The 144,179-nt window shown below is 41.4% G+C and overlaps 2 protein-coding genes and 2 long non-coding RNA genes across 6 annotated transcripts; all 4 read left to right on the top strand.

Annotated features, from left to right (window-relative positions):
• Window positions 1-11,072: 11,072 nt before the first annotated feature.
• On the top strand, window positions 11,073-16,279 carry LOC136700454 (uncharacterized). Its single transcript, XR_010803752.1, has 8 exons — window positions 11,073-11,210; window positions 11,585-11,721; window positions 12,095-12,213; window positions 12,720-12,927; window positions 13,085-13,198; window positions 13,916-14,519; window positions 14,605-14,747; window positions 15,362-16,279. It is a non-coding gene; the product is annotated as an uncharacterized lncRNA (long non-coding RNA).
• Window positions 16,280-18,389: 2,110 nt separating this feature from the next.
• On the top strand, window positions 18,390-23,058 carry LOC136699079 (cystatin-A-like). The gene is made up of 3 exons (XM_066673520.1): window positions 18,390-18,592; window positions 21,895-21,996; window positions 22,736-23,058. The coding sequence occupies exons 1-3, from the start codon at window positions 18,458-18,460 to the stop codon at window positions 22,844-22,846; spliced, it is 348 nt and encodes a 115-aa protein (XP_066529617.1). The 5' UTR covers window positions 18,390-18,457; the 3' UTR covers window positions 22,847-23,058.
• A 35,458-nt stretch (window positions 23,059-58,516) lies between these two features.
• Window positions 58,517-99,500, top strand: LOC136700149 (stonustoxin subunit beta-like). 3 transcript variants are annotated; one of them, XR_010803708.1, is made up of 9 exons: window positions 58,517-58,570; window positions 64,961-65,110; window positions 70,706-70,765; window positions 70,911-70,970; window positions 72,624-72,677; window positions 73,476-73,568; window positions 88,057-89,490; window positions 93,494-93,684; window positions 98,731-98,867. XR_010803708.1 is itself a non-coding variant. In XM_066675407.1 (8 exons), the coding sequence occupies exons 3-8, from the start codon at window positions 70,708-70,710 to the stop codon at window positions 99,261-99,263; spliced, it is 2,232 nt and encodes a 743-aa protein (XP_066531504.1). In that variant the 5' UTR covers window positions 58,517-58,570; window positions 64,961-65,077; window positions 70,706-70,707; the 3' UTR covers window positions 99,264-99,500. The 3 variants fall into 3 exon arrangements, 2 of the variants coding, with proteins under 2 accessions (XP_066531504.1, XP_066531503.1); XM_066675407.1 differs by lacking the exon at window positions 93,494-93,684 and having other exon boundaries at window positions 64,961-65,077; window positions 98,731-99,500; XM_066675406.1 differs by lacking the exon at window positions 93,494-93,684 and having other exon boundaries at window positions 98,731-99,500.
• Window positions 99,501-131,471: 31,971 nt separating this feature from the next.
• Window positions 131,472-139,873, top strand: LOC136699175 (uncharacterized). The gene is made up of 4 exons (XR_010803624.1): window positions 131,472-131,556; window positions 131,635-131,710; window positions 133,756-133,815; window positions 139,686-139,873. It is a non-coding gene; the product is annotated as an uncharacterized lncRNA (long non-coding RNA).
• The last annotated feature ends 4,306 nt before the right edge of the window (window positions 139,874-144,179 follow it).

The following is a 144,179-nucleotide window of genomic DNA, read 5'->3' as shown; positions in this document are numbered from 1 at the left end:
TTTCGAATGGTCTGAAACGCAATTTAGAGGCAAAAAAATGAAAAGGAAAATTGGGCTTAAAGTCATGTAGGGTAACCCCAGCTTAAGACATGCCAAAGAACACTGACTTCAATCAAGCAACCACAAAGAAGCACGCTAACACAGGTCAGCAGCAGCCCTTAGAAAGTGCATTTCATAGTTGTGACAAATATCCCAATAACAGTGTAAAAAGCTGTTCAGTCAGACTAGACTATGTCTTCCTATTTGTACTTGGTACTGCATTGTGGTAATAAATATTTTTTCATGGTTTTGGAACTTAATGTAATAAAAAAGCAAATGTTGATCGTTGAAGTTTATTATATCATATTAGTGATACCGAACACTGCTTTAACAAAATAGAATCTGTAAGTATAGTATTAAAACCATCTTGATTTATAGGAACCTATCTAGTAGTTAAGATAGATGGAGTTGGTATCAGCAGATACTTTAACATGAAATATCGTATCGGTATCTGAAGAGAAAAAGTGGTATCAGTGCATCCCTTGTTGGCACCTCTGAAATTTGTCTCCCAGAAAATTATTCCAGTTACACACGTTTATTTCCTTTGTATGTATTTGAACCACACACACACACACACACACACACACACACACAAACAATTTATATATGGGCAGTGCAATCACAGCTTATGGGTTTTTTTCTGTTATTGTATTAAAAATCTATATATATTTTATATGTACACTCCTTGATAATAACCACAGCCTATGGCTTATTAAATGTTGTATTAAAAGAAGCCTCTTGGCACTGATTCAATGTTCATTAAACCAAAAAAAACATAAATCACTCATAAGCAATGGTTGATTTTATGTTGGTGTTGTGTTGTGGATGCATCAAAACATAACGTTGAACCAATATTAAATCAACATTAAATTAATGTGTACAAATAAATCAATTGTGACGTCGGAGATCAACGCTGACTCAACCAATGAACATCGACTCAACATACTTCTGCTATCTGCGATCATAACAGTTACAACAAAACCACACCTTCTGTTAGAACCATACAGCTTTATACTGAGAGGATAATCCTAAAAAACATCACCTGAAACACCCGTGAGGTACAGTGGAGTCTGTGGGAGTTAGTCTACAGATCGGTCTGGATGACTCTAGACCACATGGGGAGAAGGACATTAGCATGCTAGTCAACCCAGTAAATAAACCTCAAACTACTGATACACACATGGACCCACCTCAGAAGAGTAAGACTACATCATTAAACACACTGCAGATAAATCATGACTTCTGTGTCCTTCTCTTGTAGAACATTAGTCCAGACCTCTCTAAACTGTGACCTACCTGTTGTTCAGTGTCCTGAACCGCTTTGAGTAACTTCATGTGATCTCCCACTACACCGTACCAGGCGACCGCTAGAGGGCGCCATTACACCATTCAACATCATTTAATGAAGTACTCTTTCTACTCTGTTCCACACGTGCCGCGGGGTCTACATTAGCGCTGTGGACACAGCCGGCTGCGGCTCCGAAACCAGCAAAAAAGGGGTTCAGCTCGTTCACCACTGACAGGTCCGCGGTGTTAATCCGGAGGGTGTGTTTTTGTAATCCGTCATCGTTTACAGCCCGTGCCACAATGCCCTAAGTGCTCTGCAGGAGCTGTGATTGTAGTTTAGTTCCGTAGCGCAGTGTTACTTCCCTCACTGCCCTGTGTACTCCATATGAAGCTTCACTGTAGTCCTCCATCTCCACCTCCACTGGCCCTCTACGAGTTATCAGCAACAGTTCACAGCGTCGCAGAGGGTTTTATCCACCCGCAGCTGCTGGTTTGGAAACTTCCTGACTGTGATCTTGGGGATAATATATAATGAAACTTACGACCACTTCCGTAAACACATTGATGTCTGTGGATGTATGGTGGAACATGTAAAGTCAGAGACAGTCCCTGCTGAAAAAAATAAGCATAGACCAGCGTCAGGTCCATGCTGGTCCAAGCTGGTTTATGTTGGTTTGGTGCTGGTTGACCAGCAAACCTTGATGGCAAAGCTGGTTGTCCTGTGTGATCTAGCTAGTTTTATTGGTCAACCAGCATGGGCAGTCATAAAACCTTGCCGATGAAGCTGGTCAACCAGCATATTTATTTACAAAATCTTGCTGGTTAAACTGATTGCCCAGTATGGTCTTGCTGGTTTTGTTGGTCAGCCAGCATGATCATGCACACAACCTTGCTGGTAAAGCTAGTTGACCAGAATGATCTTGCTGAATTTGTTGGTCAACTAACATATTCATGGACAAAACCTTAAATGTTAATTGTAATTGTATTGTAAACCTTACTAATTGTAATAAACATTTCTAGGAGGGGGGCGGCACGGTGGTGCAGCAGGTAGGTGTCGCAGTCACACAGCTCCAGTGGCCTGGAGGTTGTGGGTTCGATTCCCGCTCCGGGCGACTGTCTGTGAGCAGTTGGTGTGTTCTCCCCGTGTCCGCGTGGGTTTCCTCCGGGTGCTCCGGTTTCCTCCCACAGTCCAAAAACACACGTTGCAGGTGGATTGGCGACTCGAAAGTGTCCATAGGTGTGAGTGAGTGTGTGTGTCTGTGTTGCCCTGTGAAGGACTGGCGTCCCCTCCAGGGTGTATTCCCGCCTTGCGCCCGATGATTCCAGGTAGGCTCTGGACCCCCCGCAACCCTAAATTGGATAAGTGGTTACAGATAATGGATGGATGGATTTCTAGGAGGGAGAATAAAACAACTGAATAGAGTTTTTTTTTATAGATGAAGTGAACAAAAATCAATGCAATCCTATTTGTGACCCATTCATCTCTGAACACGATTGTGTAAATCAGATTCAAGCTGGGATGAGTTATGAATTTACCAGAGCCTACCCGGAATCATTGGGCGCAAGGCAGGGATACACCCTGGAGGGGGCGCCAGTCCTTCACAGGCCAACATACACAATCACATTCACTCACACACATACACACACACACACACACACATTCACTCCTATGGACACTTTTGAGTCACCAATCCACCTACCAGCATGTGATTTTGGACCGTGGGAGGAAACCGGAGCACCCGGAGGAAACCCACGCAGACACAGAGAGAACACACCACACTCCTCACAGACAGTCACCCGGAGGAAACCCACGCAGACACAGAGAGAACACACCACACTCCTCACAGACAGTCACCCGGAGGAAACCCACGCAGACACAGGGAGAACACACCACACTCCTCACAGACAGTCACCCGGAGGAAACCAACGCAGACACAGAGAGAACACACCACACTCCTCACAGACAGTCACCCGGAGGAAACCCACGCAGACACAGGGAGAACACACCACACTCCTCACAGACAGTCACCCGGAGGAAACCCACGCAGACACAGGGAGAACACACCACACTCCTCACAGACAGTCACCCGGAATGGGACTTGAACCCACAACCTCCAGGTCTCTGGAGCTGTGTAACTGCGACACGACCTGCTGTCCACCGTGCCAGCCCCAAAAGACATATTTGAACTAATTATTTAAGTTCACAAAATGATTTTGGTTAATATATCACCTTTATTGATTTATGAGATGCAGCTATCCATACCAATGTAATGGACGGAGATTTCAGCACATCATACAGTCATTCAATTGCTCACACAGGAAACATTTACAACAACAACAATAATGGCAGTGTTATACTGCCATTTGTGCAGATTAACAAAAGAGCAAAACTCTAAGAATATAATGTTAAATCAAAAGGTATGGACAAATCAATCACTGCATGTGAGGAAAATATAAAAATTAAGTGTGTGTGTTTGACCGCGACCCTGAACTGGATAAGTGGTTAGAGATAATGAATGAATGTGTGTGTTTGTGCTTTATGTCACTTGTTTTTTATGTGCATATAGCCAGTTATTTTTTCTCATTTGGTAAGTAGACAAATAATGGAATTTGTTTTAAAATTCAAAGTTCATATAATTTAATCATTACATTGAGACAGTGAATTATTTCCATCTTAAGAAAAAAATATGATTCCTTTGATCCTAATGTTTTTTGGACATTTTAGACAAAATTGTTTGCCATGTTGACAAATCTGAAACTGAAATCTTTGCAGTACAGACCAGAGGGAGAGTTAGACACACCTTTTGAGACTGTTGCCTGATAATACAATTTTTCCATTAGTATATTCTACCATGGATAACAATTAATACACTATATTGTCAAAAGTATGCACTCGCTTAATGATGTAAATCTTGGATGCATCTGCTCAGCCATGGAAAGTTCTTTACATTAGATTTTTTGTCATAAACTTTCACAGAGTTTCTCAGACATTAGGCAGTGTATTCATAACTATTTAATTTCAAATTCAGAGGTTGATGTCTCTTTACATTTATCACCACTGTGAACATTTCTGACTAAAACTATTTCACAACAAATTACTTTCAATGTTTACATCTTAACCATTTATTATGCAGAAATTCTCTTTAATTTTACTCAAGAAATTACAAAAATAAAGTATAATTTAGTCCCTTTCATATGAATTTGGAAAGTCACACAAAAACATTTTGCCAGCAGATACCACAGTGATACACTTCTGTTGTATCTGATCTAAAGTAACCACATGCATTTGAGCTTCACCACATTGTCTAACACAAGCTATGTGTGTAGGCTATGTGTCAGGATACAAGCTATTGTCTAACACAACCTCTGACATTCTGGCAGGGGAAAGGCCTCTGAATCTATCTGAAAAGGAATGAAAAGCATGGCAATTTCAGTTCCACCTTCTGAACAATATGAAATGATCTGATGAATCTCCCCTCCACACCCATCTGTCAGCCTTATACACCAATCATTGCGCCTCTGGGTTCGACTGTATTCATGACTGGTGAAAACAAGACCATTGTAGATCATTCGTTTGTGTACTAGGACTTCATTTGGTGGCACTTTCCCCATTGTAACAAAGATTGATTCATGCGTCTGAGGGACTTGTTGAACCCTTGCATTATCTAGTACCACTGCATTTTGATGCACTGCATTATACCGCCCTGATCCGGACCCAGCTCCGATGGCAGTGGTATGCCAGCCACCCCTTACTGACTCGGACACTGCTCTTGTGTGCTTGCCCGACGAACCAACACCTCCATCACACTCTAGGCGACCCCCATCACAGGCTATCACACCCCTCCCTCACACGGTGTCAACGGCTGCAGTCAACAGCCATCAGTCTCCAGCCATCCAACTACCCCCCGAGACAATCACTTCCCCTGCCCCTATCCCCCTTCCCCCCATCGTCACGGCTGATCAGGTCAGAGGACAGCTGAGGAGACTACAACCTGGTAAGGCTGCCGGGCCGGACAGACTGTGTACAAGGCTGCTCAAGGCCTGTGCTGCTGAACTGGGTGAGCCACTGAAGCACATCTTCAACCTGAGTCTCCGTCTCGGACGAGTTCCAACACTGTGGAAGACATCATGTCTCACCCCTGTCCCTAAGAAGCCACACCCGAGTGAATTTAACGACTACAGGCCTGTGGCTCTAACATCACATGTGATGAAGACAATGGAGAGACTGGTCTTATGCATACTGAGACCCCAGGTACGCCTTGCACTGGACCCACTACAGTTTGCATACCAGGAGAAAGTGGGCGTGGAGGATGCCATCACTTATCTCCTACACAGGACACATTCACACCTGGACAAGGGGAACAGTGCTGTGAGAATCATGTTCTTTGACTTCTCAAGCGCTTTCAACACCATCCAACCTCTCAGACTGGGAGACAAGCTCCAACAGATGGGTGTGGACGCTCACCTGGTAACCTGGATTACAGATTATCTGTTAGAGCGGCCACAGTACGTGAGACTGAAGAACTGCCTCTCCGACACTGTGATCTGCAGCACAGGAGCTCCACAGGGAACTGTGCTCTCACCAGTCCTGTTCACCCTGTACACATCTGACTTCTGCTACAACACTGAGTCGTGCCACATGCAGAAGTTCTCTGATGATACTGCGATTGTGGGGTGTATCAGGAACGAGCAGGAGGAGGAGTACAGGAGCCTGGTGGAGGTCTTTGTGCAATGGTGCAAACTGAACCACCTCCAACTGAACACTTCAAAGACCAAGGAGATGGTGGTGGACTTCCGCAGGTCAAAGCCTGTCCTGCTACCAGTCACCATCGATGGGGTCGACGTGGAGGTGGTGGACACCTATAAGTATCTGGGCTTACACCTAGACAATAAACTGGACTGGTCAGCCAACACCGAAGCACTCTACAAGAAAGGGCAGAGCAGGCTGTACTTCCTGAGGAGGTTGGGGTCCTTCAATGTCTGCAGTAAGCTCCTCAGGATGTTTTACCAGACTGTTGTTGCCAGTGTCCTCTTTTATGCTGTGGTATGCTGGGGAGGAAGCATAAAGAAGAGGGATGCTGGGCGACTAGACAGGCTGGTTAAGAAAGCTGGCTCTGTGGTGGGGGCTGAACTGGAGTGCATCACTTCCATATCAAACAAGAGGACCCTGAACAAACTGATTAACATCTTGGACAATGAGTGCCATCCACTCCACAGTATCATAACCAAGCAGAAGAGCTTGATCAGCTGGAGACTTCGCTCACTGCCAGGCTCAACTGACAGACTGAGGAAGTCATTTGTCCCCAGGGCTATTGAGCTGTTCAATGCTTCACTAAAGGGGAGAGGAGAGTTGGACTTCTCTGCATAGTCTGTCTGCCCATCCACCACCACCACCACCTCCTCCATATTTGCACATGTGTACCTAACTGGGCAATAGACAGGTCAACCACTGGACAAGTCAACCAACTCATCTACCTCATGTGTACCTTAATCTGACAGCTACAATAGTAGGTGTATACTTAATACAGGTACATTGCACTGAATTGCCTTGCACTATTTTATTTAATATATTTATTTCTAATTCTGAAACTGCACTGTTATTGCACTGTACTTATATTGCACATTCCATACCCCTTGCACTATCCACACTTTTTCAACTTTTAAATCATATGCTGCACTCAAGAGATAATCCTCAGCTGCTCACAGTATCACAGACTCTTGCCAGGCTATGTTTGATTATTCTGATATTTGATTGATTATTCTTAAGCACACTGTCAACTTCTTGGGTTTTTGATTTTGATATTTTGAGGGTTTTTTTTTTTTTAAACTTTATTAGTCCATTGCTGTTTAGTGATTGTTGTATGTGATGTCTTTAAGCTACTGAGACCTTGAATTTCCCCTGGGGATCAATAAAGTATCTATCTATCTATCTATCTATTTTTTGACCCTACAGTATGTGTTCACTTCACTGCAGAACTGGAGCACGCAATCGCTGACACTTATATTTGATGTCAAGTAAGGAAGTGATGTGTAAAGCATGAATTTGACAACAATCTTTACAGGTACACCCTTTGTACCATGCACTAATTTCAGTAGGTTACCATTGGCATTTTCAAAAACAAAGGCAGAATGTGCCCACAAGGGGCCCCAATACTTCACAGCCTTCGCGAGATGAGTTAGAAGATGTACATTGAATGTGATGTGAGACTCCCCAAACAGTTTTTGAAATCTTATGACAAATTCTAACAGCATTTCATCAGCACGGTTGATCTCTTCAAAGGTTATTTCATCTTGTAAAAGCAGGTATAATGCTGAGCAAAGAAGGCCAAGATGCTTGGTGTACTGAGCATCTAAAAGTCCCTGTAAACATGGTAAACTGTAAAATAACAACCATGGCCTCCACTCAGAGGCCTTCCAATATTTGAACTCAGAGATAGGTCTAGATAGACGAGTGATAAGTGATGAGGGGGTTTGATGCTTTGGATTCTTTCATTCAAAAGTCTTAATGTAGTGGGACTTCCCATGTAGTATGTTTTATCACTACTCTCAAGCAAAAGAGCTGTATGTTGCCTTGCCACTCCCAAAAGGACGGCATGCATGTAATCAGGTGTGAAGCCCCAAACAATGTCAAAGTAATGCATATTAATCAAAGGAGATGGCCCTTTTACCCCCCTTACACTTTGTTGTTGAATTAAAGCTTGTTCCATATCACACACCATGCCTTCAGGATCCCTGTCAGGATATTCTTCATCATATTCTGAAGAACTGTCCTCTTCATATGATGAAGCTGAAGTCTAGGATGAAAAGATGTCATAAGTGTATTACAAATATTTTGGCATTTCACAATTAAGCACATTAAATTACATACACATTATAGCCACCTCAAAATCTGACGGTATTATATAGTTTAATTCTCAAAGATGGTGTGCCAGCACCCAATGATTCCAGGCAGGCTCTGGACCCACCGCAACCCTGAACTGGATAAGGGTTACAGATAATGAATGAATGGATGAAGATGGTGTGCCATAATTTGATTAAATAACAAATAATGCCAAGGCTGACAATCACATCATAAAATATAAAATATATATATTAGTGGTGTGATTAATCATGATTTATTGCATGTTAAAATGCTAGAAAATGCCTTGTAAATTTGAAGGTAGAAAAAGCAAATAAAGGACATCAATTTTTTTCTTATCTTATCAATCTTATTTGAATTAGAATATCTTCATCTACTCAAAAGTGTAAATAACACAGCTTTGGAATTGAACACAATGAAACATGATTTTTAAAGGAAAAGCATAATTCAGCTTGTGACTCAAATAAGTTTCAATAGCTGTTTGAAAGCTAAAGCCATAGGATATTAAAGCGAGTAGGTAACACAAAGGTACAGAATTCATGCTGGAAAGTGCTGTCAAGTGATTTAACATGAATTTCAGTATAAACGTAAAGCGAACTACCTGAAATCCAATGCTGTTATTTTGCTAAATAAAATCACTAATCTGTCATTAGACTCATTTGAGTGTTTTATGGGATGCAGGCTAGGACAAAATTTGGTCATATGATTAATGTGCATAAAAAAATACAGGCTTAAAGTTTAACAACAAGTAAGGTACATGTAAACCAGTGGCACTTCCTACATCTGAAGAGGCATCATCCTTGTTAAAAGCGAGAGACGACATTCTCAAAAAAAGAAATTAATCACATATGGTGCTTTTCCACTGCATGGCACATACACTACTCTGCTCCCCTTTTCTGCTTTTCCACTAGTGAAATATTGTACCTGGTACCTGCGAGTTTGGTTCCAATCGAGTCAATTAGGGACTAAAACGTGACTTGCAAATCACTCATTTGTCAGAGACACACATGACTCTGGAGCTTCAAAGCTAATAAAGCAGCTAACATTTACATGATGTAGCTTTGTTTAAACTTCACAGTAACAACTACCAAAACCCTTATTTCCATTCATTCATTCATTCATTCATTATCTGTAAACGCTTATCCAATTCAGGGTCGCGGTGGGTCCAGAGCCTACCTGGAATCATTGGGCGCAAGGCGGGAATACACCCTGGAGGGGGCGCCAGTCCTTCACAGGGCCCCTTATTTCCAACCGTTTTAAATTATTATAATTACTTTACTTTATTTATATGCTTCTGACTTATAAGTCAGAAGTACAAGTGTATAACTGGACTACAAAATACCAAAAACTTTCCAGTTTCAGACACTGTGCGTGTGTGTGTGTGTGTGTGTGTGTCTGTGTGTGATATTTCCTTGCTACTAAATATTCCACAGTCAACTGTCAGTGGTATTATAACAAAATGTAAGCAATTGGGATCAACATCAACTCAGCCACAAGTGGTAGGCCACGTAAAATCTGCATCCAAGCCTTACATCACCAAGTGCAATGCAAAGCATTAAATGCATTGGTATGAAGTACCCCACCCCTGGAATCTAGAGCAGTAGAAACGTGCTCTCTAGAATGACAAATCAAGCTTTTTCGTCTGACAATCTGATGGACTAGTCTAGGTGTGGTGATTGCCAGGAGAACTGTACTTGTCTGACTGCATTGTGCCAAGTGTAAAGTTTGAACATAAACTAAAATGCAAAGTATCTACCTCAGTTGTAATGCTGTGCATCTCATGTCCAGTGCTATTTCTTGAACGTGATAATTCGTCCTCTGAGGGGGCCTCATCCTTTTAAAAAAATGATAAAATCCATCAGATGAGGCAAGGTGATCTATTACAGGTAATGTAACAATCACTGCAGAGTATTTACCTCAGTCATAATGTATGTTGTGTCAGTCATTACCTCAGTCATAATGCATACACATCACATATCCATCCCTCCTAATATCAAAATATGACTGCTGTGCGTACAAGAAGCTACAAAACACATACCACAATGGCAAACTCCTGCTGACAAATCCTTCTGAGTGTAGATCTTGGTATTTGCACGCTACTGCTGGGTTCCAGGTAATTCTTATACTTCCGTTTTGGCATCTATATACAAAAAAATAAAGTGTTGAAGATCTTGTTTTTACAATAATTAGGAAACCCGAAAATGAAAATATGTGGCTAATCAGTCTAAAACAGTAATTTAGATTAGCCTACTTCCTGCCATACCCTGGAAGGTGTGATTTAGAACAAAGCATAATGAAGTTTCTTAATTTTTTTCTGGTTATTAAGATGGTTTATAAAATCATCAGAATAATTGTTAAAACATTGTGTTGTACGGTTTTGATAGAAACAGGGACTGTGTATTTTTTTTGTCAAGGTCAGACAAATATTAATGTTTTGTTTTCGCTATAAATCACAGTGCAATATAACCAAACAACTTGGACTTTTATATTGACTCTATTTTGAATTTTGAATTCTACCAAAAGAAAAAATACCTTATTATTACATTTTTTATATACTTTTTCATTTTCATATCCAATTGTGCCCTTTTTTTTTTCCATTTGAAACAGGCCTTTAGCTTCATCTCAATCCCAACAAATGTGCAGGACAGAGGAAGCTTTAATGTGTAGAGTAGAACATTTTACTAAAATATTGCGTTAAATATTTGTTTATGTTAAGCGTCAATACTCAATGTCTACTGTCCTTGACTGTTTTCCCCTCAATGTTCAGAGCAGAATGTCGCGAGAGACGCTCCATGATTGGCTAGAGGGGTTCTGCGGACCGTTGAAACCAAACCGGCCTTTCATCGGTCTGACAGACTTTTTCCACTCAGGATGTTGGCTTATGTCAAGTACACCGACGGCTATAAGTGTATTGTTTCAGTATCTGATATTAAAGGTTTCGAACCAGAAACATTCAAGACAAACCCTCTGTATTCCATTCTTGGGGAAGGAACTTATTTTAAAGGTCAAGTGTTAATATTGAAAGGTAAGTTGTAACCTTTATGTGAAAAGTTTCCTAACTTAGATAGTGCTAGCTAAGTTACCTCAGTAAATTTTTCACTATAGGAATTTACATCACGACAAAACCATTAAAACTTAAACTTAATTAGTCCCAAATAAATATAACATTAAATAATTGTTATCTTGTTATTTAATGATTTTCGACCAAACACCCCCCCCCCCTTACGTGTAAATCACAGTCACATTAATTAATAATAAGTAGCTTAACAATTCAGTTTGGTTAAGCCATTTTTTCAGTAAAGCTATAGCTATTGCTAGCTAAGTTGTGTAGGTTCCATGTAGCTAAATCTGCTAACACGTTAGTGATAAATAAGTTAACTCGCCTTCTGTACCTTTTAGAAATCCGTGAAGAGATTGAAAAGGCAGTCGATAACCCGTTCAGAAGGGTCAGAATACCAAAAGTTCGTATGGAGGTTGATACCAAAACAAACGAGGAGCAGTCTGCTAAAGAAAAGGATGCTTCAAAAAAGAAGGCAGTAGGTTGTTATCAGACTGGATACATGAGTGAACAGTGTTACGTGCTTTATGTTGCAGTGAACTTAAACACATGCTTAGTTTAGTAATGTATTTTTGTTATACTTTACAAAGTACAGTACCAAATTACCACATCAGCACAAACTATTCCTTTTAAATGTCCAGAAATAAATGTAGAAACATAATATAAAAATGTTAATTGAATTGCCTTTGTGTATGTGTATAGTAGTAGTATTGTTACTGTTGGTATTATTGTTATTATTATTATTATTACTACTACTTCTTTATATCTTTAGTTACTTATCAGTGACAAATTGCTAAAAGTGGAATACTGCAATACTACATTTTTCTATATTTTTGGCTTATACGTTATAGAAAGCCCAGAAAACAACAGTGGATAAGGAGAAAAGAAAAAGGCTCATGAAAATCTTGGCAGAAAAAAAGGCAACAAAATCCCTGTCCCCACTCTGCACCTTTGAAAAAAAGAGGAAGAGGTAGGCAACACTAACAGACCGCTTTTCGGAGAGTGATGATGATAATAATATGAGAGTTGTTCCAGAAAAGATTCACAGTGAACTAAGGACAATCTACCACCAACTAAAAAGAAAAAAGCAGGATCTACAGCGAGACCTAGACAAGCACAAACAAAAGTAAGAGCAAAGGTGGTGGGTGGTGCTATGACATGATAAAGGTTTTGACAAGCATAACCAAAAAACATTACTTACACAAAATAAACAAACATGCTTTTATAATTACAGTACATTATTATTTACAGTTATGTTTTCAAATAAAAATTTCTACCAAACTTGAAATAATATGTAAAATGATGTAATCACTTTATAATGTGCTGAAAACTTATAATTTAATGTGAGGTGCGTCAGTTTTGCATAAAGAGTATTCACATTTTATCATAAATGTATCCCTTAGAATGCTGATATGGTGAACATAAAACGGCACTAGACAACAAAAATATGATTAGATTTTTTCACTTTGTCTTCAGATCAATATAGGTCACGATGTCTGGGTGAGGAGAGAGGCCTGGGACAAAATTGAGAGAGCCTCCAAGGATTCTCTGTTTGAGAAAGAGTTGGCAGTGGCAATATGGAGTACAGATACCCTGAAAGATAGAAGCCTGACAGGAAACATGTGCCCCAGCACAAAAACTACTAGACAGCTATTGACTCCTGTGAAGTTGGCAGCACTGAAGGGTATTTTGTTTCAAATAATTTGCTCTGCAAAATTTTAAAGCACCCTGCTTATTTTGTTTTTGGTGTTTGCACAGATGGATTTATATAAGTTAAACCCATTACAGCAAGAATTTATTCCACTAAACCTTACTTTCTATTTTCTGTTTTTTTCTTGAAGGATGCTTCCAGAATTGGCTTATTAAAAAAACACAGCGAAGTGGGATCTGGACATGAGAATGGCAAAATCAGGAAGCTATATAACTGAAAAAATTATGGACATCAACAAAACATGGTGTGTGTGTGTTTTCCTGCAGAGAACATACTATTTAAAAAATTGTTTGGTTTTGGTTACTTCTGTTAAGGATAAATTTTGTTATTGAGGTTAAAGTATTGGGTTAGTGTTTGGCTGCCCAGAGCAAGGCTAATGTTAAGCTGAGTTATGTTACTCAGAATAAGGTTACTGAGTCAAATTTGTACCATTAAATCTAGGTGTAGCATTGCTCAGTTACACCAGTTAATGGAAATCAGAAAATAGTAATACTGAACATTGGTGTTTGTGTGTGTGTGTGTGTGTGTGTGTGTGTGTAAAGCAATGATGACATTTGGTAGGTTTATACCAGTTTTTCATTTTTAATCTGTAACTATTTCGATTAAAATAAAATGCATTTATTTACTCACATTCTGTGCTTTCATTGTCAGAAGACAATCACATGTCTAAAAATAGTAAAATAATAGAAAAAATGCAAATTGATTAATGTAAAAAATGTTTTATTGTAGTCAGTTGTTTTATAATCTTGGCCATTTCCATGGGTCAGCTAACAGTTTCAAATGGCATAAAACTACAAGTAGATTTTTGTTCTGATTTGCTCATCACTAGTATCACCAGCAAAGGTCAGCATGTGCTGGTCACCAGCATTTCCAACAAAAACATGTTCAAAACACAACAAACGCAGGTCACAACCAAGTCCAGCATCATGCTGATCTGTGATTTTTTTTTTTTTTTTTTCAGCAGGGGTAGCTCATCTGTCGCTGCACAGCGTGTGTCGCTCGTCCTCTAGTCCTTCATCAGTGACACAGGACGCTGTCGGCTGGATGTTTTTGGTTGGTGGACTGTTCTCATTCCAGACACTGAGGGGTTTAAAAACTCCAGCAGCACTGCTGTGTCCAGTGACGATTGCTCTAAGACTGCAAGGGAAGCTCAGCTTCCCTTAAAATGTCAAAATATAAGTGATCAAATATATTCTGTTGTGTGTAAATGTCATTGAATAAATATGCACTACAACGCGCTCAACTTTTGTTCAGAATCAGCTTCTTATCACTGGTAAAGACACGACTTTCCTCTCAATCATTCCCGCAGCTTCACAGTGATTTAAACAGTGACGAACTGGCCTCGGCTGGCCCGGACGGTCAGCTTCTGCATGATGATTGGATGATCTGTCTGAGGCTGAATCGCTTTTTGATTGACAGCGAAGTGAGCGAATCAGCGATCCTTTGGTGTAAAGATCCGTGGGAGCACAGGCGGACACACTTCACATGGGCCAAGGCCGTTTAAGCCTAGCTCTGCTGGCCATTGAGAGGACACTAGTCAAGTCCCTGGAGAAGACGCCTTGTTGGTACGACAGGGTACAGATCATTTTCTTAAAAAGGAACGAAGGGGAGAATTTACGTATAAATAAACTGACACATTTTATGATGTAGGCCGAAACTGAGCTTCCCCTCCTTGAAAGACCAGCATCCGCCACTGGCTGTGTGTGATCCACTCTACACCAGAACACACCACCACCACGTCAGTGTCACTGCAGCGCTGAGAATGATCCACCACCACATCAGTGTTTAAGAAGGTAAAGTATGCAGAGAAACAGATGAACTACAGTGTAGAACTACAAAGTGCTCCTATGGGGAAAGTGGAGCTGATGAAATACACAGTGAGTGTAGACACAGGGAAGGTGTATTTAATTAAGTGGCTGGTTGCTGTATGTTGATTACACTAAAACACACTGGTCTTTCTGAGCTTCTAAAGGACGTCAGTGAAGATCTTAGGCAAGAGTTAAAGCAGACATGTGTTTTTAATGATTAATGGTTAGATAACTGTAATATTGATTTTGTGGCTCATTGATCAATAAGATGATCCATTTAGTTGTATGTGTGCACTTCACAAGCGCAGAGGGAAGAGCTGCAGCACTTTGACAGTTTCACAGGGAGCTTCCCGTCTCTAACCACATCATCAGCAGCATTCAGTGAAACACAGCGCTCTGTGATCAGAGGTGGGAGGTACTTCACTGTACAGAAGGTGTAGAGTTCAGGGGGAGGGGTGGAACGTGGTCTGGAACAATGATGAAAAGCCTCTGAACGGCTGAATGACCTCTTTGCTGTTTCATTTCTGTCTGATTCACACTCCACTAGTGATGTTAATAAAAGAGCAGCACTCAGTTCTTCCTCTCTGTCTTTCCCTCAGATCTGGACCCAAACCCAGTCAATCAGCTGCTTCATTTCAGATGCTTTAGTAACAGGACGAGTCTGGGTTAAACTTCCTAAAGAGCAGCAGATCACGGTGAGATACGGACTGCAGTAAACCTTTCCAAACATGTCCCTCACTCTCTGTCTTTACTGACTCTAACTTTGAGAACATGCTTTCACTAAGGAGTCGGAGAGTGATTTATCTTTGACTGTTTCTTTAATCTATGAGAGAAGGTGGTGGCGTTTCTGGATGCTGTTTATTTCTGGGTTCTTCTCTGCGTCTGTGAGGTTTAGCTTGTGTTTGTGGAGGTGGTGATGGACTGTGTTCACAGACAGTGGGTTTGGGGAATGTTTCTGACCCATGCAGTGATTTCCTACAGAAACCTGTCTGTGTTTAATTCAGTGCGGTCTGAGGGCTAGAAGACCCCAGCCAAACACTGGTTTTGGGTCTTGTCTCTTTCATAAAGAGATGTATCTGGATTCTCTGAATCTATTTATTTACATTTAGCACAGAACTCACTACAGAGTGTTATCACTGGTCTCAACATCAGTGAAAGGTTTCAGAACGTCTTATTTCTCTCAGCAGCTCATTCATCCTCCCACTGGGCTCTGATCTTATTTAAATCTTAGACTCTTAAAGACATGAGCTGGGACTACAATGACAAAATCAGCCCTTGAACAACAGCAGAAAGCGTACTGCACACAGTCATGGGTAGAGCAGGAAGCGTTTTTTTAAATGGTGAACTTGAAAGTATTTAAAAAATGGCTATAACGAAGAAACTGTCAAATTTGTGATTAGTATAAACATTAAATATGTTGCACAACTAGACTGAATGTGTGATGAGTGACAAGACTGCACTCTGAATAACCAGCTTTGTGTGTGTCAGGCTGGAGAGAAAAGAAGAAGCATATTGTGAATATTAACTGTTCAATAAAAATGAAAATAACTGCACTACTGAATTCTGCATTTTGTTTTTCATGATGTTGTGGGATTTGCATGTTTTCTCATAATGTTAGGACTGGGAGATTTTGTGTTTTTTTCCCAGCATTTTCCCTCATACTTTCATGCAATTAGCAGGAAATTTAGAATCAATTCCATCTACAGCAAAAATAAGTCAGTGTTACCCCCCTATGGAGCAGGAATAGAGCAACATCCTCATCTCGGTTGGTACTTTTCAGCGTTTGGAGTCTCTCCGTTGTGTAAAAACCTCCAGATGGCATTTTTTGTTTTTTTTCATAAACATCGACTTTGAGTTTTGCCTGTTTGCTCTAAAGCCACACTCCTTGGTCAGTCTGTCAAACACCACACACAGACATTACACACACCACACACAGAGACACTACACACACCACACACAGACATTACACACACCACACACAGAGGCACTACACACACCACACACAGAGCCTTAGAGACACTACACAAACCACACACAGAGACACTACACACACCACACACAGACATTACACACACCACACACAGAGCCTCAGAGGCACTACACACACCACACACAGAGCCTTAGAGACACTACACACACCACACACAGACATTACACACACCACACACAGAGCCTCAGAGACACTGCACACACCACACTCAGAGCCTCAGAGACACTACACACACCACACACAGAGCCTCAGAGGCACTACACACACCACACACAGAGCCTTAGAGACACTACACACACCACACTTAGAGCCTCAGAGAAACTACACACACAGAGCCTCAGAGGCACTACACACACCACACACAGAGACACTACAAACACCACACACAGAGACACTACACACACCACACACAGAGACACTACACACACCACACTCAGAGCCTCAGAGACACTACACACACCACACACAGAGACATTACACATACCACACTCAGAGCCTCAGAGACACTACACACAGAGAAACTACACACACCACACTCAGAGCCTCAGAGACACTACACACACCACACACAGAGACACTACACACACAATACACAGAGACACTACACACACCACACTCAGAGCCTCAGAGACAGTACACACACCACACAGAGACACTACACACACCATACACAGAGACACTACACACACCATACACAGAGCCTCTACACACAGAGCCTCAGAGACACTACACACAGAGCCTCAGAGACACTACACACACCACACACAGAGACATTATACACACCACACACAGAGCCTCAGATACACGACACACACCACACACAGAGACACTATACACACCACACAAAGAGCCTCTGAGACACTACACACACCACACACAGAGACATTACACACACCACACACAGAGACACTACACACACCACACACAGAGACACTACACATACCACACAAAGAGCCTCAGATACGCTACACACACCACACACAGAGACATTACACACACCACACACAGAGCCTCAGAGACACGACACACACCACACACAGAGACACTACACACACCACACACAGAGCCTCTGAGACACTACACACACCACACACAGAGCCTCTACACACACCACACACGGAGACACTACACATACCATACACAGAGCCTCAGAGACGCTACACACACCACACACAGAGACACTACACACATCACACACAGAGACACTACAAACACCACACAAGGAGACACTACACACATCACACACAGAGACACTACACACACCACACACAGAGACACTACACACAGAGCCTCAGAGACACTACACACACAGAGACATTACACACACCACAAAAGGAGACACTACACACACCACACACAGAGCCTCTGAGACAACATACAGTCACACGACAAGGATTTCAGAGATGTTTTTACTCAGTAAATCTTAAAGAAACATTCTCTGGAGAGAAATATTTTAATAAGAAAAAGACAGATTTTTTCCAAACATCTGGAGGAACAGGTTTCACAGGAAAATGAGGCAAGGCTCTTATTATTGCCTCAGGGAGTGGTTTAATTTCTGATTGGTTCCTGTGCTGAGAGATGAGGGTGATAGTGATGAAGATGCAGGTAGAAATACAGCCGCTTTACAGCAGTTTGAACTCACTCTCAGAACTCCACTCCACTCACTCAGAGGTGTCACTTCTCCTGAAAGACTCTCCTCAGCACCATGGCGTCTCGCTTCTGTCTCCTGCTCGTTGTTGTCTTGTTCGCGGTTGCAGAGTCTGCTCCAAAAATTCCAAAACTTGGAGGATGGTCAGAGTGGAAGAACGCTGACATAAATGTGAATGCAATCTGCAAGAAGGTGAATATATTTACTTTCTTTTATTTATTGAACTGTCTTCTATAAGTGCTCCATCCTGCTCAGTGTTGATTCTAGCAGGAATTAAACCCATTGCTGTGTCATAGTGTATTATAGATTTCACTGACTGAAAACACTTAGTGCCTTGTGTCCGATTTGAATCTAAAGGTACCACGTCGTCTAAAAGTCATGAGAGTTTATAAACACAGTATACCACACTTTATAAACTCTTCTGTTTATAAATTGTTATAATTGTATACAAATCGGTTTATTAAAACAGTGTATATAACTATATAAAGATCTATATAGTATATAACTATAGAACAGTTCCAGACTTTAAAGAGACGAGCTGGGTGTGTGAACTGAAACATTTGTAACATTGTCCCAGACATTCCCCAGACTTTATCCTGTCCCCAGGCCACACTCTGGTTAATGTTCCAGTGACCAGCTCCGGATCGCGCAGTATCTCTGTACACTGCTCTGTACACTGAACCCTTGCTCAATCCTGGGGGGCTTTAGACCCTTCCAGCCCACACTTGGCATTAAGTTCCAGAGTGCCCCGGTTCATGTTTAATACAGAGTTCATTCACTGGGTCCAGGCCGGGTGCAACTTAGACTGAACTCTCTCAGAGTAAAGGGTGCATCTCGATACTTTAGACACATAGTAGGTGTAGCCCTTGGGAGAAATAAAAGAGAAAGGTTATGTTTTACAGTTTAAGTCTTTAGTTGTAAATGTAAATATAAAGTAACATAGGTGTTTTCTACGACGGAGTTTTAGAGCCACAGCGGTAAAAAAAAACAAAAAAAAAAAAAACAAGATTCTGAGATTAAAGTCAGAATTCTGAGAAAAAAAGTCGGAATAATTCTGAGAAAAAAGTCGGAATAATTCTGAGAAGAAAATTCGGAATAATTCGGAGAAAAAATCTCGGAATAATTCTGAGAAAAAAAGTCAGTATAATTCTGAGAAAATAGAAGAATAAGTTAAATTAACTCAGAATAATTCGCTGTGTGTAATGGAGCAGACACAGTGTAACAGAGTAGAACTCCGGCGCCCACGAGGCTCCATCGTGTTACGACTCGGACTCGTACAAAAAACTAAAGCCTTTATGCTTTTCTCAGTCAGGGGCTGCGTCATGTCGTGTGAATGCGTTTAATAAATAATTCATGCATAAGGCTTTAGTTTTTCCATCATTTTCGTGATCATTAATTGTATCGTGAAACTACATGCCCTGGGTTCGTGCACCAATTCAGGGTTTAAACACTAATCACACTGTGGCCCTGATGTGAAAGAGAAGAGTGTTTATTCCTGAAATCTATACCATAGCATGACTTAAGCAACACATTGCGTTCCACAGTTACACTGTGTCTGCTCCATTACACGCAGCGAATTATTCTGACTTTTTTTCTCAGAGTTATTCCGAGATTTTTTCTCAGAATTATTCCGACTTTTTTTCTCAGAATTATTCCGAGTTTTTTTCTCGGAATTCTGACTTTAATCTCGGATTTTTTTTTTTTTTTTTTTTTTTTTATCGTTGTGGCCCTAAAACTCCGTCGTAGTTTTCAGAAAGGAAGCAAACAAAGGGTTAATTGAAATGAATATATAGTTCTGAAAAAAATGAGTCTGAAGTTTGTTTGGGATGTACAGAACCAACATATGCTTGGTGCAATCTAAGAGAAATAACGCGGGAGACGCGAGGAAAGGACAGACGACAGAAGCACGGGTGGAGTTCAGTGGTTTTATTTCAAGGTTATTGGTCTTAATATTTGCAGAAAGTGTCTGTTGAACAACTTGTAGGTCTCGTAGTAACAGCATTGCAGTGTACTTTTGAGTAAATACCCTAGCTTTCAGTTCGAGAGTTAGTGAGTTCGGAGTGAATGGTGAACTGAGTTTGTCGCCTGAGAGACTGTTTGGCTGTAGAAGTCAGACGAGTTAAAGCACTTTTATATTTAGAGAGACCGCTGCGTGGCGACGGAGAACGTTTGCTAACGACAGAGACTACTACCGTGCCGAAAGCGGACTGGTTTAGTCGGCGTGACTGTACCTGAGAGTTTGACTGTTTGGCGAAAGAGAACGCAACGCCATCCGTGCGTGTTCCACTGAGTGTCGGAGAGCGAGCTTGAGGGCAAGAAGGACCAAAAATCGAACTAGATCCCCTGTGGATTTGGGGGACCGTAGCGCTACTCTTTTTGTTTCTTTTCTTTTGCTCTACAGCAGGGGTGTCAAACCAGATCCACGGAGGGCCGTGCGGGTGCAGGTTTTCTTTCCAACCACGCAGAAGCCACACCTCATTCCACCTGTTTTTAATCATTGGATCTAATCAGTAGATCTTGACTTTCAGTAGTGTGGGGCTTCTGCGTGGTTGGAAAGAACACCTGCACCCACACGGCCCTCCGTGGATCTGGTTTGACGCCCCTGCTCTACGGAGTGAGGCGGTCTGTGTTGTTGTTGTTTTCTGGCCACACCGTTCTCAAGCATTGAAACAGACCTGCAACGAGGGTAAAGATTAAGAATATTGGGTTTATTGTCGGCATAGATTGGGTTCTTTTATTATCATTGATTGCGTTAATGATGCTTAATTCGCATCTGTAATTCCCCAAACCAGATTGACTTTTTTGTTTTGAGAGAGAAAGTTGTTTGATGATAATATCTCTGCTTGCTTCAAGTGTATTTGTCGGGCATGTTCAGGAGGTACCTAGAGTTACTTTAATGTATGAGGGTAGGTTTCGGCTGTATCATTAGCTGGTGATCACATGAAACTTGGTGTATTGAAAACTTCTTGGAGGTATACAGATAACTTGAAATTAACCCTTTTAGAAAATTGAATAGTGGAGTTTTCAAGTAAACCTCAAAATTATTACATCAATAAATATTTGTTTTATTAAATAGAAGTACTTTTAAGTTTGATAATTTAAAAGTGTTATTGTTGATATTGACTTGTTGTGTTGGAGACACCATACTGATTATAGGGCAAAACCCTTGAACCCCGCCACCAGGTACATCCTAGTGACGGCAGAATATATTTGTAGAACCCAGGGCCCAAACCACATTATTTGCAATAACTTTAAATAATAAATTTAAAGGGATAGGGGCGTTACATAGGAGGTAAAGATTTAATGTGTTTAAATAAAAACAGTACAAACTTCATTGAAACAACAGTGAAGAACGTCTGTGTATTATTGTTATTATTATTATTAAAAGTGGAGAAGGACTGTGGATATTTTTAAACTCAAATCTGTGTATAAAGAGATATTATTCGGATTTACTGTTGTTTGTGTTATATTTTTCCTTATTTTTTTTTTTTCAGCTACAGCCTGAAGTCCAAAAGAAGCTTGGAGAGAATTTCTCTCGTTTCGAGGCTCTGACGTACCAAACCCAAGTTGTTGCAGGACTTAACTACAAAATCAAGGTATATGCTATATTTATACGTGATTATGGTTTGTCTGTTGGTAATAAGTGTGTAATCTCATGAAAAAACATTAAGAAGCTGAAAGGAGGTTCTAGATAAAGGTTCTGGCTAAGACTGTGCTGTTTTAGAGGAATAGTAAATACATTATTTATAAGAGACTCAAACCCATATTGAACATGTACGAACGCCCCCTTGTGGAAGTTGTACGTTATGCTGCAACCCAGATAGAGATTATGTATATGTTCTGTTCTCTTCAATATATTTTCTTTAAAAATATTTAATGAAAAACTGTAAAATGCTTATTCATGCAGATTCATTAACTACAGAACTTCAAATGTAAAAGATGATCAGGTTATAGTACAAACGGTTATACAAATGATTATGCTACAACTGATGATAAATATCTCATCTAAATAACTTAAATTAACCTAACTAAATTTAACTAACTTCACAGCTCCAAAAATAAACTATTTCACATGCTTATGTTTATTTTTTTATTTTTCTCTCAGTGAATAGGCTTCTATCTTTTTCAATATAACCTCCTTCAACCCATTAATTTATAGTAATATTTTTTCCTCCACAGTAGACAGATACAGAGTAAAACATTTCTCTAGGGACTCTTGTTGTGAACAGTGGTGATCCTGCCTGAGCTGGGAACTGAACTTCACTGTTATCAACTACAGTTACAATCCTCATCTCTCTCTCTCTCTCTCTCTCTCTCTCTCTCTCTCTCTCTCAGGTGTATGCAGGAGTGAATCAGCTTGTCATCATGCAGGTGTATAAGAATCTTAAGCAGGTCTACTCTCTGACGTATGTTAAAGTGGTTCCATTGCCCAATGCAAACTTCTGAAGTTAACCTTCTGTGTGTGAGCCCCTGATCAGATGAAGGTTGATTTGATGTTGTAGAGATAGTGAACTCTACAGAGAGTGTGTATTAAACCGTGTAGGAGTGTGTTCTCTGATGAGGAGCTCTCTCTCACTGTCGCTCAATAAATCAGCACCAGCATTTGACCAGAGGGGGGTCCACACACACAGAGCGTGACCTGCAGGTCTTTACTGGGGGCTCCTTTAATCCAGAGGGTGGGGGGAGGCTCTGAGTGGGTTTTCATGGCTTTCCTTGTGTTTTATAGCTCTTCTTTTAGTTTAGTTTCCTGATCTGTTTCTTTCTGATCTTTATCTTTGTGTTTACTCTGATGTTGTTGATTCTGATCTGAGCCCCAACAATAAACTCCCAGAATTCAACCTGCCTCCAGTTCCTCCATCAACCTCCAGCAGATCTCAGCAGAAAGACGTTTTCTGAAAAAAGTTTTCTGTTCTGAATCAGGGTGGTGTTCACCACTGTGTTCTTCAGCTGTTCTTTAACCTCTCTGTAGGACTTTGGGTCTGGAGCTACATCACTGACATAAGTGACTCCATCTGAAAAATTTAGATCTGAGTTATATTTATCTGAGTATTTTGTTTTTAATTATATTTTCATGGCAATTGATTGTGAGGTGGTGAAATATACACATTTGTAAATATATCATGTAAAAAATCTGATTTTAAAATTCTGACTTATAATATCAGAGCCATAAAATCAAACCTAAAATTCAGAAATAAAAATCTAGGCCAGAGGTCAGTGATCCAGGTTTCTCAGGAGAAGTGAACTTCTGACCACTTTTTTCTACATCACCTTTTTAATCATTTGAGAGTCATCTCAGTGGTGTTTTTGTTTTTAAATCGTGCTGTAGTTAAAATCCTTGTGTGAGAAATGGTCAGATCCCCAGCTCACAGCCAGTATATCTCCCTCTGCTGTGTCTCTGTGCACATTACAGTTTCCATAGCAAATACAACACAGTAGAGCCAGTAATCACTGTGTAACTACATTTCCTCATCGATCTCCACTGTAACAATAATGAGTAAGAAATACATAGTTTATATGAACTCTACTGCCACATCATCCATTTATATTTTTAATATTAAAGAAAATTAAGTGATAAAAATATCACCATGGTGACAGAGCATGACCAAGCCAATCACACCTCACCAGGCTCTGACCTACAGACCCCACCCACACAAAGTTCAATTAACTGTGCACAAGCTCAATTCAGTATCCACACACCTGCTTTAATTAGCTTTGATTAAAAGAGTGTAAAGCTCATATTCCCAAAGCCCAGACACATACGTTCAACTACATGCATTTATCTTTGTGTACAAGTGAGGTTTGATAGAACTGAGTAGATTTACTTACTTATAAAAGTATTTTCTTATGAGAGATGAACTTACCCACAGCACTCTGCCGTGTGTCCCCTCCCAGTAGTGATAGCATAATGAAGATTCATGAACCAACGGGTCTTTCCAGCCCAAGGTCAACAGGTTCATTACCCAAAGCCTCATTGAATCGTTCTCACCAGTGACACCTACTGTGCAACTAACTTAATCCTGAGCCAGAGTATCCTGGAATGTCTATGTTTAAAATAAACAATGTTTGCCACTCTGTCTCAATGAATGTAAAAGTGTGTGTGTGCATGAAAGTATTAGTTGAGTGTTGGGATGGTGAACACTCAAAATAAATACATTTTGCTGTTCCTGCCATATCTGTCAACTGGTGGCAAAGCCTAACCAGTGTATTCCACCTGCTCCACTTCATCCAATATCTGTAATAAGTGAACCATTTCAGCATATAATTTTAGATTGTTTAGTGTCACTTCCTAAAACAAAATCTGGAAATCAGTATTTATTGACGTTGATGTGCACTGCTATGCATTATCCGTAAGCTTTTCCGTTGTGCTCATTACATTCAAAGGGTGTCATCAAAGCTTTAGTAAGGTTTTGCTCTACTTTTGGTTTACCAAACTTTATTAACAGATCAAGGTTCTAATTTTATGTCACATGTATTTTGTCAAGTTTGGGAACGGTTGTCTATTAAACATAAAGTATCAGCTGCTTAACATCCAGAGTCCCAGGGAGTTTTTCCATCAAACTTTGAAACCAGTGCTCGGAAAATATTGTCTGGAATCAGGTTGTGATTGGGATGAGGGCATTCCATGGTTGCTTTTTGCAGTGCGAGAAAGTGTTTGGGAGTCTTTAGGTTTTAGTCCTTCTGACCTTGTTTTTGTGCATCTGTTATGTGGCAATTTCTCACTGATCAGTCAGACCAGGCATGTCCTAAAAACATGCTAGATTATGTTAGTGATATTTGAGAATGCTTGCATCAAGCTTGTTCCATGGCTAAGAACACATTATTGCTCTCTACAAAAAAATGAAAAATGGTTCCAGGTTCTGCACTACAAGGTAAGTTTATGGGTACTTATGAAATAAATAAAAAAATTGAGTGAGACAGATAATGTACACACACCAGAACGAAGACGTGAATTCCGTTTTTGTCATGTTAACATGCTGAAACTTTACATCCCTCGGGAAGAGAACAAATGTATTGCTATGTCCCCTGTTGCATTTTTAACCCCTACTGCCTATAGTACTGAAACTGATGAAATCCTCCTTCGGCGTGTCTTTGACTACACAACTCAGAAATTGTGGCAAATTTGGAAGAGTATTTAAAGCATTTGTCTAGTGAAGCCCAACAGGATATTGTTCAACTGATTCGTGATCATGTGGCTCTATTCTCTGATATTCCGACACAAACCACTGTGCTGCAGCATAATATAGATGTGAATAACCATCCTCCAATCACACAAAATGTATATCGTGTTAATTAGTTGAAATGTGCTATAATGCAGGAGGAGACGGAGTATTTATTGAAAAACTGTTTTGCGGTCCCGAGTTTAAGTGCTTGGAGTTCACCCTGTATTTTAGTGCCGAAGCCAGATGGTACATTTAGATTTTATACTGATTTTAGGAAATTAAATGTTACTGTTTCAGATTCATTTCCACTTCCACAAATTGATGATTGTGTTGATAATGTAGGTTCAGTGCAATTTGTAACAAAACTAAACCTTCTTAAAGGTTATTGGCAAGTTCCTCTCACTCCTCATGCATCTCAGCTTTCTGTGTTTGTTACTCCGGATGATGTTTTACAGTATAAAATTATGGCTTTTGGATTAAAGAATGCCCCAGCCTCTTTTCAGAGTACAGCTAGAGACGGGCAATGGATGCAGATTGAAGTTAGACCCAAGCACCATGCTTTGTATAGCTCTGTAGTCTTGTCTTCTACTCCTGGTACCACAGCTGGTCCAGGAAATTCAGCTGCTAAACTTAACACTGCTGCTGAGAGAGCACAGCCCAGAACCAGACCAGAATATCAGTCTTACTCACTTCAGCTGAAAAACAGATTTGAATCACTTCATGGCCTTCGTGAGAATCACAAACGCAGTGAACACAGCACAGAAAGTGGCAGAAGTGTCAGCCGATCACAACACCCTAACAAACCTACAGCAGACGCCCTGATCTTTGGAGATTACACTGTTAATGGGGAACAAACCCAAAACTCATAGTGAGATGTGAGCCAAGCATCACAGTCCCTGAACTTGCTGCAAAGCTTCCAGCTGAACTGGCTGAGTACACGAATGTGAAGAGGATTATTTACACGTTGGAAAGAATAACACTGTCACGCAGGAGTCTGAAGTTTTAAAAAGAGACTTTAATGACCTCCTTAACACACTCAGTAAGTTCAACATACAATTTTTCATCAGTGGACCTCTACCTGCAGGAGGCACCAATATGTTCTCAAGGTTACTGGGATTAAACACCTGGCTACAGAACAGCTGCAGCTCAAATGGACTGAACTTCATTGACAACTTTAACTTGTTTTTGGGAAGAGAGAACTTTTTAGGAGAGATGGACTGCACACGAACAAGAGGGGTGTTAAACTTCTGACAGACAATCTCATTTTCTCAGTGTGTAATCTATCTACTTCTCTTGGTGGTGGCGCATCAGCATCAATATCCAGGAACTCTCCTGTACAAGCTGATGACACCATGTCACAGCCAGAACATCCTCTCTCCACTGAGGACGACCTGAGGGAGCAGCAGACACTGGACATGAGTGGCAATGACCAATTCTATCAGCTGCCAGAGACAGTTTTCCTTTGACAATTGATATACTTCTAGACTTTCATTCATACATTCATTCATTATCTGTAACCCTTATCCAATTCAGGGTCGCAGGAGTACAGAGCCTCCCTGGAATCATTGGGCGCAAGGGGGGAATATACCCTGGAGGGGGCGCCAGTCCTTCACAGGGCAACTACAACCCACTTATTACTACCTCCACTGCCATTGTAAATGCTAATGGTGAAATTGTACATCCAGCCATTATACCTATTTCTAATCACTGCCATGATGTAACAAATTCCGCTGTACTAAAGCAAAACTGAATATCCTCAAAGTATGCTTTAACCAGCCTAGTAACCTTGTAATCTTGCACCTGGAAGAATTCAATAATATAAGTTTAGTAAAGTAACCCTTTAACACATTATTCACCAAAATGAATTCATTCATTGTCTGTAACCCTTATACAGTTCAGGGTGGCGGTGGGTCTGGAGTAAACCCCGGAATCATTGGGCACAAGGCAGGAACACACACACACACATAGGCAAGGCAAGGCAAGTTTATTTATAGAGCACCTTTCATACAGAAGCAATTCAAAGTGCTTTACAGAAAAAGAAATTAAATTAAAAGCCAGAGTAAGATCATAAATTTCCAATAAGACAATTACATAAAAAGAGTAAAATGATTAAAACAATTTAAAATGACAATAAATGAAAAGAAATAAAAGAGATAAAATGCCGTTACAGAAAGTGCAGAACATTTTAAACTGAGCTGTAGCTCCTCAAACAGGAGTGTTTTAAGCCTTGATTTAAATGTGTCTAACGTTGGGGCACTTCTAATATTCTCCGACAGCTGGTTCCATTTGAAAGTGGCATAGTAGCTAAATGCTGCCTCTCCATATTTAGTTTTGACCTGAGGCAGGACTAACTGACTAGTTCCTAAAGATCTGAGATCTCTGCTCGGCTCATATCTCTGTAGCAGATCTGATAAATACGCTGGTCCTACCCCATTTAGACATTTATAGACCAGTAATAACACCTTAAAGTCTATTCTGTTACAGACTGGTCTCCAGTGTAAGGATTCTTTTGCTCCGAGTGAGAACTCTGGCAGCTGCATTTTGAATCAGCTGCAGTTGTTTAATTGTCTTTTTTGGAAGTCCAGCTAAGAGACCATTACAATAATCAATGCTAGAAATAAAAGCATGGATAAGTTTCTCCAGGTCAGGTTTAGTCAGAAAATCTCTAATCTTACTGATGTTCTTAAGATGGTAAAAAGCTGATCTAGTAACCGCTTTAATATGAGACTAAAACTGAGATATGAGTCCATTAATACACCAAGGTCGCGAGCCAGTTCTTTAGATTTGAGGGCTCTCGAGTCCAGATACGTAGCCAATCTTTGTCTCTCAGTGCTATTCCCAAATAGTATAATCTCAGTTTTATCTTTATTCAGCTGCAGAAAATTGTGTCCCATCCAGTTTGTGATGTGCTCAAGGCACTTGCTTAATGAGTCAACTGGACCAGAGTCGTTTGGGGACAGGGCCATGTAAATCTGAGTATCATCTGCATAGCTGTGGTAGGAGCAGCCCATAGTCCTGTAGAATCTGGCCAAGAGGAAGCATATATAAATTAAATAAAAGTGGACCAAGAATAGAGCCCTGGGGGACACCACAGGTTACTGGCATGTTCTCTGAAATATTATTTTCTATTTCTACAAAGTAGTTCCTGCCTTCCAGGTAAGAAACGAACCACTTCAGGACTGTTCCTGAGAGTCCAATCCAGTTTGCGAGTCTATCTATAAGAATCTTATGGTCAATGGTATCAAAGGCAGCACTAAGGTCAAGAAGTAATAGAAGAGATACCTTTCCAGCCTCTGTATTTAAGCGTATGTCATTTATTACCTTGATTAGAACAGTCTCAGTGCTGTGATTAGACCGGAACCTGGACTGGATTTTGTCTAGGCTACTGTTAATGGACAAGAAACTAGTGATTTGCCTGAAAACTATTTTCTCAATGATTTTGCCAATGAACGGTAAATTAGAAATTGGCCTGTAGTTACTTATCAGAGAAGATTCTAAATTTTTCTTTTTTAGAAGAGGCTTTACAACTGCAGTTTTTAGTGAGGAGCTCGTAAAGACCCCCGACATGAGTGAGGTGTTTACAATGTGGAGTATGTCTGGTGCTATAGTGTGAAACACACTCTTTAAAAAATTGGTTGGTAGTGTGTGGAGTCTACAAGTGGATGGTTTGACATGATTAACTGTGTCAGTTAAAATATTATTATCAACAGTACTGAACTCTGACATTTTAACTAAGGAGTGTTTATGAGGTGATGGAGAGGGTACAGACTCATTGTTGGATGTAGATGTATTAATCGCTTGTCTGATATTCTGGATTTTAGTGTTAAAAAAGAATGCAAACTCATTACATCTCTCAGTTGATACTAATTCAGTGGTCATTGGTATGGGTGAGTTAATGAGTCTGTCGGCCACGGTGAAGAGGATTTTGCTGTTGTTAATGTTATTGTTGATGATGCTAGTGAAATAGGATTGTTGTGTTTTGCATATTGTCGCGTTGTATTGACGTAGCCTATCTTTGTAGATTGCTTTGTGAATATGAAGACTTGTTTTTTACGCCATCTGCGTTCTGCCTTGTGACACTCCCTCTTTTGGATTGAACAACAGAAGCATTTCTCCATGGTGCTTTCTGTTTGCAAGACATGGCCTTCACTTTAACTGGCGCAATCTCATCCATAACACTGACACTTTTTTAATTAAAACTATTCAGCAGATCATCAACAGAGTTGGATCGTTCACATGGTGTAGTGCACATTTTACTCATGAAAAGTGTAGCTGTGCAGTATTTTATAATCCTTTTCTTGACACAAACTCTTCTGTCTCTGATGACTGGTGAGGCCCACATATCAAAGAACACACAGTAGTGATCTGACAGTGCGACGTCCTTCACAGTCACTGATCTGTTGAGACTCTTTGAGATAACAATATCCAGCGTGTGACCATGACAATGTGTACTCCCTGTAACATGCTGTGAAAGGCCAAAAGAGTCCAATATGACGTGTAGTTCCTTGGCAAAACAGTCCTTGGGATTGTCGATATGTTAAAGTCACCAGCAATAACCAAATGGTCAAAGTCTGTAGAAATAAAGGACAGCATCTCTGTAAATTCATCAATAAAATTAGCGCTGTACTTCGGAGGCCTGTAGACAGTTACTAGTGATATCTGTGGTGTCCCTTTCAGAACTACACAGAGATTCTCAAGGAATCAAGGAATTAAGGAATGATTTATAGCTATAAATACATCAGTTTATTGTAATTTAAAAGCTTACAAATGGTTCATAAACTGTCACAGTTGAGGGAGGACGGAGGCGGACATACAAGAACAAAATCAAACACAACATAACATAACACAGACAGTACACTGGAAACTCACACTAGAATATACCAGAAACAACCAGGAACTGATGTGGACGTAAGCAAATATAAAGCATACATTTACACACATCTACACATAAGACCAGGCACAGGGAGCACTGAAACCAAAGGGGTATAAATACACAAGGACAGACTAGGAACACCTGGGGGAGATAATGAGAGGGCAGGGCAACAAAGGACTAAAGGTTGCGCCTTTAGCACAGGACAGACACAATGACAGAGCAGGAAAACAAGGCAAAAGTGTGACAGAAACCTTCATTATTATTCAGTTTTACCCATTATTATTATACTATTTACTATTTATTTATTTATTATTATTATTAAATATTACATTATTTATATATTATTTATTATTATATTATATATTATTTATATACTATTTATTTATTCCATCCATCCATTATCTGTAACCGCTTATCCAATTTAGGGTCGCGGGGGGTCCAGAGCCTACCTGGAATCATTGGGCGCAAGGCGGGAATACACCCTGGAGGGGACGCCAGTCCTTCACGGGGCAACACAGACACACACACATTCACTCACACACTCACACCTACGGACACTTTCCAGTCGCCAATCCACCTGCAATGTGTGTTTTTGGACTGTGGGAGGAAACCGGAGCACCCGGAGGAAACCCACGCGGACACGGGGAGAACACACCAACTCCTCACAGACAGTCACCCGGAGCGGGAATCGAACCCACAACCTCCAGGCCCCTGGAGCTGTGTGACTGCGACACTACCTGCTGCGCCACCGTGCCGCCCTCTATTTACTTCCCTCTATATACTTCAGTTTTAGCATGTAACTGTATTTAAATATTCATTTAACTGTATTTATATATGACTGTAACTTTATTTAAATATCAATTGAACTGTATTTGTACAGTGTGCAGTGTGTCCCCCAGGTCTCCACATTCTACTTCCTTTGGTGATTCCACAGTATTAGAGTGCTGTTAGCTAGTGGAGTGTCCCCCCTCCACCCTCACATCCCTGAGGATCCAGAGACACACACTCAGAGCTGGACTTAGTGGACACACAGGACACTCTCTGTATCTTCACTTCCCACCCAGGAGGATCATTTTAATGTGTCTCTCTATTTTTCCTAACCTTTTCAGCGTCTCCTCTAAAAGATTTTTGGGAATAAAGGGGACATTAGGACTACCTTCTGCCTCCTTCTGGGCAAAAACCAGCACAAACTCATCAGTCCATCACAGGACACGGATCTTTATTACTTTTGTATCATCACACTCTGTCCTCTGTGTGTGTGTGTGTGTCTGTTTCAGGAAGGAAAATTCAGGGCAGAAGTGGATTAAACCCAGTCTGAGAAAATGTAAGTCTCTCACATTCTCTCTGTCTCTCTTACTCCCTGTCCAACTCTCTCTCTCTCTCTCTCTCTCTCTCTCTCCTCCATCTGTCTCTGTGCCTCCTCTCTTTGCCTCATTCTCTCTGTCCAACTCTCTCTCATTCTCTCCCTCTCAGTCCAAATGGAGTTGCTAAATGGAGAAGTGTTCCCTCTGTCAGTATTATCAGTGTTAGCAGGCTGCTAATAGGAGACACTTTCCCTCTGTTGATATTATCATCTGCTAGTATCAGAGTTAGCATGCCACTAGCAGGAGATGGCTATCCTTGGTGGATATTTGGACATCACAGTTCCTTGGTGTTTAGATTGTTCTCCTCTCAGCCCTGGGGTCTTGGGTTCAAATTGAATCTTGAATGGAATGGAGTTCTGTGCAGCATTATTAGCATGCTGCTAGCTGAATACTAGTATCCTCAGTTGTTACACTGGGCCAATTTCCCAACAAGACCTTAACCTGAGATTCCAGTATTTTATTTAATTAACTTAAAAAGAAAAAAAAATAATATATATATATATATATATATATATATATATATACATTTAAATCAGAGGCCATTAATTAAATGTAAGGCTTATTCCACTACATGAACAAACAGAGCCAGAGATTTCCATTTGCAGTTCTTCTGTAAGCAGCCTAAAGAAAAAAGAACAGACATTTACCTGTGTGTGTGTGTGTGTGTCTGTGATGGTGTGTTCTCTAATGTGTGTTTATTGTGTGTGTAGATGTGTGTGATGTCACTCTGGATCCAAACACAGCACACACTCTTCTCTCTCTGTCGGAGGGAAACAAGAAGGTGGAGAAAGTAGAAGAAGATCAGTCATATCCAGATCATCCGGAGAGATTTGATCATAACGAGCAGGTTCTGAGTGTGGAGAGTTTGACTGGACGCTGTTACTGGGAGGTGGAGTGGAGTGGGGAGGAGGTTTCTATCTCGGTGTCATACGGAGATATCCAGAGGAAAGGACAAAATGATGAATGTGGATTTGGACGCAATAAAAACTCCTGGAGACTGGACTGTGATGGGAATATTTTCTCTCTCCTCCACAATAAACAGAAAATTGAGATCCCTGCCCCTCCCTCTCCCTCTAAGAGAGTGGGGGTGTATCTGGACTGGGAGGGGGGCACTCTGTCCTTCTACACCATCCCCCCCAACACACACACACTCACACACTTACACACACTCACCACCACATTCACTGAGCCGCTCTACGCTGGGTTTGGGTCTTATATTTGGGATTCTGAATCATCGGTGCAAGTGTGTGATGTAGAATAAACACGGTTTTACTCTCTTTCTCTTTATATCTATTCTCGCTTTTAACTCTGACCCTTTTCCTTCTCTCATTCCTTTCTCTGCCTTTATTCTCATGCTTTTTTTCCTCTATTTTTTCCTTCTATCTAGCCCTAATCTCCATTTACTCTTTTTTCTCTCTCCATCTCCATGTCTTTTAACTCTCACCTTTTCTCCCTCTATTTCTCTATGCATCTGTTCTCATTTATCTATTTTACTTTCTCACATTTTGCTCTCTTTCTCTCATTCATAGTCAAAGAATTAAAACATCACAAACCACGGCTGCCCAAATCACAGCAGTGCACCTCAAGTCTCCTGTTTCCACCAGAACTGTCCGTCGGGAGCTCCACAGGGTCAATACACACAGCCGGGCTGCTATAGCCAAACCTTTGGTCACTCATGCCAATGCCAAACGTTGGTTTCAATGGTGGAAGAAGCGCAAATCTTGAGCTGTGGACAATGTGAACCATGTATTGTTCTCTGATGAGTCCACCTTTACTGTTTTCCCCACATCGGGGAGAGTTACGGTGTGGAGAAGCCCCAAAGAAGCGTTGCATGCCCAGTATGAAGCATGGAGGTGGATCAGTGATGGTTTGGGCTGCCATATCATGACATTCCCTTGGCCCAATACTTGTGCTAGATGGGCGGCTCACTGCCAAGGACTACCGAAACATTCTGGAGGACCATGTGCATCCAATGGTTCAAACATTGTGTCCTGAAGGCGGTGCCGTGTATCAGGACGACAATGCACCAATACACACAGCAAGACTGGTGAAAGATTGGTTTGATGAACATGAAAGTGAAGTTGAACATCTCCCATGGCCTGCACAGTCACCAGATCTAAATATTATTGAGCCACTTTGGGGTGTTGTGGAGGAGCGAGTCAGGAAGCGTTTTCCTCCACCAGCATCACGTAGAGACCCGGCCACTATCCTGCAAGAAGAATGGCTTCAAATCCCTCTGACCACTGTGCAGGACTTGTGTATGTCATTCCCAAGACGAACTGACGCTGTATCGGCCGCAAAGGAGGCCCTACACCACACTAATAAATTATTGTGGTCTAAAACCAGGTGTTTCACTTTCATTGTCCAATCCCTGTATATGAGGCACCTTTAGTTAAATAATTTTGACAGGTCCAACGGACCAATCAGAAAGTGTCCATTTACCTGTAAGTCATGCCCCATAAGTGTGAATTTACCAGAAAATCGCAGTCATGTTGCCCCATTACCCTTTCCCTTATTTATGTATTTATATCTCCTCCCCTCCATCCCCACATACACTCATATACATACACACATACATAACCCCACACTCATGTTTCAATAGATTATAATCCCCCATGTAGCCAAATTTAATTCTGTTTTAAAAAACTTTTATTATTTATTTATTTATATATCCACCCCCACAAGCACGAACACTCACACACACACACACACACACACACACACACACACACACACACACACACACACACATACATACCCCACACCACATCTGTTTTGTGATAAATGAAACTATTTTTTCAACTTGTAAGATCAGACCTGCATATTTCTGTATTAAAACATTAAATTATAATATTACTATTTCATTATTATCAACCAATGAGGTTTTATTATTCATAGCAATTCCAAGAATATCACCACCCACCTCTAGGTCTTATCACAGTGAGCAAGAGTACAAGTGTTAGTGTTTACAAGACATTTATGTGAATCCATCAAATTACAAAAAGCAGGTAAGAGACCATTGCTAACATCTTGAAAATGCCATAAATGCCTACAGCTTTTTGATCAAATTAACTTTGTGACTCAGCGAGTCAGACAAGGTAATGTGTGATGACTAAGGAATGGGAGCTACATTAGGTTCAAACCGACAGCTTTACCCTCGTCAGCAGCCCAACAGAGAGCTGTAAGGATGTCACAGATAGATTCACCCTGCTTCGGAACCGGTCAAAAGTTTTGAATGAGTGTTTTCAAATCAAAAATCAAATTTATTTGTATAGCCCTTTTTACAACTGATGTTGTCACAAAGCAGCTTCACAGAATTCCGGTATGACAAAGATTTGACATGAAATGTAAAGAATGTGAAGCTGTAAAAATCCCCAGGTGAATAGGCCAGAGCCTAGGAAGAATTCTTGGGAGGAGCTAAGGCTCACAAGGGGTGACCTATCCTCCTCTGGTCAATCTACTGGTCCGTGAGAACTTCAGTGTAGGGGCAGCTCCAAGGCACATGGTGTAATTCCATTCAAAAAGTGAAACTTGTAATTTATACTCATTCATAACACACAGACTGATATATTTCAAGTGTTTATTTCTTTTAATTTGATGATTATAACTGATTATAACTAATGAAAACCCAAAATTAAATATTGAAGACACCTGGTGCCACACTCGAATCAGCTAATTAACTCAAAACACCTGCAAAGGCCTTTAAATCTCAGTCTAGTTCTGTAGGCTCCACAATCATGGAGAAAACTGCTGACTTGACAGTTGTCCAGAAGACAACCATTGACACCTTACACAAGCAGGGCAAGACACAAAATGTCATTGTAAAGAGGCTGGCTGTTCACAGAGCTCTGTGTCTAAGCTCATTAATAGAGAGGCAGAGGGAAGGAAAAGATGTGGTAGAAAAAGTGTACAAGCAATAGGGATAACCACACCCTGGAGAGGATTGTGAAACAAAACCCATTCAAAAATGTGGGGGAGATTCACAAAGACTGGACTGCAGCTGGAGTCAGTGCTTCAAGAACCATCACACACAGATGTATGCAAGACATCGGTTTCAGTATCACATTCCTTGTGTGAAGCCACTCTTGAACAAGAGACAGTGTCAGAAGTGTCTTGCTTCGAAAAGGGACTGGACTGCTGCTGAGTGGTCCAATGTTCTCTGGTGAAAATAAAATTTGCATTTCTTTTGGAAATCAAGGTCCCAGAGTCTGGAGGAAGAGAGGAGAGGAACCGAATCCACGTTGCTTGAGGTACAGTGTAAGGTTTCCACAGTCAGTGATGGTTTGAGGTGCTATGTCATCTGCTGGTGTTGGTCCACTGTGTTTTCTGAGGTCCAAGGTCAAAGCAGCCGTCTACCAGGAAGTTTAAGAGCACTTCATTCTTCCTGCTGCTGATCATCTTTATGGAGATTCAGATTTCATTTTCCAACAGGACTTGGCACCTGCACACAGTGCCAAAGCTACCAGTACCATGTTTAAGGACCATGGTCTCCCTGTTCTTAATTGACCAGAAAACTCATCTAACCTTAACCCTATTGAAAATCTATGGGGTTATTTTGAAGAGGAAGATGCAATACGCCAGACCCAACAATGCAGAAGAGCTGAAGACCACTATCAGAGCAACCTGGGCTCTCATATAACACCTGAGCAGTGCCACAGACTGATTGACTCCATGCCATGCCGCATTGCTGCAGTAATTCAGGCAAAAGGAGCCCCAGCTAAGTTCTGAGTGCTGTACAGGCTCATACTTTTCATGTTCATACTTTTCAGTCGGCCAGCATTTCTAAAAATCCTTTTTTTGTATTGGTCTTAAATAATATTCTTATTTTCTGAGATACTGAATTTGGGGTTTTCATTAGTTGTCTGTTATAATCATTCATTCATTCATTCATTATCTGTAACCCTTATCCAGTTCAGGGTCGCGGTGGGTCCAGAGCCTACCTGGAATCATTGGGCGCAAGGCGGGAATACACCCTGGAGGGGGCGCCAGTCCTTCACAGGGCAGTTATAATCATCAAATTAAAAGAAATAAACACTTGAAATATCAGTCTGTGTGTAATGAATGAGTATAATACACAAGTTTCACTTTTTGAATGGAATAACTGAAATCAAATTTTTCATGATATTCTAATTTTATGACCAGCACCTATATGCGATTATTTATTAAAACAGAAGCGGAAGGTGAAGTTTTATACAGCTGATAAAATATGGGCTGAATATCTGAGAGAGGCAAAGGGAAAGGATCACTCTACTCTGTTGAACTGGTAATGTATAATTAGGTTTGAAAGAGAGGGCTTTGAGAATTTCTACATAAGAGAATGGTCTGTCTATTGAGTCTGTTGCCATTGTGGATAGTTTGGGTCGGAAGACAATGCTCAGTAAAAAAGTTGGCATTTGATGGTCTGATCATCCTTCTTTTGCCTCTTTCCCTGTGGGTAGGGTAAGTTGCAGATTGAGATGAAGTATATCCATTGGTGGCTGACATCTTCATAAAACAAATTACTGAATAACCTGGACAAGTTTTGTGAATTTCAGGGGGGAGTATGTAGCTGAGATTAATTTTTTATTTTTTTTTTGTTTGTTGTTATAAATTAATCATGGCTATTGTGAACTTCACCAAAACTTTATTTATTTATTTTTTTTGTGTGTGTCACTATATGCTTGAAGTGTAATTAGTTAAATTTTCTTAATCATTTGGGGTTCCCCCTGAACCTGTTTTAGCTGGGGTCTTAATTAATGTGACACGTGCACATTAATTAAGTAAGTAAGTGCACATTAATTAAGTAAGCCCATGCATCCGTTTTTCCCCCGGGTTCATTAGAAGCATAGTGGATGCTATATGGTGTAGGGTGAGAGAGGGTGCTGATTTGCTGCATGAGCTTACTGTGCCCCATGCTGTTTTATTTAGAATAAATCTGTAGATCTCCACTCCCTGGTGTGTGTTTGCCTGCTTCTATGACCAGCGCAATTTCAAGTCTGCTACAGAAGGTTTATTATTTCATGAGTTATTTACAAGTTTATGACCACTTATAAAATGTGTTCAAAGTGCTGCCCATTGTGTTGGATTATCAATGCAACCCTCTTCTCCCACTCTTCACACACTGATAGCAACACAGCAGGAGAAATGCTAGCACAGGCTTCCAGTATCCCACCTCTCTGGTGGGAAAAAAAGCCTGAGCTTGTGCGCAAAGTTGAGATGTACCGGTTAGATATAGTTGGGCTCACCTCGGCATACAGTATGGGCTCTGGAACTAATCTCCTTGAGAGGGGCTGGATGCGCTTTCACACTGGAGTTGCCCAGGGTGAGAGGCGTAAGGCAGGATTGGGCTTACTCATAGCCCCCCGGCTTAACGCCTGTATGTTGGGGTTTACCCCAGTGGACGAGAGGGTAATTTACCTGCGCCTTCAGGTTGGGGAAAGGGCTCTGACGGTTGTTTGTGCTTTCGCATCAAACAGCAGTTCAGAGTACCATGCCTTCTTGGGGACCCTAGAGAGGTTGCTGGAGAACACTCATTCTGGGGACTCCATTGTTCTGCTGGGGGACTTCAACACTCACGTGGGTAATGACAGTGAGACCTGGAGGGGCGTGATTGGAAGGAATGGCCCTGCGGATCTGAACCCGTGTGGTGTTCAGTTATTGGATTTCTGTTCCCGTCAAAGTTTGTTCATTACAAACACCATGTTCGAGCATAAGGGTGTCCAAAAGTACAACTGGCATCAGGATACCCTACACCGCATTTCGATGATCAACTTTATAGTCATATTATCGGCCATATGTTCTGGACAATCGGGTGAAGAGAGGTGCTGAGCTGTCAACTGATCACCACCTGGTGGTGAGTTGGATTAGATGGTGGTGGAGGATGCTGGACAGACCTGGCAGGCCTAAACGTGTGCTGAGGGTTTGCTGGGAACGTTTGGCAGAGGAACCTGTCAGAAAGTTCTTCAACTCCCACATCCGGCAGAGCTTAGGCTGCATCCCGGGGGAGGCCGGTGACATTGACTCCGAATGGGCCATGTTCCGGACCTCTATTGTTGAGGTGGCTGAACGAAGTTGTGGCTGCAAGGTTGTCGGTGCCTGTCGGGGTGGCAATCCCCGCACTCGGTGGTGGACACCCTGGGTGAGGGGGGCTGTCAAGCTGAAGAAAGAGTCCTATCAAGCCTGGTTGGCTCAGGGGACCAAGCGGCTCGCGGCCTCGGCAGTCGCTGAGGCAAAAACTCGGGTGTTGGAGGAGTTCGGTGAGAACATGGAAAACGACTTTCGGTCTGCTCCGAGAAGTTTCTGGCAAACCGTCAGGCGACTCAGGAGGGGAAAGCGGTTTTCCACCAACACTGTATATGGTGGGGGTGGGGAATTGTTGACCTCAATATTGAGATTGATCAATATTAAAAACTTGTTGTGATAACACTTTTGCCATTTTGCCCAGCTTTAATTGTACACAATATTGGTACATTGGTAGGTAGATTGAAATATTGCACATTATACTGTATAAAAAAAATACAAGTTGGTAGCAGTGAAAACACTAAAATATGCAGGTCAGTGGTTGCCAGGACCAGACATCAGTACAGACAGAGAATAAATACAATAAATAAAACAATATGCCATGTAAAATATCTTATATATTTGTGTGTTGGGAGAATTGGATATTGTACTTGGCATGGGAGCCATAGACATTGTTTGAACTGCAGATTTGTATAGACTAAAGTGTTACTTCATAAATCCTTATTGTTGGTATATAGTAGTTCCACAAGCTAGACAGAGGTAATACTAACTCTTCCTTTTATTATTTGAAGCTCCTCGGCATTGTCAAACAGAAGACCTGTGTGTGAATCTCCAACATTTATAAAGGAACTGGTTCTGCTCCCTGGACCTAGTTTTAATTTGGTCCCTAGACGTGGAACAAAAGCAATCCTGTTTGACGAAGGCCATGTGATCTCAGCAGTTGAATTCGACATTACATGGGATGAAGACAAAGTACTGAGCACAATCAAGGAAAGTTTTTCACACAAATTGCATGGTTCTAGGTATGTAGCCCATTACATCTACTCGTGGGACCTGAATATGGCAGCTGTATTGGTTGCATGATATATTAAAAGTTTAGATGAGGTAACAGTTATGAAAGGCAGTAAACCACATGGAGCTTTTTGTGTTTGTCAGTAACATTGACATTTTAATGGGCTGTCACAACAAATTGGTGATCCCAAGACTGATACCTGGTCAGTCAGTCAGTGGGCGAATAATGAAAAGAATCTTCTCCCAAAAAACTACTTATATCCAGCCAGAGAGGCAGCTTCTTCACCTAAGTTCTGGAGTAAGTATTAAAACACTTTTTGAAAGAAATTGTCAATTTGTAAAATTAAATAATAAATGTATATGTGTACTGTATACTATCATAAGACTACTTAATAAGCTGTATTTAAAAATTACAAATGGTGTCAGTATGTAAGCTGTATAGTGATTGGAGAGTCGACAGAATGAATACATGTTATGTAATTGAGGTTGTCTTAGGTGCTTCTTGCTATCTTGATTGATTAATCAGATTAACATTAGCGGTTCTGTACAGGGCTCACATTAGCAAATTAAACAACTTGTAATAATAAATGCACAGAATATTCTTAGTATTAGTTCATTAAAGGTGACTAAATAATGTGAAGTAAAAAAATGCTGAGTTCTCCTCAGCATGCCTCATTGCTCCGACTACCTCCATGGGTTGGCTTTAGCGTTGGATCATCTGAGGTCGTAGGTTCCTTCACTGAGGCCTGCTCCTATTTAGATTTTGAATCATGTCACTTTTTACTGTGGTGTGATTAAATGTATCTAGTTTGATAAAGGTCTCAAACATTTATATCTCTATTGTTCAAATAGAATAGTTTAAAGACAGTTTCTTTTTTTATGGAAAAAAGTTTCAGATGGTCTCCAGTGTGCTCATAAATATTATTTTGTGCTGCAGATGATTTTTTTATTTTGGTACAAGTGTTATGGATTGAATTGAATTTTCTCAGCCTGTACTGAAAATTTGATAGAAATAGCAATTATAACTTGGGTGTGGTGGGATTTTCTTCCAGAAATTTGTGAAAGCTCAGACATCCATCTCAGCATAAACCATGAAATGAAAGAATGAATCAATGAATGACAATATTACATTTAATTTTACTGACTTATTTTATTAAGTCAGTATAACCGATTGCCTCTGTTAGGTATTGGTGTTGATACACAAATTATTATTTTTTTTATGTACATGGTCAATTTATTAACAAATTGTATATATAATTTTGCAAAAATGCATGTAGCACTTGTGCTAACAGACTGAATAATCAGTAGCACAAAGGACAAATTTACACTCAGAAAGAGGAGTTCTTTATATTTAAACACATATAATGTGAAATTCACCTAATATTTTATCCAAGGGGAAATGTTTGAGTATTATATTTAGTTATATTAACCATGGTAAATTTAAACGTTTTTCTAAAGATTTTCATTATTTCTATATACAGTGAAGACAAAAAGTCTAATACCACTAGCAGAATCTTGTATCTTTGCATTATTTTCAGTGTAACAAACAGGTGGGTAGAGTAGCCATAAATTTTACTCAAATAAGAGTATTTTTACTTTTGAATAATATGACTCAAGTAAAAGTAAAAAGTAGTCACCCAATTAATTACATGAGGAAGAGTAAAAAGTACTAAGTGAAAAAAGTACTCAAGTACTGAGTAATTTCTTAGTTTAATAATCAGGACGTCACCTAATGCTCCTGAGTGCACACAAATATAATCAGACATTTTATTTAGGCATCCACCTTAAGTAAATGAATGGATACCTTAAAAACCCTACCACCTTAAAAAGACTCCCATTACATTTAGACTACTCTGTTCAATATGCTGGAATTTTACATTCCACCTTAAGAATCCAGCCACATTTATGCATGGCTTCCTTAAGTCAGTGGGATATGCTGTTATTCCTATGAATTAGGCTCTATGTGTAGGAGTCTGTGTGTATTGTCTGAGTGTCTGTGTGAGAGTGGCAGTCAAATGTCAGTGTTCCTGAAAGTTTTGCCATAGATGTCCTATGAGAGGACAATGTCCTGTTTGAATGAGCGCTGTACAAAAACCGTACCCCACATTGAAAAACCAATCACATTGTACGAAAAAGAACCATGTAGCAACCGATTTGGTGCAGGGACTGTGCAGATTGAGCAAGAATTGTTTGTGTTATGGCAGGGTAAAAACACACAAACATTTTAAAGAAAGGTGTGCTGACCTGGTCAAAAATACATTGAAGCCTATGGGGCCTGGGGACCTTCCCTCGTGCCGAACAATCACTCATAAAACTCAAAAACTCTAACTTGAAATGATTTCATATTTATAGGTGTTGGATGTTGAAATTTAAAAAAAATTCCACCTTAAAAAATTCCACTTAAAAAATGCCTATTTAAATTGGACTTCCACCTTAAATAAATGACCTCTTCAAATAACCTTTAAAACCTTAAAACGACCACCAAAGCATTTTGATTGCCACCTTTACACAAAAATTTCACCTTAAGAAACCCAGTATTATTAAGAAGGCCACCTTAAAAACAACAAAATTATTTGGAGATCCACCTTAAAGATGACCTTTAAATCTTAGAGACTTGTCTGTATATTTCTGTGTCCCTCACACCCCTCCCCCTCTCTTTCTCTCACTCTCACGCACACACAACCGAAGTACTGAGAGAGATTCACAGTTCAATTAATTTCTACAGGGGGCACACCCTCTTTATTTAGTTTATTGAAAAACTTAAAAAATGAAAGACTGTAAGTTTATGTAAACCAAAAACTGTGTATGTGTTTGCATGTTCACTCTGTGAAGTGACTATATTCAGCTTTAACTGCAGCTGCCTCTGAAATTTTGCACTGTGAAACTCTTTTCCGCCAGTGTTTGCTAGGGAATTTTTTTATGTGGTTATGTGACAGCTTGTCTCTGTTTGATTGGTGAAACTGAGTCGTTAGTGACTTAATTTTATTGGTTAGTAATAGTCATGTGACAGAACCTCTGATAGAAGTCTCGACAAAACAAAACAAGGAGATCTATTAAAAGTAACAAATAGCTAGCAGAATGTAGCTCAATGTAACTGAGTGAAGCATCACTTCACAAATATACTGCAGTAAAAGTAAAACGTGTGCTGCATTAAAACTACTCTTAAAAGTACAGTTTAACCAAAAAGTTGCTCAAGTAAATGTAACAGAGTAAATGCAGTGTGTTACTACCCACCTGTGGTAACAAAGTCGTTTGAATTTTAGAATATAATAATAAAAATAAGTTGTGTTTGAAATGTGTAATTCTTTATACAAATCATTTATAATTACACTGGCACCCTTTTTATTGAATTTCATGATTTTTTTAACCATTTAGGCACTATGTGAATTTATTGGATGACACTGAATCACACGACTCTGGTTTAAATGAAGCCATAGCGAGATCCCTGGAAAACATGGAATCCCAGGGAATGCAGATCAATACTGAGTAAGTTTATGGGGTACTTGTAATGCAGACATGTAAACACATGTACATTTATTTCATTATTTTCCTTTGGTACAGATAAACAATATAGTGTAGTAGTTAAAACACACGTTTCAGCTTTTTGAAAAAACGAATATTCTTCATATGTTTTTATAACTAATAATTTCAAACATTTCAGAAATTAGACCTCCTTGAATTAAATTTTGAGCCCACTTGTAGCTGGCATCTCCACTGAATTTGTCTGATTCAACATTACAAGGAAGAGCGTGTGGGAGGGAACTGAAAGAGCAATGCGACGGCCAAACTTCAGTCCTTCCAAGACAATTGTTGTCAAGTTTTCTGACGATGTCACGCTTGCAGAAGGAGCTGTTGATCAGGGGGGACCCAAAAGAGAATTTTTTAGACTTGTTCTTGAACACATCAAGTTTAGTGGAATGTTTGAAGGAGAAAAGGATCAGTGTGTCCTGTCCTGTGATCTGACAGGTAATGAGTTAGTACTTGTGCATGCTTGTATACTAGTTATTTATTTCTTATGTTTTGCTGCCAAGCCACAGCCTTATACAAATAAGAAAGAGTAAAAAAAAATACAAGCCCCTTCATATGTGTCATTCAGTTTGTAGTGATTACATGTAGTTTTACTTTTTCTTTTTAAATGTGTAAATGTTTCAAAATGTATGCCATTTTCTTTAAATATATTATTTCTATTTATAGCTCTGAACAATGGTAGCTACTTTAGGGCTGGACAGTGCCCCCCCGCACTTCATTTCACCACTAACACTGGATGCAGAAAGTGAGTGTCTCTGTGGAGGATGTATCTGATGCTGATATTCGCAGGAAAATCAGTGAGGTATGACATCTGTGTTTTATGAGGACATTTCCAATATTGGTAAAGTCAATATAGATAATAGTGCTGGATGATAAGGTAAAAATACTACACTATTTGCACTAATACTATTTGCACCATTCATTATATTTTTCACAATATTTGGACATGCTAAATCTATCCAAATCTACTTGTACTGCTCAAATATGGATATAGGATGGCTTTTTGGGGTTTGAATCCTAGATCATGCTGCTCGCCATCAGCAGCGGGAGTCAGAGAGAGCACAGTTGGTTTTGCTTTCTCATAAGTCAGTTGATGGCGCTTCCTCCCCACATCAGTCTGTTAGCTGCCTTGGCTGAATCAGCAGCAGCTGAAAAACAGATGGGGTCTGAATATCCATGTATCGGAGGAGACGTGCTAGTCTTCACCCTCCTAGTGTTGGGGGCATTGTTGGTGATAGGGGAGCTCATACAAAAGAGAATTGGTTAATGGGTAAAATTTGAAATTAATTCTCCCCTGTACTGAGATACGCTGATTTTACGTTTCAAATCTGATGCGCTCCATGCAGTTAAGCAGGACTAAATACATTCTCTGTAATTAAATGTGAATTTGATCATTTTTTAAGAACTTATGTCTAAAATATGCTCAGAAAGGAATATTGTGGATCACAGTGACAAAATTTATTACAATATTATACATTGTCATTTTCCCCGCACCTAGTAGGTGATTTTTCCCATATTTATTAAAGTGTCTGTCAAACTAGTTTTCACGGACCCCTTAATATGGTCAACAATTCTGCTCTGTACAGTCATTTTTAAATTGGTCAAATTGTTTGTTTTGTACATTTTTTAAGAGAAAATGACTTATCACAGCATCAACAAAAACACTTACATAGCAATGTATATTAATTTAAGCCTGTTTATTTGCCCATGTTCAAATTGGATGATGTGTGAACTTGCTTACACATGAAATTTGACCAGGGTTACCCAAACTTCTGCATTTTTTGTACACAATGATTATACTTACAACACTGTGAAAACCAGTGGCGGATGATGGTCTTTCTCAGTTTCGACCTACATCATAAAATGTGTCAGTTTATTTATACGTAAATTCTACCCTCCGTTCCTTTTTAAGAAAATGATCTGTGACCCTGTCGTACCAACAAGGCGTCTTTTCCAGGGACTTGACTAGTGTCCTCTCAATGACCAGCAGAGCTAGGCTTAAACGGCCTTGGCCCATGTGAAGTGTGTCCGCCTGTGAGTGCTTTGTGACGGTGGAGGGGCTCAGCAGCACCCGCTGGACAGAAACTGAGATAGAAGTCAGAAAGAGTGATAGAAGTCAGTCTCCAAACACAAGCAGCTACAAAAAACCCCACCAGAAATAGAAGCTCGATTTGTCGCTAGTCGTTTTTAACAAAGAAAATGCCGCTAAGAGGATTAAGAAAGTCAACGGTTCAACTCAGAACAGAATGAAAATGTAACGCTCCCACTAGTGATGTGTCAGTCGCGAACGAACCGGTTCAAAGAGCCGGCTCTTGCAAGTGAACGATGAGAGCCGGTTCCCATCTAAGACCGAGCCATTTTTTTCAAATGCTTATCATTCAACCAATCAGAGAACAACAAGCAAAGGTACCAATCAGCGAAGGGTTCTACCACCAAGCAGGGAGGGGAGGGGTGGGTGGCATAACAGAGAGAAGAAACCGGATCAACCCCTCCGAGCTGAGACACCTGGTTTTCCTGAACGCCAATCTGCCTTCCAAAAACATAGTTGAAGAAAATGTTAAATCAGTTAAATGTTTGTTGAAAGTTGTGTTTGTTTTAATCACTACCGTTGAATGCTGCTGTTTTGCACTTTGCAGAGTATTTGTTTATTTTATTTCCCAGAAATGGATGATTATTTAATTTAATAAGCTATTTTGTAATACCTACTTTTTGGGTTTCATTGGCTGTATTTCAGAGTTTACAAGTGATTTTTTATTAAGGTGTTTACATAAAAATCCAGTTATTTATACAATTGAATGTGTGAGTGCAGTCAGTGAGTTATTACAAGACAGCCATAAAAACAATTGGCCATTGCAACACTATTTACTATTTTTAATATTGAACAATAATATTGTGTCCATATAGTCATGTAAAATGTAGGTAATATTGTTCTGTACCAGTGGAAATAAGTGGTAAAACAAAGAGCCATTTAGGAGCCGAAAGAGCTCTTTATGAACAGCAGAGCCAAAAGAGCCAGCTCCCCAAAAAGAGCCGAAATTCCCATCACTAGCTCCCACGGATCTTTACACCAAAGGATCGCTGATTCGCTCATTTCGCTGTCAATCAAAAAGGGATTCCGCCTCAGACAGATCATCCAATCATCATGCAGAAGCTGAGCGTCCGGGCCAGCCCACTGCCCCATAGACCCCCAGAGACGCTGAGCGTCCGATGGGCGGGACAAAGCCCAGCATTTATCCAATGACTCGTTTCGTTTCGCTGCTTCACTATTGAACTCTGTGGACGCTCAGTGTCCTCACTGTTTAAAGCACTGTGAAGCTGCGGGAATGATTGAGAGGAAAGCCGCATCTTTACCAGGGATACGAAGCTGATTCTGAACAAAAGTTGAGCGTGTTGTAGTGCATATTTATTCAATGACATGTACACAACAGTATATATTTGATCACTTATTTTTTGACGTTTTAGGGAAGCTGAGCTTCCCTTGCAGTCTTAGAGCAATTGCCTCTGGTGAACACAGTTTTCAAGTAGGGACACCCTGTATGTGAATGGACTGTGCAAACTCAGGGCCCTGAGGTTTGGTTTGATAACCACTGCAGTGAATGTACAATCTTGACATATTACTAACTTGTTTAATGCATGTTTGTACAACAGATCATGGATGCAGATAGTGAGGCACGTTTGCAGGACAGCATCAGCAAAGCTCTTGATGTTTTGTCTATAGCTGGATATTCCAGGGCCATAACCATGTTGAACTGTAAAGTTGCTGAGGACCTTGCTAAATGGTTTGTTTTGCAACGAACTAGGGCTGCATATGAAAGGTAAGAGTTGTAAGTATCTTTTACACCATAGCCACATTATTTTATTATTGTTTAATATATTGTTATCTGGGCACAAGCTTTACTCAAACATTCAAAGCCTGTATAAAGATTTGAAAGGATTAACTCTGAATATGATTTTCATTTATATAGTGAGCAATGAGGGCATTAGCAGAGAGTACTAAATTAATTTTAAAAATAACACTAATTAAACAATTTTAGTTGCCTTTTAGCGAAGGTTGAGGACTGCCACGTTGAATGTCTGTTCTGCATTGGTATGATCCACAGATTCTCTGACAGACTGTTGTGTACATTGTGCTGTCACAAGACCCTTAGACCCTCCGCCAACTATTGCTCACTGCTCCCCCTCTTCTGGAGCTCTGGCTTTGCACTCCATTCCAGCAGAAAAAAGCATGTACAATAAGAAATCTAAATGGAGATTGGAAAGTAGACAACCTTTCTAACTAACCCTGTTGATGCATCTCCAGCCACGACAGGTGCTGCTCCTGTTTAGAATTTCTCCCGCTGTAACCACTCAACCCGCATCAGATCTTTACCTCCGAAGGAGGACGTTTTGGATGATGTGGTTTCCACTGATGTTAATGACTTGTTTTGCTTTGAGTAGTGATGTAGGGACAGCCACTCCCTCATTTTCACCCTGTCATATGTGCTCCTCTGTTGGACACGCAGCCTGGTGCCAGCCCTAAGGAAATACATGAAATGTATTTGGCTCTCATTCATTCTTAAACACCATCCACTGTGTTTTTTTTTTCACAGGGATTGGAAAATTGCAACCAATTCCCAATTTCCAGACCTAAGTCTGATGAATTCCAATTGGCTGCAGTAGGTGGCACTCCAACTATAAAAGGGGGCAGAAGGAGGGGTTTGTTCCAGTAGTTGCGTTTGTGCCACCAGTTTTCCCACCGACCAGACCAATCCAACCTACCCATCCATGTAGAGTTTCTGTGTGTTAGATCTGTCTTGTGTATATGACCCTTAGACAACTGTTAATAAGTAGGGAACAACTTTTTTTTTTTTTTAACATACAAACCGGATTTCAAAAAAGTTGTGACACTAAACAAATTGTGAATAAAAAGTGAATGCAATGATGTGGAGGTGCCAACATCTAATATTTTATTCAGAATAGAAAACAAATCACAGATCAAACGTTTAAACTGAGAGAAAGTATCATTTTAAGGGAAAAATATGTTGTTTCAAAATTTCATGGCGTCAACAAATCCCAAAAAAGTTGGGACAAGTCCATTTTTTACTACTGTGTGGCATCCCTCCTTCTTCTTACAACACTCAACAGACGTCTGGGGACAGAGGAGACCAGTTTCTCAAGTTTAGAAATAGGAATGCTCTCCCATTCATGTCTAATACAGTCCTCTAACTGTTCAATCGTCTTGGGCCTTCTTTGTCGCACCTTCCTCTTTATGATGCGCCAAATGTTCTCTACAGGTGAAAGATCTGGACTGCAGGCTGCCATTTCAGTCCCCGGATCCTTTTGAGCTGTTCAAATTATGTGCAGGAACTCATGAGAAATGCGTAACCCTTTATGGCACATATCTCACAGGTGGATGGATGGTTGCCTAGATATAAGAAGAATCTAGCTCTGTATTCCCGGTATGGACATTATGTGAGAGTTATCTGTCGTAACAGCTAGAGTACCACCAAAGTTACATTTTATGGTTGTGATAACACGGTCCAGAGCAATATTTGGGTTTTATCATGCAGTCATTTTTCTATTACACACATTCCCCTGGCTCAACATCAGCTGAAGCCCACAAAGCCATTCGTGACTTGTGTAAACATCACTCAGTAAGCCAGCAAGAGAGAGGGAGAGACAGAGGTGTGTATGTGTTTGTCTGTGAGAGACAGAGAGAAAGGTGTGTGTTTTTCTTCAAACTACTACCTTGTATATTTTGTTCAGTCATAGTCCAAAAAGCATGAATTAATACAATTTTAAGAACAAAATACATTTGTATAACAAATGCATGGATGTGTCATGTTTTTTCCTGAAACAATGCTTATGTATTTTCAGCTTTACACAGAGCATAGCATCCCTTGGTGTACTAGACCAGCTGAAGAAACATCCCACACAAATGAGGCTGATATTCATCAAGAAAGAACAAAACCTCACTGCTGAAAGCCTGGAGGACATGTTCATTGTAAGGCTTTCAGAAAGTGGTAGCAACCACTACAATGCAGAGTGCAGAGTTGTTGGCTACTGGAGAGACTTCCTCCAGGATTGTGAGTGTAAGTATTTTTGTGTAAAGGCCTGTTCAGAGGGAATTAGTTTTCCTGGGGGAGGTGAAATAATATATTATTACTACAAGTTGTCAGTAAAACTAAGACCGATTTGCTTGGGATAAGAAATCTCTTTTAATTACTGAGATGGGAGTGGCTGCTTGATTTCTGCTCTGCCATCACCTCTAAAAAAAATCCCTAATGATTACCAACTCTAGAAACCACATTCGGTTTGGAATGTTGCAGCTACACTACTCACCAACAGTACTGAAACAGCAAGGCCTTCAGAGAGATTTTTTTTCTGTAATCTGAAAACAATTAGGTTTGACATTAGAAGATGAATATGAGACAAAAGATCAGCATTTCCATGCATTTACATCTGGATCTGATACACAGTTCAGAAGATGAACTTTTTTCTGAAGCCATCCATTTTTATTGTGAGCAAAAGTATTGGAATGTGACAGTCCCAAGGTTTTTCTTTTCTTCATATTCAGAAATTGTCTCAAATCAATCATCTTCCATACAGATATTCCCTATTATAATCTGGTGCACCAGATTCATTTATTTCTTCAGATTTTCTCATCATCCAACTTTTAATAATTTGTAGTAAGTGTCATACTGCAGTAATAGTCTTTCACAGTACAGTGAATATTGATTAAATTCATTTTCAGAACAGTAACTACTAAACTCTGCATTGGCAGAGAGGATTTGGCACATACTCAGATCTACTGCTCATCCCACAAATGCATGTTCCTTACAAATGTGGCACCATTTACAAGGGAAATTAACAGGCTTCAATAGTGTAAGATTTATTGCCAAGAAGCATTGTTACAACAAGAAAAAATCTACAAATACACATTTCCTTACTTTTTGTGCTATGTTTATTTGTATTTCCTCAGTGAACCTGTGTGTCTTTGGAGGACATTCTGGTTTTCACCACTGGAACAAACCATGTTCCTGCTCTTGGATTCAGTCCACAGCCATCAGTAGAATTTCTTGAGAATTGCCAAGAGTGCACTCTTCCAATGGCGAGTACCTGCAACAGTGTAATACGACTTACAACATACCCAGAGAATTATGATAGTTTTTGTCAGAAAATGTCTTTTGGGATTAAAACTTTGGCTTTGCCTGATCCATGTCCTCTAGTTCTTCTGATCACAGGACCTCTGTAGACTGAAGGCTTTTGTTTGGTGGACAGTCCCTTTTACACTTATGTTTAGCATAGACAGTGGCTGATCATTTTAGCAGCAAGATTTGAACTTCAGTCTGTACACCTACAAAGTGTACCAATAAACCAGGGCTGCTCATTCCTGGTCCTCGAGATCTGTTGGCATCATTATAAAAACATCCTAAAAAATGACAGGTTTACTACCCTTGCCCTGTACATTGTAAGTGCTCTTCCTGTTGTCACATTGATAGGTTCAATAACAAATCCTGGGTTGAAGTTGATGTGCTGGAGCAAGAAATGTGCAGAGCAGGGTCAAGTTTGGGAAAATGTCTTGTGCCATTTGATTTAAAGATTCTTTTAAAGTGTTCTGTGTTCTGCCAGAAATGTTCTGTTCTGTGATTGTGAAAAGTGAAGCGAATGTGCAGCGCGCATCTCACATACTCTTCTTTGTACCTTTAAGCCTTGGCTGCGTAAACTTAGGTTTCTCCAACGTTTGGAGTGGAAGTAAACACTTCTCTTATAATTGAGTCTAACTCTTCGTCCGTCAAAACAGTAAACTGCTGATAAAGCAGGAGGCCAAGTCTTAATCAATGATTATACAAGGTGCGTGTATTTATAAAGAGTAAAGACACAATCGATGTCCAACTAAATCCAAATTCTTTAAGTATTTCAATTTGACATCCTTGCACATCATACCTGAACACACAAAGATGAAAACTGTTAACTGAAGCTGAAATTGCATCAGTTGCATCACTAAAGTGCATCGCAATAAAAGAGCAATAAACCCTGTCAGATTGTGTAGACCCACAGCCACACTTTAGCTACCCAGCACTTTGCTGGCAATGGCGTCCACTCCAGGACAAAGCTGTCGGCACAGCAACAGAACCAGTTTAAATTAAAGCATGATTTAAGGTGGAACAGAACATCAGACTAAGAACCTGGAGAATAAGGAGCTTATTCAGATTCGTTACCAGCTCACTGCAGCTTTGTGGCTGTGGACCTACAGTCTGACAAAGTTTATAGCTCTTGTACTGCGATAGGTGCTGAATGTTGTCTAAAAATGTTGAAAACCTATTTATTTTCTCTGGCCTTTGGGTCCTTTTAAATTACTTTAGCCATTTGTTCTGCCTCGGTTTATGTTGTCTTGCCATCAGTATTTTTCTCCACAACGTTTTATTGTTAGATTCTTTTACTTGTTTTGTTTCTTTTACATGTATGTTTTATAATTTTATCTGGTTTGTTTTGTTAGTTGATTTTTAATGTGCAGCACTTTGGCTGACATTCACTGTCTTTTTAAATGTGCTATATAAATAAACTTGACTTGACTTGACTAAAAGAGCTCACTATAAAGGACTTTGTCACTAAAGTCAATGCTTTACACTGAATATTGCATATAACGTGAGCATTCAGTGGTAGTTCTCATAGTCAACAATGAGGAAGCTCCTCTGCCTTCATTGCTATGCTGTAAGTCATTAGACCACACCCCTCTCCGCTGATGTCCCGCCTCCCACGTGAAAAAAGGTTCAGAAGTCTGAAAAATTTTCAGTTTCAATTTTTTTTTTTCAAATTAACAAAACTTTTGACCTAAAATATTTCCATACAACCTTCACTGCTTATCTGTTATTCATCACCAGATTTAATTCATATTTAACATAAAACTCCCAAGCATATTCTCCAACCCTAAGTTTGAGATGTTACATGTGTGTATTTAGAGTTTAGGCTTAGGTCAGAGCAGCAGGTCTTACCCATACAACATCCACTATGCTTCTAATGATGCAGGGGAAAACCCACTGCTGGTGCTGACATTAGATGTAACACCCTGGCTACAAGCATCATTTTAGTAAAATAACAGGAATAAAGATGGTGATACTTAAACAACAGCTTGCTATTGCAACGTGCTACTCAGGCTAGCTTCTCAGAACTTGAAGAATTTGAGCATAATAATAATCACAACTGACTACAGGCTAAACATTCACTTATATATTTCTCTAATTAAGTCAAAGAGGAACACTCACTGTCATCATAAGCACACAAAAACAGGAATGGTTAAACTTGTCTCCTTACTGCTGAAACTGGACAAAGGACTCTCTGGAGCAAGAGGAAGGGGCACCGTCCTTTTATATGTAGCTCACACACAGTCCTGTAGAGGGGGCCAAAGCACCTTTACTACAGCTCTGTTATATGTATGTGATGTTTTTTATTATTGTGACAATATGAATGTAATTTTGTTTCAATAAAGCTTTTCATCTTTAAATCATTTCTGTTCAATTAAAAACATGCATCTGCGTGTGTGTGTTTAGTTTACTACATCATTTGAACACAGCAGCTGTGAATGTTTCATGATGAATAAACCAATAGAAAATTTTGCACTACGACAAGCTGTTGGTGCCAGCATACAGATAACATTTATCGTTCTACCTTAAATGTTACTGCAGCTGCTTTCTGTGTTTTAACACTGAAAAAATGGGGGATGTCAATAAAACACTGTATAAACGCATGGAATATAAGTGAAAACACACAGCATCAGAATTAGTTTAAATTAAAGCATGATTTAAGGTGGAACGGAACATCAGACTAATAACCTGGGGAATAAGGAGCTTATTCAGATTTGTTACCGGCTGCAGCTTTGTCCTGATGGAGCAGACGGCATTGCCAGCAAAATGCTGGGAAATTAAAGTGTGGCTGTGGAACTAAGTTTTGACAGATTTTATAGCTCTTTTACTATGATTGGTGCTGAATGTTGTCTAAAATCAAATTTATTTGTATAGCGCTTTTTACAACTGATGTCACAAAGCAGCTTCACAGAATTACAATAAAGACAAGGTTTTGATATAAAATGTAAAAATGTAAAAATCCCCCAGGAGAGTGAGGCCAAGGGCAACAGTGGCAAGGAAAAATGTGAGGTTATGAATATAACTACTGTTCCCTGAAGAAGAGGAACGAGGTACAACACAAGCTGTATGGGATATTATGCCTCTTCCATATCTGGACCTAGTGCATGTTAGACCCTATAGAAAGGACAGCATGAGCTACAGAAGGGACCAGCACATCCAGGTGATAAAAATGAACAAATGTATGAGGTGATGCCCAGCTAACGGTGGCACAGATGTCTCCAACTGGGACACCCTTAAAAAGAGCCCAGGATGTAGCTATTCCTCGTGTGGAATGAGCCCTCACCCCCTCTGGTAAATCCATACCTTTGCTGCTGTAAGCTATAGAAATAGCTTCTAAAACTCAGTGAGAGAGATGCTGTTTAGACAAGGCCCTGCCACGAACTGGGTTAGCAAAACAGAAAAAAAGCTGGTCACACCTACGGAAATCCTGAGTACGATTAATGTATGTGTGCAGTGCCCACACAGGGGAGAACATGTGTAGTCTTTGCTGCACCTCAGATGTAAATGGAGAAGGAGAGAAAGAATTTAACTCAAAAGCCAGTGAGCTGTAAGACAGAGGCAACACCTTTGGCACATAAGCTGCATTAGGACACAGAGTCACCTTAGTGTCCCCTGGTGCGAACTGGGTACAAGAAGGGTGCACTGACAGTGCGTGGAGGTCACCCACCCGTTTTGCAGATGCTAAAGCTAGGAGTAGAGCAGTCTTATATGAAACTAACTTGATGTCCACAGACTCCAGCGGCTCAAAGGGAGGTGCACATAGTGCACCAAGTACCATACACAGGTCCCAGGGAGGAACAGTAGGCCTAGATACAGGCTTTAGGCACCTCACCCTCTTCATGAAACTTATAGTTAGGGGTTGTGCTCCTTGCGACAACCCACCAAAGCCCTCATGACAGGCTGATATAGCTGCCAGATAGACTTTTATTGTTGAAAAAGGGCCCTCGTTCCAATAACTCCTGAAGGAGAGTTAAAATCTCAACAATGGAACATTAGAAAGGGACCAATTCCCTCTCCTGACACCAAAGCTCAAATGCGTGACATTTAAATGCATACAGACCTCTTGTAGAGGCTGCCCTTGCACTCTGAATAGTGGCAACTACATTGGGGGGTAAACCCCGAGCCATTAACATTGACCTTTCAGCGGGTAAGCGTGGAGACACCACAACTCCGGTTGAGGGTGAACTATTTCTCCACCTGCCTGAGACAGGAGGTTCTTGTGAAGAGGGAGAGGCCAAGGGTCTCCTGCAAGGAGACTGACTATCCCTTTGTACCATGGTTTCGATGGCCAACAGGGGGCTACCAGAATTAGGGACAGGTTCCCCTGGCACACCCTCTCCAGTGTTGGCAATATAAGAGCTACTGGAGGAAATGCATAAAGAAGAGTGTGTGCCAGCGCATCCACGCCCAGGGGCGTGCTGTGGTCCATTAAAGAGAAAAACAGAGGACAATGGACATTTTCTCTGGATGCGAAGAGATCTCGTATCTCATCTACATATCTGCGTTACCCCAGGTTCAGGTGACCTGGTATATACTTCACCCTGAGTGACAGAAGGTGGAGACTGCTCCACAACAGAAGGGTCTGGGACAGCTTCAACAGTGGAAGGGAATGTATCCCCTCTTGCCTGTTTATATAAGACACCACAGTGGTGTTGTCTGTCCTGACCAGGACATGCTGTCCACACAGAACCGGGAGAAAGTGCTTTAAGGCAAGATGAACCTCCAGTAGCTCCAAGCCATTGACCACGCCCCCTTCACCGCAACACCACTTTGCGAAACAGAACTCTTCCTATCGGCGAGCCTTGACACAACAGGTGGGACTCCATCCAAGGGGACAATGCTGTCATGCATGCCATTGTCACAACTATCCTTTTCCTTAATTGATGCAAGGCAATCAGGCGATGGAATAATAGCCAGCGCTGAAATGCCCGCATTAGAAGTAAACCTAGCGGAACTACTGCTATTGAAGAAGCCATCTGGCCCAATAGCTGGAGAAACTGGTGAACGCGCAGTTTGCGTCCCAGCTGAAACTGAGCAAGGCCGTCGCAAAGCTCACATATTCTGCGATCTGACAGACATGCTCGGCATATCTGTGAGTGAGCATATTTTTAATTTCTAATCCCAGAAAGGAAAGTTTCTGACTGGGAGTTAGAGAGCTCTTCTTTAAACTGACTGATAAGCCCAGCTGCTTAAAATGAGAAAGCACAGCTTTTGTATCTGCCCGAGCTTTCATTTTCGACCGTCCTATTATAGCGAGGTCGTCAAAATACGCGAGCATGCGCACTATATTGCTATATTAAAATATGCGTCTATGGGATCTATGGATGTGAACAAGTCCCCCAGGCCAATCGAGCGAAGGAACTGGTGCAGAGTTAGCATTTTGTAAGTGAAAACTCTCAAATGCTTGTTTAACACTCTCAGATCCAAAATTGGACGAGCTTTTTGGCACAACAACGTAACAGCTGTACCAGCCCTTTTGCGATTCAGTCTGAGGAACCACTCTTATCGCCTCTTTGCTAAGCAGATTTCTTATCTCCTCCTTGAGGACCACTGCAGCACTGCCCGATACTCGGGTGAACACCACGCTGGAAAACCTGAATGGCTTCGAGAGAGTGACGAAACAGACCTGGCGATGAGCCTGGTTCGTCCAAATAAGACACTCTGTCAGCCACACGTGGCGCTGAGCCACCACCGTCAATGCCATTCCTCTGCCCAGCGACAGTGCAGCACTGTCCCAAGGTTTCTCAGAAAGGCCCAATTTGCCATGGGAGACCCTTCCAGGGGCTACTGCTCCCAACAACATAGCTCCTAGGCTCACACAGGCCCCCTACAGTTGCTGAGTGTAATTCACTTTTACAGCCCTGTCCTAAAATCAAGGAGGGGGGGCGTGGTTTCCTACCGTCCTCCAAAAGTTAGTGCAGTTTCTGCAGTGCTGAGCCTTATTCTCCTTATTACATTTCAGACAAACATCACAATGATTTTGAAGCTGTAAGGTCTAGTGTTCCTTCAAGGTTTTTATTGCTGGACCTGAAAATGTGTCTTGTTGTATATTCATGTGTTTTGTAGGTATTCAGTTTGTAAATTTGAGATTTGGAATATATTTTTTCTCTTTTTTTGGAGACCCTAGAGTTAATTTTCTCTTGAATTAGACTACCTCCCCAGGGCTCTGCTTAACCAGTGCACACACCGTACCTTTTATGGCACATAGGGTTGCATTGACAAGCCAACACAATTGGCAGCACTTTGAACACATTTTACAAGTGGTCAGAAACTTGTTAATAACTCATGAAATAATTAAGTTAAATTCTTAGAACCAAGCACACCATTGTTTTTCCTGTGAAATTCCCAATAAGTTTGTGTCACATGACCCTCCTCCCATTGAAAAAACAAAAGGTGAATCCAAAATGGCTGACTTCAAAATGGCCTCCATGGTCACCACACATCTTGAAAAGTTTCCCCCCTCCCATATACTAATGTGCTACAAACAGGATGTTAATATCCCAACCATTCCCATTTTATTAAGGAGAATCTTTATAAATGGCCCACTGTGTGCATGTGTGTGTGTGTATATAAATAAATAAATTATATATATATATATATATATATATATATATATATATATATATATATATATATATATATATATGTATATGTAACTGAATCATATAAATACCACAGTGGAACTGTATTGAGCTCAGGATGAGATATTTGTGAGCTGTGAGTCTAGACTCTGTTAAAGTAAAAATAATGTTAAAAAAAATGACAAAGCTTAAGTAGAAAAGAAGCAGTATAAACTAGGACTGGGCGATATGACCAAAAAACTCATATCTCCATATTGCCCTAAAGAAATGGCGATGTACGATATGATATTACGAAAACCATTCATTCATTCATTCATTCATTCATTCATTATCTGTAACCCTTATCCAATTCAGGGTCGCGGTGGGTCCAGAGCCTACCTGGAATCATTGGGCGCAAGGCAGGAATACACCCTGAAGGGGGCGCCAGTCCTTCACAGGGCAACACAGACACACGTTCACCCACACCTACGGACACTTTTGAGTCGCCAATCCACCTACCAACGTGTGTTTTTGGACTGAGCGAGGAAACCAGAGCACCCGGAGGAAACCCACGCAGACACAGAGAGAACACACCACACTCCTCACAGACAGTCACCTGGAGGAAACCCACGCAGACACAGAGAGAACACACCACACTCCTCACAGACAGTCACCCGGAGCGGGAATCAACCTACCTGCTGCACCACCGTACCGCCCATTATGAAAACCATAAAAATATAATGTCAAAGTATTAGTGTTTATTTTTAACACCAAAATGGACATGCTGCGTTCTCTAACTTTCATTATCAACTGTGTCTAAGAAATAGTGATGTCCCGATCTGAGTCTAATATCGAGTATCTGCCGAGTCTCCATCTGATTCTTAGATTCTCCTAGATACTGTTACACAGTGCACACTTCTTAATGTGAATATCTCACATTAAGAAACAAACTGTCTGCATCCAAACTGCTGCTTCATTTTATTAATAAACAAATGAACAAATGGTGTCTTCACAAACAGTTCAGAGAAATACTTTATTATTATTATTAATCTTAAAGGAATTTTTAAGTTTGTATTACTTTGATACTAAAAGTCAGTCTGTTTTATTGTCATCAGAGGCGTGTTGAGGGAGAAATAAAATGTAGTTTCTTTGAGACACGGCACAAACATAAGATTTTTTTTAAGCACTGACCTGTTTCATCCTCACAACTGAGACACTTTTACAAAGTCTTTAAAGTGGAGTTCAACAATTTAAAAATATGTCTGCGGTGCTCAGACATTTGTTACTGCTGTGTGTTGAGGAAATGAATGCATTTCTTTTGTATAAAAATGATCAGAGTTTATAAACTATGGTTTTGTTTGAATTCTCTATAGAAACACATTCATGTTTAGAGCGCCCTCTAGTGTCTGACAAACCCGGAAGACAATCGAAAGTGATACTTCTCTTTGCCGCAGCCCTTCCTGCGTGTGTCTGATCCAGTCCAAACCGGATTTAAAAACGAAAGTAAAATCACTGCTGTTTGTGAAGATCAGGAGCAGAGCTGAAAAACTGGTAAGACTTAATTTACAGTTTACAGACCTGAAGATTATAGATAGTTCAGTGTGTGTGTGTGTGTGAGAGTGAGAGAGAGAGAGAGACTGTGTATGTGAGTGAGAGAAATTGTGTTGTGTGAGAGACTGTGAGACAGACTGTGTGTGTGAGAAAGATTGTGTGTGTGAGAGAGAGACTGTGTCAGTGTGTGTGTGTGTGTGTGTGTGTGTGTGTGTTTGTGAGTGAGCGAGATAGAGAGAGAGACTGTGTATGTGAGTGAGAGAGAGAGATTGTGTTGTGTGAGAGACTGTGAGACAGACTGTGTGTGTGAGAAAGATTGTGTGTGTGAGAGAGACTGTGTCAGTGTGTGTGTGTGTGTGTGTGTGTGTGTGAGAGAGAGAGAGAGAGATGGGGGACTGTGTGTGTGCGAGAGAGAGAGTGAGAATATGAGTGTGTGTGTGTGCGAGAGTGAGAGAATGCGAGAGTGTGTGTGTGTGTATGCAAGAGAGAGACAGAGAGAGGGGGACTGTGTGTGAGACAGTGAGAGAGAGATGGACTATGTGTGTGTGAGAGAGAGAGCGCGACTGTGTGAAAGAGAGAGAGGGAAAGTGTGTGTGTGTTGTCGAGTGTTAAGAGGATAAACATTAAATTTTTAGGATTAAATGTGTTTATCTTTCTTCTGTGAACAGAAAAACATGACGTACAAGAGGAACTTTTACATTTAATTTAATGATCACCTCTGTCTCTCTCTCTCTCTCTCTCTCTCTCTCTCTCTGTCTGTTCTCTCTCACACTTACTCTCTCTCACACACACAAACTCCTCTCTCTCTCTCTCTCTCTCTGTGAGTGAATCTTTTGGAACATTATTGTCTTTAGAGGGAGGTGTCAGAGAGTTTAAATGAGGCCTGGTCTCCGTTAAATAAATAGAATTTGTGAAGTTTTAACAGTTGAAACCGTTTATGTAAAAGAATAAACACTCTTTTAAACAATTAAAAACAAAAAAAGAGAAAGACACTTCTTAGAGATTCTACAGTTACACCAACTGTTAGCTTTAGTGCTAGTGAAACCAACTTTGTTTTTGCGCCAAGGAAGAAACAGCATGGTAAAGCATGTGGTAGCAGTCCTCGCAAGTATTTTAGGGATGTTAAAATTAATCTATTTGATTCTCTGGCTTATGACGTTTGAGGGTTGGTCAAAAGTGGATCACTTTTCGCACTGAAATCACACGAAGTCAAGACACGACCAACACAGAAGCCATCATGTTTGAGGACTTTCTTCCAGCAGACCATCCCGATACCCATGGACCTATGTGGTGTGGAAATTATCGAGTGCTGGACATTGAATAAACGCAGATCGACACGGGTCGCGGGTTTGTAAACTACAGCTATGGTGAATCGGCACTGGCTGCTGAAGCGGCATCAGACAACCGTTTGCTGGACCAATAGGGTGGTGATCTTGGATGTGTGGACATGACATACCCATATCTTTTTCGACAACACCCACTGGATGGTTTGGAAAGGTTGACAATGACTAAAGCTCCTGAGGACAATGCTGTATCTGCTCCGATTGATGAGGTGGACGGGCAAATAAGCACTACTGCGCTAAAACTGATAAACTGATTGTAATCCTACAACACATCATAAACAACAAACTGAAGGAGACGGGTTTTAATATAGCCAAACCACATCTAAAAACAGCTGCTAAAAACATTGTAAGCGATGTTGTCAGTCATGGTCTGACTCGTATGATGGCAGACAATCAAGACAGGTCGGGCATGTTGGTGATGGCTTGAAAATCTGTGAAACGACCCCCAGGGCAAAAGGCGTGGCCGTTCTGCTAAGAAAACCAAGCGTGAGATGAAAAAACACAGTGTCAAAAAGAAGGAGTAAGGGGGAGCAGATGACAAACCCATCCTGTAGAAAACCTGTTAATACCATATTCTCATCATGACCCTAATTCATCGCATGTCTGAGGAGTGTATTAAATCAGAACTGGACTTGTTTACAGTACCTTTATCACAAATCGCTATTGATAAAAACACTTATGTCGAAATTCCGCCGCTGTCAGCAATACATATTTTTTTCAGGAGAAATTGATGGTTAACGGCGTTGATATAAAAATTCACATGACACATAGTAAGGATGATTTCTGTCTAATGCCACATGACGTGTTAGCACACAGAGTAAATATTCTCTCAGCATCATTAGTCAAAAAAGTATCTGTGTCACCAGCTGTAAGGTTGGGTCATGCCCAGACATTGTTGTCAATAACTGCTAAATACCCCATTGACAGAGTGTGTCTAAAAAATTTTTCCATACCTGCTGGAACACGTGTTTCTAACCAAGAAAATTTGTTCTTCGGGAGTCTACCTAAGTCTATGATAATTGCCATGGTTGATAATGATGCTTTCACTGGTGCCTATAATAAAAACCCTTTTGTGTTTAAACATAACAACTTGGAGTTTCTTGCTGTCCTATTGATAGACAGGGTTTCCTACAGGGCTACACTCTGTATACGTTTAATCTCACACCTGATGAAGAATGTGTGTCTTTGGTCAAATCAGGTAATATTAGACTGGAGGGCCATTTTAGACAGCCGCTCATGCATACAGTAAAATTTGGTTGTGTACGCTGTTTTTGATAGCATTATTGAAATCTCCAACCGAATACAAGATTTAGTGGATTTTTACTGATGAATACTTTGGAGCTGTTTGCTGTAATGGACAAAGTGGCGGTTAACACACATTTTCTGTGTGTTAGCATGTGACCAATTACCAACATATGACATAAGAAAATTACCTGCAATGGCAATTATTAATACACACTCATCTGATCTTCCTGGTGAACACTGGCTCGCTATCTACAGAAGCGAAGACCATGTTGGTGTTTTTATGACAGTTTTGGAAATGCACCTATGACAAGTTCCCTAAAATGATTAGTGATTTTCTTAAAACAACATGCATGACGTTATGGTATTCTACCAGACAAGTTCAAGATTTTACATCAACCACATGCGGGCAACAATGTGTGTCTTTTCTACGCTACATGTTTAGACGGTATAGTTATGAAGATGTGATGTCAAAATATGGTTTTAATTTAGCAAAAAATGACATTATGGTTTCAGCCTTTGTGAAACATTTGTATCCATGTGTATTTGTAATAACAGGTTGTTTATTTGTGGACAACATGTTCAAAAAGGAGAGATGTTTATTGTATAGCCCCTGTGTAACTCTGGCTCATTTAATTACAGATATACATGTAACAATAATAAAACATCAATTGACAGTTTTCAAACAATCAAGTAAGCAACACAACCACACATCAGATAAAATAAAAGAAGGGATCAGCTCTCCGTCCATCACAAAATTTTTCTGAACAAGTTTTCCTTTAATTATTTATAAACCTCTAGACTTACTCAGTTTAAATTTCAGCCTAGCCCACCTAAGATTATCATTTAAGTTCCTCAGCAACCGCCGTGTGCAAGGCACAGTAGTCATCACGGTCTTCATGTTGTCCATGTATGCCCTAACTGGGGGGAGCCGAGAAGAGTCATGCAACCTTTCCCTGCCTACAAAACACTCAAAGCCACTAATCATTAACTCCATTGCCATGGTGAATGCTAGTGGTGAAATGGTGCATCCAGCCATTATACCCATTTCCAATCGCTGCCATGACGTAACAAATTCTCCTGTATTAACCCTAAGCCTTTCAGTCACGTCTGAGGTAATCTGACATGCCTTGATATTTTTACAAATTACACTTACAGGGGTTGGACAATGAAACTGAAACACCTGTAATTTTAGTGTGGGAGGTTTCATGGTTAAATTGGACCAGCCTGGTGTCCAATCTTCATTAATTGCACATTGCACCAGTAAGAGCAGAGTGTGAAGGTTCAATTAGCAGAGGGTAAGAGCACAGTTTTGCTTAAAATATTGCAATGCACGCAACATTATGGGTGACATACCAGAGTTCAAAAGAGGACAAATTGTTGGTGCATGTCTTGCTGGCACATTTGTGACCAAGACAGCAAGTCATTGTGATGTATCAAGAACCATGGTATCCAGTGTAATGTCAGCGTACCACCAAGAGGGACGAAACACATCCAACAGGATTAACTGTGGACGCAAAAGGCAGAATTAAATGTTCACCTCAGCTCTCCTGTTTCCACCAGAACTGTCCGTCAGGAGCTCCACAGGGTCAATATACACGGCCAGGCTGCTGTAGCCAAACCTTTGCTCACTCATGCCAATGTCAAACGTCGGTTTCAATGGTGCAAGGAGCACAAATCTTGGGCTGTGGGCAATGTGAAACCTGTATTGTTCTCTGATGAGTCCACCTTTACTGTTTTCCCCACATCCGAGAGATCTGCGGTGTGGAGAAGCCCCAAAGAAGCGTACCACTCAGACTGTTGCATGCCCAGAGTGAAGCATGGGGGTGGATGGGTGATGGTTTGGGCTGCCATATCATGACATTCCCTTGGCCCAATACTTGTGCTAGATGGATGCATCACTGCCAAGGACTACCGAACCATTCTGGAGGACCATGTGCATCCAATGGTTCAAACATTGAATCCTGAAGGCAGTGCTGTGTATCAGGGTGACAATGCACCAATACACACAGCAAGACTGGTGAAAGATTGGTTTGAGGAACATGAAAGTGAAGTTGAACATCTCCCATGGACACACTTTGGGGTGTTTTGGAGGAGCGAGTCAGGAAACGTTTTCCTCCACCAGCATCATGTGGTGACCTGGCCACTATCCTGCAAGAAGAATGGCTTAAAATCCCTCTGACTACTGTGCAGGACTTGTATATGTTATTCCCAAGACAAATTGATGCTGCATTGACCGCAAAAGGAGGCCTTACACCATACTAATAAATTATTGTGGTCTAAAACCAGGTGAAATCAGTTTCATTGTCCAACCCCATCACCTAAAAAAGTTTGTTCCCAAAAAAGCTACACATGCTAATATTCAGCACAAACCCAGCAACAATAATGAGGAAAATCTGTATGTAATTAATCTCTTTTTTGCCTAAATTAACTCTAAACATGGATTTCCAAAAAAAAAAACTATTTTCAAAGTTGCTGATATATAATGAATAAACATATTGTGAACATTTCTGAAGTTTTCTTTTGAGCTCTGAACTCTGTAGACATGAGTGTTGGTTACACACTGGTGTTTACAACTTTCTGACATTTTATGTAATTTTGCTTCTATGTTGCTAACAATTTGATGGAACATTGTTTTTCTCAATACCTGTGGCTCACACATTGACCATTCATGAGATAGGTGTGAAACATGGGTGAGAAATCCCCTCCTCACTGTCAAAGATAATGGCCCCCACACCATACATCAGTGAGACCAACAGCTGGGATTGAATCGTTTGGTTTGGTAATTGGTGGTATTTTAGTTATTTAGCAATGACACAGACTGCTTTGGAGCATCAAAGTCATAAATATAAGCTTCAGATCACTGTTTGAAAGCAGCAGAGAGAATCCAGACTTTACTACAAGCAGTTGTTTTCTCTATGAGCTGAGCTATGTGCCTCTACGCAATTACAAAACATTTACCATCAGCTTCACAAATTCCATCACTGGAAAATACTATTGAACTAGCATAGCATAGAAACTAATCAGCACCAGACATGCTGCAGAAAAGTGAGACAAACATATTTCACTTACTTATCACAAAATGAAGCTGTTCCTCCTTAGGCAGCTGAAAAGCATGACTGTACCATCTTGATATTAGCATGGGACAGAAGCACAGTTTATAGGACATTTGTCTATTATATATTCACAAACACAAACCAGACAATGAGATGCTACTCTGTCAGTAAAATTTCCCTCCTGATGTCTGTGATTTCTGAGCATTTGACGGTCTACAGGTTTGTGTTTGAAAATGTCCTGCAAAGAAACATATAAAACCCCAAATCCTGAAGATGTCCATCCTCCTGCCCCCAGTGATCTGAGCCCCTGCACTCGCTGTGTGGGGTGTGGGTCAGAGCTCTGGTCAGAGCACATTACTGAGGGGTTTGGCCCTGGAGCCTCACTGGGCACTGACCCGGACAGGCTCCTGAACATTTAGTCGACACAAAACAGTGGAAAAGCTGAAACTAAGCACAGTTTCCTAATCGGGAATCCTCTGTGTATCTGCCGCTCTGAAGTCCCTCCCCCGTCTGCTCTGGGCGACTGCTGTAAAGTTCACACTCACTGACTTCATCCTCACAACTGAGACACTTTTACAAAGTCTTTAACCTGGAGTTATGACACAGTTATGTGTTAAATTAACAGTTAAATATATCTGCGGTGGGGTCTCAGACATTTGTTACTGTTCTGTGTTGAGGAAATTAATGCATTTCTTTTGTATAAAAATGATCAGATTTTATAAACTATGTTTTGGTTGAATTCTCCATAGAAACCGATTCATATTTGGAGCGCCCTCTGGTGTCTGACAAACCCAGACGACAGTATAGAGTGGTCCTTCTCTCTGCACCAACCCTTCCTTCCTGTGTCTGAAAGTGAAGAGACTGAGGTTTGTGAAGATCAAGAGCAAAGAGGAAATCTGGTAACATTTAACCTACCTGAAGATTATAGATATTCCAGTGTGTGTGTGTGTGTGTGTGTGTGTGTGTGTGTGTGAGAGAGAGAGATAGAGAGAGAGAGAGAGAGAGAGAGAGAGAGAGAGAGAGAGAGAGAAAGAGAGAGAGAGAGATACTGTGTCTGTGAGTGAAGATGATAAACAGTAAAACAAAGAAAATGAGTAACTTTAACTTACAGGATTACATATGTTTATTTTTCTTCTGTGAACACAAAAACATGATGTACAAGCATATGGAAGATTTTTTGTGGCAATATTATATAATTAATAAAAAGGAGAATTAATTAATTGTTTTATTAAATAATTAAAATTTGAAATTAAAGCTTACGTTATGTAGTGATTTATTTATTTATTTAAAATCTTAAATATTTGACTAATTGTATTATTTAAATAATTTAATTCATTATTTAACTATTTAAATATTTGTTTCTTGCCTTGTACTATGAAATAATTAAATCATCATCCGTCAGTGGGCGGGGCTAACTCAGAACCAGTCAGACTGATTGGCTAGATGACAAAACTCAAGAGATCTGCCGCCTTGGTTTTAAATGAGACGTTTCAGAAGTTTTATATGAATGGTAACCAATGAATAAAATAGCGATAGGAAAGCCATGAAATGTTTAGGAATACGTTAATGGAAATACTGTAAATAAGATCTGGAGCCAAACGTTTAGCAAAATTTTAGTTTCAACTCCAACCGAAATTCAGCATACTGCTTAAAATGTCTACAAACTCAAGCCTCATTTCAACATTATGTCAGCATTCACATTCAAAAGCAACGTCCCTCAGTGTTTACTGCTGAACATTGGTTGTGGTTAAATGTGACGTCACGCTCAGAATCCAGAATCCCACCGGGCGCCACAGCTGCGGGGAAAATCAGTTGGAGCGGTTCAAATCAAAACACTGGAGAGTTCTAAACCGTTATTTGACTCCAGACGCTGTTTAAAGAGTAGCACTAGCGCTCAGACTCTCCGTTTACTCTCTTCTGGTACAAACTAAATGTATAATATATAATAAACTTACAATATTATATAACGCCTGGTGATTAAAAATACCGTTATGTTGTCAAGGAAACATGGTTTTTCCCTGAGAGACGTGGTGGAGGAGAAGGCACAGATGCTTAATATATTTTGTGTGTGTGTGTGTGTTGTTATGGCAAAAATTAAAATTAATCTCTAAGTATCACCAGGAAGGAAGATCGATGCTCAAATAATTCTTTGGGGAGAAGAGAGGAATAAGACTCGCAGTCAAAAATTCTCTCTTATCTCTCATTTATTGAACAAAAACATACAGTATATATATGACCCCAGTCACGTACACCATCATGTGTTATTACATCAACCCAAACATTCCCTTATTGGTGGATCCTACTTTATTACTGTCAGAAAGAAAAAAACTGCAGGTGAGGGGTGTCTTTCAGTTTGTTGACTCCCTTCTTCCACTCTGTTTAGTCTCCCCTACTCCCTCAGAATTGCTCTTTCAGCACTTTCCCACAGTCTCCGCTATCTACTGGGTCACAGTAGCACAACACAATGTTCCTTCAGGTCATACAAGCGTCACTAAGGCCTACATAATGCAATGAGAACAGAGTCAAGATGAATCATTCATTAATATAAATCATATATATATATAGTTATTATTAACCATTACTCATTAGTGTTAATCTGCATTTATCCATCACATGTGTGTGTACACTGCGGTCACACAATCCGACACTCAATTTTCTTGGTTTCGCTATCATATGCTAAAGAGTGCTCTCTGAGGCTAAAATAGTCATTTACACGTCTATAAATCGGTACAATATAATGCTGACAGACCATACATAGTTCATACTGTTCTACTGTGAAGCTAGAATGCTTATGTTGTCACTTTTACCGCAAACAGCACTACACTAAAGGAAGACGTTCTCTATTAGACGGCGACTGCCACAAACTGGAACTGCTTTGGAAGTCTGACGAGCTCAAAAGAGTAGATGAAAAAGGCGTTTGTTCTCCACTGCTTGTTCTCCACAAAAATGGCTGATTTAAATTTTTTCTACATAAAAAGAACATGTTTTTCAACTTGTAAATGTTTGTCATTTTCCATTTTTAATTCCACCTTCGATTTTGTCCCAAAACCCACATCACATACATCAATAACTATCATGAAATGGCTGTAGTAGTTTTAAAGACCCTCATTTTCTACCTACATTTAGCCATTAATTTCTATTCAGTTTCTTTTTTAATTTCACTTTGAACTTTGTCATTTTGTCAGTAGCATACATTACAGTAGCTACATTTAAATGGCTGTAATTTTTAAAAGATACATAATTCCTAAAAACAACCACTTCCTCATTCAGGAAGGTCAGCCAAGTCAACACACTTGGTATCAGAAATTCATGTGGTCAGGTGCTGATCCTGTGTTTGAGCAGATACTGTATCATCAGTAACACTTCTCTGAGAACTCAGCCTGGAGAAGACACGTTTATGTCACCTGCCTTTCTCTGTGCATTCTTTTCTTTGTTTACTGCTCAATCAGACTCTTAACACTGACATATAGGTTCACATTTCACAGCAAGAGCTCCTTCAAATGTGTTCATCAGAGTTATCAGAGGTGCACAACCATACACAGAGACCAGACACAGGAAATGCCCGAGAACCCAGAGACTCTACACAGTCACACAGAGAACCCAGAGACTCTACACAGTCACACAGAGAACCCAGAGACTCTACACGGGTCACACAGAGAACCTTGAGACTCTACACAGTCACACAGAGAACCCTGAGACTCTACACAGTCACACAGAGAGCCCAGAGGCTCTACACAGTCACACAGAGAACCCTGAGACTCTACACAGTCACACAGAGAACCCAGAGACTCTACACAGTCACACAGAGAACCCAGAGACTCTACACAGTCACACAGAGAGCCCAGAGGCTCTACACAGTCACACAGAGAACCCTGAGACTCTACACAGTCACACAGAGAACCCAGAGACTCTACACAGTCACACAGAGAACCCAGAGACTCTACACAGTCACACAGAGAACCCTGAGGCTCTACACGGGTCACACAGAGAACCCAGAGACTCTACACGGGTCACACAGAGAACCTTGAGACTCTACACAGTCACACAGAGAACCCTGAGACTCTACACAGTCACACAGAGAACCCTGAGACTCTACACAGTCACACAGAGAGCCCAGAGGCTCTACACAGTCACACAGAGAACCCTGAGACTCTACAGAGTCACACAGAGAACCCTGAGACTTTACACAGTCACACAGAGAACCCAGAGGCTCTACACAGTCACACAGAGAACCCTGAGACTCTACAGAGTCACACAGAGAACCCTGAGACTCTACACAGTCACACAGAGAACCTTGAGACTCTACACAGTCACACAGAGAGCCCAGAGGCTCTACACAGTCACACAGAGAACCCTGAGACTCTACAGAGTCACACAGAGAACCCTGAGACTTTACACAGTCACACAGAGAACCCAGAGGCTCTACACAGTCACACAGAGAACCCTGAGACTCTACAGAGTCACACAGAGAACCCTGAGACTCTACACAGTCACACAGAGAACCCTGAGACTCTACAGAGTCACACAGAGAACCCTGAGACTTTACACAGTCACACAAAGAACCCTGAGGCTCTACACACTCATACAGAGAACACAGAGTTCTGAGCTTGAAGCGACGGCTGCCTCATGCTCCCCTCACCCCCTTCACACTCCAGTTCTGAGCCTGACTTTGAGCTACGCCCCTGTCTAATGGACATGACTTATATTGTTCAGCAGGGCTTTTTTCTTTTGGTTTGTTTTTTGATCTAATAAGCACCAAGTGAAAATGTAAAAAATACTTCTCCAGTCGGCTGTGCTTTGCTGCAGACAACAAAGTAAAAAGTAAACAGCGTCTCTACACAGGCATCAGCAAATAAAATGATGGCTTTGATGCTGACCTTGACAATATAATCAGTCTAGCTTCACATCGTAGAACAATGTGAACTATTTATGGCCTGTCAGCATCATATTGTACCATTTATAGACGTGTACGTGACTATTTTAGCCTCAGAGAGCTGACTGCTCTTTAGTGTCTGATAGTGAAACCAAGAAAATAGAGTGTCAGATGGCGGGACTGTAGTGTGTGTAAGTGAGTGAGAAACAAAGAGAGGGTTAATTTATTTAGTATGTTACCACCATAACATTAAAACCACTCACAGGTGAGGTAGGAAAAGTCCACACATTCACCTTCTCTGCTGCTTATGTGAATCTCTTTTTGCAGCTGTGGATTTGTGACCCTGTTTTGATGGCCATATGATGGACCAATAGGAAAGCTTTAGCTGGACCAATCAGATTGCAAGGTTTGTTTAACCAGAACACTGATTTATTCCTGTCAACCACAGCGCTTTTCCACCAAAACAACTCTGGTTCTTGAACTGGTTCTGTTCCTGATTCTTGGAACCTTGGTTCTTTCCAGTAACCCCCACATTTCAACACGTTTAGAGGGGAAACAGGAATACATCATCAGCGGGGGGTGTCACTGTGGCTGAATACAGCATCAGAGCCACAGATAAACTGTTAGAGTCATGACAGGGTTATTGTTTATTCTGTGTTTACCGTGGAGTCAGATCAGAGTGAGATATAACACTGTGTAAATGTTGAGTTCAGAGGCATCCTGCTGAGTTTGTGAACAATGGAGAAATTTAACCAAGAGCTGCGGCTCTGACTATGACATGGCATCGCGCCAGAAACAAACGGGCCATGTTCCTGTTTTATTTCCTATTATGTATTTATATGAAACGTTGTAAATGACCCCATCCAGCTCCACTGGGGGATAACGCTGTGTGTGAGGCTCTGAGCTCTTTCTTGAATTACTGAACTTCACCACGCCCACGGTTCACGCTGAAAAAAACAACTCTTATTTTTGGTTCCAGCTGGGAATGTACTTTTCTGTTTAGAGCCAGTTTATGTCGGTGGAAAGGCGCCGAACAGTTCCAGATTAAGTTCACAAACTGGAACCGTTCTGGTTGTTGGTGGACAAGCTCGATCAGAGATACAGAGATACAATGGAGAGTCTAGCATTGTTACTTACCTCACTCTCCATTGTATCTCTGGCTGGTAGCACCATGACGGAGAATTGGAGTTTACCAACATTTGTGGATTTAAATTATTATCATTGTTGTTGATGTTGTTTTAATTTTGAGCATTGCAATACATTTGTGGATTTGAATGTAACGTGTTTGTAGTTGCTCAAACACAGTTAAAAACTGTCAAATCTGTGAGTATTGTTTTACAAGCTCAAAATCTTTTAGACCCACTTTTGACTCCATACCAGACCCACTGCAGTCCTGAACTGGAAAAAACAGGTTACAGAAATGAAGGAATAAATGAATCCAGACGGTCAGAGAAAACACTGGAGATCAGTTCTTTGTGCGTTTGTCTTTAAATTAAACTGGAAGAGAATGATCACCTCTCAGATTCACAGAAAACTTTGCTGTATTTTATAAAATCTCCTGTTCCTGGAGTTTAGTGTGTGTTCAGCTGATGTGAGCTTTGATGATTCATGTGTTTTTCAGGGATGAAGTTCCTCATTGTAACGGCTCTCATTCTCTCCAGCTTTATGGAGACTAGAGCAGGTATGTGTCCACACCCCTATATTATGTTCTCTCTCTCTCTCTCTCTCTCTCTCTCTCTCTCTCTCTCTCTCTCTCTCTCGCTAGTGTCTCTCTCTTTAGTGTGTGTTCTGATGATGTGAGCTTTGATGATTCATGTGTTTTTCAGGGATGAAGTTCCTCATTGTAACAACTCTTATTCTCTCCAGCTTTATGGAGACCAGAGCAGGTATGTGTCCAATTAACAGGCTCCAACTGTGTAAGATTTATTGCCAAGAAGCATTGTTACCACAAAGAAACAATCTACACACATTTCCTTACTTTTTGTGCTACGTTTGTTTACCAGGCGGAGTCTGTTTCAGAAACTCAAAGTCGGGCTCAGAACTGGAGTGTGAAGGGGGTGAGGGGAGCATGAGCAAGCCGTCGCTTCAAGCTCAGAACTCTCAGGGTTCTCTGTATGACTGTGTAGAGCCTCAGGGTTCTCTGTGTGACTGTGTAGAGCTTCAGGGTTCTCTGTGTGACTGTGTAGAGCTTCAGGGTTCTCTGTGTGACTGTGTAGAGTCTCAGGGTTCTCTGTGTGACTGTGTAGAGCTTCAGGGTCCTCTGTGTGACCCGTGTAGAGCCTCAGGGTTCTCTGTGTGAACTGTGTAGAGTCTCAGGGTTCTCTGTGTGAACTGTGTAGAGTCTCAGGGTTCTCTGTGTGACCTGTGTAGAGCCTCATGGTTCTCTGTGTGACCTGTGTAGAGTCTCAGGGTTCTCTGTGTGACTGTGTAGAGTCTCAGGTTTCTCTGTGTGACCTGTGTAGAGCCTCATGGTTCTCTGTGTGACCTGTGTAGAGCCTCATGGTTCTCTGTGTGACCTGCGTAGAGCCTCAGGGTTCTCTGTGTGACTGTGTAGAGTCTCAGGTTTCTCTGTGTGACCTGTGTAGAGCCTCATGGTTCTCTGTGTGACCTGTGTAGAGCCTCATGGTTCTCTGTGTGACCTGTGTAGAGCCTCATGGTTCTCTGTGTGACCTGTGTAGAGTCTCAGGGTTCTCTGTGTGACTGTGTAGAGTCTCAGGGTTCTCTGTGTGACCTGTGTAGAGCCTCATGGGTCTCTGTGTGACCTGTGTAGAGTCTCAGGGTTCTCTGTGTGACTGTGTAGAGCCTCAGGGTTCTCTGTGTGACTGTGTAGAGTCTCTGGGTTCTCTGTGTGACTGTGTAGAGTCTCAGGGTTCTCTGTGTGACTGTGTAGAGCCTCAGGGTTCTCTGTGTGACCTGTGTAGAGCCTCAGGGTTCTCTGTGTGACCATGTAGAGTCTCTGGGTTCTCTGTGTGACCGTGTAGAGCCTCAGGGTTCTCTGTGTGACTGTGTAGAGTCTCTTGGTTCTCTGTGTGACTGTGTAGAGTCTCAGGGTTCTTGGGCATTTCCTGTGTCTGGTCTCTGTGTGTGGTTGTGCACCTCTGATAACTCTGACGAACACATTTGAAGGAGCTCTTGCAAAGAAGAAGAAAAGAATCCACAGGCGTTTATCCCTCTGTGAGACACTATAGAGAGAGTCCAATGGTCCAGAGTCAACGTGCAGCACTGTGTAAATGCCTTAGACACTTAAATTATTTCAAATAATAATAATTTGATCTTCTAAATAAGCTTAGTGCTTGTATATATTTATATACATTTAGAAATACAAAAGAATAAATACAGTAAAATGATTTTCCTTTCCAAAAAGTAGTAGCTGTGTTGTGAGCGAGTGAAGAACAAAGTGTTTCCAGATGTTTCTCCTGATCGTATGGATTTGTTAAATCTACAGCACATTCTCACACACTGGAATAACGGGGTTGGGTTTATTTTAATATTAGGGTTTTCTGCCCAAATAAATAGCTTCTTAAATCTCATTTCCTCAGGTTCTGAAGACTTTTGCAGAGTTCTACAGCCACAGGACCGGAGTGATCGATGTGGTGAGACCATTTCTTACTCTGCAGAATGAGCTGTGTGTGGCTGGTGCTACTAGAATTCAAGCAGCATTACTGATCTCAGACAGACTTGCTGTGAAATGTGAACCAATATGTTAATGTTAAGAGTCTGACTGAGCAATAAACAAAGAAAAGAATGCACAGAGAAAGGCAGGTGACATAAACATGTCTTCTCCAGGCTGAGTTCTCAGAGAAGTGTTAGTGATTATACAGTATCTGCTCAAACACAGGATCAACACGTGATGACCACATGAATCGTGCAGTATGTTGAACTACCAAAATATAACATATGAGCAGAGAGTGAAGAGGGTGTAGGAACAGGAAGAACCACCAAATGTGTAAGACAGAAGAACCAGGCAGTCAGTTTGGGAGAGAGAAGAGCATGCTGGTCTAACAGATATATTCTAGCAGTTATCCCACTGTAAGTAGAGAAACTGTGCTCCTTTATTTAGACGTATCGTCACTGTCACTACATTAAACACATGTTAGAACAGTAAAGGGGACTATGACCTGATCAGTGGCTCTCTGCTATAAATTATAAACTAAAATATTACTTTTGTGAATTACCAAAGGCATGATACTGGATTATTTTATTTACTTTCTGTGTGTTGTACTGCATCCTCCCGACTACACACCGCCCACGCAGCCCTTCAGTTACACATTCTGTTGAGTTAAATGATGTGTAAATAGAGTGTTTTCAGTGTTGTGTTGTAAACTAACAGACTAACATCAGGTACATAACACTACTGCTCTGAAATGTTCTGTTTTCTCTTGCTGTTCCAGGTAAGGGAGACTCCAACCTAAAGGTCAGTGCCCTCAGCAGACCACTGCATCTGGGAATGCTCTACAACGCTCTGAACGACCAACTAATCCCAGGTACTCACCACACACCTCATGATCCTCTTCCCAAATCCACATTTCTTCTCCTTTGTTTCAGTAGGGAATGTAAAAGGGCAGTCTGTTGTTCTTCTGCATTTCTCTTGGTGCTGAGATAGATTAATGCACAAAAGTAACCTGTTGTTAAAGGTTGTTAAACTTTGGTGCCATACATAGTGTCCAAACATCAAGTTTAGTTTATTACAGAGGTAATTTGCCTGACTAAAGTTAGCTTGCCTCACTAGTAAAGGCTCTAAAGTAGCAGGAGATCAGTCACATACACAGACACCATATAGAAGAGGGTAGAGTGTGCTGGATGTAGAAATTCAGAGCATCTGTGGCAGACATTGGGTAAAAGAAAACAATACAAAAAACTTTTATAATATTTTATTACATATTATTATTTTATTTTAGATTGTTTTATTTTCATTGTATTAACTGACTACTAAATGTATACACAGTAACAAAATAAAGCCTTTAACAAAAGAATTTACTTATTTACCTTTGAGACCTGACCTGAGAAATGTGAAATGTGAACTGATGTGTTAGTGTTAGGAGCCTCTTAGCAACAAACACATTTAATGAACCAGGAAAATTAAAAAAATATTTTACAGCAATCATCCGATTGTAATTAGAGAAATTACAAGTGGTCATCAACATTTGTACACTCAAACAGTGGCAGTTCTATCTTGTGTGACACCCTGGGGGAACCCACCTTTTAGCGCAACAACGGGGAGGCTACATGACTCATGAGATCATCATAATGACAGGGTGCCCACTTCAAAAGGGGTAACTGAGCTATGTTCATTTAGTAGCATGAGGCGCAGCTCAAATATCACCTTTGTTTTTCACATCCCCTGCACGATGCTCCCCTTACCGGCTGCCCATGTGACCCATGATTGAATTCACATTCAAGTTCATCTAAATAAATTGCAATCAAGATCACCTTTAGAAATCTGAGTCTTAGGCTACTTAAAATAACAAAGCTGTGTATGTCACCATCGACTCCAGTAACATAAAACTTCTTCAATAATGAGTTGAGTGTGGACTGTGGTGGGACACGGTTCTGGTTCTGACGAGTTTTTACCTGTCAATACATATTCTATAGCAGCTCTGACCAGACTCAGACCCACAATTCTGAATGTTTTCGTGTGTTTTCATGGTAAATCTGTTTTCCACCAGTGCATTATACAATATTAACTTATTGTTATTTCCTTCAGTATTCGACAACTGTACACGATGAATCAAATATTTAAAGAAATTATCAGAGGTGGAAAGAGTACTAAAATACTCTACTCCAGTAAAAGTACTGTTACTCTGATGGAATTTTACATGTAAAATTACTGGTATAAACATGTACTCGAGTAAAAATAAAAGTAGTGCATTTGAAATATACTCAGAGTAAAGGTTACTTATTTACTTTTTTAACAGTGTGTGTTAACTGCATTTGATGCAGGCATATTGTTACAGGCAGTGTGTGTGTGTGTGTGTGTGTGTGTGTGTGTGGCACAAAAAGGACAAGGGAATATTCATTTCAAATCATTTAATTTTAATTAATGGAATTATTTTACAAATATAATAAACTGCTCATGGAGAGGCCTGAAGATATGAAGATGATTAAAATAGTTAAAGTTATGTCTGTGCTACAGTCAGGTGAATAAGTTAGGACACCCCATGAAAATCTTTGTCTGTTTGAACATATTTAAACATATGGACATTTGAGCTTCATTTGAACAGTAGATGGAGCTTATAACTAAACAAATAAAACTGAAGAAATTACCTATAAATAGAAGTTGTAAAATGTAATGAACAAAAATGTACATTCCTTGTGAGGAATAAGTTAGGACACCCTGTGCACAGAGTACACTAATCAAATGATATCAAATTTATTTATATAGCGTCTTTTACTCCCTCGAGGCTGGAGGAAGAAACCTTGGGAGGAACTAAAACTCACAAAGGGGACCCATCCTCCTCTGATCAAACTATATATTGAATTTTAAATGATCACCAATGAAGTATCATTATGCTACATTATAATAATAATAATAATAATAATAATAATCATAATAGTAATAGTGACATCAATCTTGGGGCATAATAATAGTGCATCAGATTGGAAGAATCAGTCAGTGTCAGTCTGGTGGTCTGGTGGGCTAATCTGGTGAGTGATCAGAGGCTGGGCACAGTAGATGGAGGTGAGCAGCTGGTCTGGTCTGGTCTGTGCCGCAGGAGAATCCAGCAAACAATCAGTGGGCCACCATTCTCTCAGAAAACAGTAAAACAGTAAAAGGGAAGCAGTTAGTTTAGTTGAGTGCAGCAGAGAAAAAGAGCATGTGAATATTTTCATTAGTGTAGTGACGGATCTGACTGTAACAGACTGGGAGGAGGGAAACCAGAAGGAGCTCAGGCAAAGACCTTCTGCTCCAAACAAGAGAAATTGTGAGCACATCATCCAGGTTTACCCAGATTCTCCATGTCCATGAGTTCCTGAAACGACAACCTTAAACTTGAAAAAGGTTAGTTGCCAAAGGCTGAACTGAACAAGTGTGTTTTGAGCCCAGACTTAAACATAGTGACTGTGTCTACGTCCCGAACACTAGCTGGAAGATTGTTCCAGAGCTGAGGGGCTTTGTAGGAGAAAGCTTTCCCCCCCGCTGAAGTCTTGTGAATTCTGGGTACTAGTAAGAGGCCGGCGCCCTGAGATCTGAGCAATCTTGGTGGTTCATAGTGCGTAATGTTACCTATATGCTAATCAAATGATAGATCTGAATCAATTATAACACCCAGATTTTTAGCTGATGAGCTCGGGAGAACAGGGAAGTCAAAATTATGTATTAAGTCTGATACCTTATTTATAGCAGGTTTTGGACCTAGAAGGAGAACCTTGGTTTTGTCGCTGTTTAGCAGAAGGAACTTATATGACATCCAATGCTTCACTTCTTTAACACAGTCCTCCATTTTCTTTAGTGTAGGTTTGTCATCTGGTTTGGCTGAAATGTATAACTGTGTTTCATCTGCATAACTGTGGAAGGTAATGCCATGCCTGCTAATAACTCTGCCCAGTGGCAGCATGTATAATATGAATAATAAAGGTCCTAAAATGGAGCCGTGGGGAATTCCAAATGTCATTTTTGTATGAATAGAAGAAACATTATTTACGTTTACAAACTGATAGCGATCTGTGAGGTAAGACTTAAACCATGATAGGGCTGTTCCTGTTATTCCAACCATGTTTTTTAGTCTTTCTAGCAGAATACTTTGATCAATTGTATCAAAAGCTGCACTGAGGTCGAGTAGAACTAGCATGGATACGCAGCCTCGATCAGAGGCGAGAAGAAGGTTGTTTGTTATCTTAACTAAAGCCGTTTCGGTGCTATGGTGTGGCCTAAAACCAGATTGAAATTTTTCATATATGTTATTCTTATGCAAGTATGACCTAAGTTGTTGGGCCACAACTTTTTCTAAGATCTTAGATATGAAGGGAAGGTTAAAGACAGGTCTGTAATTGGATAGTACACTAGGATCAAGATTCGGTTTCTTGATCAGGGGTTTAATAACTGCTAGTTTAAATGCTTCGGGTATGTGACCCAGTCTAAGGGATGAATTTATGATTGTTAAAATGGGATTGATTATGACTGGTAATACTTCTTTAAATAGTTTTGTTGGTGCTGCATCAAGTGTGTAGGTCATACAATTTGACGAGTAGATGATTTTCTCCAATTCTAGCTGTGGTGGTGGGTAAAAGTCCTCTAGTCTTTCTTCTATGTTTTGTTCATGTTTGTTTGTTCATGTTTGTTCTATATCATCCACACCAGATGAGAGACAGGCTGGATTTAGTAATTTGGCATTTATTGCTTGTCTAATATTTTCAATCTTGTTAAAAAAGTCCATAAAAGCATTGCTGGTGTTAACGGCTGGGATCTGTGGATCAGTAGCTGCCCGATTGTTTGTAAGTTTAGAGATTACATTAAAGAGTGCTCTAGGATTGTCTTTATTATTTTCAATCAGTGAGGACAGATGTGCATACACGTGCTTTGTGTTTTTGTTTGTCTTGTCCTCTTCTCTCAGGTCTCCCGCGTGTTCGTCCATGTGATGGGTGATTGGCTGATTTCTGCTTTGCACAGCAATGAATGGAGTTCTTTCTCCTACTAAACTGGCCTATTACAACCCTCCAATGAGCCCAGAAGGGGTGGGTTTTATCCCTTAAAGGAACTTGAGAGCGGAGCAGTACAAGAGGAGAGAGCGAGAGCTAGCAACTTTGTTGCTGTGTGTGAATGTGAGACGGAGCTTTTTTTTTGAGCGTTTGAATGAGCATTTCTTCCAGTGTGTGTGTGTGTGTGTGGTTTTGTTTGGTCTCAAGAAAGCCTGGTAATGAATGGGTGCAACCGTTCACTTGTGCAATTTTACACCTGATCTCTACTTTCTACAGCTCTATGGTGTAGACAGGGTAGTTGGGGCATCCTACATACACACTCGCGTTAGGAACCTCTTTGTATATACACACTAGGCTAGGGGCGGGTGCCACTACAGTATGTTGGGTGAGTTTCGCTTAGATTGGTCAAAGAGAGTGTAGTTTGTAGTACTTTTATTATTTACCTTTCTTTGGCACTATCCTCCGTCCAACCTTAGGCAGTTTGGGAGCAGCACACTGTTCTAGACGTCCTGGTCGAGGTCCATCCATCCATTTTCCACCGCTTATCTGGGTCCGGGTCGCGGGGGAAGCAGTCAGAATAAAGAAACCCAGAGCTCCCTCTCCCCAGCCACTGCTTCCAGCTCCTCCGGGGGTATACCGAGGCATTCCCCTGCATTCGAGACATGTAGTCTCTCCAGCGTGTTCTTGATCTGCCCCAGGGCCTCCTCCCCATTGGACATGTCCAAGCTCCAAACCCTGTCTCTAAGGGAGAGTCCAGACACCCTGCGGAGAAAACTCATTTTAGCCGCTTGTACCCGCGATCTCGTACTTTCGGTCACTACCCAAAGATCGTGACCATAGGTGAGGGTTGGGCTGTAGATTGAACAGTAAATCGAGAGCTTCGCTTTTTTGCTCAGCTCTCTCTTCACCACCAACGGACCGGTACAGACTGATTACTGCTGACACTGCACAGATATGCCTGTCAATCTCCCACTATATCATTCCCTCACTTGTGAACAAGACCCCGAGGTATTTAAACTCCTCCACTTGAGGCAGGATCTCACTTCCAACCTGGAGAGGGCACTCCACACTTTTCTGACTGAGTACCATGGACTCGGATTTGGAGATGCTGATCCTCATCCCTACCGCTTCACACTCGGCTGCAAACTGGTCCAGCAAGAGCTGGAGGTCCCAGGACCTCAATGAAGCCAACAAGACCGCATCATCCGCAAAAAGCAGACATGGAATCCTGAGACCACCAAAGCGGACACCTTCTGGCACTTGGCTACGCCGAGAAATTCTGTCCATAAAAATTATTAACAAAACCGGTGACAACGGGCAGCCCTGATGGAGTTCAACTTCGACTGGAAACCAGTCGGACTTACTGCCAGCCATACGAACTAGACTCCTGCTCTCTTTATACAGGGACTGGATGGCTTGTTGCAAAGAACCCAGTACCCCATACTCCCAGAGCACCCCCCACAGAATATCCAGAGGGACAAGGTCAAATGCCTTCTCCAGATCCACAAGACACATGTAGACTAGTTGAGCAAACTCCCACGCACCCTCCAGGATCCTAGCGAGGGTATAGAACTGGTCCTGTGTTCCACGACCAGAGCGGAATCCGCATTGTTCTTCCTGGATCTGAGGTTCAGCTATCAGTCTGACTCTCTTACCCAGTACCCCCGCATAGACCTTACCAGGGAGGCTGAGGAGTGTGAGCCCCCTATAGTTGGAACACACCCTCTTCTTAAAAAGGGGAACCACCACCCCAGCCTGCCAGTCCAGAGGCACTGCCCCCGATGTCCACGCGATGTTGACAAAAACGTGTCAGCCAGGACAGCCCCACAATACCCAGAGCTTTGAGGAACCCGGGGCAAACCTCATCCACCCCTGGCGCCCTACCGCCAAGGAGTTTTCCTACCACCTCAGCCCCAGTGATAGAAGAGCCCTCCCCGGGGTCCCCAAACTCTACTTCCTCTGTGGAAGACATGTTGGTGGGATTGAGAAGATCCTCAAAGTATTCCTTCCACCGCCTAATGACGTCCCCAGTCGAGGTCAACAACTCCCCACCCCCACCATATAGAGTGTTGGTGGAAAACCATTTTCCCCTCCTGAGTCGCCTGATGGTTCGCCAGAAACTTCTCGGGGCCGACCAAAAGTCATTATCCATGTCCTCACCGAACTCCTGTCCTCACCGAACTACACCCGAGTTTTTGCCTCAGCGACAGCTGAAGCCGTGAGCCGCTTGGCTCTTCGGTATCTCCGGAGTCCCCGGGCCAACCAGGCTCAATAGGACTCTTTCTTCAGCTTGACAGCCTCCCTCACCCGGTGTGTCCACCACTGAGTGCGGGGATTGCCACCCCAACAGGCACAGACAACCTTGCAGCCACAGCTCCGTTCAGCCGCCTCAATAATTGATGTCCGGAACAAGGCCCATTTGGACTCAATGTCTGAGTTGAAGATCTTTCTGACAGGTTCCTCTGCCAAATGTTCCCAGCAAACCCTCAGCACACGTTTAGGCTTGCCAGGTCTGTCCGGCATCCTCCTGCGCCATCTGATCCAACTCACCACCAGGTGGTGATCAGTTGACAGCTCAGCATCTCTCTTCACCCGAGTGTCCAGAACACATGGCCGCAGGTCCGATGATACGACTATAAAGTCGATCGTCGAAATGCATCGTAGAGTATCCTGATGCCAGGTGTACCTGTGGAAACCCTTATGCTCGAACATGGTGTTCGTAATGGGCACAGTGAGTTTTTTAAAAAAGAGCTGGGCACTTGAATGTATTGAAGCTGCCATACTCCTAAAATCGGATCATCAACGCGTTTCTGTCAAGCAAGAGTCATCCTCTATGCTCTCAGGTCAAAGTGGAGGCTGAGATTGATCGATTGTGTGAAGAGGGCATCATATCGCCTGTCATGTTTAGCAAATGGGCAACGCCCATTGTGCCCGTTCTTAAAAAGAATGGAGATGTTAGAATTTGTGGTGATTTTAAAGTTACAGTCAAGCCTGCTCTGTGTGTAGAGAAATACCCAATTCAGTGCATTGAGGATTTATTTGCATCTCTTTTAGGAGGACAACATTTCAGCGAGCTGGACTTATCTCATGCATATTTGCAAATGGCTGTTGAAGAAAAATTGAGAAAATACCTCACAATAACTACATCCAAGGGTCTGTTCTGTTATAAAAGGCTTGCATTTGGGATCACATCAGCACAAGCTATTTTCCAGTGAGCCATGGACCAGGTCCTGCAGGGACTCCTGAACATCCACTGCTACCTGGACGACATTCTAATTACTGGCCAGGATCGTGTCCAACACCTGAAGAACTTGGACAAATTTGGCTTGCGTTTAGAGAAAGAAAAATGAATTTTTCAAGGTTTCTTTGGAATACTTAGGCCACACCACTGATGCCCATGGCTTACACAAATATCCTGAGAAAGTCTGGGCAATTGTGGAAGCTCCTGCACTGACTGATGTGAGCCAGCTTCGATCATTTTTAGGGCTTATTAATTATTACAGTAGATTCATTCCAAATTTGTCATCTGTCCTTAATCTGCTGAATGCTCGTCTGTGTAAAAGAAAACAATGGCAATGGACACCAGAATGTGCAACAGCTTTTAAGGAGGCTAAGGGACAATTACTTTCTCAAAGTGTGTTGACTCATTATGATCCGCAGCTTCACATCCGACTGGCATGTGACGCGTCACCTTATGGAGTAGGTAATGTCATTTCACACATCCTTCCAAATGGACAAGAGAAGCCCATAGCCTTCGCATCAAGGACTCTGAATAAAGCAGAATGGAATTATGCTCAAATTGAATGTGAAGCTCTTGGCATCATCTTTGGAGTTCATAAATTCTACCACTAACTGTATGGCAGGAAGTTTACACTCCTTACAGACCATCGTCCACTGACCACAATGTAGTAAATACTACATATCGGAGTCAAATGTAATTCATTATTATTTGATTAATAATTATTTAATTTGTTAAGCTCATTCGTTACAGCGATACATGAGGAAACAGGGAGATTAATATATGGGGGAATTTCCTTATGATAATTACCCTAAATTCTAGAAAGGCTATTGTTTATCCCAGCAAAGCATTCAGCACCACTCCTGAGCTATGAAGAAATGAAACCATGTGACCTTACATATCAGCATGTCGCTGACGTGCAGTTCTTTCCAGTGCCAAGGCTAGGTCATTCCAGGTCAGTGACAAGGTGTTAGTTCGGGTTTATGGGAGAGGAGAGAAGTGGACACCTGGAGTAGTGTCAGCCGAGACCGGTCCTGTGTCGTACACAGTCAACACTGGATCATCAGAATACTGGAGACGCCACACTGACCAGATGTTGGCCAGACATGGGAGTTGAATGCTTCAACCGATGGAGAACCAGTATCTTCTCACACCCCAGCAGATGATTGTACCTCTCTCTCTCTCTCTCTCTCTCTCTTTCTATTCTGGTTTGTACCTCTCTCTATCTCTCTCTCTCTAGTCTGGTTTGTACCCCCCCCTCTCTCTCTAGTCTGGTTTGTAACCCTCTCTCTCGCTCTCTCTCTCATCTGGTTTGTACCTCTCTCTCTTTCTCACTCTCTAGTCTGGTTTGTTACCCCCCCCCCCCTCTCTCTCTAGTCTGGTTTCTACCCCTCTCTCTCTCTAGTCTGGTGTGTACCTCTCTCTCTTTCTCACTCTCTAGTCTGGTTTGTACGTCTCTCTCTCTCTCTCTCTCTCTCTCTCCCTCTCACTAGTCTGGTTTGTATCTCTCTCTCTCTCTAGTCTGGTTTGTACCTCTCTTTCACTAGTCTGGTTTGTACGTCTCTCTCTCTCTCTCTCTCTCTCCCTCTCACTAGTCTGGTTTGTATCTCTCTCTCTCTCTAGTCTGGTTTGTACCTCTCTTTCACTAGTCTGGTTTGTACCTCTCTCGCTCTCTCTCTAGTCTCTTTTGTACCTCTTGGTCTGTCTGTATCCTGGAAACCTTTGGCTTGACTGGTCTATTTGTTCATTGATTCTCTTTGTTTGTGTGTAGTCTGTAGTCCTGTGTCTATTTGGTTTGGTGTTCTTGTCTGTAATACATGTGTTATTACATGTTTTTCCACACAGTCGTAACATTCTGAACCTCTTTATTTGGACAGAACTACTGTTGTCTAAGAAACCATGTTATCTTGTCCCTAAAAGTGAGCACAGAGCCTGTTTTTACAGGGAGGTGCTGCACATCTCGTATCTTCACAGACATTTGCCTTCAGATGACCCCAAAAATAAAAGTCTAAGGGGGTCTGATCGGGAGACCTTGGGGGACATTCAACTGGCCCACGATGACCAATCCACTTTCCAGGAAACTGTTCATCTAGGAAAGCTCTGACCTGACACCCATAATGTGGTGGTTCACCATCTTGCTGGAAAAACTCAGGGAACGTGCCAGCTTCTTCATTGATGAAGAATGGCCCCACTATCTTTTGTACCTCATATACCACAACATACCATCAATTTTTTTTTGTTCCAACAGTCTTGGAGGGATCTATCCAATGGGGGTTAGTGTCAGATCAAAAGCCTTGGTTTTGTTTGTTAACTTCACCATTCACATAAAAGTTTGCCTCATCACTGAACAAAATCTTCTGTGTAAACTGAGGGTCCTGTTCCAAGTTTTGTTTTGCCCATTCTGCAAATACAGTGCGCCGATCTGGATCATCCCTGTTGAGATGCTGCAGCAGCTGGAGTTTGTAAGGTTGCCATTTGTGAGTAGCTAATATCCACCGAAGGGATGTTCGACTGATGCCACTCTAGGACAGCCACTGATGTTTCTTTATTAGTGACAGTTTTCATGCTTCCACACTTTGGCAAATCCAACACTGAACCAATTTCACGAAACAGAGCAAGCAGTTTGCTAACTGTAGCATGGGAGATGGGTGGTCTTGTAGGGTGTCTTGCATTGAAATCTGCTGCAATGACCCGGTTACTGCGTTCACCAGACATCAGCACAATTTATATCCGCTCCTCATGTGTTAACCTCTGCGACATGTCAATGGCTGTAAACCAATAGAAACTTACTAATGTGCCACAAACAGGAAGTTAATATGTAATACCATTAATACCATTCCCATTTTATTAAAGTGTATCCATATAAATGGACCACCCTGTACACAAAAGTACAGCACTCAGTTTAGTGCACAATATGGATCACCCATTATGTTTCTGAACTTGAAAGTATGTGTTCTCCTCACTATTTCATAGACACAGTGATAACGCTTTTGTTTTTTTTTCATGGACAAAAGGAATTAGTGTTTAGAAGTTAGATGTTTGGAAAGAAGTGTGACTCTAAACCTAACACCTGATTTCATGGATAACAACTCACCTGGGACCAACCTGACCCCAACCTACCACCTGACTTCTGCAGCACAGAAGGGAGAGAAAATGGGAGGGGTTTGCGTGCCTGCGTGAGCCTAGGAGCTATGTTGTCAGGGGCAATAGCCCCTGGTAGGGTCTCCCAAAGTAAATTGGTCCTAGGTGATGGGCCAGACAAAGAGTGATCCATAAAGACAAGGATGAATAAGTCAAGAACATGGACACAACCTCCCTTGCCTAGAGTAGGGTTACCGGGGCCTCACCTTGGAGCTAGGCCTGGGGGAGGGGGTCCTTGGTGAGTGCCTGCTGGCTGGATTTTCACTCATGGAGTAGCTGCTCCTCCACGTCGAGAAGAGCCAGTTTAGGTGGTTCAGGCATCTGGTTCGGATGCCTCCTGGACGCCTTACTAGTGAGGTGTTCCGGGCATGTCCAACGGGGAGGAGGCCCCGGGGCAGACCAAGAACACACTGGAGAGACTACATGTCTCGACTGGCCTGGGAATGACTCGGTATACCCCCGGAGGAGCTGGAGGCGGTGGCTGGGGAGAAGGAGGTTTGGGTTTCTTTGCTCCGACTGCTTCCCCCGCGACCTGGCTCCTGATAAGCGGTGGATAATGGATGGATGGATGGAAAACTTAAATTAAATATATACATGGCTTTAAAGTTATTGTGCAATGAGCATTAGCAAAGTGCAATGTGCCTTACTGTATAGTGTGGTAGGATGATAGCAGCAGTGATAGGTAGTGAACATAACGTGTGTTTGTATGATTGAATACAGTTCAGGGATTATGAATGTGTGTGTATATTGATGTATACTGGAGTGCAGCCAGTTGGTGTGTGATGGGAGGGGGGTGATTGCAGACTCATTGACCAGTGGGATGACTTGTGTATGATAGCTGTTAGTTTGATTGTCCTTGCCTTTAGTAATGTCTGCCTTATGGCAGTAGTGTGACGAGACTGTGCTGTGGATGTGAGCTCTCCCTGATGATGTTGATTGCCCTCCTAGTGGTGTGGTAAATGTCCTGCAGTGACGAGAAGGCTGTTCCTGTTGTGGAAGGCGCAGTCATGATCACACACTTGTCACGGTTGGGCAGGACAGACAATGGAGGTGAACGTAAACACAAGTGTAGCACCTTTAATGTGGACCAGCGTAATCTCAGGTACTAGACATCTTCTAGGTCCGGTACTAGGAGTAATTTAACTTAGTCACCACAATTTATTAAACCGATGAACCAGCTGTGGTTTATTGCCTCACAGGACAAATAAAACAACTGTACAATGCTCAAGAAATAAAATACAAAAACGCTAAATAAAATAGAAAATTCCCAAAATAAAATGTTTCCCCAAAAAATGAGTTTGTGTAGTGTTCAAAGTATTGGTTGCAACCGTTACTACCCGGGTAGTGTTTTAGGGTGCATCTTATCTGTAATCCAGTGGACAATATTCAGTTCAGGGTTCTCCTGGGAATGGGTGTTCCGGCCGGCCACACCGTCTCACCATTCACAGTCACCGTGGGCTGGGCTCGCCATCACAGAACAGATCACTGTATAAAAACCAGTCTACACAACAATGTAGAAAGTAAATATCCATGTCCACATCTAGTTTTTACAAGACTTCATCTAGTCCTGTTACTCTCAAAAGAGCATCAATGTTTTATCCAATACTCAGGATAACTGCATAACAGTAAACATATTTCTTTTACAACTTTAGTGCAGCTTAGACAGCTTAAAATTATGATGAACCATCATAATTAGCAGTACACATCCACCCAAATACAATGGTTTAACATGTATATAATATAAACAGAGAATGCAATATTAACTAAAATAAGCTTTTTAAAGAGTTTTAACCATGAAATAAAAATGTTTACGTTTTTAGAACTGTATTAACAACAGGCTAACAGCACGTGTAGTTTCACCACTATGCTAATCTCAACTGCATAAGCAGATGCTATCTATGCTATGAGGTTAGCATTAGCATACATAAAATATTGATTTCTGTAATTAGCAATGATACAGCATGCACCAAAGCGTGGCAAACATTAGACAACATTCATATAAACTCCCGATTGGTTTTGTATTTAAAGTGTCTGGCAGTAGTATCAAGATAAAATTACATTTTATCAGCATTAGCCATTAGCTTCGGGCTAACAATAAACAGGGTTGAGACTAACCGGGACTTCCTTGTGTAATTTCCTCATCTACTTGCACTCCCGTGGTCCAGACTCGTTTATCAACTCCCGCTTATTTATCGTTTTTATTTATTTTTCATAAGCTTTTTATCACTTGTCAGCTTCAGCTAACTGCTGGTTGATTCTGGCGTTGTCAAAGTCAGAGTGAGGAGAGTGCTGTGGCGTGCTCTCATAAATATACATCACCAAGGCGCACTCTACTGGAACAAACAAGTATTGCAACTTAAATAACATAAACAGGCTTAATAGCCCAATACTTCATATGGGTTACACAAGGAATATTTTATTTAACAGGACCAAAAACAAAACAAACATGAGCAAGGAGTTTCACAAACTAACCACACCAATGAAACAGGAACAGACAGACAACCAAGAACAGGGGTAGACATGGGAGACGCAGAGAAAGAGAAACACACAAGAACCGACAAGGGAACACTGAAACAAAGGGACCATATATACAGAGCACTGACAAGGTACACCTGGGGACAATAACGAGGGGGCAGGACTACAAAGGGGACACTGATGAGAGGGCGGAGCTAAGGAGGGACTAGGACAGAGACAATAACAACAACCATGTGCTACATTTTCACAACATACCCTGCTGGAGTGCCAGAACCCGAACCGAATGGAGTGCGCCTAATCACACACCTAGCAAACGGATTCATTGCTACGTCCATTTTTAGCTGGTCAGTTCTTCTGTCACAGTTGGGCAGGACAGACAAGGGAAGTGGACGTAAACGCAAGGAATCTTTTATTAAACAGGAACAAAAACAAAACAAACACGAGCAAGGAGTTTCACAAACAAAACAGGAACAGACAGACAACCGAGAACAGGGGTAGACATGGGAGACACAGAGAAACACACATCCACACACAAAAGAACCGACAAGGGAACACTGAAACAAAGGAACACTATATACAGAGCACTGACAAAAAACACCTGGGGACAATAACGAGAGGGCAGGACTACAAAGGGACACTGACCTGAGGGCGGAGCTAAGGCGGGACTAGAGCAGAGACAATAACAACAACCAGAATCATGTGCTACATGAGCACATGGTGAGGAAAACAGACAGGATGTTACAATGCTGAAGAGACTTCCTTTCCTGCAGGGTGCAGTTTCCATACTAGACTGTGGTGGCGTAAGTGAGGACACTTTTGACTGTGCACCTATAGAAGTTGCTGAAGATTTTGGCTGGAATGCCAAACTTCCTCAGCTTTCTCAGAAAGTGCAGTCATTGCTGAGACAACTGCTCCAAACAACCCAAACAGAAATGTGACAAACTGCTGTAATCCAAACGAAGTGGAAATGCTGTTAATATTGTATTTATGTTCCGCAGCTGGGCAACATGTGCTCTCTGGGAGGGTGAGAAGTGGACTCCACAGGGAGCTGTGAAATAGGAAATTGTCTTAGTGCACTTTCAGAGCAGTAAAAGTAGTAGTTTTTGCAGAAAAATAAAATCTCTACTAACATATAATGTTGTGTGTGTGTTACGAATGTGTGCTCAGAAATAAAACACAAAAGTAGAATGACAGGGCAGGGGTAACTCTGCCCTATCCAACATAAGCAGACTATTCTCTGTTATTATTGTTACTGTTATACACTGTTATGACATTTATAGAAAGAGAAATAATGCAAATGAAATAAACTCACATTCATATGCACATGCACATGATTGATGTATTGTACTATTGATATTCTACTGATGGTGGAGCTGATGGTTAATTTGGTTCATTGTACTCAAGATTTATTTTAGTGAGATCACAATGACAGGCCTAGCTCTGCAGGAGGTGATCTAACATTACCCTGTCAATCTTTTCAGGATTCAGCCTCTGGAAGACCGAGGATATTGATAAAGCTACTCAAGTCAGACCACAGCCCAGTACAAGATTCCAGGTAGCAGGATCAGAGTCTCTCAGCGAGAAGACCAGTCTGTTAGAAGTGAGTGCCTCAATAAAACTCAGCCTCTTCTGTGGGCTGATAGAGGCTGGAGGTTCTGCCCATTATCTGAAGAGCAAAACCTCCTCCACTCATCAGTGCAGTGTTTCCCTGCACTACCATAAGTTTACTGAGTTTAAAGAGCTTAGAATATCTGATCTAGGCTCTCCAAATGCTCAGATACTGGAAGAGACAGATGCTACACATGTTGTGGTTGGGGTGCTCTATGGAGCTGAAGCAATCATGGAATTCCAACAAACAGCCAGCAATGCTTTGGATAAGAAGGAAATCCAAGGAAACCTACATGTGATGATCAAAAAGATACCCACAGTTGAGATCAGTGGGGATGGAAGCCTTAAAATTGATGATGATGACAAGAAGAAGGTGCAGAACTTCAGCTGCAAATTTTTTGGAGATTTTGATCTAAAAGAGAACCCTTCTACATTTGAGGAAGCTGTGAAGGTGTACAAAGAGCTGCCCACCCTGCTGGGGGAGAAGGAGGAGAAGGCTGTGCCTGTGAAGGTCTGGTTGTACCCACTGAGCAGGTTTAACAACACAGAGTCCAAGTTAAAGACAATGATCTCAGAGGCACTGGTGTCTGAGGTGGAGAAGGTGATGGATGATTTCCACCAAGCTGAGAAGAGAACCAACGACCTACTGGAGAAGGGCAAAGAGATAAATGCTGCAGACCTTGTTGACAAACTAGAGCAGTTCCAGAGCAGTCTGAGGGTTTTCACTGTTGAGTTTCTGAAGAAAATGGCAGCTCTAATTCCAGAAATCAGAGGGGGAACTGAGGAGGAAACGAACCTGAAAGACCTCCTGATGTCCCTGAATAAATCTGGCTTCAGTGGAAGAGAAATAAAGCAGTGGCTGGATGGAAAGGATACTGAGATTGATGTTGTTATAAAGTACATCAATAAGATACAAGATTACACAATTAAACCTCCAGGACCTGAGCTTGACTCATTCCTCATGGACCCAGATGTTACTGATGCCCTTGTGTTCACCTTCACCTCTCTGAAGTATGAGGAACCATACCTCAAAAAAATCTCACAGGCAGCTGAGAACTTCAGGAGTGGTTCCACCAGTGGCCCGGCTGAACAGGACACAACAGAGGAACTTCCCTGGTACAAGAATGAAGGTGTCAAGGAGGTCCTGGATTCCACACTCAGTTGGTACAACACCATTAACCCCAGCAAGAGAGTGATCAGTTTTATTTCAGACCCAGAGCACCCAGGAGCTTCAATCCGCCGGTATAAAAACACAGCCCTGAAGGATCCACATGTAACACGCCTCACAAGAAGTTTGATGAAAAAATGTAAGTTTTTTTACTAAATTATTCTTAATTACATTAACAAACATTATGCAACAATTTGCCATGTTTTGATGTGTGTTTTCAGAATCAAATCATTTTGGAATCAACAATTATTTTATGGTATATTTTCTTGTCCTTGGGAAGGCGTTATATAAATGTAACTATAAATAAATAAGATATTAGCAGCCACTAGCAGTAGGTTTAACAAAACTAAGCAAAAATTAATCCATAAACAAATGAAAACTGAGCTTCTTACTTTACTTTTTACTCTGGATGAAGTGAACCCACTTTACCAATTACTTTACTGAATATAAAATCAATACCTTCTCCAACTAGGTTTGAATATATGAACTTTCCCAACATGACCTTAACATAAGAATTCATTCATTCATTATCTGTAACCCTTATCCAGTTCAGGGTCACAGTGGGTCTGGAGCCTACCTGGAATCACTGGGCCCAAGGCAGGAACACACTGTGCAGGGGGGGCCAGTTCTTCACAGGGCGACACACACACATTCACTCACACACACACCTATGGACACTTTTGAGTCTCCACTTGTGTGTGTTTGGAGCGTGGGAGGAAACCGGAGCACAAGGAGGAAACCCACACAGACACAGGGAGAACACACCACACTCCTCACAGACAGTCACCCGGAGAAAACCTACGCAGACACGGGGAGAACACACAACACTCCTCACAGACAGTCACCCAGAGGAAACCCACGCAGACACGGGGAGAACACACCACACTCCTCACAGACAGTCACCCGGAGGAAACCCACGCAGACACAGGGAGAACACACCACACTCCTCACAGACAGTCACCCGGAGAAAACCTACGCAGACACGGGGAGAACACACAACACTCCTCACAGACAGTCACCCAGAGGAAACCCACGCAGACACAGGGAGAACACACCACACTCCTCACAGACAGTCACCCGGAGAAAACCTACGCAGACACGGGGAGAACACACAACACTCCTCACAGACAGTCACCCAGAGGAAACTCACGCAGACACAGGGAGAACACACCACACTCCTCACAGACAGTCACCCGGAGGAAACCCACGCAGACACGGGAAGAACACACCACACTCCTCACAGACAGTCACCTGGAGGAAACCCACGCAGACATGGGGAGAACACACCACACTTTGGGTTTGCATTTGTGAAAAAGATCTGAAATGCGTGATACCTATTTTCTTTGTGTTTTAATTCCGGAATCATACTCTTTAGACTCTTTAATGGTTTATATCCTCGTGATCCTGAGAGTCTGTCCGTTCAACTAATCTATAATATGTTCACATTGACTCAAATATGGCGCAGTGAAAACGCTGAATATCTGTCACTAATAGACTTAAATTACTTTAATTGCAAGGTATATTTTGACAGAAATACTTATTTATTGATTGGAAAAATATATAAAATGGCTAAATCAATGAAAAGCAAGACTGTGGACTTTGTAGCTGTAATACTTCATCATCTTTATCATCATCATCTTCTTCTTTTCCGCTTTTCCATTTCAGGGTGGCGGGCTGTAATACTTCAGCAGTCTAATTATTAACACCCCGTTCTGGCTGCATTTGATGGGGAAAATGATCTGTTTTCACCCTATTGGTCAAAACTGGTGTAACACGCTAAAAGTTAGCCTTTTTCAACTATTTTTGTTGTGAGACAGGCAGGAAAAAATAATGTGGAATTCACATCTCAGAATCTTAATTTAAACTTTATTTTACACCTTGCCCTTTAGGGCTTCCGTAAACTGATGTGTAAAGTAAGGAACAGTGATGGGGAGGAACACAATGTTAAAACAGAGACTGCACTGAAAACTCCTGATTGGTTTAAACAATTGCTATGAACATCATTCCAGGGGTTTCTCCCAAACAGGAGCGAGTCTGGACTGAGAGGAGGCCCGGGGTTAGCCCCAAGAAGAAATGTTGATCTGTTAAATATTTACCAAATGTTCGTATGGTCAAACCGAGCAAGAACTCAGACCTTACTGTGAGGGGCTTCACTTTTACAGTACAGTTCTACTAAAGCTGTATTCATTCATTAATACTTTAGTTTCACATGTAAATGTACTATGATAAATATATAATATAATAATATATAATATAATAAATATAGGTGTTTAACTAATACACTCAAAATAAACTAAAATCCATTAATCAACACAAACTTAAAGGAAAACAGGGCAGCTTTGTCACATTCAGAAACAGCTGCACGTTTCTGACAGAGAACACAGTAGAGCAGCTCTAACAGAGACAGACAGGACAGAGCACACAGCAGAGCAGCAGCTCTAAGAGAGAGAGATAGGACGGAGCACACAGTAGAGCTGCTCTTACAGAGAGACAGGACAGAGCACACAGTAGAGCAGCTCCAACTGAGAGGACTAGGACAGAGCACACAGTAGAGCAGCTCTAACAGAGATGACTAGGACAGAGCACACAGTAGAGCAGCTCTAACAGAGAGAGACAGGACGGAGCACAATGTAGAGCAGATCTAACAGAGATAACTAGGACAGAGCACACAGTAGAGAAGCTCTAACAGAGAGACAGGACGGAGCACACTGTAGAGCATCTCTAACAGAGAAGACTAGGACGGAGCACCAAGTAGAGCAGCTCTAACAGAGAGGACTAGGACGGAGCACCAAGTAGAGCAGCTCTAACAGAGAGGACTAGGCCAGAGCACACAGTAGAGTAGCTCTAACAGAGAGAGACAGGACAGAGCACACAGTAGAGCAGCAGCTTTAAGAGAGAGAGACAGGACAGAGCATGCAGTAGAGCTGCTCTAACAGAGAGACAGGACGGAGCACAATGTAGAGCAGATCTAACAGAGAGGACTAGGACAGAGCACACAGTAGAGAAGCTCTAACAGAGAGACAGGACGGAGCACACTGTAGAGCATCTCTAACAGAGAGGACTAGGACGGAGCACCAAGTAGAGCAGCTCTAACAGAGAGGACTAGGACCAAACACCAAGTAGAGCAGCTCTAACAGAGAGGACTAGGCCAGAGCACACAGTAGAGTAGCTCTAACAGAGAGAGACAGGACAGAGCACACAGTAGAGCAGCAGCTTTAAGAGAGAGAAACAGGACAGAGCACACAGTAGAGCAGCTCTAACAGAGAGGACTAGGGCAGAGCACACAGTAGAGCAGCTCTAACAGAGAGGAATATGACAGAGCACACAGTAGCGCAGCTCTAACAGAGAGGATTAGGACAGAGCACACAGTAGAGCAGCTCTAACAGAGATGACTAGGACAGAGCACACAGTAGAGCAGCACTGGCAGAGAGGACTAGGACAGAGCACAAATTAGAGCAGCTCTAACAGAGAGGACAAGGATGGAGCACAGTAGAGCAGCTCCAGCAGAGAGGACTTTGACAGAGCACATAGTAGTGCAGCTCTAACAGAGAGGACTAGGACAGAGCACACGGTAGAGCAGCTCTAACAGAGAGACAGGACGGCGCACAAAGTAGAGCAGCTCTAACAGAGAGGACTATGACAGAGCACACAGTAGTGCAGCTCTAACAGAGAGGACTAGAACAGAGCACACAGTAGAGCAGCTCTAACAGAGACGACTAGGACAGAGCACACAGTAGAGCAGTTCTAACAGAGAGACAGGACGGAGCACACTGTAGAGCAGCTCTAACAGAGAGGACTAGGACAGAGCACACAGTAGAGCAGCTCTAATAGGACTAGGACGGAGCACACAGTAGAGCAGCTCTAACAGAGAGGACTAGGACAGAGCACACAGTAGAGCAGCTCTAACAGAGAGGACTAGGTTGTTCTAAAAGGAAAACAACATTGATGATGAATCGGAGCCAAGAAGAAAGCAGCTGAAAGCAATGGTAGGCTTTGATGTAGAGTCTTCAGGGGGAAAAGCGCCAGGCCCCACTCAGTGGTACTTCACAAAACAAGATTTCATCTCCCTCTCTTCGACCCTGTGCTCAGTGTATGATATGATATAATATATATGACTAAACCAAAAACTTTCTTCTCAAAAGATGTGGAAGCAATTGTGAATACATCGGTTCAGCCCCAAAACAATCGTCTGAAACAGTCATCTTTAGGAGCCTTGAGGATGGAGGGCTTTTCCAAAAGTGACAACTTTACAGCCAATAAATGCTGAGTTGTGGGAAAGAGCTTCTTCTGCTTCCTAGATGATGACCTACATGTCCAAGCTGAGACTGGACAGGTAAAGACACTTCATATTACTTAATGGCTCCCCAAACATGGAGCTTAACAAAATGAATTAAATAATTAATTATTAATCAAATAATAATTCATTATCATTGACTCCGCTATGTAGTGTTTATGCCGCTGCAAGGTGGGGCATAATTATTTTACTAAAATGTCAAACATGTTCTGTCCTTCTGTAGGCAGGTTTTTATGTGTCTTAACAACCGCGAGCAGACTTTGAACGTAAGTTTTAGGTGCAGACACGGTGATGCTTCGTATGTCGTGTTTGTCAGCATGGACACTGAGAGACTCTCTCTCTCAGTTCAGTTCAGTGGAGCTTCATTGGTGAATGTAGTGAGATAAACTGTTGTCAAAGCAATAAACTAAGAACATAAAGAACATTACATAGAAATGAGGGTGTAGGGTGTGGGTCACAATTAACCACAAAAAAGAAATTACAATATACAGGATTGATGGTGATCAACAAAGAAAGTATAAGAAAACAAACTCAATGTAACACAGTCAGTGAATATCAGTGGGAGGCTGCACTGGTTTCTCTCAGGGTGTGACAGGTTGCTACATAGTGTGCAGCGAGTGTGATCAGCCCCCTCCTCTGCCCCAGGAGGAAGAACAATGTGTGTGTGTGTGTGTGTGTGTGTGTGAGAGAGAGAGAGAGAGAGAGAGGAAGTGCAGCTCTGTCTCCTCCACTGAGAGATCACAGTAAGAGCATAGCTGGACTGCTCTGGGTCTCCAGCTCTGTGTGTACCGCCCGGTCTCCACAGCGAGGCTGTGCTCACTTAGTCTGTACTTGCTCAGCACTCTCCTCAGTGTCCAGTTTTTGACGGGGGTGAGGTACGGAGCCAGAGCGTCCTGTCGACTAAGGGCTGTGTAACACTGCAGTGTGTGCTAGAGGTTGCCGATCTCAGTCCAGTGTGTGCTGGAGTCTGCCGATCTCAGTGCAGTGTGTGCTGGAGGCTGCCGATCTCAGTGCAGTGTGTGCTGGAGGCTGCCGATCTCAGTCCAGTGTGTGCTGGAGGCTGCCGATCTCAGTCCAGTGTGTGCTGGAGGCTGCCGATCTCAGTCCAGTGTGTGCTGGAGGCTGCCGATCTCAGTCCAGTGTGTGCTGGAGGCTGCCGATCTCAGTCCAGTGTGTGCTGGAGGCTGCCGATCTCAGTCCAGTGTGTGCTGGAGGCTGCCGATCTCAGTCCAGTGTGTGCTGGAGGCTGCCGATCTCAGTGCAGTGTGTGCTGGAGGCTGTCGATCTCAGTCCAGTGTGTGCTGGAGGCTGCCGATCTCAGTCCAGTGTGTGCTGGAGGCTGCCGATCTCAGTCCAGTGTGTGCTGGAGGCTGCCGATCTCAGTCCAGTGTGTGCTGGAGGCTGCCGATCTCAGTCCAGTGTGTGCTGGAGGCTGCCGATCTCAGTCCAGTGTGTGCTGGAGGCTGCCGATCTCAGTCCAGTGTGTGCTGGAGGCTGCCGATCTCAGTCCAGTGTGTGCTGGAGGCTGCTGATCTCAGTGCAGTGTGTGATGTACTTCTGCTGTTGTTTGTCTGTAGTGTGTCTGAGTCTGATTCTCTGGGTGAGGATGTGGGGTGTGTGTGATGTCAGTGTGCTGAAGGTCACTGAGACTAAGGACCAGTCAGGTTAGGGGGCTCCGGGCCGTGGTCAGTGCTTTACAGTGGAGTGAGGGGGTGGTCACTGGATTTGACGTGTTTCCAAAAGTTGAAGGCTCTTTTCTTAATGTTGATGATGAGCGGATATTGCCCCAGTTCAGCCCTGACGGCCGTGTGGGGGTCTTCCTCTGGACCCTGAGGACGTTTCTGCAGAACTCTGTTCAGTTTCTTGATTGGATGCTGGTCCCAGTTTGAAAACTCATTCTGAGTGAGGGGTCCACACCTCACTGTTGTACAGAGCAATGGGTTTATCACTGATTTAAAGAGTTTCAGCCGAGCTGTAACAGGAAACTCAAACTGAACTGATTTCTTAATTGCAAAAAGATCCTTCACAGTCGATAGGAAACTCCCAGTGGAACTGAGTGTTATGCTGAAATAAGTGTATGATTTGTGTTGAATGTGTGTGTTATTAATTGTAAAAACAGGACTCCCCTGACTGTTAGATCTTTTTTGGAACACCATTATTGTGGTTCTCTGGTGGTTTATTTTCAAAGCCCATGTCTCACAGAAGTTCTTCAGAGTTTCTAGACTGTGCTGTAGACCCTCTCTCGTAGGAGACAGTGACACCAGGTCGTCTGCGTAGAGCAGGAATTTAATTTGGGTGTTACCTAAAGAGAGGCTGGGTATGTGACTGGAGTAGTTCAGACGTCATATGTGTCACCCCTCACACACACACACACACACACACACATACACCGTTCTCCAGAAGTTAATAAAATAACCTGTTACGCAAAACTCAATCAAAACGTTGTGGAAATCCATGAAGCACGTGAATGTTTAGCATTTATTTTGGTTTAAATATTTATCGATTAGTGTGTGGAGGGTGAAAATGTGGTCTGACTTTCTGTAGTTTGGTAAAATTCTGATCTGTGATTTACTGAGTATGTTGTGATGTATAAGGAAGTGTGTGAGTCTGGAGTTCAGGACGCTGCAGAACACCGTGCCCAGGTCACTGCTCACACACACTCCTCTGATTGTTTGGGTCACGTCTATCTAAACACTGAGTCAATGCAGAGACTGAGTTAGAGGCAGACCTGGCCCGAGTGTTGACGCTAGTGTTAGTTGTTACGGCAATTGTCTAAGTGCAACCAGGAAGGAAGACCCATTCTCAGACCCGAGGAGAAATCAGAGGAATAAACTCCAATCTCTAGTTTATTCAAACATTTGTTGCAGTACATATAGAACTCCAGTCACGTACACCCCACTGTCATGTGCCCCTTCTGCACGTACACCAAGCATCATGTGTACCGTTCGGACATTATTACATCATGTCTCATTTCACAAATCCAGACATTCCCTTAATTGGCATGTATCTGTTATCTTCTATTTCACGTCTGTCATGATAGCAGACGGTTAGGTCAAGTTCAAGCTGTACTCAGGATGCTCTACAACTTGTTGATTGGACTTCTCTTTTCTCCAGTCTATCTAGGGACCTACTTCACCATTTTATTCTCAGTGCGATGTTCAGCACTTTCCCCCCTCCAACAGTTTCTCCTGGGTCATGCCCTGGGTCACAATGTAACAAGTCCTTTAAGGTCACAAGCACAATATGTCCTATGTCTCTAATATTGTATTAGTAATATTTGATCAGGATTAGTTATTATAATTACTCACTGAATACATGGGGTTATCATTATCAATATTACTCATTGGTGTCAGTATGAATATTCCCATCACACTTTACTGTAGAAAGCTCCTCGTATAATGTTGCTCTGGTCTTTGCTGGTTCTCTCCTCGTGTCCGTCTTTACGTTACGGAGCTGATGTAGTTTCTTGTAGTTCACTGGATGATCTTGTGTTGGTTGTTTTCAGGCTCTCGATCTCTTCTCTGAATTGAAATAATGAAGCACTGAACCGACTCAACACGTCGTTTACTCGGTTACTGAGACGTTTCCTTTCTTCACACGTTTCTACTCTAACAGTGAAAGGTTCTCCTTTATTTCTGCTGCAGGAGACTGAGGGCTTGGTGTTGAGGGTGATGTGTGCTGACTTTCTGTTGGAAGGGTATCGCTCTCTTCTTGGGAGACGTTTACTTGTGGGAGCTCTGCTCCTGTTGCCGTTTCCTTCATTGGAGTGAAATCTTTGATGAAGACTCGGAGAGCAGACTCATTTCCCTGGATCATTATCGTCTCGGTCTGATATCTGCTGAGCGTTAAGAGCCGTCTTTCTCGTTCCTCACCGTCTTCAAACGCTACGACTCGTCGGCCTCTGCGGACGCCTCTTTTGATGACGTGGCTGTAGCACTGGCAGAAAGCGCTGGGCCAGGAGCTGGTGTTCTTGGTGTAGAAGAGGAGGTGGTGGTGGTGTGCTTTTCTGTCTCGGTGAAGTCTGTAAACAGAGTCTCTGGGTGTTCACGCTGCTGCTTGGAGTGTTCAGAGGAGGTTCTGGGAGGTAGAGAAAGGGGCGGGGCCAGGGTCCTGAGGCTGTATTCTCTGATTCCATTTTATTGTTTCTTTATTTTTCTTTTTAAATGTAAACAACCAACTGAGAATGTTTCTTTTTTGTTTCCAGTTGAGTTTTCTTCTCTGTGACTGATTTATATATATATTATATCTGTCAATTTCTGTAAATATAAATATAAAAGCACATTTCCACAATAGTTTCAGTGTAAAAGATTCTCCAGAGAATAATGAGGCAGTGTTCCCTGACCTTTACAGTCCACTGTGGGTTTCCACTGGAGCAGACACCAGTCTTTCTCCTCAAATGTCTCTCCTTTGCTTTGTGTTCCTCTTTCTTAGTCCCGTTGTTTGTTATTTCCCTGTGTTCTTTGTTTATTCCTCCACTTCTTTCTTCTGCTCGTTGGTCAGTGTGTGCCGCTCGGACCTGAGGCTCTCGGCCCAAAGTTAAAAAGACGAGTTTTCTCCTCCTCTCAACAGCCAGTGGATCTACAGATCACTCCAAATCGTCCTGATATATTCCCCCTGAGTTTAGATCACTATTTACTGCTGGATTTGTACAAAACATCAACTAAATATTCAAACGTTCAGGAGCTCACATTCTTCACTGCTGCTTACAACTCACTCACACACACACACACACACACACACACACGCACACACACACACACACACTCTCTCTCTCTCACTCACACACACACGCGCACACACACACACACACACACACACACACACACACACTCTCTCTCTCTCTCTTACACACACACACACACTCTCTCTCTCTCTCTCATATACTCTCTCTCACACACACACTCTGTCTCTCTCACTCTCTGTGTGTGTGTGTGTGTGTGTGTGTGTGAGAGAGAGAGAGAGAGAGAGAGAGAGAGAGAGAGAGAGTGAGAAAGAGTTATGGTGTGTTCTCTAATGTGTGTTTATTGTGTTTGTAGATGTGTGTGTGATGGTGTGTTCTCTAATGTGTGTTTATTGTGTGTGTAGATGCGTGTGATGTCACTCTGGATCCAAACACAGCGTATACTCTTCTCTCTCTGTCGGAGGGAAACAGGAAGTTGGAGTTTGTGTGGGAGGATCAGTGGTATCCAGATCGTCCGGAGAGATTTGATGATGTTTTTCAGGTTCTGAGTGTGGAGAGTTGGACTGGACGCTGTTACTGGGAGGTGGAGTGGAGTGGGGAGTTGGTTTATATCTCAGTGTCATACGGAGGAATCCAGAGGAAAGGAGCTGAGGCTGTATTTGGACGTAATAAAAACTCCTGGAGTCTGGACTGTGATGGGAACAGTTTCACTCTCGTCCACAACGCTCAGGAAACTCAGATCCCTGTCCCTCTGTCTCCCTCTAACAGAGTGGGGGTGTATCTGGACTGGGAGGGGGACACTCTGTCCTTCTACACCATCCCCCCCAACACACACACACTCACACACTTACACACACTCACCACCACATTCACTGAGCCCCTCTACGCTGGGTTCTATGTTTGGGATGGATCAGTGCGACTGTGTGATGTGGAGTAATCACTGATCTGTGTGTGTGTGTGTGTGTGTGAGAGAGAGCACTGCTGTTTCATACACAATTACACTCACATTGTCAAAATATTAAAACAAAACACAAAACAAACTTGTGACACAATCAAATGAAACAATAAAAATTCTCAAATCTTTCTGTTAAAATAATAAAGATTAACAAACAATAAACAAATACAAAGTGTCTGTTAAAATATAGAAAATGAAATGTGTATTATAAAATATATCTGTGATAAAAAATAAAACATTTAGTGTGTGTGTGTGTGTGTGAGAGAGAGAGATCACTATTTGTTACAAAAAAAAAAAAAAAAAAAAATCAGGAATTAAATTCAGTCCTTATTTTAACACAAAAGATAAAAATAAAACACCACCCTCTGTGGTGCACAGAGCCCCATCATAGTCCCATACATTCATAAAACTGTCCAAGTTCATAATTGTTTTATAAAACAAAAAATCCACTTCGATTCCCAACTGCACCAACCCTTTAAAAATCAGACAGACATCAAAATTTACACCAGAGTCCAGTTTTTTCTTTCTGCTAAAATACACTGCAGTTTTAGCTTTAACCCACAATGAAGTTCAACAACTGACACTTTCTCCTTCTCTTCTGAGAGTACTGAGAACCACAGATAAAAACATGAAGATTAACACATTCACCAAAATTTTGAAAAAGTGAAGTTAAAGTCTTAAATAATGCGTTCAGTCTAAAACACTGTGTAAAACAATGGAACACTGTTTCTCTCAGTGAGCAGAAAGGACACTCAGAGGACACCGTGGGGTTTAAAATGGACACAAACGCATTGACAGCGACAACACCATGTAATATTCTCCACTGCAGATCCCCAGCTGACTTGGTCAATGGTGGTGTATAGAGTGCCCTCCAGGCAGGCTTCACGTCACTGGCGAGGCCAAAATGAGCTCTCCAGGGCGTATCCACCTGGCCGGTCAGTTCAGTCTGATTTAATATTTTCACACACCCTTTATACAACACACGCGCAGAAAGACAGTCAAATCTCAGACCACGCAAACCCCCAGAGTTCAGCAGGGGGCTTCCAGAGTCAGTAGCCGGAAGTCTGGGGCTGATCCACAGACAGGGGAAGGGATCCTCTGTTTCCTGACCTGTTTGAAGACATTCCCATCTCCTTAGCAGTCTCTTGTCATCTTCAGTGAGAGCCCATTGAAACCTGCAGAGCATCTGCAGGGCAACTCTGCAGGACCTCATCCCGAGTCTCTGTGTCAGAGCATCAGGTTTGTCACACTCCACTCCAGCAGATGTTATTAGGTCCTTCACTGTGATCAGACCTGCGCTCCTCATCCTCTCAGACTGTCCTTGGTTTCTCCCATCTGTCAGTGAGAGTCGAGCCCCGTGGAGGACTGGTTCCCTCAAGAGCCAGTAGACAGAGTTAGCCTTGGTTTTCCACCTTGTATCAAGTCCAGGTTTTAAAAACACTGATGTAAAAGAGAGGGAGTCCATAAAAAGACAATTCATCAGGTTGCACTAAAAAATGTTCTCCTCCAGGCCCAGTCCACCAGCCTTGCGCAAAACAGCCTTCGCCACTTTCCTCCACAGGGCCTGCGCAGGACCGTATAAAACTTTTTGTAAAAACTGGAGCCTAAAAGTTGCCCTTCTGCTCTCATGATGTATAACACCCTGACCCCCCCTCATTATTTGGAGTTTATCCCAAATAAAATCAACAATAAGAGCTTGAATCCCCTTTAAAAGGCCAAACGATGCCAGAGGGACGACGCTATTAAATTATTGACTATGAGGGTTCTTCCCCTAAAAGACATGTTTGGTAAAATCCATTTACTCAGTCTGTTCTGCACTCTGCCTGAAACACACCTTCCCAATTTTTCTTTTCAGTATTTTGATTTCCTAAAAACACCCCCCAAATATTTAAAACCACCCTTGGACCAAACTAATCCCTCTGGCAAAGTTGGCTCTCCACCGTCCCAGTCCCCCACCAGCAAACCCACACTTTCCCCCCAGTTCACTTTCGCAGAGGAGATCAGAGCAAAGTCCTTAAAAGTGTTGTTTAAAACAGTAATGTCTCCAGCTCCAGTGACTCCACCTACTACTACATCATCTGCATACGCAGCTAAATAAAACCGTGGGATGTCCTCAGCTATTACAACTCCACTGAGGTTTCTCCTCAAATAGTGGAGCATTGGCTCAATGGCCAGAGCATACAGCATCCCCGACAATGAACATCCTTGTCTGACTCCCCTCTGCACGGTGAAAGGGGCACACAACCCACCACTGACCTTCAGTACACTCTCAATGTCCTTATAAAGCACCTTAATCATGGAGATAAACCCTGGTGAAAAGCCAAAAGCATCAAAAGTACTCCACAAATATTGATGCTCCACTCTGTCAAAAGCTTTTTCTTGGTCTAAGGAGAGGAGCCCAAAAGGGTGTGTTGTTAACTTTGCTGTGTTGTGAAGACAGGTGATGGAAAATAATCTCCGCAGACACGGTTAAAGGTGTAAATACATCTTTATTTACCGAAACAGTGTCTTACGGGTTCTTAAGGATCCCGTGAGAGGAGTGTTCAATTCAGCGCTCAAAATCTCTCTTCCCCTCCTGGCTAGGACCCCGATCTATATGGTTCTCTAACCTTTCCAAATATGGTAATCATAGAGGTTGGTTTACATTCGCATGTTCTTAAGGGACTAAGGGAGGGGTAAAATTTATAGTCTCTTACCCTCACTGACAGCTTATCCTAAACATTTCTCTCTGTGGAGCCCAGACACAGAGCATATGGCTGAACATATAAAACAGTGAACATTCCTTAATACTGTGCTTAAGGCCTTATGATTAAATATACCTCATAATTTCCTCCCTTCGAGACTGTTAAAGTCTCATCAATTTTAAGCAACCCATACATGTTAACCTGTTGTAATAGAATCGCGTCCATTTTTTATATTAAATATAGTATAACAGTCGCTTAATCAATATAGACACTCAAGGTACGAAATTAAAGCTTTAAGTCTCGGCTTTTTATTGATTCTGACCGTTTATATATATTTCCATTTTAAAAATATGTATTTTTGGTCGAAATACACCTTGCCAGGATTGTTGTTATGCAAAATAATGTTAGTTTTACACACGTTTTTATTTTTCACGGCGCCATATTTGACTCAATATTAACAAGCCATACACCAAACGAACGGGCAGACTCTCAGGATTAAGAGGATATAAGGCATTATACGCTAAAATGTAGAACTAGGGAAATAAAGCCGAAAGAATAAGATATTTCAAGCGTCAGGTCTGATTCAGGTCTGAAGAAATGCGCGTGCGTCTTTGTTCATAAACCGCGGAAAACCGTCGAAACAAACAACAATCGCAAACACTTACTTTGAGGTTTCTTCTTCCAAACGAGACCAAATGTGATTCTTTCCGGGAAACCATTCGCGTATAATCCTCATGTTTGTGTCAAGAGTGCTGGTCCGGAAAAATCTTCTGACAAAATACGAAAATGTTTTAAAAATCTCGCTCGCAGCAAACCGCCATTTCTTCGCCACCAGCTTGTCCCCCTCTCTTTGTCGTCTCGAGCCGCACACTGCTGAGCCGTGATGACTCATACGTCTGTAAATAAACGGATGCGCTCAGCCGAGGGGCGGGCTTTATCCCCAAGCGCGTAGCATTAGCGCGCTGCTAAAGCGCTAAATTCGGTCGCTAAACAGACGCAGACGCCGCGAGAGAGACTCAAACGGTTCGGTTTAACTGCCAGAGGCTCCACAAACAGTAATCAAGTCAATAAACGTGTTCTGAGAGCTTATATTTCTTTATTTGCCATTTAAATGTCCATTTAAATGGCCGACCGGAGCGCCTCAGCCGCTTCCTCTGGAGCCGCAGCTGATCCCGCCTCCGAGCCTCGGAATTTAAAGGGACAGGTCACTCGGTAAGAACGGCACGCAGTACGACTGTAATTTTGCAGAAAAAATTAATAATTTTGATTATGGAGAGCTTGGGGCGCAAAGAGACATTTGGAGAGGCCACCTGTCCACTGTCTCCTCCAGCTACAATAACTTCAAATCAGTATGAGGTATCAACTCCAAATTTTAGCCTGTGAAAGTAGACCCCTGGAGAGACACTTTTAAAAAGAAAAAAGTAATGGGACTCATGAACTCTTCAGTTTATAGTCACTAACATTTTTTTTTTCAAAATAAGTAAAGCGCCTACAATGTTTTGTGGTTTTCATAAGCTTTTCACCACTTCATATATATTTCAGGATCTCAAAATGGTTTCTTTTACAAATTTGAAGGGTTTTCTGTAAAAATAAATCATGATAATGCCTCTAGTTTATTCACTGCCTGAACAGATAGCCTCTAGATTTGGGTATGTAGTTTCAGACGGAAAATGGAAAAAAGGCCTGGATTGTGTCATATCCAATAAGTCATACCTTCCTACACACAATTTTAATATCACTTGCATTATGATGTAACAAAATTTCATGGAGTGTGAGGGCGAAAAAACCTGCCAGGCAGCCATCTTTCTTGAAAATCCTTCAAACACTTTAGACAGGAAAAATTCCCCCACGATCCCTCTGCCTAGGCGATCACAAAATTGTACTCCAATCCAATTAAATTTACTCTTTATGTGTAGGGAATTGACTTAAGTAAATGTGTATGAAAATCTCAGAAAATAAAATCAAACCAATGTCCAAATTCAGGCTGGTCGACCCATCGGACCTTCCAATGGACCTGTCCCTACCTGACACACCCCTTCGCCCTAACATCGATAAAAACAAAACACTCTGAGATTTCAATACACTTACACAGATTACATTTCATGAGTCTATAAGTCTTCATAATAAACATTTGTTACAATTTTTAATATCACTCATATAATGGTTTATCAATATCAAAGATTACTAATAATAAGCAATTCAATAGGAACATATGACATAATATTGTCTTTTCAGCAATTTTGTCTTCCGATGTGATGTTGATGACATATTGAGCTTCAGCAAGTCTTCACCATTCTGTTTCAAAGTCCCTCTGTTTTATTGTCCTCTTGAGATTTTGAATCCCTGTATCACTTCAGGAATTTCGAACAACCATCCACCCTTACAGTGATCTTCCCCACTTTTTTGTTTCTGGAAGAAAGAAACAACAGCCAGTATCTTTTGCAAAAATGACAGATGCAAATAAACTTTAATAATAGTAATACTAATAGGTAAATACGTTTTATAAGCTACAGTGTATACTTCATCCTACAATCTTTATAATTGATTACTAAATAATAAACCTAACAAAATAATAGAATAATGTCATAATTGAATATTAAAAATATATAATAGTGGATATTCAAAATGGATATCTTTCCACCAGGTTGTTTTCCAAAATTTCCTCCTCATATTTTTCTGAGTCGGTTCTACTTAATAATGGCATCTGTACTTGATTTCCAGGCATTACAACTCCAACCCATTTCAAAATCATAGCTTTTGCACAAGTTAAAACAAAACATTATACACACTGCTAAAAGAGCTGCTCCAAAAACTTGAGCCAACAGTGCTCATAGTGGTCCTAATTTCTCCAATAACCAAGCATTCACAGAACATCCAGCTCCTTTTGATGGACCAAATGCCTCCCTTATATGCTTCAATGCTTCTATAACACTAGTCATATTATCAGAATTATCCGGAATCAAAGTATAACAGGCATCCCGTTAGATTCAAAGCCACACATAAACCCCTTGCTTAGCTAAAATGTAATCCAGAGCCATGTCATGTTTTAACAATGTTAATCTGTGACTTTTTTGTGTATTTGACAAATACTGAAACCCTCTTATTGTCTCATTAGCAAACCCTTGTAAAGTGTACTTAATATTATCTATATGATCTGCTAAAAATACCATGGGAATAATCCTATACCCCATTTTTCTCCTATACTGATTCTCCAATGATATGCTTCCAAGTCATGAAACTGAGCCATTTCCCTTTTCTTTCTTCTCACAGAATTACCTTCAGAATTCCCTTCATCTGTTGCTTCAACTTTTTGGAGAGTATAAACCTCATAAGGAAGCTTTAATGTTGCAATATAACAACAGCCTGTCCACCCATATGGTAGAAATATGTATGCTTTATCTCCACAAACCCACCAAATATCCTTAAAATTTCCTATAGTCACATTTACAGGCAAAATGTCATACTGCACCATTAATGTTCTACTCTGCTTGCTATTTGGTGTATGAACATTTACTTTAAAGACAACTTCTTCTGCTTCTGCCATCATTTCACCTATTTGTTTCTGTTCACAATCCTCAGACACCAGCAAAGTCACATGTGGTACACTTTTTCCCATCTCAAACTCTTTATGCAAGTAATCATTTTTGTCTATCGTCATAGCAGCTCCTTGTGGTCCCAAAATTATGCAACATGAGCATAATTCAACTTTCTTTGGTTGATGACTCAGCCATTGTTCTGGATCTGATTGTTCAGCATCCTTAAAGTATTTCAGTGTACAATGAAAGGGATACTCTGGAGTCTTTGCATCAGGCATGTTCGCTACAATAAACTTCTCCCACATCTTGGCTGGTTCCAAGAATTCTTCGCTAAGATTTCCAATCCAAAATATCGAAGAAGCTTCAGTCTCTGTTTTCATCATCAATTGATCAATCATTTCACTCGGCACATCCACCAGGCAGCCGTCGGGTGTGCATTTAATTGTACAGTTCAGTCTGCACAAAGCATCTCTTCCCAAAAGTGCAATAGGTGTATGTTCTGATACCAGTATGGGTATTGTAGTCTTCAGATGTTTATAGCAGAGCTCAATTGGTTCTGTGAGAGGAATCAGCTGTTTTACTCCCTCAAACCCGATTGTCCGAATCATCTGACCAGACCTGGGGAGGTCCCTTACTCTTTCATCCATCATCACTTTCTTCATTCTCTGTTTCATCAGAACTTCCATCTCTTGAGTCCTCTTTCCTTCTACGCACATCTCCTCTTTTTTCTGCTTTAGCCAGCATTCGTCTGATGGCTGGGTCGTATCCACCCATGGCCTCCTCCTGGTCACTCAAATCCTCATCTCCAATGGTCCTCCTTCTCATTCTTAGTTCACTTCTAGCCTGCAGACGTCGAGTTTTCTTCTTGCTTTTGGAACTCTGATACAGTTTTATCGTTGTCTCTGCTTGTCTTGTTCCAATGATGCATTCATCTTCGTCTTCAATGTGATAACTTCCGCCTTGACTGATCACTGGAAGCTGAGGGTAGACTTTCTCAGTTTTCACTTCCTTCTCATAAGGTGGTGGTGTCTTAACATGTGAAAAAGACACATTAACTTCTGCCATTTGTTTTTCAATTGTCTTTGTACGCTGATGAATTGCTTCTGCACCTTTCTCCCTCTTTTCCTTTGCCGCCTTTATCAGTTTCTGACTCTCTTGTTCAAATAACTGCCAAGCTCTATTTCTCTTTTTTCCTTGATGCCCTTTCTTCCGTCCTGCTTTATATGTTGATACAAGTACCTCTATTGTTTTAATTAAATCTGGGTTAAGTGTCCCCTCTACCGGCCATGGTTGGTCTATGTCAGGCCATCGCTTATAATATTTTTCTGATATTCTTGCAATGCCTTTTATTAAAGGATTTTTTTTCCTAACTATATCAACAGGAGTAACCCGTTTGGAAACATTAGAGACCATTTTTGGCATAATAATGACTAAATATGTTCTAAATGACTAAATATTTTTCCTCTGTTTATAGGCCACTATATTAAAACAATCAATAAAAATTAAACCCCAATTGAATTTGCCAACTTCAGAGAAATCAAACCTTAATATGCAATACAATTCACACCACTAAATCCCCTTTACTAAGTGATATAACTACTAAGTGCACCATAAACTTTAAAGAATTTAAAGAAATTAAAGAATATACAAACTTATATAAGGCTCAACAAGCACTTCTAAATATGATTACCACTAAATATTTGCAACCCCATTACACCTATAGCAAAGCTTAAATCAGAAACCCCTTTTCAAAGAATAATTTTTCTTCATAAACCTCATTGTTAACTCTTAATGGAATTGTAATCAAAGCATTATCTTAAAAAATGAACAACCTGTTGCCAAGCCTTCTTTGAAAAAGTCTATGTCATGTACTATAGCACCAATAATGAACTAAATGCAAATATATAAACAAATCAATGAATTTCCAATTATTACTTTTTAATAATGAGCCCTATTAATGATTTAATCTAAATGTATCAATGCAGGTGTTTGTGAAAGAATTTTGTGGACAAAAATAACTGGCCTTTGTGCAGTCTGCTCTGGGTAACTTCGACCCCCCTTTTTCCAGCCAGCTCCTCGTCTCCTCGTCTCACGCACCCCCACGGGATGAGAGAAACAGACTCACACACACACGCACCCCACAGGATAAGAGAAACAGACAAATAGAAATTTAATACATTCAGCTTACTTTTTGGTAAATAAACATTCAATATGGTTATTTGTATTTTATTTGCCAACATTTAGTTCATTCATAAGATTTTTACCCTTCATTCAATATTGTAAACACCTCTAACAAATCTTTTCATTGGCTTAACGCCTGAATGACCTTTTTCTCAACCCCCCTAGAAAGGGTCAAAAATGATTGATGGCAAAACTAAGTCCATCCTCAATACAGCTTCTTTTAACATCTGGTTTTGCTTAACCAGTTTAACATAAACATGTCACATACTATTTTATGACCACTTGATAGTAAATTTTCAACCCTGCATATTGGTTCTTAAAACTCATATACTAAGATAAGATTGATGTACTATGTTGTAATTTTAACATATAAACATTGCAGTGGTATGTTTAAACCCCAGAAAGCACCACTGTCAAACACTCAAAAACTGTCAAAATTTTCCAATATTCCCACATTGGCAGTACTTTTTTTCATTTATCCGTTGGCAGCTAATTATTTATATATATATATATATATATATATATATATAAAGTAACAGTACTTCACAAAGATCTAAACATCAGAGACTATAAGATTCAACCCCTTTTTCTGAGCAACAATTGTTAATTCATTAACCCAAATGAGCAACATTAAAGCTCAACATCCAACTGAAACAACACCATTCCAACACACTCTATTATTCATTTATTCATTCATTCATTCATTCATTCATTCATTATCTGTAACCGCTTATCCAATTCAGGGTCGCGGTGGGTCCAGAGCCCACCTGGAATCATTGGGCGCAAGGTGGGAACACACCCTGGAGGGGGCACCAGTCCTTCACAGGGCAACACAGGCACACACACACACATTCACTCACACCTACGGACACATTTGAGTCACCAATACACCTGCAATGTGTGTTTTTGGACTGTGGGAGGAAACCGGAGCACCCGGAGGAAACCCACGCGGACACGGGGAGAACACCACACTCTATTAATTCAATCCAAATTTCATCTTGTGGCAGCTCTCTCCATATAAGGCCATTCCTCAGTTCCACTGGCCTAAAACAATTACCCCATACAATGTGTCTCAATTTCATCAAATCATTGCATTCAAAGAGAACACAAACAAATTACTGCTCCAACAATTCACTCTCACCCACTATGTTAGATTTATCCTCTATTTCCCTTTTATTTTAGATCATAAGCACAACACAAGCACCACACCCATAGAAAAAACTCAGTTCAAACACACCCAATCTCAGGAGCTCCAAACCCCTGTACAGCACTATACATCAATATTTTCATACATTTATATTTTTAATTTGCCCAAATAACTATTAGTTTCTATTTAAACCAAATCAATGTGGCTTTTATCAGTACTTCACAAATCAAAGTCCTGCCATTTCTCTCTTTTTCAAGCGTGGAATAATCAAAGTGTAAGATCTCAAAGCTTCAGCGAAATTGAGAGGAACTTAATCCCGTGATCTCTTTTTTCTCCCAATAAAAGCCAACATATGGAGATTTCAAATTCTCTCCTTTTCCCCAATAACAATTTTCCTTTAATTCCCATGATTAAACCTTACAGTTTCCCCAATGTACCCTATTAATTACTCAGCTTTAACACCTCGCTCTCCTTTTTCCTATTCTCAGCATCTAAAAACGTCTTTCTGGAGCTCATTGTCTATAGTTTTCTTAATGTATAGTCTCCAAGAAAGCTCATAAAAACGTCTTTCTGGAGCTAATTTCCTCCTGTTTTCTTTAATTTACTGTCTCCCAGAAAGCTAATTTATTTTTTACTTTTTATTTTTTTGTAATTTAAAAACGTCTTCCGTTCAGGCTCATTGTCATAAATAAACAAACCCCTCAATTTATTGAGGTTCATAATCATTTAGATAACTGTCCTTGAACAAAGCTCATAATTTTTACCATTACAAATTTTTCTCTCATTCTTCATCACATTTCCCCTCTTTCTTTAAACACTCTCTCTCTTTCTGACACTCCCTGGGCAGAGGTGTCCTTTCCCCACTGTCTCTAAACACACCCACAGAAAATGTATGGCTCTTTACAGCGCAAGGGAGAGACCAGTTCTCCCCACACACACTCATGAGCGACCAAAGAAGGGAGGGGGGTTGATCATTCCCCCACTTTCTCCTAATACTCCCAAAAAAATATTTCAGCTGACACACACACATACACAGCAAGACACTCCTTTTTTTTTTCTTAACTCACTAAGCACACACACACATACACATCATCCAACATCCCCCAAACAGCGCTTACACACACCCATCACTTTCAACACAATTCTCATAGTCGACTCATTCACACATTAACAGCATGCTTTGTCATTGCCGCCCTTATTCCTTATTCCTTTATTTCATTTCCTTATTTCCTTATTTTTAATTTATGCTCCTTATGAGGTGTAATAATTCAAAAAGAGGCAGCATCAATACAGTGCTCGTCAACAGTGTTTCGAGTGGGCACCCCTAATTAAATCTCTGCATCACACCTCCAGTTTCTCATCAAACTGACCCAAAAAATCACCTAGTGAATTTTTCAGGGTTTACGGCCGGGCTAATCCCGCCTCAACAGAGGACTTATCCGAAATCTGCGGCATCCTCTCTTTATTTAACTTTATTATCTCTTTTCCTCTTTTTCCACATATTCCTCTTATATTATTTCTCTTATATTCCATTCCCTTATATTCCTTTTCCTTTTAACCTTAAATAAATTTTAACCAAATGCCACTGGGCCCAGGGCTTCTCACTATTTCAATATAATCCAATTCCACAATAACTCAAAGTTTACTTTCACGCAATGACTGTGATTCATGTCTTACAGTTTTAAACAAAAATAGGGCCCTGTTTACCCAAACATGCATGTCAACGTCAGCTCACCTCATCGTTACTAATTAAGCTATTCTACACTTATACTTCAACTTTTCCTTTCCTTTTCTTTTTCCATTTCTTCTATTACATCTGTTCCTTTTTACTCTTCATTATTCCCTTTTATTTCCTTCATTTCTATTTCACTATTCCTATAGTTAAAAATTTTGAACGGTGAAACTTTATCCAACACCATCATCAGCACAACACTGCTACACTAATGAGTCTATCTCGGTGCAACACTCTCTGCATCAGACAGCCCAAATTTGTGAAAATCTCACCTTCTATTTGCCGGCTTTAAGCGGGAGTTCGAATGCAGGAGCCGTCTGAAGCAGGAAGATCACAACTCAGCATGTGTGTGTGTGTGTGTGTGTGTGTGTGTGCGTCTCACTATACTTGTGAGGACCAGCTATAGACAAACGTTCTTGTGAGGACATTTTTCGAAGTGAAATGATATATAATCATATGTTATGTTCTTCACAGTCACCAGATCTCAGTTGAACACCTAGAGTAGAGTTTGAAGTGATGTGTTAGACCCATGTCCTTCAGCCTCATCAGAACCCCAGTTCAGGGAATAACTTCTGTAAGGATGGCTCTATCCCTCCAGTAGAGTTCCAGAGACTGGAGGCTCTGTAACAAGAGCACTGAAGCTGCTCTGACAGCTTGTGGTGTCTACGTTGTTTTTGTTAGTCAAGTGTTTTTTCATGACTTCTTTTACCCACGCCTATAAAACATCAGGTGACCTGCAGACCATCGCCCCCTACAACATTAACATGGTGAGGATCAGAGAGAGAAACAAGACGAACAGTGGTTTATCTTCGTAAATCTTCATAAAGACTGTGGCTATGGGTTATGGGTTAACCCTTACCTTAACAAAACATAGATGTGTACTTATGTAATCATTTTCTTTCAGGAAAGTCAACAATAAATTTGTGTATGAAGCATTGCTTTTGTGTATTTTGTGTGGTTTTCTAGTGTTCTCCACTGGTCCCAGACAGCGAGCATGTATCGGTCCACTGACACCCCACAGACTGTAGACCACTGCTGGTCCACCATCAGACCACTCAGATTAGTGATGTGTCGGTTGCGAACGAACCGGTTCAAAGAGCCGGCTCTTGTAAGTGAACGATGAGAGCCGGTTCCCGTCTAAGACCAAGCCATTTTTTCTAAGGCTTGTCATTCAACCAATCAGAGAACAACAAGCAAAGCTGAGACACTTGGTTTTCCTGAAATAAGTTAAATGTTTGTTGACAGTTGTGATTGTTTTAATCACTACCGTTGAATGCTGCTGTTTTGCAGAATACAGTGGAACCTCTACTTACGAACTTGATCCGTTCCGTGACCCGGTTCGTAAGTAGAAAAGTTTGTTTCTCGAGTAAACATTACAGTACATTATTTTTTCCAGCCCCCACCCCAAAAGTCACCCTTTTTGCACTGATATATGTTTACAAAACTCTCAAATTAGTAAGCATTACTAAAAATAAAAAAGAAATACAGTAGTAACAGTAATAAATGACTGGCTGGAGGAGTAACACAGGCACTGGCTGTATGACGGGAGGTGGGGGGTGGGTGGAATAACGGAGAGTAGGCGAGTGAATGTGGGGAGACGAAGCGTAGATACGGCTTAACTTAGCACGAATTTCGATGTCTGCCATTTACACTAATGCTAAATTGCTAAAGCTACAATTTGGTAATCTTAAAAGCTCGAGGGTCAAGAAAACGAGAGAAAACGGGTCAATGACTCAAGTCTGGCTGCGCTGGGAGACTCGTCTATTGGGGTCAGTGGCCATTTCCATCCGCTGGCTCGGCAGAGGCTCGAGTTCATTTCTAGAGTCATGGTTCGTTGGTGGAGGCAAAAAATATTCAAATGCCTGGTTCGTATCTTGGAAAGTTTGTTAGTATAGGCGTTCGTAAGTAGAGGTTCCACTGTATTTGTTTATTTTATTAATCAGTAATGGATGATTATTTAATTTAATAAGCTATTTTGTAATACCTATCTTTTGGGTTCCATTGGCTATATTTCAGAGTTTACAAGTGATTTTTTATTAAGTTATTTCCAGTTATATAAAATCCAGTTATTTATACAATTGAATGTGTGAATGCAATCAGTGAGTTATTACAAGACAGCCATAAAAACAATTGGCCATTGCAACACTATTTATTATTTTTAATATTGAGCAAAAATATTTTGTCCATATAGTCATGTAAAATGTAGGTAATATTGTTCTGTACCAGTGGAAATAAGTGGTAAAACAAGGAGCCATTTAGGAGCCGAAAGAGCCGGCTCTTTATGAAGAGCCAAGCCAAAAGAGCCGGGGATAGAAGGATAGAACTTATTTATTATCACCTCACACAGATTTTACATTCACAGAGACTTTTATTCTGGAAAACACACTAATACAAATATTACCAACAACTCAGAGATATAATAATGAGTATAAGCCTGATATAAAATGATTAAATGATAAAAATGTTGACACTGTGCTGATTTAAATTATTTACTGATCTTATTTATAAAGAATAACAAAAAGAACCTAATGAAGGAGAAAAATGTAAATTACATTGTGAATGGAAAAGTGCTAAAATGTGGCATTTTGTCTAAAATTCTGTTTAATCAGCAGTGGTCCGCCCAGAAAACGCTGTGTAAAACACTAGTGGACCTCCAACTTTGTCCTCAGTGGATCAACAGTGGTCCGCCGTCTCCTTGCTGTCAGGGGAGCAAGGGTGTTCAGGCCTTAAAGACTTAAATAAACAAACTATGCCTTTAAACACCACATGATAGGGGGGTTACTGCCCCTATGCCTTGTGCTATACCAGTGTGATCTCTCTCTTCTTAGGAGCCTGGACTTGATAAAATACTGAGGGAATGTTTAGGAAAAACCAGCTGAAGCATAAAGACCAAAAGGGATGCTTGGTGTTGTAAACTTGTCTTCTGTGGTTTCAGAGTGAAGAGAGGAGAACAGTCTGTATACAATGCTGTTTATTGAGCGCTCTGGATGAATCTGAGACTGAATCTAATGGTCTGTGAGAGACACACATTTTATACCCCATTTTACAACCTTACACATGGAACTAAACAGGGTCTGAAAACAGGAGGAACTGTCGTAACACATTACTGTCCTAAAGAAGCCATAAAAAGCCTAGGCCATAAATATCATCTGAGTTCCTGGTGCACTGTGGTAAAGTTAACTAAGTTAAGTAATGTTAAATAATGCATGGTAATGGTCAGTCATTTCTTCAGATGTCCAGTCAAAATAAAAAAACTCTTTCTGCCCTTCTAAAGTGATTTTCCGAGTTGTTACTAAACTATTTGCATCAATGTCTTCCATTGGGTTTCTAGCTTCAAAAGTCACTTTACTAATATTCACTTCATGCTCTATATTTAACACTGGTTTCTGTGTTATGTTTACTTTCTTCTGCAATGAAAAGGATATTACTTCAGGAGTCTGGGTTACTTTTACAACATTATGTGATCTTGTTATTTTTTCATTTACAACAGTTGCGATAGATTCAGATGTGCCCGAAGCAGAAGTTATCATTGGCAATATAGTACTATTCATCTCCTTTAATGGCATATCTAAAGTAGTAATCTGATTTGTTACATTATTTCCTTTACTTATTTCTGGAGCTAAAGTAATTGGCTTAATTTGTTCTTTAGTAACCTTCAGAGTCATTGCCATAGTGGTTTGGTCCTGATCTTTTTTATCATAACTATCACTGTATGAGTTATGTACCCTTCTCTCCACACATTTTGAAATGGCAAAAATTTAAGCTCTGGCTCCAAATAAGTACAAGTGTATTCCCCTTGATCTTCCCATGTAACATTACGTAAAAGAATTGAACAATTATCTCTAACTTTGAACCTCCTAAAGGCATTAAACAAAAGATACTTTCTCTGGTCACAAGGCAAATGATCAACTTCAGGTCCTGTTAACACCACATCCTCACCTATTACTATTACTATTATGACTATTACTCCCTGTATTAAATCTTCCACATTTACAGGGAAGATGAACTGTTTTACCTAATTTAACTTTAATCACAGTCTTCAAAGGTGATGACTTTGTCGAAATTATCAGAGGCACCAGTGTAGTTAGATGTGTCACCTCCTCAGTATCACTGGAAAAGTACAATTCTCTAAAGTTTCATTTTCTTTAGTCCTCGTACCGTTTAGGTCTAACATTTTTTCAAACTGGTCTTGGACTCTTTTCTTGATCCAAGTCCCTGAACTGTTTTGAAATGGAATTACTGCTTTCTGGAATGGGACCTGCTGTTTCTGGAACATACTGAAATTCAATGTCTCCAAAATGTCTGTCTTGTTTACAATCTGCTGTGTCATTTCTTCTGGCATCGTCAGAAATATACACAGAGTCATCAGCATCATCCAAACCAGGGACAATTTCTTCTTCAGGAGTTTAACTCTGGGATTTCTCCTGCATGTTATTTTCAACCTGTTCTCCCTCATGTTCTTTTGGTTCTCCTGAACCTGCAACCTCTCCTCCCTTTGAGAAAGGCTTCTCTTCACTTGGTGCTTTAACACAGTGAGATAAATGATACCATGTTGGAGACCCTTTAACATGGACTGCTGTTCCAGTACTGCGAACAACTTCAAAAGGTCCTTCTCTGCGTTCGTTATACCATTTTCTTCTAAATACCTTTACAAACACCTTGTCTCCAGGCAGCACTGTATTCTTCTTTTGCTCATCCAGCCTCTCCTGCTCCTCCTCTTTTCTTTGCTTTTCCGAAATGTATGTGGATATTCTTTTATGTAAATTAGCTAAGTGTGAAACATATGCCCGCATGTCATCTTCTAAAAGGGCTAAACTTGGACCTTTCCCACTTGTACACAAACATGTCGTTGGCATTCATCTGCCTGTCATTAACTCATGAGGAGTCATGTGTAAATCACGCAGCTCACTTGAGCGACAAACCATTAATGCTAATGGAAGTGCTGCTATCCAATTTAAACCTGTGTGCTAAAAGATTTTAACAATCTGCTTTGTGGATGGTACACAGCACCCAGACACTGTTTAATTTAAAATTAATTTCACTGTTTTTTCCACAAACTCTTTCCCCTCTTTCTTAACATTCCCAAGAAAGGGTCTAAAGTGATTGATGGACTTTATTGAGTCCATCCTCAATAAAGCTTGCTTTTAACATCTGGTTTTGCTTCCCAGTTTAACATAAATGTGCCACATACCATTTTATGACAACTAAATAATACATTTTCAACCCTGCATGATTCTTTAAAACTTAGTATATTTATCTTAGTATCTTAGTAGTAGTAAGTTGTAATTTTAACATATAAGAACATTGCAGTGGTATGTTTGAAACCCTAGAAAGCACCACTGTCAAACACTCAGAGTTTATTTCCAATATTCTTACATTTATCAGTTGGCAGCTAATTAATTGTTTATAAAAAGTAACAGTACTTCACAGAGATCTAAACACCAGAGACTATAAGACTCAACCCCTTTTTCTGAGCAATAAATGTTAATTTACTAAACCCAAATGAACAACATTAAAGCTCAACATCTATTATTACAGTCACAGTGAGCTAGGAACCAAAGAAGGGGCAGCTTTGGCTTAATGGTTAGAGACTGGGCTTTGTACTGGAAGGTCGCCGCTTCAATCCCCAGGACCAGCAGGAACATTCATGACTGAAGTGCCCTTGAGCAAGGCACTGAACCCCCGGGTGCCAGAGATGGCTGCACACCGCTCTGTTAACAGCCCCTAGTGCACTAGTGTGTGTGTGTGTGTGTGTGTGTTGCCCTGTGAAGGACTGGCACCCCCTCCAGGGTGTATTCCTGCCTTGCGCCCAATGATTCCAGGTAGGCTCTGGACCCACCGCGACCCTGAACTGGATAAGGGTTACAGATAATGAATTAATGAATGAATTAATGTATTATTTCAGTTGCAAATAGATCTCAAATAATCTCACCTAATATGAAATGATGTCCCTAGAATAATAACAGGTTATGAATAAATAAATGCATATACAGTGCCTATCAAAAGTTTGGACCCATCTCCTCATTACTCATTGGTGGAATAGGGCTTTTCAACGTATACAACTGTGTACAGAACTGTGCCCCTACCTCTGCACAGCCCCAGTTACAGTCTCAGACACATTAAGAAGGGAGCAGTTCTACAGATTAACTCTCGATGAGGCCACAGCTGTTCACTGAAAACCGTTCCAGGTGACGACCTCATGAAGCCGACTGAGAGAACGGCAAGAATGCACAAAGCAACGGGGCTACTGTGAAGTGTCTAAAGTGTAAAACATATTCTGGTTTGTTTAACACATTTCTTTGTTTACTACATATGTGTTCCTTCATAGTTTTAATGTCTTCCACATTCATTTACAATGTAGAAAATAAATAATAAAAAACAGAAAAAACATTGAATGAGAAGATTGGTGCTGTACATTCACAACATGTGGAAAACGGCCCAAAACAAAGGAAACCCTCCCTGAGTGGGTGTGTCTAAACTTTTGATGGGCACTGTAGATTGCTCTAACATTTATCTGACAGTTATTGCTTGTAAATGGATTAATTTACAATATTTATTGTACGTTCAGATTAATATATATTCTGATGTACTGTTGATCAGAGCTCACAGCTGATGTTAAACTAACTCTGAATGTGGTCAATTGTAATCCTCACAGTGTCAATTTAACCCTAACTGTACTGATTTAACACTGGTGTAATTTATATGTTGGCTGTTCTGTCATGAGGGAGGTGAAGTGTCAGGATGCTGATGATATGTATTTATATTTACAGAATCTGTACAGTGTAGCCCTCAGGGTTCAGAGGTCAGCATCATATTGGTTTTGCATTTTTAATAATAATAATAATAATAATAATAATAATAATAATGTGCAGTTATGTGTCATTGTGCAACATACAATGAAAACGAAATGTGTCTTCTGCATTTAGCCCATCTGTGGCAGTGGAAACACACACACACACACGGACACTTTTGAGTTGCCAATCCACCTACCAACGTGTGTTTTTGGACTGTGGGAGGAAACCGGAGCACCCGGAGGAAACCCACGCAGACACAGGGAGAACTCACCACACTCCTCACAGACAGTCACCCGGAGGAAACCCACGCAGACACAGGGAGAACACACCACACTCCTCACAGACAGTCACCTGGAGGAAACCCACGCAGACACAGGGAGAACACACCAACTCCTCACAGACAGTCACCCGGAGGAAACCCACGCAGACACAGGGAGAACTCACCACACTCCTCACAGACAGTCACCCGGAGGAAACCCACACAGACACAGAGAGAACACACCACACTCCTCACAGACAGTCACCCGGAGGAAACCCACACAGACACAGAGAGAACACACCACACTCCTCACAGACAGTCACCCAGAGGAAACCCACGTGGACACGGGGAGAACACACCAACTCCTCACAGACATTCACCCAGAGCGTGAATCGAACCCACAACCTCCAGGGCCCTGGAGCTGTGTGACTGTGACACTACCTGCTGTGACACCGTGTCGCCCTGAAATAATACAGAGAGCAATATTTAAGACAATAAAGAGCTACAAACAAATTATAATAATCTTAATAACACATAATATAACTATATTATAACACATTTGCAAGCTTGCCTTCTAATGATATGTTACTATTGACGAAGTAATTGTTAATTGCTTGTTAATAGTTACATAATTGCTAACTAATAGAAACTATTAAAAAGCAGGTCTTAAAATAAAGTGTTACCAAACAGACATTTGAAAGTGTGTTATGTAAAACCTGCACACAAAATATCACTAGGAGAATGTTTAAATTAAGTTGACTAAACTGGCAAATTTATTTGTTTACTTACAAAGAATTAATTAGTTTATACAGAAAACTAGTTCATACAAAGACTAATATTTCTTCATCTGATGCAGAAAGATGCCTTTAATTTATTAAGTGGTGAAATCAGGATATTTCATCACTGTTTCTGTAAGCAACTCACATTTACTTTGCAGATTAAGGATGACCTTTCAGGATATGTTTGTTAGTAATGGCTCTGTGCTTGCAGCACCTGCCTTTAATAAGCCTTTCATATTAGAGGTGGACGCAGGTGATACTGGAGCAGGTGCTGTCCTCTAACAAGAAGGTGAAGGTCACACTGACCGTCCAGTTTCCTTCTTTTCTAAGAAGATTTTAAAACATCAGCTGGTGTATAGCACCATAGAGAAGGAGACACTCGCCTTACTGTTAGCAATCCAACACTTTGAAGTCTACATTGGTAATAGTTCTGTTCCAGTCACCATTTACACTGACCACAATCCTCTAACTTTCCTTAGTCGTATGTGTAACTCAAACCTGTGATTAACGCTCTGTCTCTCATACTTCAGGGTTTCTGTTGGTCTATCTGTCACAAGCGGGGTGTAGATAATGTTGTTGCAGATGCCCTGTCTAGGTGTTAAAGGACTGTACCCGTTATGGGAAATAACTCCTGTTCCTGAGGTAGTAATCGGTCCGATCAGAACTCATGACGAGACGCTCAGAGATCTCCCTCTGTTTCTCCTGAGTGTGTAGTAACTCATACACAAGGCCATAGGGACAGTGAAATATCCTCCACACACTCACTCTGAGCTCTTCAACCTGACAGTGATATGAACACAGTCCTGATCTAAAGGGAGCAGTGATCCTCCTCAGTCCAGAGTTATTTGGAGTCTAGACGTCTCTGATCTGGAGCGTGGTGTGAATGGGGGAGTCCTCAGTGCAGAGTAAAGAGCTGATTCCTCGTTAGTGCAGGAAAGCTGTTGTAGAAACGTCCCTGTCTCAGAAAGATCAGTGGATTGTTTTTGGGATGAAGGGCTGCTGCTGTGAAGATTCCCTCCCTCTGTTTCTGCTGGTGGAGACGGGAACGCTGTGTTTCAGATCATTGTTCCAGAAAGACTCCATCAACACGTGTTAATCTGGGCTCCTGGTCATTGTTTCTCAGGGCGTCTCGACTCGTCCGTCACAGTGAACGTTACAGTTTAACCCTTTATTAACCATCACACTGTCTTTAGTTTAAATAACTACTGCCTCCATCACCTGGGACTGACACTTTTTAATCAGAATTATTATTAACACTGAAGTGTACGAGCTCTGAAACAGTTCATACCTCATTAATATGAATATTAACACTGCTCCAACATCCCAGCATCACACACTCACATTATTTACAGCACTGTTCCAGTTAAACAGAGAGAAATAAATGAACTCCTACAGGAGGAAGTGGAAAGTTGTGCTGAATCTGAATCAAATTTCCAGCTCATCTTCTGTATGACAGCAGTGCAGTGTGGAGTTCTGACACTGGGGGCGCTGTAGGGCAGCCTTTGGAACTGAACATCACTCACAGACAGAGGGGTGTGTGGTGAGGGGCTGGAGCGGAGCGTCCAGGTGGAGGACACTCTCTAATGTCCCAGAGAGGAGCGTGAAGAGCTGTGGGGGTCTAGAACAGCGCTGGAGAAATGGAACATTCATTCATTCATTCATCCATTCATTCATAAACAGGAGTGACGTGAGGTAAAACTGAGGAATGGAAGACAAGCAGCTCGTGTTCATTTATTTGAGAAAATATACAAAAATAAACAGTTCAAAAGAGAATGATTTGTTAAAAATGTATTTCCATAGTCTCTCCTCTGATCCCTTCTTCTTTTATCTTTCCCTCAGAGGGAAGAAAGGAACAGACACATCATGGAAAACTGGATCTCTGTTACTACTTTATTTTAGAGCATTATTTCTAATCCTTCTCTCCAGGCTCTGCCCACACATGATCTTCCATAGCAACTGTTGCTAGGCTGGACAAGCTTTTACAGAACAGTGGAATAAATTTCATTCAAACTTATGACAAACTGCAGAGATGTAGTTTAATGATCTTCTTCATGTTCTGAAACATCTGTTACACTGTCACCTAGTGGTCTGTCTGTGTCAGAGACTCTGTTCCAAACCTGTTCTAAAAATGACTGCCCCGTTGTGGGAGACCCGCTCTGTGGAGCATTAACTGGTTCATTCTGGGACGACAGAGCGGTTTGATTCTTCATGAGAACTGCACTTTACAGAAAACAATATAAAAATAATAAACAATCACTTTCACACAGTGTTTGATACTTTTTGGAGGTAGAAACTGCAGCTTTAAAGACTGAGTGGGACTGCTACCAGTGTTCTGTAACACTCCTCCAACCTAGCAACAGCTGTTATGACAAGACATTTGTGGGCTCATGTGCAGCTGAGCTTCCCAGTTCAGCTGATGTTCTTCTGTAGAGATTATACACACTGTGTCCACACTGGGGTCCACTGTAGTTAGCAGGTTCTTTCAGGTGTAAAGTCATTCATTGATAACTGTGTTTATGTGTGAGCTGCTGTTAAAGAAAAACCAGGACAGAAGGAAAACCCTGAGGATTGTGGCCTCACTCTTCCTCCTCCAACTTCCCTCCATCACTTGAGGATCCTCCTCCTAACGAGCCTTTCTGTCCTGAGTCCTCTGTGCACGGTGTGGTGGGATCATCAGGAGGGCATCACCTCACCTACCGGAATAAACTAGAGCTGGTAGGAGCAGGGTTTTCTCACGCGGCTGGATCCACATCTTTCAGAGACAGTGAAATAGACAGGTTCCACACAACTCTCAGTGCTACTTCAACAGGAAGCTTCTCCACTCCATTCAGCTCCAAACCCAGGGTCTGTGCATGACACAAGGGTCTTAAAGAACAGCCCTGTTTACAAAGAGGGTGACACCCACCTGAGGGAATGTGCCTCCTTGGGGATCAGTGCAGTGCTCCAGCTCCTGGCTCTCATCCAGAGCCTGTGCAGAACCCTGTAGCAGGAGTTTTACTGAAAGAGCATTTGGGACGCTGAAGATGCTCTGGCTCTCCTAGGCCCTGGAGGTGAGCCCTGTCTTGGCTCTGGAGGTCGTGGTTGTGTGGATCACCACAGCCGCTGCAGCACTCATGGTGATGTCATGGAGCCTGATGTTTCAGAGGAGGACGATACTGACTCACCACAACCTGTAAGAGCTGAAATAAGACGAGGTGAAGACACAGGGGACAGCCCGGGTGCAGAGATCTCAGCCCCAGCAGGGCATCGGCTCTTCATGAGCATGACTCTATTTAAATGATCATCTTACATTTTCATAATTTCTCAACATTTTAAATAACTTTTAATTATTTAGAGTGAAGGAAAGCCATATTTTAAGAAAGCTTAAATATTCGTTTTTACAGGTAGTGTCGCAGTCACACAGCTCCAGGGACCTGGAGGTTGTGGGTTCGATTCCCGCTCCGGGTGACTGTCTGTGAGGTGTGGTGTGTTCTCCCTGTGTCTGCGTGGGTTTCCTCCGGGTGCTCCGGTTTCCTCCCACAGTCCAAAAACACACGTTGGTAGGTGGATTGGCGACTCAAAAGTGTGTGTGAGTGAATGTGTGTGTCTCTGTGTTGCCCTGTGAAGGACTGGCGCCCCCTCCAGGGTGTATTCCCGCCTTGTGCCCAATGATTCCAGGTAGGCTCTGGACCCACCGCGACCCTGAATTAGATAAGGGTTACAGATAATGAATGAATGAAAGAATAAATATTCTGTTCAAACCCGGGTTAATCACCAGTTAAATCAGGTTTATGGAGGTTGTAGTAGTCAGTTCTTCAGTGGTGATATTTCAAATAGTTCATTATTCAGTTAATAGCACGTAGAGTACGTTTTCTGAACTTTTCTCCCTTTTTTAATTTAAATAATAAAAAAAATCACGTTTATTATTTTGAACAACACAATTAATTTATATATATATATATATTTGAATAGTTTTTATTTATTTATTTATTTTTGCATGTCTTGCGAACCAGCAACATCAATAATACACTTTATATAGTTCTTTTCATTTTAGGGAATAATTTGAATTTCAAAACACTCCCAGCTTTGTATTTGAGTCTAATTGAGAAGCAGTTTATTTTTACTTCTATTTTTAATTCTCTGGTAAATATTTTTGTCAGGTCCAGGCCCTGTCCTGTTTGTTGTTCCACCATGTGTTCCACAATTACCTCCTTCGTCCTCCCTGCTCAGCCGTGACAATTTTAACATAAAATAAAGAGATTATTCTTTTGAACTATATATAAAATCACAAAATTGACTGTGGGAGGAAACCCATGCAGACACAGAGAGAACACACCACACTCCTCACAGACAGTCACCCGGAGGAAACCCACGCAGACACAGAGAGAACACACCACACTCCTCACAGACAGTCACCCGGAGGAAACCCACGCAGACACAGAGAGAACACACCACACTCCTCACAGACAGTCACCCGGAGGAAACCCACACAGACACAGGGAGAACACACCACACTCCTCACAGACAGTCACCCGGAGGAAACCCACACAGACACAGGGAGAACACACCACACTCCTCACAGACAGTCTCCCGGAGCGGGACTCAAACCCACAGCCTCCAGGTCCGTGGAGCTCTGACAGAGACACTACCTGCGGCTCCACTGTGACTCCCTCATATGAAATGAACACAATGTTAATATCTACAATTATAATAGCATAAGGTACAATTATGATCCATAATTAAAGATACAAATATGTGGCCTTGAGGGTACCACCACAGTGACACATTCTGACAGTGTAGCATCCTCCGTGTCCAGAAACACACACCTTTACTGAATACTGAAATGGCACCATCTTTCAAACACAGATCTCTGTGGCTGGTCACTGCCCTTATCTCTGCTGGGGGCGGAGCCATAGTTACCACAGGGCGGGACTATTGTGGAGGAGTAGAGTTGTCAAAATAAATTAAATTAATTATAAATAAAACAATAAACTGTAAAGAGTAATGACAAATCCACAAATATATAAATGTATAAAAATTGTATTTTTTTTAATTAAGATTTTATTCACATAAATATTTATTTCCCTATTAATTTCATATTTAATTTATTCTGTATATGTTTATGTCTCTATTCCTACATTACTATTTTGTTCTTATGATAAAGGGGCTGTCCTTCAGTGATGTCACAGTGTGTAAACGTTCCTATTGGTTGATCAATATCAGATTCCGTAGAGGGATTGGACATGTCTTGCTCTGTCAGTGGTGTCTCTGAACAAGGCCGTGAGCTGACGGCAGCAGACAGAGAGAGCTCTGAGACTCGACTGAGAATTCAGATGCAGATTATTTACTCCTCTGTGTGGAGGCTGTGGCTGAGAGTCTGTTCAGTTTTGCTGCGTCTGCTGATAATTTGGAGGGGTTTCAACATCATTTCCTGTAAAATTTAGATCTTGCACAAACATCTTCTCACATTCTCCTCTAAAGTTATCTCTCAGCAGTTTGTCTCTCAGCAGCATCGCAGTTATCTTTGGAATCAGTGTAAGAACAGATTACTGTAGAGCACAGTGTGAGGTGTGTGTGTGTGTGTGTGGGTGTGTGTGTGTATGCACTAAAGGTGTGAGAAAGTGTGTGTGTGTGTGTGTGTGTGTGTGTGTGTTTGAAGAAGTTCTAAATAGTTTCTTACTGAGCCTCATGGCATGTTCTGAAAGTATTTTATCCTCTGATCACAGACTGAACTCTTCAGTGTCTCTGACTCCTTCACTACGACTGATAATGAAGAGCTGGATGCAGAAGGACACGAGGTCCTCTGTGATCATCTAACAGGATCTAATCTGATGATTGGACATCTCAGCTCTCAAGGCGTTCAGATACTTGACTCTGATTCTAGTCAGATATAAATATTAACACAGATTGATTATTTCTGCAAAATAATACTTGTAAAATGTCATTTTTATACCATTAATGGAACAATGTGTGGAGCTGTAGATGTCTTAGATTCACCCTTAGTCTCAGGAGGAAGATGGAGAAGACACAATACCACTTTATAATTTATTTATTATTAACATTTGTACTGCACGCTTGTTTCTTCCTAAAGCATTCCTGAGTCAGAGCGGACCACGGGGGTCTAGGCAGAGTTTTACCAGTGCATTTGAAAATCCACCCAGTGTGTGTTAACCAATCACTATGATCCCCTCCTGTTCGCTGGTAGCCAATTAAACTGGTCCTTCCTCTAATTAGCGCTGCCTTCAGAAACATTCTGAGCAGTGATTGTGATACTTTAAAGGCTAATGGTCACAAATGTAGTGGAAGTACGACAGATACGCTGATATCCTTCAAGATTACGGATTATTCAAATCATTTGATCAAGGAATCTGAGATTCTCTCCCCGCTCTCCAAAATCTCCTAGCACACACATCCTATAACCCTCTCCGTGATGACTGCCAAAAAACTACCCCCCCCCCCCAAACACACACACACAGTCTGTTTTGGAGACCAGAAGGTCATGAAACCCCCTTTCCAGTTTGACCCTGGGATGTTCACAAGAAGGTTCGTCCATACACTGAGTGGTCTGTTCCAGAGCTTATGGCCATCAGACCATCATTAGACCATCAGATAGCTCTTTTAAATCAGTCATGAGATCCTGATAACTAACTCGTAAAATCATCACATGATGAAGCCCAGGACGCCCCCAAAACCTTTTGTCACCCTAACTGTCAGACCTGACCTCAAGAAGGAATCAGATAGAACAGAGGGGAGTTAAAACGACCACCCTCTCACGTCTATTGGAACTATTGGAAGCTCAATATTAAAATTCTTTAATTAAGATAAATCTCCAGCAAAAACTTATATCAGTTGACAGAACTTCATGAGACAATCAAAATGACATGACACTTGACGGCATGGAGTCTTTCGATGTATGTGTAATTTTAAATCAAGATTCATAATTCAACCCCAGAAGAAACAGCAACAGTGCCTCCAAGTGGACACTTGGGAAATCAAATGTCACAAAAGCACCCATTGTTCCATGTATCTCTCTCTCTCCCTCTCTCTCTCTCCCTCTCTTTTTTTTATATCTCTGTTCCAAAAAGAAGATATCATGGACATATTTATGCATTTCCTAATCCAGTTTATGCATTACCCAATTTATTATTATTGTTTAATTATATGTTATTCTATGTTATTCTCATGTAAATGTATTTTAATCTTGCCTGTGTGATTTTATATGAGTATGTAACAAGAAGATTAATTCCTTCCTCAATTTAAAAGAATATTTATTAATCTCTCATAACTAGAATAGTTTGTGTACCTATATCAATGTACTCAATGTTTTAACTCAGGAAAGGAATTAATGCTAAAATATACAAGAGGTTTTATCCACTAAGAACGGTTAGATTCATTCATGTGGAACTCGAGACACAATTTCCCCAGGTTCCGTAGCCAATCAAAGAAAAGCTCCCTCTCAAATGGGCGTAACGGTGCTAACTACAAAAAGTCAGGCAGTCAGCAGATCATCGAGTCGAAAAAAGAAGAGAACGGGGTCCATAGAGTCCAAGAGAGTCAGGAGAGAACTGGACAGAGGACGCTCGGATCAGGTCTAGGATCCATACATTTATATATTTTAAGCGTCAGATAGTTCAGCCTTCTTATACATAACTCCGTCAGTGCCAGTTGCAACTTATTATTGTTTGTTTGTTTGTTTTGTAGTCAAAGCGTTTTTACTAACGGCTGATCAAAGCAGGTGACACTTATTTTTGGCCAGAATGAGTAATCACCCCTGAGATTAGTAAATAATATAGGGATTTACGGACTTTAGACATCCATTCTGAACTTGATCGATGAGGCATCTTCAGACGTGCCCTCTCCCGAGGATTCCCAACCAGAACAGCTACGTCATCAGTCCTCCTGAATGAACCCTGACTACATCACTCCTGCTCAGGAGAAAGCCGCGGAAGCTGAGACGACCACTCCCTCCTCCTGAGACATCAGTACATGCTGTGGTGCCAGAACCGAGCCAGGGCCTGGACCCTCTGTTTCACCGGAGGCTGATTCGCTCTATCCATCGGTTGGTGAAACAGCCCACAGTAAGACTCAGATATCATTTTCAGAGCTGATGTCTAATTAGTCCCTTGGTAAACTTCTACTTTAATCACCAATTAACTTACATTAGAACAGATCATATAAAGTCACACAATCTATATCACCTAGCAACAAATGAGACTCATAAGAAGGGTTTCATCTGCATTGATCCCAGTTTGAGAGGCTATAATAAGTATGCTATGTTTATCAAATAATTATTGTTGCTTTTCAATAAAGTGTTCTTTATGATTTGAAATAATATTGCTGTATAAACTCTGTCATTGAAGAATCTGAAGATCCTGAAAACCCACATTCTAGCAGGGAATGGTATCCAAATTGATGATAAATGATTGATATTATTCTCTAAAAATAATAATTATAATGACAATAATAATAATAAATAATTAATAACCACAATCAAGCATAAATAATCCAAAGACTGCTCCCATGCTACACAAATTTTAACAAATATTTTCAAATATTTCCAGTGAACCCTGCCCCTCAGCAGTGGCCCCTGTGTCTGAGTAAAGCACAGTGATCCCTTTACCACTGTGTGTTTACAGTGAGTGTCAGAGCAGTAAGATCAAGTTCATGTCCTATGCCCGGGCACTGTTACTGTAGAGATGTTCCTGCTGTTTGTCCGTGTGTTTGTGTAGACAACTGTCTGCGTTGTGAATGTAACTGTTCACAGACTCGCCTCTGTGCTACTCTTGTGACTGGAGGCTTCCACTAGAGTGCAGACCAGAGAAAGGTGCGGGTAATTGTAGATTTGGCTCTGACACAACCTTCTTCAAAACCTTCCCCCATTGTGATGCTGCTGATCACCTGCACCGCCCCCTAATGTTTATGCGTGTACTGCACCTTGCGTATGCATAGCATTTATTTTCCGAGGACGTGAATAACTGACACACCAAACGGATGCAGGATACACGAGTCAGCCATGATGCGTACACAAATGAATAGTCAACTTAACAGGTTCCTTCTTGTTTAGGTACATCTGAGTTAGAAACCATCTGTGCCATTAGACATATTGAAGGTTTATCACAACTTTGTGAAGGTATGGCTCTGCTCCTTATTATCTTTTGATGTTTAGTTTGCTAGTACAGACATCTCACTTAGAGGCTGAAATGGGGAGGTGAACTCAGAAGTCTTCCGTGAGGAGTTCAGGGTGGCTGAGGGCTGAGAGGAGTTTAGGTGTGGTCCTACTCCCAAAACTATGTTATTACATACTTCAATTGTTGTTATTCATCAGATTATGTCTTACATTTCTTCAGAAACTGTGAACACAATGGGGTATTTGAATCCTCTTGGTAAGTGTAGCGGAGTCAGCGATAATTAATTATTATTTGATTAATAATTAATTGTTTAATTCATTTTGTTGAGCTCCATGTTTGGGAGCCATTAAATAATTGTAGTGTCTTTACTGGTCCAGTCTCATTTTGGACAAGAAGGTCATCATGTTAGATGACTTTATATATAATATAGCAGGATTAGCCAGAATTCATTATTAATTAATTATTATGCTCATTGACTCGCTGTAGGTTTTTGGCTCAGAAATTAAATCTGACCCAAAAGTAATAATTCTGTACAAGAAAGGTATACACACAAATAACACAACTGGTTTATCAAATGTAATATCAAATAATGAATATTGATTATACATTCATATAATGAAATGGATTACAGTGATACATGAGAGAACAGGGAGATTAATATATGAGGGTATTTCTCTAAGATAAATTCTAGAAAGACTATAGTTTATCCCAGTAAAGCATTCAGCACCAATCTCCTGAGCTATGAAAGAAATGAAACCATGTGACCTTACGTATCCGTGGAGATGACTTGCAGAACTTCACAGACGTGCTGGGCTTTCTTCTCGCAGACAAGGGCCTTGTATCATTGCACCTCTTCTTCCATTTGGCTTTTGGTCAAAGACACAGCCTTGGACACGGCGACCACTCTGTCGGAGCTGGTGGCATTCTGAGGGGCATGTGGGATTCTCCTTCATCACTGATCTGCTTCCTTGTGAGAGCCACGTCCATGCATGTCTCTCTTGGGCCTTTGTTCAGAGACACCACCTCAGAAGGTGATCATTCTGAGGGAGCATGTGGACTTCTCTTTTGTCGCTGATCCTGAAGCTCTTGTCACTACTTTGAGGGTCAGAGGTCTGAGGTCTCCTTCATGCTCTGGGCGTGACATTGAGCTTTGCTGGATTTAAACTATAGCTTTTCTTAACTATAGCTTTTCTACTAGAAATAAAAATAAAACTTATGGTTGGAATTTCTGGGCTGGAAGCAGATTCACCCTTTATTGAATCTAAATTTCCCCTTCATTCCACTCCTCCTCGTTTCATCTTTCTCTACATTTTCTTTCTATGTTCTGGGTTTGTTCTGGCTAGACCCGGCTGGAAGAACATAAGCCTGTTTTAGGAGAGAGCTGAAGAGCGTTCTCTAGAAAGTTCTGAGCTGAAGAGAAGAGCTAAGCTGAAACTGAGAATTCAGATTCTGTGCCACTGGTTTTAACCAGATTTTAGGAAACCCGCCTTGAAGGCCTGATTGGTCCTCAGGGATTGAGGATTGGAGCATCTCTTGCTTTAAACCGCAGGCGTGACAATATTATTCAGAAACAAGTTGAACGTATTGAAGCCCTGTGTAAAGAACAAGTTACTAATACTAATTTAGTTAAGGAAATTCTTGGGTTGTGTAAGAAACAGGTTACACACAGTAATGATAGTGCGATAGTGTATAAATTAAACAGATTTTTACTGTTAAAAATATCACCACAGATCCCTGTTGCAGGACCGTCTTCTAGATAATAGTAATTATTATTATTTGTATAGATAATATACTCTTGTTTGATTTTTACGTTTGTTTTAGTGTTTTTTGTTCAGGAGTGGTGGGGTGTATTAGTAAATCAACTCATTAGTGCCCATTCAAAACTATTAGCATAATTTTAACTTTAAAAACCACCAATTTGTGTAATGAAAAAGCAAACAGGTCTAAACAGTCATGGCATCTACAGTTTTGTGTGTGATGACCCTGTATATGAAGTATGTCTCCAAGTGAAAAAATGTGTTGTCTTATCAGAGTATGACATGGCTATTAACAAACTTAGTAATAACCAGCAAGGCATAGACATACAAGGCAGTGCTAACAGTAGTAATGCACACAGTCTTTTACAGACTACCCTGTATATTATAGTGTTCTTTACTGTCCTGTAAAGAACACTATACTATAAACAACACGACTAACTACAATAAACTAAACATCCCTCTTTGAGTTTCTCTGTGTCAGCTCTGTCTCCTGCTCTGAGAGAGTCTGAGCTCAGGGGGATTTTAGACTCTAACCTGTTTGTACTCTCTGTAAAACACACTCCAACACAAAGCCCTTCTGTAAGCTGCTCTGGATACGAGCGTCTGCTAAAGGCTGTAAAGGTCAAAGCTAACACAGATATTAGCATGAGACAGAAGCACAGTTTATAGGACATTTGTCTATTATTTATTCACAGACACAAACCTGAAAATGAAACACTACTCTGTCAGTAACACTTCCCTCCTGATGTCTGTGGTTTCTGAACATTTGACGGTCTACATGTTTGTGTTTGAAAATGTCCTGCAAAGAAAAATATAAAACCCCAAATCCTGAAGATGTCCATCCTCCTGCCCCCAGTGATCTGAGCCCCTGCACTCGCTGTGTGGGGTGTGGGTCAGAGCTCTGGTCAGAGCACATTACTGAGGGGTTTGGCCCTGGAGCCTCACTGGGCACTGACCCGGACAGGCTCCTGAACATTTAGCCGACACAAAACAGTGGAAAAGCTGAAACTAAGCACAGTTTCCTAATCGGGAATCCTCTGTGTATCTGCTGCTCTGAAGTCCCTCCCCCGTCTGCTCTGGGCGCCTTCTATAAAGTTCACACTCACTGACTTCATCCTCACAACTGAGACACTTTTACAAAGTCTTTAAACTGGAGTTCAACAGTTTAAAAATGTGTCTGCGGTGGGGTCTCAGACATTTGGTACTGTTCTGTGTTGAGGAAATTAATGCATTTCTTTTGTATGAAAATGATCAGAGTTTATAAACTATGGTTTTGTTTGAATTCTCCAGAGAAACTCATTCATTTTTGGAGCGCCCTCTAGTGTCTGACAAACCCTGAAGACAACCGAAAGTGGTACTTCTCTCTGCCACAGCCCTTCCTCTGTCTGATTGTGAAGAGACTGCTGTTTGTGAAGATCAGGAGCAGAGAGGAAAAACAGGTAACATTTAACCTACCTGAATTTTATAGATATTTCAATGTGTGTGTGTGTGTGAAGATGATAAACAGTAAAACTAGAAGTAAATGAGGAACTTAACTTTCAGGATTAAATGTGTTTATCTTTCTTCTGAAAAAACATAAGGTACAAGATTATGGATGTTTTTTGTGACAATATTATGTAATTAAATTAATAAAAATAATTAATGAAAAGAAGACTTCACTAATTGTTTCATTAAATAATTAAAATGTTTTAATAATTTAGTTAATTATTTAACTATTTATATATTTATTTAATGGGCCTTGCGTCCTTGCACCATGAAATAATTAAATCATCATCCGTCAGTGGGCGGGGCTAACTCAGAACCAGTCAGACTGATTGGCTAGATGGCAAAACTCAGGAGCTCTGCCGCCTTGGTTTTAAATCAGACGTTTCAGAAGTTTAATACGGACGGCAAACAATAAATTAAATAGCGATAGTAAAGCCATGAGATGTTTAGGAATACGTTAATGGAAATACTGTAAATAAGAACTGGATCCAAACGTTTAGTAAAATTTTAGTTTCAACCCCAACCGAAATTCAGCATACTGCTTAAAATGTCTACAAACTCAAGTCTCATTTCAACATTATGTCAGCATTCACAGTAAAAAGCAACGTCCCGCAGTGTTTACTGCTGAACATTGGTTGTGGTTAAATGTGACGTCACGCTCAGAATCCAGAATCCCACCGGGCGCCACAGCTGCGGGCAAAATCATTTGGAGCGGTTCAAATCAAAACACTGGAGAGTTCTAAACCGTTATTTGACTCCAGACGCTGTTTAAAGAGTAGCACTAGCGCTCGGACTCTCCGTTTACTCTCTTCTGGTAACAACTAAATGTTTAATATATAACTTACAATATTATATAGCGCCTGGTGATTAAAAATACTGTTATATTTTCAAGGAAACATGGTTTGATCCGGAGAGACGCGGTGGAGGAGAAGGCACTGATGATGAATATTTTGTATATCATTGTGTGTGTGAGTGAGTGAGAAACGAAGAGAGGGTAATGTATTTAGTACGTTATAAACTGGATCAGCCATAACATTAAAATCACTCACAGGTGAGGTAAAAACACTGATTATCTTGTAAAACATGTTTAATGTTCGAAAGACAGCAAAAATGATCCGCCTCACAACATAAAAGTGCTTTACATGGGAGAGTCTAAACGGCTTAACGTGACTTAATCTACTAAGACAACGACTTAAGAGAACCACATTTTTCTCAGTTACTACTGATCATATGTGCTCTCTACTGCTGAACTCAAACTGGAAGTAATAAAAAAAACACGTTCATTTATTTTCTTTCAATTTAAACCCATTAAAAGGAAACAGCTTAACGTGACTTAATGTAAAACAACGACATAAGTACACTCAACTTTTCTCATTCACTACTGATCATAAGTACGCTGAAATGAAAAAAATAAAATTATAATTTATAATGGGTTTAAACTGGAAGAAAGAAGCTTAACTTTTTTCACTTTCAGCTTGAGTTACAGGTTGTTTCAGCAGTAGGGTTAGGGTTAGGGTCCACTTATTAAATTTATAAAATGCGGTGCTCCTAGGTCGATGTTTTAGTACAGTAAGCCACGTTAAGCTGTTTCTTTATGTTATGGCAATTGTCTAAGTGCAACCAGGAAGGAAAATCGATGCTCAAAGAATTCTTTGGGGAAATCAGAGGACTAAAGACCAGCAGTCAAGAATTCTCTCTTATCTCTCATCTTTATTAAACAGAATCATGCAATATATATATATGACCCCAGTCACGTACACCATCATGTGTGCCATTTCGGCGTTATTAAATAATGTCTCGTTCCATCAACACAAACATTCCCTTATTGGTGCCTCATTATCTCCTCTTTTATTACTGTCAGGAAAAATGGTGAGAAATGTCCTTCAGTTCGTTGACTGCTTTCTTTCCTCCCTTCTTAAACTGTTCAGTGCTTCAGAGACCCACAGTCTCTTGTGTCACAATAACACAACACAATGTAATAAGGCCTAAATAATTTAGTAAGAATTAATCAAGATTAATCAATACCATTACTCCCTGACTATATTGTGTCATTAATATAAATCATTAGTTATCATTAATCATTACTCATTGGTGTTAATCTGCATTTTCCCATCACACCTTATAGTGGGCTTAAATGGGAAAAGAGCTTAACGTAAAATTAATTAATTTAAGTTTGAGTTACTAGTTTATTGTTTTAACAACACAGAGCACTTGTGATCAATAGTAATTAAGAAATGTTTGGTGTTCTTATAGGTCGTTGTTTTAGTACATTACGCCACGTTAAGCTTTTTTCATATTGGGGGTGGGGGGGGGGGGACTGATTGAGTGCCGGAGTCCAGAACAGTTTATTTAAAATAGTTCTGCACATGGGGACTGATGTATTTTATAACTTGATTTAAATGTAAATGATCTACAATATTTGTTTTATTACCTTAATCATATTTAAATGTGGTTTGGATACCAATTATATACTTGTAATGAAACGTCATTTCAAATATCACAGACAGAGAGTATATATCGTCCAATAATTCAGACCTTTTACCATCTACTAAACATTACACTGTGAAAATACTAAGAAAAGTAGTCCACCCAGAATCACAGGGCACAGGGGCTCACCCTGAACACGGCGTCCGCAGCTCCACATGGCTGTTACAAGTGTCCATAGGTGTGAGTGTGTGAGTGACTGGGTGAGTGTGTAGTGTCCTGAGATGGACTAGCACCAGTCCAGGGTGTGTTCCAGCCTCTGCACCCAGTCATTCAGGGTAGGCTCTGGACCCACTGCAGTCCTGAACTGGAAAAACAGGTTACAGAAATGAATGAATAAATGAATCCAGACGGTCAGAGATAACACTGGAGATCAGTTCTTTGTGCGTTTGTCTTTAAATGAAACTGGAAGAGAATTATCACCTCTCAGATTCACAGAATACTTTGTTGTATTTTATAAAATCTCCTGTTCCTGGAGTTTAGTGTGTGTTCAGCTGATGTGAGCTTTGATGATTTATGTGTTTTTCAGGGATGAAGATCCTCATTGTAACAGCTCTCATTCTCTCCAGCTTTATGGAGACTAGAGCAGGTATGTGTCCACACTCCTATATTATGTTCTCTCTCTCTCTCTCTCTCTCTCTCTCTCTCTCTCTCTGTGTGTGTGTGTGTGTGTGTGTGTGTGTGTGTGTGTGTGTGTGACCAAGCTACTCAAGATCCGCACTGAGTTTAGAAAGGGCTTGTTTCTCTGTGCTTACCAAAATCCAGAAAAGTAAACAGTGGTTAATATTATGGGAGATTGTAATGGACCTGTGCCATTACGAATGGAGTTGTAGTGGATGGGGCTAGAGGCCTCATTAAGAGCACTACTTACACCTGTGGGGGAGCATCTTTTGTCTCTCTGTCTTGGGGCACTTTGTTCTTTTTGAATCTAGTTTTCTTTGTCTTTAGGGTGTTATTCTTTGACTGATTTGCTTATTTTTGGGAGTTATTTTGGCCCCAGGGTTTGGTGTTGAGAAGTTTGCCTCAGATCTTTGAATTTATTTCTTATTAAAATTATATTTTCATGTATTCACTGTGTGCTTCCCTCCTTTATTTGTTGTGATGTTGAGCCAGTTTTGTTGGTTCTCTCTGTTTGGACCCTCTGGTTTTTTCTTGGTGTGTGGGTTTTTGGTTTTCTTTTCTTTTTTTTTTTCTTTTTATTTTGGTACTTCTTCTGGGCTGAGGGCACCACCATGGTGGTTGGTTTTTTTGGCTTTGTCCAGAAGATTTCCGCACTGCTGGTATTTGGGTGCTTAAAGTGACTTAGCTCTTGGATGGAGTATGAAGACTAGGTTGGGTTTAGGTAGTTTTGGGTTGATAGTTAGGGGGAAATGCACTTGTGATTTACTTCCCCTCCTGCATGAATTACGTGTTTTGTTTGCTATGGCTTGTGTTAGTCCACTTGTTCAGTCTCCCTCTGAGGATTTCTAAGACCTCTTTTCTAAAGAAAAGCTGCTTGAAATTGCATCTCATTATAATGTCACTGATAAGCAGATGAAGGAGAATGTTAAGGTTATTTTAAAGTTGTCATTTTTAGAGCAGGGTGTTTTGAAGTCTTTGCCAGCCTCTCCTAGTTCCTTTTTCTGCTTCTTTGTCTGCTTCTTTGACTATTGAAAAGTGGAAGGAGTTAAGATTGTTGGAGAGTACAGCTTAGGAAAAGCTTATTCACTCACAGTTGATTGTAGAGAATAGACTGAGTTGTCTAGGCATCGGCTGGAGGATAAGAGACTAAAAGTTGAGTGATATCGTTTGGATTTGGTTAAAGCTTGTAGGCTTTCGGATACTGCATTTTCAGCTAGTAGTACTGAGGAGATTAGTTTTGATGTAGTTAAGTATCTTCAGTTGTTGCCTAGGTTTGATGAAGGAGATGTTGATAGATATTTCGTTATTTGAGCGTCTCGCTGATGCCAGGGTGTGGCATGATGTGGAGCATACCCTGATGTTGCAGTGTATGTTTACTGGTAAGACTCAGGAAGCTTATTCTGCACAGAAGATACTGCAGTTTATCGGAAAGTTAAGTCTGCCATTTTACAGGCTTATGAGTTGGTGCCTGATGCATACAGGTAATGATTTAGATTGTGGAAAAAAGGGGATAATCCAGTGTGAAAAAACACCTAAAAAACAAGGAGCACCTTCAAAATGCATGTTTTATTGTGCTATCATAACTGATTGTTTTGCTCAAATACATGAATAAGTCTTTACTTTCAGTTTCGTTTTGAATCACATGACATCAATCTACGCTCTCTCGCAAGTCATTCAGCAAAAACATGCTTTTTTAAACTATTTACTCTTATTATTTATTTTATTAGCATAGACCATGCCTGGAGAAGCATCGGAGAGGGGGGTGATCTCAGAAGGTTTGGGCTGGAGTTTGAGGTGATTTGGAGGGGTGTCCTTAGAGAAATGCCCCCAAATTTAGACAGTTGCCAAGCGTTTGTGGGCTGCAAGCATGTTGTGGGTATGGGTATGGATATAGCTGTGGTAGGCTTGCGAGGACCAGTGACCGAGAACTTGGACGGTGTGATCAGGAATTCCTTGGTGGGAGTCTGAGGAAGCCACCAATCCTAAATGGGTGAGCAGAGAAGTAAATAGGATTCAAGCCACTGAGAGAAAGGATGTGGCGGAGATGGAGATGGAACCAATGGCAAGTGACGACTGATCCGAGTTTGGTTGTGAAAAGTGGTTCATGTCAAGATGAGGCTTGTTCATGACAGGTCTGAAGATGGCGAAGGAGTGGTTCAAATGTATTGAGTAGCGAGGACAGTTTAAACAGATATACTGGAGTGGTTCTGCTGAACTGGTCAGTTTTGCTGTGTTTTATAGTAAAGATCAATGTGGTCGTGTCAAAAGTTTGAAGACCTGTGAGACTGGGGTGGCGTGAAGGAATTGAAGTAGGTTGAAGAAGCTGCCGTGAATTCGGAGCAGTGGAGGAACCAAAGAAGATGAGGAGGAACATGGCTTAGAGTGTAGAAGCAATAAAAGGGAAATAACGTCCTGTGCATAGTATGGAGAGGCAACATGCTAAGATGCATGAAGTAAGAGGCTGGCGCCATGGGTGAAAACTAGGACAGAATATTTTGAAGTTGATGGAACTTCTAAAGGTTTGCCAGCTGGTCCAGTATGTAGAGAGGGTGTTGTGCTATGGCCTGGAGGATGGTGAGGTCTTGCGAGATGATTGAAAAATGGTGGAGCTGGGATGAAGCAGGAAGATGACTTCTGAAAACTGAGGCATCTGCGTGGGATGAGGGTCCTGATAGTGGTACCAATGCTCTGAATCTCTGAAATTGAAAGCGAGAGAGAGAGTCAGCTATTGGTTTGGAATGGCCGAGAATGGGAGAAGCCTTTTAAAAAAAAGTGGTGCATGACTGAATGCCAAACAAGATGGTGGAGAAAGAGCATGAGTGGCAGTGACTTAGAATGCCATTTGTTAATTATGTTTACAACTGATGTGTTATCTGAATGGATGATAATGACGTGACGGGCCCATTCATGCCCCCAAAGAATGGCAGCGGCCACAATGGGATACAGCTCATGCAACGTGATTAAGTCATCAGCATCAATTTAGAACTAGGAGAGTTCTGGGGGCCAATGAGATGCGAACTAGTGACCATCGTAGTAGCCACCAAAACCTCCGTAAATATGGAGTGGGCTTTGGAAAGAGCGTCATCGTAGAAGAATGAGATGCCAATTCAATGGCGGAGGAGGAGACAGAAGTTCAGCTTGTATTTACAAGCAGAGTCTAGATTAATGTCCTGGAACAGAGAGGAGATGGAAAAGGTGAGATTAAGGAGGTGTGAGAAGAAAGCGTGTCCTTGGGGGATGATTCACCTTCCGAAGTTGAGGTGGCCCAGCACAGAGAGGAGCTGATGCTTAGTTCAACCAGCTTGAGTAAGGAACTCAGAGAGGAACTGGTTGATAAGGTCTTGGGTAATACAACGTGCTGGCGGGGGAGGAAGGGATGTCAAGCAACAGGAAGTCATAGAGGAGGTGGATGACGTAGAACAGGTGATAGACATTTAGCAATATTCAAGATAGGACCTTGCGGCTGCTCTTACAGCCAAAAGTCAGCCAGAGGGCAAAATAATATAAGCCACGCTCCAGGTCTGGGTAACCAGTCTGTGCTACACCAATAAGAGTCCTTGGGCCAGATTCTTAACACTGCAAGACTCATAACATTGGATAACACTCCAGTAACCTTGCAATTCGCTCTGGATAAGAGTGTCTGCCAAAATGGCATAAGTGTAAAATAAGACTATTGATGGATAGCACAGAGGAGCCGAGAGATCTATGATAATGCGTTTCTTGCCTGAATACTTGACTGATAGGAACTGAAGCAGTCAGCTGCTGCCGAATCTGGGTGGTCTGAGGGGGCAGCTGTGTCGGGCAAGAACCTGGCAACAATATGTGCAGATGTGCAGGAATCTGCATGAGGAGGTGAAACATCTACCTGGGTTGGAGTTGTTGTATATCATCTGGCCATTAAAGTAGGACAGGTGTCTTCTGCAACTATCATGAGAGCTGGAAGTAACCCGTGGCACAATGGTGGCTGTGGATGAAGTGGGAGCAATAGTGGTTGGAGAAGAGAGGGAGTTGGTGAGAGAAGTGAACACGATCACATGAAAGGGCGGTGTGACTGGCAAAGACATGTTCTATATCCAGAGCACCCCAGTAGCAAGAGGTGTTCCATTGCTGCAGACATTGGCGATGGTATTCGTAAAAGGCGGAACCCCCGTAGTGAACGGCATGATCAAGAATGATGGATAGGTAATCGTCAAGTTCCTGCAGGCTGGTCGGAAAGGCAGAGCAGAGAATGTTGTGGTAAATGGAGAAAGCCAGCGCAAATTCGAAAAAACATCAGGATCTTCAATGATTGCGATTTGAGTGTAAAGGAATATTGCCTACATCGATGGTGCAACGGTCCACAAGGGCTGGAGAAGGGAGCAGTAAGGTTGATAGGTTGGTGTCTGCACCTTGCAGGATCCTTTTGCGGAGACTGGTGGGCACAAGCAGTGGATTGAACAGCTGAGCTTTGGGAGGAGGTGGAGCTGAGGGAGCTTAAGGCAAGGAGAAGGGAGTTTTGTGAGGCTGATGCACGGTGGGCTGGGACAGGTCAGCAGCGTCACCTGTGAGCAGAGAGAGAGAGAGAGAGAAAGAGAGAGAAAGTGAGGAGCCTGAGAAAGTGCAGCCTGAAAGGGAAATTGTTGGGATGACGAAATAGGGTTGGGGTGGTAGAACCTCAGGGTTCTCTGTGTGACTGTGTAGAGACTCAGGGTTCTCTGTGTGACCTGTGTAGAGACTCAGGGTTCTCTCTCTGACTGTAATGCCTCAGGGTTCTCTGTGTGACTGTGTAAAGGCGCAGGGTTCTCTGTGTGACCTGTGTAGAGACTCAGGGTTCTCTCTCTGACTGTAATGCTTCAGGGTTCTCTGTGTGACTGTGTAGAGTCTCAGGGTTCTCTGTGTGACCTGTATAGAGCTTCAGAGTTCTCTCTCTGTCTGTGTAGAGCCTCAGGGTTCTCTGTGTGACTGTGTAGAGCCTCAGGGTTCTCTGTGTGACCTGTGTAGAGTCTCAGGGTTCTCTGTGTGACTGTGTAGAGTCTCGGGCTTCTCTGCGTGACCTGTGTAGAGTCTCAGGGTTCTCTGTGTGACCTGTGTAGATTCTCAGGGTTCTCTGTGTGACTGTGTAGAGCTTCAGGGTACTCTGTGTGACCTGTGTAGAGTCTCGGGGTTCTCTGTGTGACCTGTGTAGAGCCTCAGGGTTCTCTGTGTGACTGTGTAGAGTCTCAGGGTTCTCTGTGTGATCTGTGTAGAGCTTCAGAGTTCTCTCTCTGACTGTGTAGAGCCTCAGGGTTCTCTGTGTGACCTGTGTAGAATCTCAGGTTTCTGTGTATGACCTGTGTAGAGTCTCAGGGTTCTCTGTGTTATCTGTGTAGAGTCTCAGTGTTCTCTGTGTGACTGTGTAGAGCCTCAAGGTTCTCTGTGTGACCTGTGTAGAGCCTCAGGGTTCTCTGTGTGACCTGTGTAGAGTCTCAGGGTTCTCTGTGTGACTGTGTAGAGCCTCAAGGTTCTCTGTGTGACCTGTGTAGAGCCTCAGGGTTCTCTGTGTGACCTGTGTAGAGTCTCAGGGTTCTCTGTGTGACCTGTGTAGAGTCTCAGGGTTCTCTGTGTGACCTATGTAGAATCTCAGGTTTCTCTGTGTGACCTGTGTAGAGTCTCAGGGTTCTCTGTGTGACTGTGTAGAGCCTAACACACTATCACACTCACTGGAATAACAGGGTTGGGTTTATTCTAATATGATGTTTTTTTCAGTAAATAAACTCTAAATAATAAATACATATAAATAATATAATATAATAATAATATAATGTAATAATAATACAAATAATAAACAAATAAATAGCGTCTTAAATCTCATTTTCTCAGGTGCTGAAGACTTTTGCACAGTTCGACAGCCACAGGACCGGAGTGATCGACGGGGTGAGACCTTACTCTGCAGAATGAGTCTGTTGTTCTTCTGAACTTCTCTTGGTGTTGTGATTGATTAATGTACAAACCTTTTATTAAAGGATGACGACAACACAGCACCTGAATAATTTGGGCACATGCACTAATTGTCCATAAATCAAGTTTAGTTTATTACCTTATTACATTAGTTAATTTACCTCACTAGAGTTAGTTTGCAGTTGAAGTGTGTACAAGTGAAAATAAAGCCTTTAACAAAAGATTTTACTTATTTACCTTTGAGACCTCACCACAGACGAACTCTCTGTGAAATGTGAACTGATGTGTTAGGGTTAGGAGTCTCTTAGCAAAAAATATTTAATGAACAACAAAAATTAAAAGAATATTTTACAGCAATTATCTGATTGTATTCAGAGAATTTCCACTACTTATTACTTTAGACCAGTGGTCATCAATCTTTATACATTCAAGATCACCTTTAGAAATCTGAACAAATTAAAGGTTAGCATTAATGCCAGGCTTAAGCTGCTTAAAATAACAAAGCTGACCCTATCACTGTCAATAACATAAAATTACACTGTTTATTTACTTCATTCATGTACAACAGTGTGTTTAAAGAAATGATACATTTATGAACAAGTTATTATCACTGGAGTTACCTTTTATTACCTTATCTTTAACCTCATAATGGGATTTAAACTGTGCATACCTCCTGTCGTTGTAGACATTTTCTAATATACTTTTAGGCTATGGAAATATCCTACCTACTGTTTTATTTTGTAGTCTGTATTTATAAAAGTACACTATTTCAACAGTAGCACAACTCCACAGAACACTGGGGTACAGTGTTGTAATTTGTAATCTGCAATAAATATTTGTAGAATATCTCACTGTACTCTTAGGTTTAGCAGCATGTCGACGGTTTGAAAAGGTGAGATTGTGTGTGTTTGTGTGTGTGTGTGTGTGTGTTCAGTCCAGTTACTGATGTGTGCATTTGTTCATACCAGCCTCTCTCATACACACACACATTCACACACTCTCTCTCACACACACACACATTCACACACTCTCTCACACACTATCTCTCACACATGCACATTCACACACACTCTCTCACACGCACATTCACACACTCTCTCACACACACACATTCACACACTATCTCTCTCACACACATATTCATGCACTCTCTCACACACACACACACACATTCACACACACTATCTGTCTCACACGCATATTCACACACTCTCACCCTCACACACATTCACACATTCTCACACACACATTCACACGCTCTCTAACACAAACACATTCACACACACTATCTCTCTCACACGCATATTCACACACTCTCTCCCTCACACACATTCACACGCTCTCACACACACATTCACACGCTCTCTCACACAAACACATTCAAACGTTCTGTCACACACAGAGACATTCACACGCTTTCTCACACACACACATTCACACGTTCTCTCACACTCACACATTCACATGCTCTCTCTCTCACACACATACACACACACACATTCACACGCTCTCTCTCACACACACACACACACACATTCACACGTTCTCTCTCACACACACACACATTCACACGTTCACACGTTCTCTCTCTCACACACACACACACACATTCACACGTTCTCTCTCTCACACACACACACATTCACACGTTCTCTCTCACATACACACACACACACACATTCACACGCTCTCTCTCACACACACACTCACACATTCACACGTTCTCTCAAGTTCAAAGAATTTATTGTTATTTGCACAGTAAGGAACAGGTTCCATGTACAATGAAATTCTTTCTTTGCTCCTCACCAAGAATGCCAAATGGAAGAGAAAATACAACGAATAACTAAATAACTAATAAAGTGCAAAGCTCACTGAGATATATACATGGGTGAACGGTAAAGTGAACGAGTGCTACAATCAAAAACAGCATTAAGAAGAAACAATCGTTTGTGTGACAGTAAATGACAGAGGCATGTAAACATGTGGACAGTAAAGTGCAGAGTTATTCCTGAGGTAGGTTCAGGAGTCTGATGGCAGTGGGGAAGAAAGAGTTCTTTAACCTAGTGGTCTTGCATTTGACACTTCTGTACCTCCGGCCTGAGGGCAGAAGTGTGAACAGTCCATGCTGGGGGTGGATGGGGTCTTTAAGGATGGAGGCAGCTCTCCTGCAGACTCTCTGGTGGTAGATGCTTTGCAGAGAGGGTAGTGGAGTCCTGGTGATCTTCTCAGCAGTCTTCACCACTCTCTGCAAGCCTCTTTGGTCTATCACAGTCGTGCTGCCGTACCACACGATGATACCGCTGGTCAGGAGGCTCTCAATAACACAGCTATAAAAATTTCTGAGGATTCTGGGTGACATCCCAAATTTTCTCAGCCTCCTCAGGAAATACAACCGCTGCTGAGTCTTTTTGACCAGCTGCATGGTGTTCAGTGTCCAAGCGAAGTCCACACTGATGTGGACGCCCAGGTATTTAAAGCTGCTCACCTTCTCTCTACTTCAAGCTCCCGAATGAACAGTGGCTGATGAGGTCTTTTCTTTTTCCTCATATCCACTATCAGGTCCTTCGTCTTGTCTGTGTTGAGGGTGAGGTTGTTGTCCTCACACCATGCTACCAGCCCGGTCACCTCCCTCCTGTAGGCTTCTTCATCTCCATCAGTGATGCGTCCTATCACTGCAGTGTCATCTGCGAACTTGAGGATGATGTTGTCCTTGTGATAGGCGACACAGTCATGGGTGAACAGGGTGTAGAGGATGGGGCTGAGGACACATCCCTGTGGAGCCCCAGTGTAGGTGGTGATACTGGCTAAAGTCCTGTTGCCAACCCTGATGGACTGGGGCCTGCCAGTCAGGAAGTCCAAAAGCCAGTGGCAGAGGGTGGGGTGCAGGCCGAGTGTGGACAGTTTGTGGGTAAGTTTGTGAGGGATGATCGTGTTAAAGGAGGAACTATAGTCCACAAAGGGCATCCTGACATAGGAGACTTTATTTTCCAGGAGAGAGAGAGAATAGTGGAGGGCAGCAGCGATGCAATCTGACGTGGATCTGTTGGCACGGTAGGCGTACTGCAGGGGGTCCAGTATATCCGGTATACTGCGCTGGATGTGGGTCAGCACCACTCTCTCAAAGCACTTCATAATGATCAGAATGAGTGCCACAGTTTAATTCTTTGTCTGTAGGCCAGGTACAGGAATAAGGAAATGTGGTCTGAGTGTCCAAAGTGGGGGCGGGGTGCAGCCCTGTAAGGACCACGCAAGTTGCTGTATACATGATCCAGGGTGTTCTTGTCATGGGTGGGAATGTCCACATGTTGCCAATATTTGGGGAATACGGCCCGTAAGCTGCACTGGTTGAAGTCACCAGCTGTGATAAAGACGTAATCAGGATGACCCGTCTCTAACCTGCTGATGACGTCGTGGAGTTTGCAGAGCGCTGCTGTAGAGTTAGCCCTCAGAGGGATGTAAACAGCGGCTAGAAACACAGCATTGAATTCTCGTGGTAGATAGTAGGGATGGCATTTTAAAACTAGGAATTCCACATCTGGAGAACAGTGCCTATAAACAGTCCGTACGTCTCCACACCATGTATTGTTTACAAACACACACACACCTCCCCCTTTAGCCTTACCAGAGGCTGCCGTCCGATCTCCCCGGTGCACGGAGTGAGTCTCAAGCTGAATGGCCCTGTCCGGCACCTTGTCTGTGAGCCAGGTCTCTGTGAAAATTAGAGCGGAGCACTCTCTCATTTCCCGCTGTGTTGTAATCCTTGCTCTCAACTCGTCCAGCTTGTTGTCCAAAGAACGCACGTTAGCTAGCAGGAGGCTGGGCACCGGTGGTCGGCTGGTGCGAGCTTTTAGCCTCACATGTAGCCCTCCCCTCTTGCCTCGCTTACGTCGCCTTCTTTGAAGCGCTCTTCTGTTGTCAGCATACTCATTCGAGGTCGGTGTCTCTGGGTTTTCCTGGCAGTAGTGGTGGTGGTGGCAGTGATGGCGGCTGTGATCGTGGTGATCGCGGCTGTGGGAGCGAACAGTGTGTTGTAGCTCTGGTGGAATAAAATCGGTAAAACAAAAGTGATTATGAGATGCAATGTCCAGCAGCGTTTGTCTGTCATATGTTAGCAGTGCATGGCCTTTGTGCACTTTAGAGAGAGCGTAAAGGGCCCAAAAAAGAAGAAAAAGCTGGCATTCATGAGCAGAGAAAGCAAACACGTTCGCCACAGAGAGCGCCATTTTTTTTTTTATCCACACACACACACATTCACATGCTCTCCCTCTCTCTCACACACACACAGACACACACACACAAACACACACATTCACACAATTCTTCTAAATTTGAAAACACCTAACCTTTCAAAACTTATGATAAAGAAAGAAAATTAAATAAACTTGAAACGTTGGAAATGTGCCTACTCAAGTTCTT

Source organism: Hoplias malabaricus, chromosome 6 (assembly GCF_029633855.1).
Source record: "Hoplias malabaricus isolate fHopMal1 chromosome 6, fHopMal1.hap1, whole genome shotgun sequence".
Taxonomy (NCBI): domain Eukaryota; kingdom Metazoa; phylum Chordata; class Actinopteri; order Characiformes; family Erythrinidae; genus Hoplias; species Hoplias malabaricus.
This window is presented reverse-complemented; position numbering and strand designations above follow the sequence as displayed.

Excerpts from the sequence above, each read along its gene's own strand:
- LOC136699079 (XM_066673520.1), top strand. The coding sequence starts at position 18,458 with ATGGCGTCTCGCTTCTGTCTCCTGCTCGTTGTTGTCTTGTTCGCGGTT. Across the intron at positions 18,593-21,894 it reads TGAATGCAATCTGCAAGAAG|CTACAGCCTGAAGTCCAAAA; the intron begins GTGAATATATTT and ends TTTTTTTTTCAG. Across the intron at positions 21,997-22,735 it reads GACTTAACTACAAAATCAAG|GTGTATGCAGGAGTGAATCA; the intron begins GTATATGCTATA and ends TCTCTCTCTCAG.
- LOC136700149 (XM_066675407.1), top strand. The coding sequence starts at position 70,708 with ATGAAGTTCCTCATTGTAACGGCTCTCATTCTCTCCAGCTTTATGGAG. Across the intron at positions 72,678-73,475 it reads GGACCGGAGTGATCGATGTG|GTAAGGGAGACTCCAACCTA; the intron begins GTGAGACCATTT and ends TTGCTGTTCCAG. Across the intron at positions 73,569-88,056 it reads GAACGACCAACTAATCCCAG|GATTCAGCCTCTGGAAGACC; the intron begins GTACTCACCACA and ends CAATCTTTTCAG.